Below are 144179 nucleotides of genomic sequence, written 5' to 3'. Positions count from 1 at the left end.
TGTGGTGTGGTGTGGTGTGGTGGTGTGTGTGTGTGTGTGTGTGTGTGTGTGTGTGTGTGTGTGTGTGTGTAATATTCCTCATTTCAGAGCTGTGGGCTGCGATGGCAGGAGGCCCCAAAGCAGGGCTCAGAGCTCTGAGCTGCAGGCATGGGGGGGACTGCAGCCCCGGCTGGCCCTGTTTCTCTCTCCCCTCCAAAGAAGGGAACTTAGCCCAGAGCCTCCTGGGGAATGTGGCCCAAGACCTCACTCGCTGGCAGCTCCTCACTTGCATTTTTTCATGTTGAAAATGGGGGGGTGACGTCCAGTTTAAGGAAAATTCCAAGAGATTTGTCTTCATTAATCATCTGAAAAATGAGTAGGGCAGCCAGCTTGTTTTTCCAAAGCTTCTTATCAGCTGGCTGGGTAATGAGGCCCTTACAGGGCCTTCCTGGTTTCCTTGGGGCGTTCACGGCCGTGTCATTTCCAGGATAGGAGGCCCAGCATGGCCCCTGAGCTGGACTCAGGGAATGGCTGTTGCTTCCAGGGCGTTTGAAGAAATGTAATGTCAGAAGAGGGTTCACTGACCTCTAAGCAAAAACAGATTTCAGGAAAGGCTCCCTTCCCTCCGAGAAAATTAAATAACAGTAAGAACTACCATTGATCGGTCATTTCGTGCCAGACCCTGTGAGATGGTTTTTATTTTTATTACTTTTAGCGATCAAGACACACATTCTATTTCAAGACAGACAAGAAACTGGAGGAAGTGATCAAAGGCTAAGTAAGCATGAGGTTATGCAAATTGATCTTATGTAGAAAACTGAGATATCTGGAGACTATGGCATTAAAATCTGCTTTTAAAATCTCTGTTTAAAGATCTGTTTTTAGTATTGTAATTGAAAAATGATGTTACCTAGAGCACTTCAGAGTTCCCAAACTGAAATATATATTTATGCATATATATATATATTAAAAGTAACACATACTTATTGCTAAACCCTTAAAAACTCAGAAGTGTACACAGGTAGAAAGAAAAGCTTCCTGTTCCTCTATGATTCTAATTTCTATCTCTATCTAGAGCTCAATTTACTTTTTTCACTGAACGGTTGATACCGCGTATATGAGTCCCCGCCATTTTCCTGATTAATAATACCTGATGGAGATCTGTGCCTGACAGTGCGTATGCAGCAACTTTGACTTTGTATCACGTGCACAGTATTTTACTGTATGGCTGTGTCATAATTTATTGAACCAGTTCTCTACTGATGGCTATATCAGGAGACATTTGGCTGCAAGTATCCGAAAGTGACTCAGTTGGGCTTCGTAAAGAAAAGTATTGGCCTTTGTGGGACTTCCCTGGTGGTCCAGTGGTGAAGACTCTGTGCTTCCAATGCAGGGGGCATGGGTTTGATCCCTGGTCTGGGAAATTGGATCCCACATGCTGCGTGGTGCAGACAAAAACTTAAAAAGAAAAGAAAAGAAAAGAAAGAGTAAAAAATAAAGTGTTGGCCTTTGTAACTGAAGTCATAGAAATGGCGGCTTCAGGGTGAGCTTAATCCAGTGGTTCTAGCTCCATTGGTTGCTATTTTATCATTGGCTTTTCCCTCTGATGTGCCCTCCTCTGCATGTCGGCTTTTTTTGTAGAAGGTTCTTCCCTTGTTGGTGGCAAAATAGTTATTACAGCAACACCAGGCTTTACAGTTTCATATCAGGATTACAGAGGAGGAGAGGAAAACGCTGCCCCTCACGTGGTGAGCAAGAATTGTGCAGTTCACCCTGGTCGGACCCCTTGGTGCACGTGTCCTTTTTTTTTTTTAGTTTTTATTTTTTTAAATATTTATTTATTTATTTGGTTGCACCGGGTCTTAGTTGTGGCAGGCAGGCGCTCCTTAGTTGCAGCTTGTGGGCTCCTTAGTTGCGGCAGGCAGGCTCCTTAGTTGCGGCTCGCCAGCTCCTTTGTTGTGGCATGTGGGCAAGTTGTGGCATGCGATATCTTAGTTGCAGCATGCATGTGGGATCTAGTTCCCTGACCAGGGATCACACCCGGGCCTCCTGCATTGGGAGCGTGGAGTCTTATCCACTGCACAACCAGAGAAGTCTCCCATGTCCCCTTCTTTTTTTTTTTTTTTTTTTTTTTGCGGTACGCGGGCCTCTCACTGTTGTGGCCTCTCCCGTTGCGGAGCAGAGGCTCCGGACGCACAGGCTCAGCGGCCATGGCTCACGGCCCCGGCCGCTCCGTGGCATGTGGGATCCTCCCGGCCCGGGGCACGAACCCGTGTCCCATGCATCGGCAGGCGGTCTCTCAACCACTGAGCCACCAGGGAAGCCCTCCCATGTCCCCTTCTTGACCAATGACTAGTCAAGTGTCATCTTCCATGGAAGAGTCTGGGCCATACATCCTCCACAATGGACCCCTAGACTCAGTCCAAATCCTTCAAAATTGCAGATGCTGTTTAAAAAACCAGCCTTGTACTGTACACACAGAGCTGTTTATTTGTGCAATGACCAGTTTAGGATAAACTCCGAGCTATAAAATTGCTGGGCAAATGGAGGGCAAGGTTTAAATTTTGCTTGCTGCTGACACTTTGTCCTCTAAAAAAGATGTCAGCAATTTACTCTTATAAGAGCTATGCCTGATTCCTTCTACCTCACTTACTTGGATATTAGGAATCTTTTAGTCTCTGCCAAAACACATTCTTTTTGTATTATGCTGAGTTATATTTCTTTGGTTATTAGTAATCTTGAACATATTTTTCATGTTCATTGGCCGTCTTTCTTCTTCTTCTGTGAACTGTTTATTCATATCCTTTGCCCAGTTTGGGCTTGGACTTGTGGATACTTGTTAATTTAGTATGAGCATTAACCCTCTGTTGGTAGTATATGTTGCAAACCTTTTCCCTAAGTTTTCATCTGTTTGTTAAACTTTATTTTTTTCCCTGCGTCCCCAGGTTTTCACTTTCATGTAGCTGACGTTTTAAGTTGTTTTCCTTTACAGCCTCTGAGTTTTATATCACGCCGAGAAGTTCTTCCGTTGAGGGTTATGAAAATGTCCTTCTAGATCTTCTCTCTTTTTTTTTTTTTTTTCATTTCAATCTCTGATTTATCTAAAATGCATTTGTTGGTAAGGGTGAGCTTAGAAGTTGGGTTTGCATCCTGGCCTGCATGACTCTCCAGCCACACTGTCCTCCCTGTCCTGGCTCCTCAGACATACGGTTCCCCTGTTTCCCGCCTTTGCAGACCTGGCCTTCACACAGGAGTATAACGCCAGGGACACGGACACACACACACACTCTCCCTCTCCCTCTCCCTCTCCCTCTCCCTCTCCCTCTCCCTCTCCCCCTCTCACCCCAGGGCTTCACATGTCAGGACAAGACCAGGGCTTGTGTCAAAGAGCTGCTGGGAGGCTGTTTTCCCAGCCCAGGGACTGGGCAGCTCCCTTCCTGGCCAGACCTCAGCTTGAGCCAAAGGGGCTGATTGGTCTGTTTGGAAACAGCTCCTGGGACGGTGGGTCTAACACTCCCTTTCTCCTTGGGTCTGGAATGTCATGATACCTTTTCCCTCTTGTTGTTTTTTCTAAATGTTCGTGTTTGATCCAGGCAAGCTCTGATGGGTCTCAATCTTAAGAGTGCATGAAAATCAAGCACTTGGAAAACTTAGTAAGACGCAGATTCCCAAGGCCCCATTCCTGGTGCAGTGGGTCTGCGGCCAAAGTGTAGAGACTCTGCATTTATTCAGTGCTGTGGTTCCCTGCACCCACCCGCCACCCCGTCCCACCAATTCACATGCTGAAATCCTAACTCCCAGAGATGCTGGTACTAGTAGGTGGGGACGTAGGGAAACAATTAGGTCATGAGGTGCAGACTTCATGAATAGGATTAGTGCTCATATGAAAGAGGCCTCACAGAGCCCCCTATCCTCTTCCACAGAACCTTGGGGAAATGGCTTAAAATACTGTGCACATGAGAACAACCTTTGGGGCCCTTTCTTGGATGTCAGATGGATAAAATATTACCTCTTCAATAACCAAGGTCTGGCATCCTCTTGTCTTTCCAAGATAGGAGACAACAGTGTTCTCTTTTAAAAGCCGCTGTTTGTGATCAGCAAATCTCTAAGCTCAAAGAAAAGAGGCAAAAAGCAACCCTACTTACCAGTAAAAAGCATCTTCCCGTACAGGGTTTCATCTACCCTTTCTCAGAAGCCCCGGAAATTGACATCAGCGATGCCCCTATTTTACAATGAGAGGATGGAGGAACAAATAGGTTGAGTGACTTATTCTTGAGGTTAAACAGCTCCTAAGTAGCTCAGTCAGTTCTTGTACCTGGTTGTACCACTTCAAACCCACATTCTTTTCGCTTCATCAGTGATGACCAGCATGTGGTCTGCAGCTTTGCGACTTAACTTCAGATTTCATTCTTGGATTTAGTTTTGACGCTTTGCAAAGAAGTTCACATCTGAAGATTTTTGCTAGCTGTCTTAGTTATCTACTGCTTTGTCATCACACCTACCCACTCGCCCCTTGCCCTGAAATCCATAAAACAACAACCGTGTTCTCTTCTGTCGTGATTTTGTGGGTTGGCTGGGATCAGGTGGGCATTCCTTTTGCTCCACGTGACATCAGCTGGGGCCGTGGTCACGTGAGGGCTTCACTGGGCCGGCTGGGTTCAATACGGTCCCCTCCCATGGCTGGCATCTCGGCGAGGGAGGGCTCACGTGGCACGCTGTGATGACAGAGTCTCCCTCTGTCACCGTCATCTCAGAGTCTCTCCATGGGGTCGTTCTCGCACATTCTCTCCAGCAGGGTGGCCTGTTTCTTACACGGTAACGTAGAACTCTCCAAAGTACAGGCGTGGAAGCTGCTAGGTGTTTGTGAGGCACCGGCCCAGAGCTGGCACGGCATCACTTCCTGCCTCCTAGGAGTAAAGCACTCATCCAGATGCAAGGGGAAGGAAAACAGACCACCCTTCTCGAAGGGGACAGTGACAGAGAATTTGCAGCCTTGTTTAATCCATGGCAATATCTAACAAGGAGGGACCATTTTTTCCTAGCCATTCTGCCAAGTGAAAAGGTGGGACTGGTTTTCACCATGGCTCTCGATCAAGTAAAGCCACAAAGGAAGGGATTTATCATGGAAGACATGGCCTGCTCCAGATGGTGGAAGTTTTGATGTTTTTTATTTTCTTCTTTCTAAACATTTCTACATCTCATGAAGTATTTCAATGCATCATTTTTATAATCAGAAAAAAATGCCATTTGCCACTGTATGTATGTATCTATGAATATATGTCACGATGTGCGTATCCTTCATACATTTCTTTTACTCCTTTTCTGATTTGGACCTTGGCAAAGTCGGTAGTCAACGTGGATTACCTTGCACTGTCCTTAACCATGTCACGTGACCTTGCCCAAGCCCCCAGCCTCCCCAGGACTTGCAAATAAAACATGGCGGTGATAGTGGGAGTTGGACTAGATGACCTCTAACGACCCTTCCAGCTGACATAGCTTCAACTCTTTGACCTCATCCAATCCAGGCAAAAACTTCTTTACTAAATCTTCTCTGTTAATCAGTTACACAAGTAAATATGTGTTCATTCAAGAAAGAGGTATGATGAGCATGTCATGACACTGGCTTTGTCCTAGACATGGTTGGCGCTGAGAGGGTCTTGGTACAGGGATCCTACACTTAGGAGCCTGTGAGTTGGTAAGGGAGATGCAGTGACGAACAAAATTGTAACAGATTTTGAAAAGCACACCAATAAAGGGAGATGCAGATTCAAATGCTGCAGAAAAACCAGAGGTGAGCACCGTCTGCTTGAAGAGAAAAGACACATTTTACCTCATTCCAAGGAGACTAGATTTCTTTGTTTTTGAATTTATTTTATTGAAACACAACATTGTAAATCAACTCTACTTGAATAAAATTTAGAAATTGTGTTTTATTGAGGTAGAGTTGATTTACAATGTGTTAATTTCTGCTGCACAGCAAAGTGATTCATTTATACGTATATATACATTCTTGTTCATATTCTTTTCCATGATGGTTTATCACAGGATATTGAATATTGTTCCCTGTGCTCTACAGTAGGACCTTGTTGTTTATCCATTCTATATATAATAGTTTGCATCTGCTAGTCCCAAATTCCCACTCCCTCCCTCTCCCACCTCCCCTCCCCCTTGACAACCACAAGTCTGTCAAGGGGACTAGATTTCTACCTGTAGGGAGCTTGTCATCTAATATATTTATGTGTGTGTATGTGTGTGTGTGTATTATATACGTATGATTTCCGAGTCCTTGATTTCAGGACACCACTAAAGCACGAGTAGAAACACACAAATATTACATGCAACTGGTTTGCGGAAATCACAGAACTCTAGGGTCAGAGCTGTCTGTAAAAAGAAAGATTTAATACGTACATTAGCAGAGGACTACTCAGTGTTGAACAGTTTAACTTGGATCCCTTTCCTTCTTAGCAACGTTCTCAGGGAACGCACTGACAGCGTATTCCCTGAAGAGGTCGCTAGGAAGGAGAAGGAAGTTTGTTGTCATTGTTTTTAAACTTGCTTCTGTCACCTCTCCCACTTTCATATCTCCTGTGTTTTTCCCCTTGCCTTGAGGCTGTGACGCCACTCGCTCTGTGAGGTCGGTAGCTCCGCGTGAGTCGAGCACCTGCTGCCCCACTGTGCCTCCGGACCCACAGGCACCCCGAACCTTGCAGTCCCCCGGCGCCTGCCTGGACGCTGCTGACGGCCAGTGTGACGGGAGGCTCTGGCGGTGCTTTGGGCCGGTCACTGTCACCAACCTTGTACCCTCAGTGTGTTCCTTCCAGGCATTCGATTCCAGTCTCATCCTCAGCTTCCCTTTTTTGGCTGGACTTCTGTTCAGGTTGTGGGGAGCCTTAGGTCTTTCTTCTGCTTTGGCTACAGCCTGTAGGAACAGCCAGGGAACTGTCATTTCGCTATTTGGGTTTGTAGCTTCTTTTCCAAGCAGTGTGCCCAACTGCATTCTCTAGTGAAGCAATTCTTTCCCTGTTACAAACCTTTGTGTTTCTATACCAAGGCGGGCTCAGCTGTCATCCAGACATTTGGGCATAAACCCCCTTTACCTGCAGTTTTCCTCTGCCTTTCCCAAATGAACGTAGCCAGTAGGGCCCGGGGCTTTTGACTGAATCCCTCTTAGGACTCAGTACGTGTGGTTGTCATAACTATAGAAAAGATGCCAACAGACTCCGAGACCGTAACGTTCCTTTAATAGAAAAGGATACGCAAGTTAAAGGAGAAAATTCTATAAAGCAGGAACTAACACAGATGACTCCAAATACAGTTCCCAAGTCCTCAGCTAACCTGAGGAGATGTTCAACTGTACGTATTAGTTCCAGGGTAATGTGAGGATTCTGCCAGACATGAGGAGCTCTTTGCCATTCACAAAAAGGTTTACGCCCTCCTGGATCTCCTCTCACATGATGGTTGGAGACTCACTACATGCCTACCCACTCACCAGCTGCACATTTCTGGTGCAAAACCACCCTGAACATCCCTGATTGTTTACTGCAGTCCCCAGAAGTGTCTTAAAGAGGTCCAGATGCCAGAGGTTCATGTTTTCACAAGGTATGTAGAGGGTATCTTGACAGATAAGAATGGAAAGGCAGGTTAAAGACTTCAGATTTTATTGGGGAAGGCTACAGGAGCCATCTACCTTTCAAGCAGCAAAGGGTGGTACCACTGGCTTTCAGAAGACCAATCTACGGGCACTGTGGACAGTGTATGACAGAGGTTCCCAACCATGTCAGCCACGATCTGCGCCATGAAGGGATTTATCAAGCACGTCTGAAATTTAGTGTAATCTGCAGTCGTCTCTCATATCCATGGGGGATTGGTTCCAGGACCCGCCGTGGATACCAAAATTCGAGGACGCCCAGGTCCATTGGTTGGCCCTGCAGTTGCTCACCTGTGGATCCAGCCAGGCGCAGATTGTGTAGTACTGTATGTACAGTCGGCCCTCGAACAACATGAGTTTGCACTGCGCCAGTCCACTTAACACATGGATTTTTTCCAATAAATACAACACTACATGGTCTGCAGTTGGTTGAATCCATTCATGCTGAGCCCTGGATATGGAGGGCCGACTATGGGACTTGAGTATCTGTGGTCCATGTCTGGGTCCTGGAACCAATCCCCCACATATACTGAGGGACAACTATGCTTATTAAAAAAAAATCCATGTGTATGTGGACCCGACCAGTTCAAACCCATGCTATTCAAGGGCCAAATGTAATTTCAAGTGATGTTATACTACTTTATGTATAGTATAGGAACCTTATACCACTTTCATTTCTACCATTCTGACCTTTATACTATTAGCATCACACTTTTTTTTTTCTACATGTTATAGGCCTCACAATACATTGCTATTATTTTGGCTTCAAACAATTATCTTTTAAAGAGATTTAAATAATAAAAATATTTATGTACATGGAGTAGCCATTTCTGCTGCTTTTCATTCCTTTGAGTAGTTTCAAGATTTTATTTGGTATCATTTTCCTTTTGCCTGGAGCACTTCCTTGAACACTTCATGTTCTGTAGGTCAGCTGGTGATGAATTCTTTTAGCTTCCATGTGTCTGAAAACTTCATTTCCATTTCCTTTTGGAAAGATATTTTTGCTGAATAAAGAATTTTAGGTTGACAGTTATTTCTTTTAGTGCTTAAAACATACTGATCCAAGGTCTTCTACCCTGCATCATTTCTAATAAGAAATCTGCTGACATGCTTATCTTTGTTCCTCTGTTCTCTGAATAGCTTTTAAAGTTTCCTCTTTATCATGGATTTTAAATAATTTTATTATCATGTGCGTTGGTGTGGTCTTCTTCATGTTTCTTGTGCTAGGGGTTTGTTGCATTTCTTGGATCTGTGGGTCTACAGTTTCCATTATATTTGGGAAATTTGGGGCCATTATTTCTTCAAATATTTTTTCTATTACCCACACTTCCACCCCTGCCCTCCCGCTTCGGGGACTACAACTACATGTGTATCTGGATGCTTTAGGTTGTTCCACAATTCATCAATGCTCTGTTCATTTTAATCCATCTTTTTCTCCCTGTTTCATTTTGGATAGTTTCTATTGTTATGTCTTAAAGTTTACCAATCTTTTTTTTTTTTTTTTTTTTTTTTTGCTGTGTTGAATCTGCCATTAATGCCATCCATTAAAAAAAAATAAATCTCAGATATAGTAGTTTTTAATCTCATTAAATGTGATTTGGATCTTTAAAAAGATCTTTTTTTATGTCTCAAGATGTTTGATATTTATGCAATGTAGTCATAATAATTTTTAATGTCCTGTTTATTAATTCTATAATCTGTGTTATTTCTAGGTCAGTTTTGATTGATTGGGTTTTTTCTTATTATGGGTTATATTCTCCTGCTTCTTTACATGCTTGGTAGTTTTTGATTGGATGATAGATATTGTGAATTTTACATTGGTGGTTAGACCTAATAGACATATATGGAATACTCAACCAAACTACAGCAAAATATACATTCTTCTCAACAGCACATGGAACATTCTCCAGGATAGACCATATGTTAGGTCAATATATTTAAAAGGATTGAATACATACAAAGCATGTTAAAATTAAAAATCAATAAGAGAAAGAAATTTAGGAAATTCACAAATGTGTAGAATTAAACAACACACTCCTAAATAACAAATGGATCAAAGAAGAAATTAAAAGATAAATTAGAAAATACTTTAAGATAAAATGAAGACACAATATATCAAACTTAAGGGATGCAATGAAAGCAGTACATGGAAGGAAATTTAGGGATGTAAATGACTATATTTTAAAATATCCCAAATGAATAAGAGACTAGCAAAGAAGAGAAAACTAGACCTATGGCAAGCAGAAGGAAGTACATAATAAAGATTAGCATGGAAATAGATGAAATAGAAAATAGGAAAAAATCAACAAAACCAAAAGTTAGTTTCCTGAAAAGATAAACAAAATAGGTAAAACTTTAGTTAGGTTGACCAAGAAAGAGAGAAGACTTACTTTGTTAAAATCAGGAATGAAAAAGGGAACTTTACTAGTGACCCCATAGACGTAAAAAGTATTACAATATAATATTATGAACAATTCTATGCCAACAATGGTATACAATTGCCATTTGATGAAATGGGCAAATTCCTAGACAGACATTACCAAAACTGACTCAAAAAGAAATAGACAATGAATAGGCCTATAACAAATATAGAAATTGAATTAGTAATAAAAGAACCTTCCTATGAAGCAAAGCCCAGGCCCAGATGGCATTCCACTTCCAGCAAATATTCACTTCTAGCAAACAGTTAAAAAGTAGTTAATATCAATATTTAAAAAAACTTTCCCAGAAAATAGAAAAGGAAGGAACACTTGACAATTCATTCTATGAAGCCACTATTACCCTGATACTAAAACTAGACAAAGGCATGATAAGAAAAGTAAAATAAAAATCAATATCCCTTATATGTATAGTTACAAAAATCCTCAGCAAAATACCAGAAAACCAATAGAGCACCATATAAAAGGATTATATACCATGACCAAATGGGATTTATCCTAAGAACGCAAGGTTGTGTCAACATCCAAAAATCAGTCAATATAACATAACATATTAATGGAATAAAGGACAAAACCACATGGTCATCTCTATAGATGCAGACAAAGCATTTGACAAAATCCAACACCCTTTCGTGATAAAATGAAAATCAACAGACTAGGAATAGAAGGGAATATCTTTAACATGAACATGTGCATCCATGAAAAGAATCACAGCTAATGTTATACTTGATGGTAAACAATGAATAGTTTTCCCCTAAGATAAGGAACAAGAGAAGGATATCTGTTATTACCACTTCTGTTCAACATTGTATTGGAGGTGCTAGCCAGAGCAATAAGATCAGACAAAGAAATAAAAGCCATTCGTATTGGAAAGGAAAAGTAAAACTATCTATTAACAGATAACATGTTTTTGTATATAAAAATTTTTAGAGAATCCACAACAATATTAAAACTAATAAGCAAGTTCATCAAGGTTGTAAGAAACAGGATCATTATACACAATTAATTGTATTTTTATACATTAGCCATGAAAAATCTGAAGATGAAATTAAGAAACAATTCCATTTACAATAGTATCAAAAAAGAATACAATACTTAGTAACATTTAAAAGAAGTGCAAGATTGTACACTAAAATATAAAACATGACTAAAAGAAATGTATGAAAACCTCAATAAATTGAAAGACATTTCATATTCATGGATCAGAAGAGTTAATATTTTTAAGAAGGCAATACTTACCAAAGCGATCTACAGATTTATCACAGTCCCTATGAAAATCCGAGTTGCCTTTGGTGCAGAAATTGAGAAGTTGATCATAAAATCCATATGGAAATGCAAGGTATCCAGAGTATCCGAAACAATCTTGGAACAAAAATACAAAGTTTAATGACTTACACTTCCCAATTTCAAAAGCTAGTACAAAGCTACAGTATTTGAGACAGTGTGGTGGTATCATAAGTCTAAACATAAAAATCAATGAAATAGAATTGAGTCCAGAAATAAGCACTTAAATTCATGGTCAATCAATTTCTACAAGAGTGCCGAGACAATCCAACAGGAAAAGGATAGTCTTCTCAACAAATGGTGCTGGGACATATGGATATCCACAAGCAAAGAAAAAATGTGCACATCTACCTCACACCGTATCCAAAAATCAACTCAAAAGGGATCGTAGACCTAAATGTATGGGCTAGAACTATCAAACTCCTGGAGCAAAGCATAGGTGTAAATATTTGTGGTCTTGGATTGGGCAATAGTTTCTTAGATATGACACCTAAAGCACAAGCAAAAAGAGGAAAATTGCACTTCATCAGTTGTTCTGAGGCACACTCTTTTTTTTTTTTTCCAGTGCCTGTGGACTTCTAAAAAAATTTTAATTTATTTTTTATATAGTAGGTTCTTATTAGTTATCTATTTTGTACATATTAGTGTATCTATGTCAATCCCAATCTCCCAATTCATCCCACCACCACCACACCACTCCCCGACGCGCACTCTTAATAAAGTGAAAATAGAACGCATGGAATGGGATAAAATATTTGCAAATTATATGTCTGATAAGAAACTTGTAGCATAATATATTTTTAACTTCTTATAAGTTAGCATTATAACCCAGTTAAACAATGGGCACAGGATTTGAACCGCCATTTCTCCAAAGAAAGATATACGAATGGCCAATAAGCACAGGAAAAGGTGCTCAACATTATTAGTCATTAGGGAATGTAAACCAAAATATAATAAGATACCACCTCACATCCTCTGGGATAAATAAAATAAAAAAGACAGGTAATAACAAATGTTAATGAGGAGATGGAGAAATTGGAACACGCGTTCATTGTTGGCAGAAATATAAAACGGTGCGGCCACTTTGCAAAATAGTTTGGCAGCTCTCCAAAATGTTCCACATACGGTTACCATATGACTCAGCAGCTCTACTCCCAGGTACATACTGAACAAAATTAACAACACAAAAGCCTGTACACCAGTATTCATAGCAATGTCATTCATGGTAGCTAAGAAGTGGAAACAACCCAAATGTCCGTGAACTGATGAATGGACAAACAAAATATGGTATATCCACACAGTGGAATACTACTGGGCCACTAAAAGAAATGAAGTACTATCAACACATATTACAGCATGGATGACCTTTGAAATCATTATGCTAAGTAAAAGAAGTTGGCCACAAAAGGCTGTGTATTGCATGGAATTTATATGGAATGTCTACAAAAAAAAATCCACAGAAACAAAGTAGTTTAGTGGTTACCAAGGGCTGGGGAAAAGGGGGATGGAGCGTGACGGTTAATGCACATGAGGTTTCTTTTTGGGGTGATGAAAATGATCTGAAACTGGACAGCAGTGATGGACGCCCACCTCTATGCATATACTAAAACTCACTGAATTGTACACTTTTAAAAGGAAGAATTTCATGGTGCATGAATTATCTCTCACTAAAGTTTTCTTAAAAATAGGACTGTATGAGAGTACCTGTTTCTAAATGCAGAGGCTTAAAAAACTCCTATAGAAATATGCTGAATTAGCTGAAACTCGTTGAGGTTGGGGGAGTTGGAACCACACCCAGTGGCCTACCTGGCAATCTCCCAAGAACCAAAGATGAAGTCTTCAACCCTGCAACACACCAGAGCATCTATCCATCTGGCTCCACAATGGTTTCAGCCATTTCCCTAGAGATGATCAAGTGTTCATAATAGAATAAGGATGAGGATTGAGTTAGACTAATTGTACCCAAGGACAGGAAATAACAACTCCTGCCCATTCTCGGGTCAGGGGTTTGGGAAGCACCTCAGCTCCCAGTGTGTAACCCAGCTTCCTGCCAAGGAAGAAGCCAGAGATCCTGCCACCCCTGATTAGAAGCTCAGGGCTAATTAGACATGGGTGGCAACTTGGTGCTTGTGGGAAAATCACGGTGAACATGCAGGGGACTGCTACCCCGATGTTGCAATGGCCTCAGGTGGTCGTGGAATTGGGCTCACTGGCCGGGTGGCCCAGGGGTTCCTCTCTTGGTTATCTCAGTGGCTGTAACACAACTTCCCTGCCAGTCACTCATCATTATTAACGGCCCATTTGCCTGCGACATTGGGAGTCTTCAATACAGAGAAAGTGTAGTACCGTCTTTTTTCTTTCTTTCTTTTCTTTTTTTTTTTGGCCATGCTTTGCAGCATGCGGGATCTTATTTCCCTGACCAGGGATGGAACCTAAGCCCCCTGTATGGAGCGCACAGAGTCTTAACCACTGGATCACCATCTTTAAAGAAGCTGAGATGTGGGTCACAGATTGCTCCAATCAGTGATTCTCACACTCGAGCCTGCCTCAGAGTCTCTGGCAGGCACAGAATGCTAGGGCCCACCTCCGGGGTTTCTGAATTAGTAGATGTGGGACAGACACCTTACCACTTTGCCAGCCATGCACACACCTTTTTCTTTCCCTTCCTCCTTTTTCTTCTTTAAATTTCCTTCCATTTCTTTTTGGCTTTATAACTGATCTTTGTCTCCGTTTCCCCATCATGCACGTTGCCTTCGCGACCTTTTATATTTAATCCTTTCATTTAAATGTTACTTCTGGAAAATGTCTTTTTATGTGGCCCATTTTGCGCACAAGAGAGGAAAATATTAATCGTATCTTCTCAAAAATGATCGTCTTTTTTGTCCTGAAGCCAAGGACACATAGTGCATCTCGGGGTGCTCGGGACCAAAGGATGTTCTTTTCCCAGACATCGTTTATTTACCTGATATAAAAACTTTGGAATCAGAGTAAAGTAAAAGCAGTTTCTTGGAAATGATGCCACGATTATTCCGCACACTCAGCTAAAGTTAAGTGATAACAAGGGTGTTGGTTTTCCTGCTTTTTCCTGTTCAGACTGCTAGGACAAAAAGAACCTCTGGGAGTTTGGGGGAGAATGGATACACGCGTATACACAGCTGAGTCGCTTTGCTGTGCACCTGAAACTATCACAACATTGTTAGTCGGCTATACTCCAGTATAAAATAAAAAGTTTTTTTTTTAAAAAGATGTATATTACGATAGGAAACATGAGGGCTAAGGGCCCTATTGCAGTAACCCTTTGGCCTGAATGAAATAGAGCTTGCTAATAATACCTGTACTATGCGAATCCTGAGAAAAATCTTTTGATAAATTCAATCATCACCCCCGATATATCTTTTTTTAAACAAACTTTTCATACACTAAATTAGTAAACGTACATATATGTTAAGATCCACTTAAAAAACATTCAAAAGTAATTTGGCTTTTCCCACCCAACTTAGAAATTTTTATCTCAAGAACTTTTAAAACTTCAGCTTTTTACGAAATCAACACTTTAGATTCTACATGTGTATCTCTAGTACACTATAGAGATGTTTAGGAGAAAAATAATTATCTGACAATATTAATTGTTGAAATCTATAAACACTTGTGCTTTGTTATAATACAGATAATGGAGTCAAGTAGCATCTAAAGAGATTAAATATTGCTGTTTCTCTAAAAAAAAAAAAAAATAGAGCCTCTGGGGACAGAGTCCTAGACTTCCTTGTAAAGTTGTGGCATGGTTTTTCTCTTTCTTTCTCTTTAAGTGCTTCAAGTGAGCATGCCATCAATGGGGCCTACTTCAGAGAAAGATTTAGTGCTGGGAGATGTTGCGTATAGCTGCCTGGTCAGTGCAAGTGAGAGCTAAGAGTCCGGGCTGTACGATCGACTGGGTACCTTCAGAGATGGTTAGAGTTTGTCAGTGTTTTCTAACAACTCACCACGTGTTGAAAGTGGGGCTCTGCTCGTGAAGAGCCACTTCCTCCCAGGAACTGCAGTTGAGGTTGGGGTTTGGACCTGTGCCAGTTTTGTGAGAGCACAGGAATGATGTCAGGGTGCAGGAGCCCTGGGGGGCTCCTCCCCTGGGACCATGAGCTTCTGCAAGGGCCAGCACATGTCGGCTCAGGGTAGCAATTGCTGACTGTGTCTGAGGACATCTCGTCCTGCTCTGGACTCCACGATTTCTGGCTACTGCATCAGGAGAGTAAGCTTCATACACTGACTCATTTCCACACTTTTGAGAACACTTTCTTTGAGTGGGTGTTTGGAAAGAAAATGCAAATAGATGTAAGTTTCCTAGCCGTCAGCTGCTGACTTGGACTGACAGTACCTAGAATAGAATCTGTTCTTTTCTTTTGGGGAGTCACCTTCTCCTCAAATGGATGCTTTGTTCCCCAAAGTGCTGGGTGTATGCATACCTGGATGGAGTGACATCACCTTGTGTATAATCCTACTAGTTCCTTTTTTATAAAACAGCTAGAAGGTCTGAGTGGTCAAGGGTAACCCCTGAGTGAATCTTGACACCAGTAGGTATGGACTCTTCCATCCCAGGCTGCTCTGGTTCAGTGTCTGATGCAAGTATCAGAACAGTTCAAAAGATCTGAGCACGGTTGATGATTCATTTAAGGCCTTTCCTCAAGCACCTAAAACTATAGTTACCAGTTATCTAAAAAATCTGCAATATAGGCTAGTGCTTTGTAGAAATGGAAATATGAATATGTACTTTAGCCAAATATGAATATATTAAATTAATATAATGTTAATTACATATAATTATATATATAATGTTATATATAATTGTATAAATTATATATATATATGTATATATATATGAATATTTTGTTTTGACCTTACTACTTAGCTCTGTGGCCTTGGCCCAGGTCTCCTTGAGACCCTAAATCCCAGTTTCCTTGTTGGCAAAACTAAGATTTAGTAGCTGTAACGTGAGGCTCAAATGAGAAACCTGAGCTGAAAAGCCCATTTAAATGAAGCCCAATTAAATTAAACACAGTCTATTGATGTTACAGAAAAGGGACAGTTACAGAAAAGTGAACTTATTGCAGACAACTCAATGAGTTTTCACAAAATCAGGTTTGGGGAGTATGCTGAGATTTATTCGTCCAGCGTACTGCTGATGGGCACAGGTAATTTCTGGTTTGGGGCTACTATGTGTAGAGCTGCTATGCATGTCTTGTCTTGTAGTGAACATTACTACACTCTTCCATCGGTCATAAGCCCAGGAGTGAAATTCCTGGGTCGGAGGATGTGCATATGTTTCTGGGTGGTAGCTAGTAGTAGATACTGCCTCACTGTTTCTCAAAGTGGTTTTACTCCTCTGTACTCCCAGCAGGAATGTTGGAGAGCTCCATTTGCTCGAGATCTTTATAATATTCGGTATTTTCTCTCTTTTCCACTATTCTGGTATTTTCTCTCTTTTTCACTCTTCCGGTAGGTGTGTCCTTGTATCTCATTCTGGCTTAAACTGCATTTCCCTGATGGCTAATGAAGTCGAACATTTAAAAAACATATTTATTGCCATTTAAATATTCTCTTTTGTGGAGTACCTGTTCAATCGTTTGTTTGTATTTCTATTGTCATTTGTATTTTTCTTATTGACTTGCAGAGGTTTTTGATACGTTCCAGATAAGAATGCTTTGTCAGATATGTCGATTGCAAATCCGTTCTCCAGCTCTGTGGACTGGCTTTTCACTCTCCTAATGGAATGGATGAACTGATCTTGACTTATGAATATCATTTATCAATATTGTTTCTTTTTTGGTTCAAGTATTTTCTGTCTTGTTTAATGAATCTTTGTCTACTCCCAAGTCATGAAGATTTTCTTCTATGTTTTCCTTAAAAGGCTTTCTTGTTTTACCTTTCACATTTAGATCAGCAGTCTGTCTATAAACGATCTTTGCTACGGTGTTAGGTGGTGGTTTGAGGTCTGATTTTAATTTTTCCATTTGATTTGTTGAAACGATTCATTTGTAGAAAAGAACGCCTTTTTCCCACTTGACTTCAGTGTCCTGTTTGGCATAATCTAGTAACTGTGTGTGAAGGAGTCTCTTTCTGGACTGCTCGTTCTGTTGCATTGGTCAGCTTATCTACCCTTGCACTGATACAATACCGTCCTAATTGCTCTAGCGTTAAAATAAGATGATACCTGGTAGGGTAAATCCTCCAGATTTATTCTTCTTTAAGATTGTCATGGCTACCCTTTGTACTTTATATTTTCATATGAATTTTAGAATAACCTGTCAATTCTTACAAAAACCCTACAGACAGTTTGACTAGGATTGCATTGACTTTATAAATACATTTGGGAAGAACTGACATATTTTACATTACTGGCATATCTCATTTTATTGTACTTTGCTTTATCATGCTTCACAGATTCTGTGGGGTTTTTTTGTTTGTTTGTTTGTTTTTTACAAATTGATGGTTTGTGGCAATTTTGCAATGAGCTAGTCTATTGGCACCATTTTTCTAACAGCGTTTGCTCACTTTGCGTCTCTGGGTCACATTTTGGTAATTATCACATTTCCAAATTTTTCCTTATTATTATATTTGTCCTGCTGACTTGTGATCAGCGATCTTTGATGTTACTATTGTAATTGTTTTCGGGTGCCAGTAACCGTGACCAGTTAAGCCAGTGAGCTTAATTGATAAATGTGTGTGTTCTGATTGCTTCACCGATTGGTTATTCCCCCATCTCTCTCCCTCTACTCAGGCCTCCCTGTTCCCTGAGACACAGCAGTATTGAAATTAGACCAATTAATAACCCTGTACTGGCCTCTAAGTGTTCAAATGAAAGGAAGACTCGCACATTTCTCACTTTAAACCATAAGCTAAAAATGATTAAGCTTAACAAGGAAGGCATGTCTGAAATCTCGGCTTCTTGCGCCAGACAGCCAAGCTGTGAACGCAAAGGAAAAGTTCTTGAAGGAAAATAAAAGTGCTACTTCAGTGAACACACAAATGATAAGAAAGTGACACAGCCTTATTGTTGATATGGAGAAAGTTTTAGTGGTCCGGATAGAAGCCAGCCACAACGTTGCCTTTTGCCAAAGCCTAATCCAGAGCAAAGTCTTACCTCTCTTTGATTCTGTGAAGGCTGAGAGAGACGAGAAAGCTGCAGAAGAAAAGTCTGAAGCTAGCAGGTATGAATTTGTGAGATTTAAGGAAAGAAGCTGTAGTCACAACATCAAAGTGCGAAGTGAAACAGCAAGTTATCGAGAAGATCCAGTAAGATAATTAGTGAAGGCGGCTGCATTAAACAGCAGATTTTCAGTGTAGATACAACAGCTCTATTTTGGAAGAAGATGCCATCTAGAACTTTCTTAGCTAGAGAGAAAGCTGACTTCAAAGCTTCAGAGGACAGGCTGTCTCTCTTGTTAGGGGCTAATAGAGCTGGTAAATGTAAATTGAGGCCAGTGGTCATTTGCCATTCTGAAAATCCTAGGACCCTTAAGAATTATGTTAAATTTATTCTGCCTGTGCTCTATATATGAAACGACTAAACCTGGATGACAGCGCATCTGTTTACAACAAGGCTTACTGAATATTTTAAGCCCACTGTTGAAGCCTACGGCTCAGGAGAAAAGATTTCTTTCAAAATATTACTGCTCGTTGATAATGTACCTGGTCCCCTAAGAGCTCTGATGGAGATGTACAAAGAGATGAATGTTATTTTCATGCCTGTTAATGCAAAATCCATTCTCTAGCCCATGGATCAAGAAGTAATTTTGACTTTAAATCTTACTATTGAAGAAATACATTTCATAAGGCTATAGCTGCCACAGATAGCGATTTCCCTGATGGATGTGGGCAAAGTCAAATGAAAACTTTCTGGAAAGGATTCACCATTCTAGATGCCACTCAAAACATTCCTGATTCATGGGAAGAGGTCAAAATATCAACATTCACAGGAGTTTGTAAGAAGTTGATTCCAACCCTCATGGATGACTTTGAGGGGTTCAAGACTTCCTGTCTGAAGTAACTGCAGATGTGGTGGGAATAGCAAGAGAGCTAGAATTAGTAGTTGAGCCTGAAGATGGGACTGAATTGCTGCCATCTCAGGATAAAACTTGAATTGGATGAAGAGTTGCTTTTTACGGATGAGCAAAGGAGGTGGCTTCTTGAGATGGAATTTACTCCTGGTGAAGATGTGGTGAAGATTGTTGGCATGACAAAAAAGGATGAGAATAAACTTAGTTAATAAGTAGGCAGGGTTTGAGAGGATTAACTTTAATTTTAAAAGAAGTTCTACAGTGGGTAAAATGCTATCACACAGCACTGTAGGCTACGGAGAAATCATTTGTGAAAGGAAGTCAAGCTTCAGTGTCGTCTTATTTTGAGAGATTGCCGTGGCCACCTCAACCTTCAGCAACAACCCCCCTGAGCAGTCAGCAGCCACCGACATCCAGGCCGGACCCTCCACCAGCAAAAAGATTACCGCTCGTTGAAGGCTCAGATGGCGGTTAGCATTTTTTAGCAATAAAGTTAAGGTATGTGTATTGATTTTTAGACGTAATGCTATTGCATAATCACACTTAATAGACTAAAGTATAGTGTAAACATAACTTTAATACACACTGGGAAACAAAAAAATTCGTGTGACTTGCTTTATTGTAATATTTGTTTTACTGCAATGGTCTGGAACCAAACCAGCGATATCTCTGAGGTATGCCTATCCTGAGTCTATCAAGTTTTGAAGATGAAGTATATATTCTTTAATTTCCCTTGGCAAGTTTTGTGATATTTTTCACTGTGGAGAACTTACATATTTATTAGATTTGCTTTTAGGTGATTCCTATTTTTAATGAGATTATCCATGATGTCATTAAAAAATTTCATTTACTACTTATCTGTTGATCGATTATGTGTAGATTTATTTATTTATTTTTGCGGTACACGGGCCTCTCACTGCTGTGGCCTCTCCCGTTGCGGAGCACAGGCTCCGGACGCGCAGGCTCAGCGGCCATGGCTCATGGGCCCAGCCGCTCCGCGGCATGTGGGATCTTCCCGGACCGGGGCACGAACCTGTGTCCCCTGCATCGGCAGGCGGGCTCCCAACCACTGCGCCACCAGGGAAGCCCTCGTGTACATTTTTGAGTATGTCTCACAGGTTTCATATGCTCTTTTTTTTAATTTATGCATTAGTTTAGATATTTCCTGTTAAAATTGTCTGCCATTTCACTAACCCTCTGCTCCGCTGTGTTTAATCAGTTGTTAACTCATCAATTAAATTTTTTATTTCAACTATTATAGTTTTTCGTTTTAGACTGTCTTTTGGATTGCCTTTTATAGATTCCCATTCTTTGTTGCTATACTTTATCCTTTTACCTACTTAGCCCATATTTTTCTCCATCTTTTGATATTAATCATAGTTGTTTTATAGTCCTCATCTGCTAACCATAATTTCTTGACCATCCGTGAGTTGATTCTACTGTCTGGTTTTTTTCTTGACTCTTGGTCCTCTTGCCTCTTCAGTAAGTTTTTATTTTTGCCAGACAGTTGTGCATAAGAGGCTCAGATAATGTTATTATTTATCAAGAGTGTTCCCTCTTTTTTTCTGTTAGGCAGATGAAATGTGTAAGCTCAATCCAGTCAGATTCGCAGCTTCAGAGACAGGTTGGACCCTGGTCTAACCCTGTGTCATGGTTGAGGCTTTTCTGGGCTTTTTGTAGAGAGCCTGAGGAGTCTCTGTTTCCCTAGTCCTGAAAAATTGTGAGACATCCACATATGTTCCCCAGAGACTCACAGCCCTACTTGCCAGTGTTCAGTCCTCAGAGATGAAAAATCTGACAGATGTCTTGAGGGGAAAATGGGTTATGAGCATGAGACAGGCCTTGTCTGTCTGGGAGGTTTTGCCTTGTAATTACTTCAAGACTTCAGGGGATTTCTCTCTGCATTTGAGAAGTTTTCAGCCTTCTTTCCCAGCTACCTACCCTACCCAGGCCTCAGGAGATGTTTTATTTGGCAAACTGTCATGTGTGTGAGAGTCCTCAAATTTCTAATCTGGACGAGTTGTCATATGTAACGATGAAAAACTTTGCTGGTTTCTCTTTCCCCAGCAGCATCCTCTGTCTGAGCCCAGCTCAGTTCTCAGCTTGCATTCAGAATTGGTAGATGTCAGAGAAAAAATGGCTGGCAATTATGAGTTTATATTGTAATTGTTCTCTGTTCTCCGAAAGTCTTTTTCCTACTCCTTATTGCTTTCACAGCTCTCTGATCCTTTTAAAAATACAGCTTCTTAAATTTATTCATATTTATCCAGTGATTACAGCAAGATCTAGTGTACCTTTTATCTAGTATATCTTCCCCAGAAGTAGAAGTTCTTGACAATCTAATCTTGATATTCATTTCCCAACTGGTTATATAAACCCATGTTTCTCAGGGTTCCTTAAACCAAGTTTTTTTTTTTTTTTTTGGTCTTCCTTATTCATTTCTTCATTAATGAGATAAATAACAATCTGGCCTGTGCTAAAAATAACACTGAAAATTCTACTTTGCACACCACATACGAAGTCAGATAACAGAGCATGAGGAAGCATGTTTGCAATACTAGTTCCTCTAGAAGTGGAGCTCTTGTTCATTAGATGTGGAGCTTAACTGCACATCGGGGTGGTTGAGAGGGAAGAATGGGAGGCTAAAGTCCAAGTGAAGGCCTGCGAGAGTATAGGGTGGAGAGAGTTGGGGTCCAAGGCAAGATGGTTTTCCACTCAATCATCCCCAGTTCCAGGACTATGATTTTTTTTGCCGGCAAAGAGTATCTTGTCAATAGGCTCATATTTATTCACGATCAAGTGAAATTTTGCTAAGATGCACTTAGAAAAGGAAACTGAGCCCAGAAAGGGAGATAACTTTATACTTAAAGCAAAGCTCCATAGAGGTGTTGCCTAGAATGAGCGCATTTTGGAATGAGAGCAGTTTTGAAACGAGAGACTGAGTATTAATTGGTTTCCACCTTTTGTTTACTAAGAGATTGATGAGAAAATGATATTTGGTGTGATGGACTTATTTGTGATTCAAGTAACTTGAGGTAGAAACTTTGTCTGGATGTAGGGTCCTGTGGTTCAAACTGCCCAGCGTGGGTGGTGGTTAAAGGTGGTGGTGGCGGGCAGTGAGCGGAAGGTCAAGTGAAAAAGAAAAAAGAGCCATCATTTTACAAGACAGAAAAGAAAACAGCACCAGTCTAACTTATCTTATTGATGAAGTGAGCACACCCTGTAAAACCCTCGTGCAACACAACAAGATGAACAAACAACACACATAAAGCCTCGCGCAAGGTAATGCACGCTCTACGTAGGGCAGTTGATCAACTCCAGTTTTGCCACCCGGTTACCTAGAAAAAGGTATTAAGTGATCACTACCAAAATTTTAGAAAGTTCTGATGACCAACAAGGATCTACCGTATGGCACAGAAAACTGTTCTCAATATTTTGTAATAACCTATAATAGAAAAGAATCTGAAAAAAAAATATATTATATATATATAAGTGAGTAACTTTGCTGTACACTTGAAAGCAACACAACATTGTGAATCAACTATCCTTTAGTTGATTTCAAAAAGACGTTTTTCAATATTTCAAAAAAATAACTTTTGTAAAAGTAAAAGAAAGAAAGTTCTGTGTTGCTGGATATTGAATTTAGGAAATGACAGTATGCATAACTACATCAGAGATAAGAATATATGAGTTGGCCCCATAAATGTGGATCACTGTGTCTGTGTGTGAGGAGACGCTACATTTATACTAAAATGATTAAGGTGACACAATTTTTACACTTGATTGATTTCCAAAGAAATCAATCTACAAGCCCAGCAGTGGAGCTATATAGAAGCATATTTCCTAGGATAAATACTTTATTTCGCGAAGTGATAGCAGACAGTTCTCTGATACGCACACACTAACACAGAGATACAAATAGATCAATGGAATAGAATAGAGAGTCAAAAACAGAGGTACACACATATGGAAAACTGATATCTGACAAAGTTTTAAAAGGCAATGGAGACAGGATAGTTTTTTCAACAAATCATGCTGAAACAATTCCACATCCATATGCAAAATAAAAGCACACCCCCCAAAAATCTTTTGATCCATATTTCACTCCATCCACAAAAAATGTCTCAAAATGGATAATAGAACTAAATGTAAAACCTAAAATGATAAAACTGTTAGAAGAAAATGTAAGAGAAAACGTTGATGATCTTGAGTTAGGCAAAGATATATGTGCAAAAACTTTGGAGTTTCACTGGGCCCCATTTGTTTATTTTTGTTTTTATTTCCATTTCTCTAGGAGGTGGGTCAAAAAGGACCTTGCTGTGATTTATGTCATAGAGCGTTCTGCCTATGTTTTCCTCTAAGAGTTTGATAATGTCTGGCCTTACATTTAGGTCTTTAATCCATTTTGAGTTTATTTTGTGTATGGTGTTAGGGAGTGTTCTAATTTCATACTTTTACATGTACCTGTCCAGTTTTCCCAGCACCACTTACTGAAGAGGCTGTCTTTTCTCCACTGTATATTTTTGCCTCCTTTATCAAAGATAAGGTGACCATATGTGTGTGGGTTTATCTCTGGACTTTGTATCCTGTTCCATTGATCTATATTTCTGTTTTTGTGCCAGTACCATACTGTCTTGATTACTGTAGCTTTGTAGCATAGTCTGAGGTCAGGGAGCCTGATTCCTCCAGCTCCATTTTTCGTTCTCAAGATTGATTTGGCTATTTGGGGTCTTTTGTGTTTCCATACAAATTGTGAAAGTTTTTGTTCTAGTTCTGTGAAAAATGCCATTGGTAGTTTGATAGGGATTGCATTGAATCTGTAGATTACTTTGGGTAGTAGAGTCATTTTGACAATGTTGATTCTTCCAATCCAAGAACATGTTATATCTCTCCATCTGTTTGTATCATCTTTAATTTCTTTCATCAGTGTCTTATAGTTTTCTGCATACAGGTCCTTTGTCTCCTTAGGTAGGTTTATTCCTAGATATTTTATTCTTTTTGTTGCAATGGTAAATGGGAGTGTTTTCTTGATTTCACTTTCAGATTTTTCATCATTAGTGTATAAGAATGCCAGAGATTTCTGTGCATTGATTTTGTATCCTGCTACTTTACCAAATTCATTGATTAGCTCTAGTAGTTTTCTGGTAGCAACTTAAAAGCTTTTGCACAGCAAAGGAAACCGTAAACAAGACCAAAAGACAACCCTCAGAATGGGAGAAAATATTTGCAAATGAAGCAACCGACAAAGGATTAATCTCCAAAATTTACAAGCAGCTCATGCAGCTCAATAACAAAAAAACAAACAACCCAATCCAAAAATGGGCAGAAGACCTAAAAAGACATTTCTCCAAAGAAGATATACAGATTGCCAACAAACACATGAAAGAATGCTCAACATCATTAATTATTAGAGAAATGCAAATCAAAAATACAATGAGATATCAGCTAACACTGGTCAGAATGGCCATCATCAAAAAATCTAGAAACAATAAATGCTGGAGAGGGTGTGGAGAAAAGGGAACACTCTTGAACTATTGGTGGGAATGTAAATTGAGACAGCCACTATGGAGAACAGTATGGAGGTTCCTTAAAAAACCACAAATAGAACTGCCATACGACCCAGCAATCCCACTACTGGGCATATACCCTGAGAAAACCATAATTCAAAAAGAGTCATGTACCACAATGTTCACTGCAGCTCTATTTACAATAGCCAGGACATGGAAGCAACCTAAGTGCCCATCAACAGATGAATGGATAAAGAAGATGTGGCACATATATACAATGGAATATTACTCAGCCATAAAAAGAAAGGAAATTGAGTTATTTGTAGTGAGGTGGATGGACCTAGAGTCTGTCATACAGAGTGAAGTAAGTCAGAAAGAGAAAAACAAATACCGTATGCTAACACATATATATGGAATCTAAGAAAAAAAAAGGTCATGAAGTACCTAGGGGTAAGACGGGAATAAAGACACAGACCTACTAGAGCATGGACTTGAGGATATGGGGAGGGGGAAGGGTAAGCTGTGACAAAGTGAGAGAGTGGCATGGACATATATACACTACCAAACGTAAAATAGATAGCTAGTGGGAAGCAGCTGCATAGCACAGGGAGATCAGCTCGGTGCTTTGTGACCACCTAGAGGGGTGAGATAGGGCAGATGGGAGGAAGGGAGATGCAAGAGGGAAGACTTCTGGGGATATATGTATATGTATAGCTGATTCACTTTGTTATAAAGCAGAAACTAACACACCATTGTAAAGCAATTATACTCCAATAAAGATGTTAAAAGAAAAGATATATGTGACTAAAGCACAATCCATAAAAAAAACGTTGATAAAAAATTAAATTAAAAAAAATCTCCTGCTCTTCTGAAGACACTCAAGAGAATGAAAAGACAAGCCACAGGAAACATTTACCAATCTTATACCTGGTAAAGGACTGGAATATACAAAGAACCCTCAGGATATACAGTAAGAAAACAAACTATCCAATTTAAAAATGGGCCAATGATTTAAACAGATGCTTCATCCAGGAAGATGTATGAACGGAAAATAAGCACATGACAAGATGCTTAACATCATTAGTGCTCAGGGAAAAATCTGTTATAATGGCCAAAATGAAAAAGACTAACCATACCAAGTGTTGGTGAGAATGTGGCGGACAAGGAACTCTCAAATAGTGCTGGTGGGCATGTGAAATGGTACAAACACTTCGGGAAACAATTTGGTAGTTTCCCCCAAAGTTCAAAATATACCTACTATCTGATACAGACATTTTACTCCAAAGTGTTTACCCAAGAGAAATGGAAGCCCACAAAGATTGTATACAAATGTCCAGAACAGTTTTACTTGTAATAGACCTAAAATGGAAACTCTCCAAATGTCCAGCAACAAGTGAATGCGTGAACAGTGAGTGGTACATCCGTACAATGAAATACCACTCAGCACTAAAAAGGAACCAAGTATCCATACATACTACAGTATAGATGAATCTTAAAATAATTATGCAGAGTGAAAAAAGACAGACAAAATGAGCATACATTGTATGAGTCCATTCATATACAATTCTAGAAAATGCAGACTAATCAATGCTAACAGAAAGGCAGATCAGTGGTGGTCCGGGAGGGGCAGAAGGGATGAGTTGCAAAATGGTGTGAGAAAATTTTAGTGGTGATGGGTATATTCATTCTTTTGATTGTGGTGATGATCTCACACGCTTACACATATGTCAAAACTTATCGAGTTTTCCACTTCACAGCTGTTTCCCAAGAGTTTAACCTCTGAACTTTATCCTCTCCCTCCACCACAGCGTCCTTTCTTATTGCTACCTCATGAACCAGGTATTTCCTCTGAAAGTCACATATGTACAGTTCTTGCACAGTAGTAGTGATGATGCCATTTTTTATAGTAATAATGGGGGAAAAACGCCCAACCCGACTTCTGTTGCAGTAGAAGGAGTTTGCAGTGATGACAAAGAATGCAGGAAAGGAAGCTGACTTCTCCACTAGGGAGAAAAATTCCACTTGTTTGTATTGCTAACCCTAACCCAATAAATTCTGTTTTATCTGATGACATTTCACTACAACAGAGTTTTCTTTTTTCTTTAAAATCAAGAAGACAAGAGAGAAGCAATGATTATGTTTTCATTTTTAAATTAGGAAATATTTGAAATTTTTAATGGAATAGAAGTAACATATAAAGGAGTTAAGCTAAAAAATCTGCACCCTTAACAGGTCAATTCTGCTCACAGCCACTTGTCCAGAACTAGTTGGCCCCAAGCATACCACAAGGGAAGTGGTGAAATTTGGGGGGCACGTACACATTTAATAAGCGTGCATTGCCTCTGCCTTGTCCTCTCAGTGTGGGCCTCTTTCTGGGCCCTTTATTCTGTTCTTGGTCTGCTTGTATATCCTCACACCAATTATTTAATTGCTATAGCTTTATAATAAGTTTTGATAGTTGCTTTATGCAAGTGCCCTGATCTGATTTCCTTTCCCAGTATTTAAGAAAAGCTAGTTTTGGTCCTATCTCTTCAATTTATTTAAAATAAGCCTATAAATTTCCATTAAAACTCCTGTAGGATTAAATCATTAATTCTATTAATCAGTTTGGAGAAGATTGAAATCTTTGCGATTACTGTTTCTCTATCAATTTACTTCAGTTTTCTTTAAGGTTTTCCATTAAAGTTATATGATATTTTTCTACAAAGGTATTGCTTGTATTTTTGCCAGATTTATTCCTAGGTCCTTATAATTTTTGTTGCTAATAAAGATTTTACATGTACAGAAATACAACTCATTTTTGGATAGTAGTCTTATAACCAAGAGAGTAATCTTATTTATTGCTTGAAAAATTGGAGAAGTCACCCAGAATATCATTTAGGCAAAGTGTTTTCTTTGTAGAAACAGTTTATTACGTGGATTAATATTGCATGGAACTATTCAGATTTTCTATTTTTTTCTCTAGTCGGTTTTGATAAATCATATTTTTCTTGGAATTTATTCCTTTCATCTAAATTTTCAGGTTTATTGGCTTGAAGTGGTTCTTGGTATTCTCTTATTTTTAGTTCTTGCCACATATATGTATCCCTGTTCATTCCTTCATTCCTAATAGATTATGAAGTTTCTTTTCTTTCATCAGGATTGCTACAGGCCTGTCAATTTTATTAGTCTTTTTTTTTTTTTGGCCTGTGTGAGAGCCTTGCTGATCTGCTGTACTTTATTCTGCTTTCCATGTCATTAATGTCTGTTCTCATATTTAATATTTTCTTCTTTTCCTTTCTTTAAATTTTTCTGTGTTCTTTTCCTAATTTCTTAAGTAGGGTGCTGAGCTCATTAATTTTAACCCTTTTTCTAATATATGATCTTAAAGCTAAAAGTGCTCCCTTATATACTGTTAGTTTTTTTGTATACTGTTAGTTTTGATATGTAGTTTTTAAAAAGTATAATTTAATTTTAAAGTATAATATAATTTAATTATATAAATATAATTTAATTTAGAAGTGTATGTTTACCTTTCCGAATATGTGAGTGTCTTTGTTATTCTCTCTAATTTAATTGCACTGTAGTAAGAGAATAGGGTCTGTGTCTGATACCAATAATTTGAAATTTGTTCTAAACTTGTGGTCTAATTTCAGAGTCAATTTTAATAAATAGTGCATGTGTCTTTCTTTTAGTCAGCCTGAATATTTTTAACATTCTTTTACCCCTTACTATGTTTTGATTTCCTTTCAATTGTTTAAAACATGTATATATTTGCTTTATAGTCTATATTTGATCATTCAGTATTTGAAGGTTTTCTTTTGTCAGCCTGGTTCTCTTGTTTTTTTGGGTTTTTTTTCTGTGAATGCTTAATAGCTTATATACTTGTATGTTTTAAAATTTTTGATTGTGAAATCATGTTTGTTTGACATCAATCAGTGGAAATTTTTTGAGGTCCATTTCTAGTGTCTTCCTCCAGGGAGTATTTACATTTCCCTCAGCCAGGAGACTTAGGACTACTTTAAATTGCCTTATGGCTTTTCAGAACATATAAAAGTGTGTACAATCAGGCTCTAACCCCTCACAAAGGTGTGGCAGGAGGCATGTATTTTCATGGGAGATGATAATTCTTTGTCAACCTTCACTTAGAGACAAGACTGAGACAACCAGTTTTCTCTGCTCTTTGTCTCTGGGGTTGTCTTTTATGAGTTCATACTTCTAGAAAGTTTTTATCCTTTCTGTGTTCTGTCTTTAAGTGTGAGATGCTTTTAATCTTACTCTTCATTCCATGTGGTTTAAATTTTTTTCCTCAGTCTATTAGCAGAGAGGTTCCTGAGTCCATTTGGTGGAAATCCCTGGTCACTAGCTTTTGATATAAGCCACTAAATACATCAATATTTGCATATAGGCATATAATTTATATTATATATGATTATATATATAATTTCAACCTTCTAGCATATAAAATGTTAATGATGACTGAACAAATAGTTTCTTTTCTTTCCACCTCTTTAGAAGAAAGATTTTTAAGGCAAAATCAAGCCAATATTCATTGGCTATTTAAAGAACCAAATGTGAAGAAACAATGAAAGTAAAAGAGTTATGATGCCTGTATGGACAGGGTGAGGGGAAGTTAATAATTGTGCCGGGTGATGAGACTTAGGGGGACATGTGAGTGTGGAGTGAGTCTGTGGGGGGAGCTGGAAGGGGTGCTCAGGTAGCCGAGTTGATTTTGTGCTGGTCCCCCGTACCCTGCTAACATTGGACATACATCGCCCACGTCCTCAGGACAGGATTCTGGCCCACATCCTGCTGTCTTTGACTGCAGGGTTCCAGAAAGCAGGGTTTTCAGAGCTGTATCCTCAGGCCAGTGCAGTACTTGACACCAGTTTGCAATAGAGGAATGTTGAACAACCAGAGGGTGGAGTGCCCAGGGGACAGGTAAACTTGTCCTGAGCTGGGACAGGAGCCCGGGCTGGAGATGCAATAGCACCCATCTTCCCGGAGGGGGAGGGTTGAGGCAAAGAGGTGGGAGAAGAGCCTCAGTTGACTTGGCAGGTGTGATTCCTGAGGAGTCGTGGTAGCTAGAAGTTAGGAGGAAGATGAGGATTCAGAACACGGAAGAAATGTTCAGAGAGGGAGACATAAAACCAGCGTAGAAGGAGATTGTTCACTGAGTCAAATGTTCCCAAAAGCAAATTTTGTTTTAGTTGTATTTATGCAGCACATTGGTTTTTTTTGTTTTTTTGTTTTATAAATTTATTTATTTATTTATTTATTTATTTATTTATTTATTTATTTAGGGCGGTGTTGGGTCTTCGTTTCTGTGCAAGGGCTTTCTCCAGTTGCGGCGAGCGGGGGTCCCTCTTCATCGCGGTGCACGAACCTCTCACTGCCATGGCCTCTCCCATTGCGGAGCACAGGCTCCAGACGCGCAGGCTCAGTAGTTGTGGCGCACGGGCTTAGCCGCTCCGCGGCATGTGGGATCTTCCCTTTGTTAACCCATAACTATGTTTAGAGCTTTTTATTTTTATGATTTCTAGAATTGAAACAATATTTGCAGTAAGCTGGAAAGTTAATGTTTTTTGCTCATGAAATCTTCATCTAGGAGGATATAGGTCTAATAAACGTGGGAAATGATGCTTTCTGGCTACACACACACACACACACACGCACACCTCCCAACGCATTTGATGATAAAGGCTGTTAAATTTAAGTGAATCAGCATGCTCTGTTGATTTCCTTGCACTGGATGCAGCGGTGTTTGTGGGCCATTTGAGCGTCAGCTACAGAAGGGGCAAGCGCATCTGCGTGTTCCATTAGTAGTTACTGAGTCTGTAATGTATCCTATAGATTTTTAGAGTTTCTATTAGAAAGAATGCATACCTTTGGTAAAATATCTATAGCATGCAGAAAAATATAACAAAGAAATCAACCCTGTATTATCAACAGTTCCTTCCTTTCCAAACAACCACTGTGGGTGCCATGGATGTGTTGTCCATCCAGACTTTTATTTTTAAATTTTTTCTTTATTTTTTCTTTAAGTATAGTTAATTTACAATGTGTTAGTTTCAAATGTACAGCCAAGTGATTCAGTTATACATGTGTGTGTGTATATATATGTGTGTGTATATATATATATATATATATATATATATACACACACGCATATATATTATTTTTCAGATTCTTTTCCATTATAGTTTATTATAAAACATTGAGTAGAGTTCCCTTTGCTATACAGTAGGTCCTTTTTGGTTATCTATTTTATATATAGTAGTGTGTATATGTTAATCCCAAACTCATAATTTATCCCTCCCCCCATTTCCTCTCATCCAGACTTTTCAAATGTAGTGTGTGGATACAGTCTTTTTTCTTTTTAAATGTAAAATGAAAGCAATAGAGTCAAGACTGTGAAAAAGGGGTAATGTGTCAGAATAGGAGGTGATATGCAGTACCTGGCTCTAAAAACGATAGTGATAAAAGCCATGTAATAGCATAAAAAACCACTTGTGATGTAATGTTAAATCAGAAGAGATTACAAAGACATACGTGCCAAAAAAGAAGAGAGGAGATGGAAATATTCCAAAATGCCAACAGTGATGGGAATTTGGCTGCAAGATCATGAAGAATGTTTGTCTTTTCTTTTTTCCTTCTTATCTTCTGTATCATGGTTATATTTTTCATGACAAAATATTTTAAAAATCTGTACTAATTGGAATGTTTCGAACCTTCCTACAAACTTAGTGACACTAGTTAACTTGTGTCAAAGAACAACCAAAGACAGTGTTTTCATGTAAAATTTAATGGCACAGTAAGTTGGGCACATTTATTGGACTGTTATTCATATTTAGAACTTGACACATAGTAAATATATCATCTTACCTTATTAAAAAACAATGACTTCCTCATTCACTGAAAGAGCTGAAAACCTCACCCAAAGTTCACAGATATATACAGTGAGGCACTGTGAACAGAGTAACCAAGAAAGATGTTGAAGTTTGCAGACCTGAATTCTAGTTTTGGATTTGTCCCTACTGGCCCTGGTTTCCTGTTTCAACATCTCTGCGGTAGGGTCTATGGTAGGGTCCCTTGGCCTGATGGCTTCCAGGTGTACAGATATCAATCCCCTCGACCTATGGGCAGGGTGGAGGGCTTGGTTGGTCTTCTCTGGCCAAGAGCAGCCCTTGTTCTCATTTTCTCTGAGTGCCATGGTGAGAGAACATTTGGAAAACATTTCTCTGGAGGACAATCTCGAGAGTGACCGCCCTCCTTGTATGAGAAGTTATGCTTCTACCAGGGCAGCTGAATTCGCAGTCTCCCATCACACTTAGGGTTCACAGAGGACATCTTAGTCAATTGAGACCCTAACATTTGTTTGGTTGTGTCCTCCACCCATGCTTTTGCTTTTTGTGTGCCTTGTCCTGTACTTACAAAATGAGGTTTGGGAAGTAAGAACAGGACTTTAGATTTGCCTCTGTTACATTTCCTATTGTTAGATTTGGCCATGGCTCCATCCTCATGGAATCTTTTGGGATCCTGATTTGCTCACTCCGTGAATTCAAAGTCCATTTTAAGTGCTGGTCCCCCATCATGTGGTGAGCTGTGCCCACATGTTGTAGAACTCACTCCGCAGCTCCCAATTCCCTTCCCAATCTCTGGCTTGGGTTTGTGGCCCTCTGTTGTCCTGCACTCATGACCCCTGGAAATATTACCACTTCCACACTCTCTGGGGACTTTTTGCCCATGCTCACTTGGTAATTTTTTTTGGCTTCAGATTTCTGTTTTGCTTTTTAATCCTGAATTTGCTTTTTTTGGCGGGGGGTGAATATATCCCTTCCAACCACCCTTACCTCCTCTACTCTTGACTTGCTGTAGCTGGAGGGTGACCGTGAACTTGTCCACATCCATCCTAGCTGCCACTTTCCTGGGAGGGAACAAGTATGGCGCCCGAGGTTGTCCACTGGTGACCACTCTTCACATTAACCCATTTGTCATGGAGTATGGGCGTTTAGGAAGGTGCCCAACTCTACTAAGTGTATTCGTCATCTTGCTCACAAGAAAGAGGTTTGAAATGCTTTCGTGAAATCCTGATTCATTAAATTCGCAGTATTCTGCCTAATCTCCACCTCTCTAACCCCATCAAATACAAGATGAAATGAGCTTCACCAGACTTGGTTCATTCTTAGTCACTTCACGCTTTCTCTTAGTGATCATGGCTTCATTAAGTGCTAAAGACAATCACTGTAATAATTCATCTAGAATCTTTCCTGTTCACTAATCTGTGCTTGCACAACCCCTCAGACCCAGTGATGGATGTGGGAGCTGTCTGGAGGTAGGCAGTATTAAGGGTTAAGTATTAAGTATTCTCCTAAGAGGCTTGGAAGGAAGCTGGAAGACAGAGTGTGACTTAGTGGTCTGGGAGAGTCATGGAGATGATCTGGTCTGTTTATGTGTCATTGCCTGGAACAGGGGTGGAATCAGCCAGATCCCCCCGGGGCATAACCACAAAGGTCACAGGCAGCCATTGTGTATAGCATGTTAACTCTTCAGCTGAAAGGGATAAGGGTTAAACTAACAAAATGTGCCCCTGCAAGGCACTTCAGAGAACATTTAGATCAGTGCTCCTCAAGCTTTACCGCTCACACGGGTCACGTGGGGAATCTTATTAAAATGCTGATTCTGGGGCTTCCCTGCTGGCGCAGTGGTTGAGAGTCCGCCTGCCGGTGCAGGGGACACGGGTTCGTGCCCCGGTCCGGGAGGATCCCACATGCCGTGGAGCGGCTGGGCCCGTGAGCCATGGCCGCTGAGCCTGCGCGTCCGGAGCCTGTGCTCCGCGGCGGGGGAGGCCACAGCAGTGAGAGGCCCGCGTACCGCAAAAAAAAAAAAAAATGCTGATTCTGATTCAGTCGTTCTGGGGTGGGGCCTGAGAGTCTGCATTTCTAGTGCATTCCTTGATGATGTCTCTGGACTGTGGCCACACTTTGTGTAGCAAGGATTTAGATTATACTGTATGTTTTTCCAGATGTAGAAACTGAAGTGCAGAGAGGCGAAGTGGTTTCCCCAAAGCCACATCCATGAAGTTAGAGCAGCCTCTTTCATCCAGGTCTCCTGGGGCCCAGGTCAGTGTCTAATTACAAAATTAATTACCAAATTGCTGGACCTAGTAAAGCAGGGTTTACCAGCCTTTCTTAAGGACCCGTAGTATGTGACAGAACAGGCAAGGTCAGATTCCAGGCATGGACATGCTTGCCTGAAGGCACACACGCACGCACACATATGCACATGCATGCACACACACACACACACATTGTATGTGCTTTGCATTCTCCTTTCTCGTTGATTATGATGTGTAGGAAACACATGGATTAAGGAAACACATGGAGAAATGGGTTACAGTCACATTAAAGATATTCTTAAATGCAGATCCATTCTGAATGTGTAAACTTTTCCATAAAAATCTTACGGGAAAATATGTGAGCTATTTCTGACCTATTAAATATAAATACAGATGTTTCGGAGTTCTGCAAAGACCATGTCGCTGATAAAATCGCGTCATAATGACGTCTTCTGAGAGTTTCCATGGTAGAAGCTGTGGGCTTGGCTCAGTGAGTGCTGTGCTCCAGACTTTGTAAAGGACCTTGGAGTTTGGAGATTTTCCATGAACTTCTGGTACTGAATTTTTATTGCCAACTCTGACAATTTGTTTTCCCTGAACTCTGTCGGGGGGGGGACTAAGCAACTGACAAAACCCAGGCAGGAGTGTGTGTGTGCATGTGTGTGCATGTGTGTCTCCTTGTTGAGAAGTGGGAAAGAGGAAGGGAGACATCTGGAGTGGAAAAGAGGGTCAGAAAAATCCTGGAAACAAAATCTTTCCTCTCCACTAAATGTTCAGTAAGGATAAACTGATTAGGGAAAACTTGGGAAAACAAACTCCTGTTTTGGGGCAAATACCTAGGGTGGGTTAAGCCTGCTGGTGTCTTGTCCATGGCCTCCCTATCAAGTGGGTAGGAAGTTTCTTGGGGACAAAAGCTGGGTCTTCCTGATCTTTTGTTGTTGTTCTTCCAAAGAGCATTGAGAGGGTCTTGCCTTCAGTGGAAGCCAGAAACATCTCTTCAGTGAAATATCATTCACCTTCCAGCATGAGTAGCACCTGGCCAGCAACGTGGGCGGTGCTAGTGTGTTTCTAAGGATCGAACAGCTCAGATCAGCAAGGCTGCCCCTGGAGCTGGGTGTGGGTTAGGCTCCAGCGGCCTCTGCTACTCCACGTTGGAGGAAGGGTGGAAAGTTCCCCCGGCCCCCCGACCTTTGAGGGTATCTCAGCTTTTTCAGTGAGGTTATTTCTGTAGCAGTCTGTTGACACACCAGATGGCCTAGGCCTGAATAGTCACATGTAGGTAGGTTAAAAATGTCAGCAAAACCTCTACAGGAATGTTGCCTTAACCTCAAGACCATTCTGCTCATTCTTAATGTTGAAAGTCCTGTCTACCACTCAGGTGGAAACATTTGATCTCTCAATTAAAGCCCATTAGTGTCCCAATTAGTCACAGCTACTTATAATCATTTAGCATTGGAAACCATTCCGGAGGCCCTCTGGAAAGGATACCGGGAAGGGTGAGGAAATTGCACTCCCCCTGAGGACATACTCCCTGTTCACAAATATTGATAAATAGCACAGGTCCCTGGAAAGACTCAAAGAGCAAGGCCAGGTTGGGTTCCACCCGGGCTCCACCCTGCCTGGCTGAGGGAATCTTGGGGAAAGTACTTACCTTTTCCATGCCTCCATTGCCTTATCTGTAAAATGGGCTTAAAGAATTTAAAGTTCCTGGAAAAACGCCTGATACATAATAAGTGCCCGCCCTTGCTGTCTGTGTTGTTATCATGGAGAGAAGACTTGGATTCAGAGCACGGAGCATCACGCCAGGATGCAGTAGGGGGTGTGCATGAGTGAACGGTGGTGAAGGCCGGAAGTGCGGGGAGGGGGACGAAGAGGAGGGGGACGGAGTGTTGTGCGTGTTGTGACATCACGTTCAAGAGGAGAAGGGGAGACGGGGCAGGGTGGTGGCTGCAGAGCACGTGCAAACACAGATTTGAACGTTGTCTTCTGGAGAGAGTGGTGGCCCATCCAGGTTGGCGCGGGGGGTTCTTTTAAAGGGCAGTGGGACAAGGTGGAAAGGCATGCGGAGGTAGCTGCAGGAGGGCCTTGGGTGCCAGGAGAGGAGCTTTGGCCATTTTGGTCCTTGCGCTGCAGACTTTGAGTACAGCTCTGATAGGCGGTGCCCGTGCTCTGTTGAGAACATGAATCTGGATGCCGGGCGCGGGAGGGGCCATGAGAGAGAAACAGAAGAGGGATGCGGCAGCACAGTCCCTCGGGGATGGATCAGGCCGCCGCGAGTGGCAGCCAGAAGCTCTGGCTACATTTCCCCGAATCCTCCCTGCCCGGATGGATTTTGAGCCCAGGGGTGACTCTTGGGTCTCCTCGCCTCCAGGATGCTGAGAAGAGATCCCTGCAGTGTCCCCAGGGCACATGGCAGGGGCGGTGGGCACAGTAGGAAGAGGCCCTGCGTCTGAAACATGCAAAGACCTGAATGAAAGGTCCTGCAGCATCGCCGGGAGCTCCCATCCGTGGGTGTCATTACAAGAGGCTTGGGAGGTTGGCAGAAGAGCGAGGGCATAGGAGACCCCAGGCCTGGCCTGGACTGGTCCACATTCTGATAACAGGAACTGTGACAGACGAGCTGTCTGTGGGCCAGCCTTGCCCAGGTTTATGGCTCAGTCATTTGAGAAGAGAGACACAGCCTGTGAACTGTTAGGAGTGAGTGCTCAGTGGAGAGCGTGGTATTTCGAAAGGGCTTGGCACGTTTTCTGAATGTTTCTGGCTGCCTGCCGGGCTCAGAGTTTCCTGTTTCTAGTTCCCCACATGTGTCACAGCTGAGGATTAAAGCCCTAAGAGGCATCACCGGAGCCCACTTTCTCCTTTCTCTCAGCCTCTGCACAGCTGGGTCTCCTGACAAGCTGTGAGGCGTCCCTCTCCTACGTACAGACCAGACCCAAAGCTCTTTGGGAAAGAAAAGTGCAATTAGCAACTTCATCCAGGACTGACTTCTAAATGCACTTTTGTTTTTAATAACCACCGTCAACTCAGCGGGCTCCAACCAGGGACAGAAACCCTGCGGGCTGACCCTGACTTACCACCTCCCTTGGGGCCAGCCGTTCCCAAAGCCTCCAACCATAAGGAAAGGGGACGGTAAGATGATTGATTTGCACTTTGGTTTTTGTTTCTGTATTTTTTTCCCCTCCTTTTCCCTTTGTTTACTTATACACTGATGAATTATTTAAGAGGGGCCAATGGAATCTGATAAAACTGACAATGTCATGCTGTTTGTTTAGACAAGATGTGAAGGATTTCTTGGAGTTATGTGGCCCTGTGGCCATATTTAACCCTAAGTGTGTCTGTTAGCCCTATTAAAAGATCACCTATGATTACATATGTTTTATTCCATGGAAGATTAACTATGAAATATGTGGGAGATATATTTTATGACTATATACTACCTATAAGGCATCAATAGTTATGTGTCTTTTGGTAAATCACGAGGTTTAACCAAAGGATGTTGTAAAGTTCTTTTAAAATGCTGTAGTAGATGTTAGAATTAAGACATTTTATGACTTTCCTTCATGCTTCTACAGTTATAGAGGGACATAACCTGGGCCTGTGTTTGGCTGAAGGCATTGCATTGCTATAAACAGATATCACCGATTGCATTTAAAATTATAATATATTGTTTTAGCAAGATTTGTGCATGCTTCCTCCCATAAGAGCTTACAATGGAATCTTTTTTTTTAACGTCTTTATTGGAGTATAATTGCTTTACAGTGATGTGTTAGTTTCTGCTTTATAACAAAGTAAATTAGCTATACATATAACATATACCCCCATATCCCCTCCCTCCCTCCCTCCTAATCCCACCCCTCTAGTTGGTCACAAAGCACCGAGCTGATCTCCCTGTGCTATGAGGCTGCTTCCCACTAGCTATCTGTTTTACATTTGGTAGTGTATATATGTCCATGCCACTCTCACTTCATCCCAGCTTACCCTTCCCTCTCCCCGTGTCCTCAAGTCCGTTCCCTATGTCTGTATCTTTATTCCTGTCTTGGCCCTAGGTTCTTCAGAACATTTTTTTTTTTTTAGATTCCATATATATGTGTTAGCATACGGTATTTGTTTTTCTCTTTCTGACTTACTTCACTCTGTATGACAGACTCTAGGTCCATCCACCTCACTACAAATAACTCAATTTCCTTTCTTTTTATGGCTGAGTAATATTCCATTGTATATATGTGCCACATCTTCTTTATCCATTCATCTGTTGATGGGCACTTAGGTTGCTTCCATGTCCTGGCTATTGTAAATAGAGCTGCAGTGAACATTGTGGTACATGACTCTTTCTGAATTATGGTTTTCTCAGGGTATATGTCCAGTAGTGGGATTGCTAGGTCATATGGTAGTTCTATTTGTAGTTTTCTAAGGAACCTCCATACTGTTCTCCATTGTGGCTGTATCAATTTACATTCCCACCAACAGTGCAAGAGGGTTCCCTTTTCTCCACACCCTCTCCAGCATTTATTGTTTCTAGATTTTTTGATGATGGCCATTCTTACTGGTGTGAGGTGTTACCTCATTGTATTTTTGATTTGCATTTCTCTAATGATTAATGATGTTGAGCATTCTTTCATGTGTTTGTTGGCAATCTGTATATCTTCTTCGGAGAAATGTCTATTTAGGTCTTCTGCCCATTTTTGGATTGGGTTGTTTGTTTTTTTGATATTGAAGCTGCATTAGCTGCTTGTATATTTTGGAGATTAATCCTTTGTCAATTGCTTCATTTGCAAATATTTTCTCCCATTCTGAGGGTTGTCTTTTTGTCTTGCTTGTGTTTTCCTTTGCTGTGCAAAAGCTTTTAAGTTTCTTTAGGTCCCATTTATTTTTGTTTTTATTTCCATTTCTCTAGGAGGTGGGTCAAAAAGGATCTTGCTGTGATTTATGTCATAGAGTGTTCTGCCTATGTTTTCCTCTAAGAGTTTTATAGTACCTGGCCTTACATTTAGGTCTTTAATCCATTTTGAGTTTATTTTTGTGTATGGTGTTAGGGAGTGTTCTAATTTCATTCTTTTACATGTAGCTGTCCAGTTTTCCCAGCACCACTTACTGAAGAGGCTGTCTTTTCTCCATTGTATATTCTTGCCTTCTTTATAGAAAATAAGGTGACTATATGTACATGAGTTTATCTCTGGGTTTTGTATCCTGTTCCATTGATCTATATTTCTGTTTTTGTGCCAGTACCATACTGTCTTGATTACTGTAGCTTTGTAGTATAGTCTGAAGTCAGGGAGCCTGATTCTTCCAGCTCCATTTTTCTTCCTCAAGATTGCTTTGGCTATTCGGGGTCTTTTGTATTTCCATACAAATTGTAAATTTTTTGTTCCAGCTCTGTGAAAAATGCCATTGGTAGTTTGATGGGGATTGCATTGAATCTGTAGATTGCTTTGGGTAGTATATTCATTTTGACAATGTTGATTTTTCCAATCCAAGAACATGTTATATCTCTCCATCTGTTTGTATCATCTTTAATTTCTTTCATCAGTGTCTTATAGTTTTCTGCATACAGGTCTTTTGTCTCTTTGGGTAGGTTTATTCCCAGGTATTTTATTCTTTTTGTTGCAATGATAAATGGGAGTGTTTCTTAATTTCTCTTTCAGATTTTTCATCATTAGTGCATAGGAATGCCAGAGATTTCTGTGCATTAATTTTGTATCCTGCTACTTTGCCAAGTTTATTGATTAGCTCTAGTAGTTTTCTGGTAGCATCTTTAGGATTCTCTATGTATAGTACCATGTCATCTGCAAACAGTGACAGCTTTAATTCTTCTTTTCCGATTTGGATTCCTTTTATTTCTTTTTCCTCTCTGATTGCTGTGGCTAAAACTTCCAAAATTATGTTGAATAATTGTGGTGAGAGTGGACAACCTTGTCTTGTTCCTGATCTTAGAGGGAATGGTTTCAGTTTTTCACCACTGAGAACGATGTTGGCTGTGGGTTTGTCATATATGGCCTTTATTATGTTGAGGTAAGTTCCCTGTACACTTACTTTCTGGAGGGTTTTTATCATAAATGGGTGTTGAATTTTTTCGAAAGCTTAAACCATTAGCCAGACTCATCAAGAAAAAAAGGGAGAAGACTCAAATCAATAGAATTAGAAATGAAAAAGGGGAAGTAACAACTGACACTGCAGAAATACAAAGGATCATGAGAGATTACTACAAGCAACTCTATGCCAGTAAAATGGACAACCTGGAAGAAATGAACAAATTCTTAGAAAAGCACAACCTTTTGAGACTGAACCAGGAAGAAATAGAAAATATAAACAGACCAATCACAAGCACTGAAATTGAGACTGTGATTAAAAATCTTCCAACAAACAAAAGCCCACGACCAGATAGCTTCAGAGGTGAATTCTATCAAACATTTGGAGAAGAGCTAACACCTATCCTTCTCAAACTCTTCCAAAATATAGCAGAGGGAGGAACACTCCCAAACTCATTCTACGAGGCCACCATCACCCTGATACCAAAACCAGGCAAAGATGTCACAAAGAAAGAAAACTACAGGCCAATATCACTGATGAACATAGATGTAAAAATCCTCAACAGAATACTAGCAAACAGAATCCAACAGCACAATAAAAGGATCATACACCATGATCAAGTGGGGTTTATCCCAGGAATACAAGGATTCTTCAATATAAGCAAATCAGTCAATGTCATACACCATATTAACAAACTGAAGGAGAAAAACCATATGATCATCTCAGTAGATGCAATGGACTCTTAAATGCTTGAGCATGGTTGCTGTTGTTGCTGTTTGTTTTTATTTTTATTGGGCTCTGGAAACTTATTCCCTTTGCTGGGCCTAGGGAATCACTCAGACATTGGGACTGTCCATCACCCCCAGAGCAGAGGCCTGTATAGCTCAGGGAGCCCTGGTCAGCCTTCACTGTTTTGAGCATGCTTCCTCAGAGGCTTTGAAAATGTTACATCTGGAATTGCAAGGAAGACTCTAGGCTCTCAGGGTTTGGTCAACATTGCCTTGTATTTCTTATTGGACACCCTTGACCTCTCTGTGTCCTATAATAATGTTGTTGTGTGAAAGAATAAGAAAATGGGACAGAATCTGAGATATTAAAGAAAGGAAGGAAGAGAACAAAAATGAGGTTAAGCATTCAATTCAATTCAACTTAAAACTTCCTCTTCTTCTTATGCCAAATGTGACTTTGCACTGTGCGTGTGAGGGTGTGAAGGGCTGGATGGTGGGAAGGACATTTCAAAAGGTGCAGTGAGTGACTAGCTGGTTTGGTGAATCACCATGTCCACCCACAGGCAACTGGAGGCCACCATGTGTGTGCTGGGGGCCGGGGGGAACTCTGTGCTCACTGAAAACGTGTGGATAGTTGGGGAAAGGGAGGAGACATACCATCTGGAAGGAGTAGGGACACTTCTCAAGATGAATTTGATCTTCTTAATAGTGATGATGAATTTTATTTTATTTTTATTTAAAAATGTATTTTTTAGAGTTTCTTCAACATTTATTCCAATTTGCTTTATATTATTATACTTCTAATAGTTTTTCACAGTTATTTAAATTTAAAAGTTAACTTATAAATTAGTGCATTTTATTTTTTAAAAAATTTTTATTGGAGTATAGTTGATTTCATGTTGTGTTAGTTTCAGGTGTACAGCAGAGTGAATCAGTTATACATATATCCACTCTTTTTTAGATTCTTTTCCTATAGAGGTCATTACAGAGTGTTGAGTAGAGTTCCCTGTGCTATACAGTAGGTTCTTATTATCTATTTTATATATAGTAGTGTGTATATGTCAGTCCCAATCTCCCAGCTTATCCCTCACCCCTCCTTCCCCCCAGTAACCATAAGTTTGTTTTCTACATCTGTGGCTCTATTTCTGCTTTGTAAATAAGTTCATTTGTTACCTTTTTTTAGATTACACATATAAGTGATATCATATGATAAAAATGTATTTTTTATTGAAGTGTTGATTTAGAATGTTTCAGGTGTACAGCAGAGTGGTTCAGTTATACACATATATCTATTCTTTTTAAGTTTCTTTTCCATTATTGGTTATTATAAGATATCCAGTATAGTTCTCTGTGCTGGAGAACTATACAGTAGGGCCTTGTTGATTATCTATTTTATATATAGTAGTGTGTATCTGTTAATCCCAAATTCCCAGTTTAATCTCTCCTCCCCCACCACCTTTCCCCTTTGGTAACCATAAGGTTTTTTTTCTATGTAAGTCTGTTTCTGTTTTGTAAATAAGTTCATTTGTATCATTTTTTTTAAGATTCCACATATAAGTGATACCATATAATATTTGTCTTTCTCTGTCTGACTTTACACAGTATGATAATCTCTAGGTCCATCCATGTTGCTGCAAATGGCATTATTTCATTCTTTTCTTATGGCTACATAATGTTCCATTGTATAAATATACCACATCTTCTTTATCCTTTCATCTGTCGATGAGTAGTGATGAATTCTGAAAGATGCTTACGGCCTGTCTCTACTCAACATTCAGTTGTGTTTTTTTTAATTTATTTAATTTATTTATTATTTTTGGCTGCATTGGGTCTTCGTTGCTGTGCACGGGCTTTCTCTAGTTGCAGCGAGTGGGGGCTACTCCTTGGTGTGCTGAGCGGGTTTCTCATTGCGGTGGCTTCTCTTGTTGTGGAGCATGGGCTCTAGGCATGTGGACTTCAGTAGTTGTGGCGCGTGGGCTTCAGTAGTTGTGGTTCAAGGGCTCTAGAGAGCAGGCGCAGTAGTTGTGGCACGTGGGCTTAGTTGCTCCGCGGCCTGTGGGATCCTCCCGGACCAGGGCTCGAACCCGTGTCCCCTGCATTGTCAGGCAGACTCCCAACCACTGCACCACGAGGGAAGTCCCCACATTCAGTTTTTAATCTTTAACCTACAAACCCTTTGGGGCTCTGTTAACTTGCTGAGGAGAGAAACTCCGCAGGCGAGGTCACGGAGTGGCTAGGATCCACTTCTGAAATATAGCCTTTAAAAACATACACAGACAGAACATGCTCATGGTCAAAAATAAAATTAAAAAAGAATACATAGAGGGCCTCCCTGGTGGCGCAGTGGTTGAGAGTCCGCCTGCCGATGCAGGGGACACGGGTTCGTGCCCCGGTCCGGGAAGATCCCACATGCCGCGGAGTGGCTGGGGCCGTGAGCCATGGCCGCTGAGCCTGCGCGTCCGGAGCCTGTGCTCCGCAACGGGGGAGGCCACAACAGTGAGAGGCCCGCGTACCGCAAAAAAAAAAAGAATACATAGAGATAAATGAAAAAGGTGAAACATAAAAACCTAACATTGTGAGATAAATACTGTTAGTGTTTTGGTGGGTATGGTTTTCTCTGAACACGTTTACATTTTTGACAAAACATGCTTGCACTGTACATGATGTTTTATCACCTGCTTTTCCCTTTCAGCAATATGCTGTGAGCGTTTTACCATGCTAATGTATTTCTTCCTACAAAAGCTTTTTAATTACATTACACAGATGATGTGTTAAATCATGTTGGTATATTTGATGTTTTTCTTTTCTATTTTTAACATTCCCCAAACTAACATTCCTATAGGGAAACCTATGCCTCTCTTCCTGATTATTTCCTTGGAATAAATTCCCAGAGGTCAAAGGGCACGAGCATATTTGAAGGTCTTGCTTCTCTTACTAAATTTTTCTAGGAAAGCACTAGTCGTGTATACTCCCTCCAGCACTGTATGGACACCCTTTTCTCACACTTTCACCAGCATTGGGTTTTTCACCTTTTTTTTTTCTAAAGTGTACTAATCTGGTAACTGGCCAAGAGTATTTTGTTGTCTTAATTTGCTTCAAGACCACTTTTTGTGAAACCTTCTGGCTTCCCGTTCTGCCCCTTTAGGTTCAGCTTCTTGTCTTTTTTTGGTTACATTATCAAACCAATCCTCTCTCACAGTAACTTTTGCCAACCTAATTTCTGAGGCCTTTGACCTCATTTGATGTCTCTCAGCAAGTCCGCCCAGAGTGTGTGGGAGTCAAATGCTTTTGCTCTGACTTTTTATTTACCGTTTGAACAACTGAGCGCAAACCTCGGTCTTTATGATTTGATCTCCTTTTATCTCTACAATTTAGAGGTAAAAGGACTGACTTTCCACTCCACCACATGATCCTACTGGGAAGATAAAGAGAAAAGCTAGAGGAATGTTCTTTAAATAGAAACAAAGTAAAAATACCAAATGGTACTATTACTAGTGTTAATATGAAGTTTGCTTATATTATCGCCTTACCTTATAGAGCATCTAGTTTTGGGAGAGCTGCGTGCTGACATTTTGACAATGTCTTCTAATTCTAAACTTGGAAGGTTGTGCGTGTTACAACATGTTTCTTGGTTCCTAGATTCAGTAGCACGTGGACATACTTTAGATTAAAAGCAGGTTTTATTTTGTTGCTTCTTTATCTCACCTGCACATGGGATAATATGCCATTCTTCTCATATTGCATTTTCACCATCCACTTGCTTCACTCTGATCCCCAGTGAGAGCCTCTGAAAGGTAGGGGCTGGTTTTATGTGTTTTTCTCTCTCCTGGGCCTGGTTTGGGGTCTGACACCCTGTGAGGGCTTGACGAACGTTTCTCGCATGAGTCAGTGGAAGGGAGCTAGGAACGTTTTTACCCAACTCTGCAGGGAAATGAACATCCCCAAAAGGAATTACAGAGGATTTAAAAATGGAGCTTTATCTGGGACATATTGATTGTTTTCTTGGTTTAGTTTAGTGTGGGTTGGTTTCTCTTTCTACTGAGTAAGACTTTAAAGCTCTTAATGGATGTTAAGCAAATGAATACAAACCCAGGGTAGACTCAGGAAAACGGAGATCGCAGCTTTTGTTAGTGCGAGTCCCATGGACTTGGCATGTATGGGAAGCTTTGCAGGAGGTACAGAGTTTCACTCTGACCCTCAGCTCAGTGGTCGGTTGTTAATATTGGGATCAAATGAACATTTCGCAATCGTTTGAACCTGGTATTGAATAAGTAATGATGATGGCAAATAACCAACAGAGCACTTTCTACATGTGAGACCTGGTTCTAAGTGCCCTGTGTACGAGGTAGTCTTTATTATTATCTTACTTTGCGACTAAGAAATGTAAGTGCAGGGACATGATTTGCCTAAAGTCACATCAGTACTTAGTGCACGACTGGGCTTCATGACACGGTCTCTAGCGAGAATAAAAACACATAGCTTGCGTGCTTTTGAATAGATGACACACAGTTTAAAAGGCTTTAAAAAGGTTATTCAGCGAAGTCTTTCCCTCTTTCTCACCAATAGGTTGATAGTTAATAGTTTCTTCCACCTCTTCGACACTGTGTTAGTCAGGGTTCTCTCTCTGGAGAACCAATAGGAGATTGATATATATATAGATATGTAGGTATCGATATAGCTATATCAATCTCCTCTTGGTTATATGTGTGTCTATCTGTCTATATGTATCTGTCTAGGAACAGACTTATTATAAGGTGTGGATTGGCTTATGCCATCATGGAGGCTTGAGAAGTCCCAGGATCTGCCATCTACAAGCTGTAGACCAAGGAAAGCAGATGGTGTAGTTAGAAGGTTGAGAGTTAGAGAGCAGTGGTGTAGACACCTGTCTCGTCTGAAGGCCTAAGAACCAGGAGTGCCAAGGGCAGGAGAAGACCGACATCCTCACTCAAGTTGTCAGGCAGAGTTCATTCAACCTTCCTCTGCCTTTTTGCTCTATTTAGGCCCCCAAAGGATTGGATGAGCCCATCCACACTGGGGAGGGCCATTTGCTTTACTCAGTTCACCAATTCACGTGCTAATCTCTTCCAGACACACCCTCACAGACACACCAGCTATCTGGGCATCCCATGGTCCAGTTCGGTTGACACATAAAATTAATCATCACACATGCCAGTGATGTACACTCATCTGTACCTGGTTCCAAATCTGCGTCTAACGAGCTGCTTTTTAACCTTTTGCTGACTAATAAGTTGTTTGCAGACTTCTGCCATTACAACCAATGTTGCAATGAATAACAAACAGCCATGCCTGTGTCGTTTTGCAGAAGTGCTAGCAAGCGTATTTGTTGGCTAAATTCCTAGAAGTGGCACTGCTGGCTCAGAGGCTTGTGTGCGTTTGTGATTTGCCCACCCACCTCCCATCAGGTTATAACAGTTAACAACTCTGCCAGGAATGTTTGAGAAAATGTTTCTCTACACGTATGTCGACGCAGTGTGCTACCAAACTGTGTTTTGTTTTTTGTTGTTGTTGTTTTTTGTTTTTATTTTTTAGCTTTGGTGATCTTATAGGGGGAAGAGGTTAACTCTGTGTGTTTTCGAATTTTTCATATCTCATATCATTGCTGAGGGGTTTTTTTAGACTATTTTTTTATTTTTTTAAATTTTTATTGGAATGTAGTTGATTTACAATGTTGTATTAGTTTCAGGCATACAGCAAAGTGAATCAGTTATACACATACATGTATCCACTCTTTTTTAGATTCTTTGCCCATATAGGTCATTGCAGAGTATTGAGAAGAGTTCCCTGTGCTATAGAGTAGGTCCTTATTAGTTATCTATTTTATGTATAGTAATATGTATATGTCAAGCCCAATCTCCTAATTTATCCACTCCCCCTTATCTCCTGGTAACCATAAGTTTGTTTTCTACATCCATGACACTACTTCTGTCCTGTAAATAAGTTCATTTTTACCCTTTCTTTAAGATTCCACATATAAACGATATCATATGTTTGTCTTTCTGTGTCTGACTTACTTCACTCAGTATGACAATCTCTAGGTCCATCCATGTTGCTGCAAATGGCAATATTCCATTCTTTTTTATGGCTGAGTAATATTCCATTGTATACATGTACCACATCTTCTTTATCCATTCCTCTGTTGATGGACATTTAGGTTGCTTCCATGTCCTGGCTATTGTAAATAGAGTTGCAATGAACACTGACGTGTGTGTATCTTTTTGAATTATGATTTTCTCCTGGTATATGCCCAGGAGTGGAATTGCTGGGTCATATGGTAGTTCTATTTAGACTTTATCTTTTAAGAGCAGTTTTAAGTTTACAGAAAAATTGAGAGGAAGGTACGGATATTTCCCATATACCCCCTGCTCCACACGTGTATAACCTGCTCCATTAGCAGTATGCCCCACTCCCCAGAGGGATACATTCGGTACAACTGATGAACCTACACGGACACGTCATTATCACCCAAAGTCCGTAGCTTACCTTAGGGTTCACTCTTGGTGTGGTACATTCTATGTGTTTAGACAAATATAGAATGACGTGTATGCATCATTATGGTATCATACAGAGTATTTTCACTGCCCTAAAGGTCCTCTGTGCTCTGCCTGTTCATCCCTTCTCCCCCCCGCCCCCTGGCAACTGCCGATCTTTTTATTGTCTCTATAATTTCACCTGTTCAGAATGTCATATAATTGGAATCATACATTATGCAGCCTTTTCAGATTGGCTTCTTTCCCTTAGTATTATTCATTGAAGGTTTCATCATGTCTCGTCATGGCTTTGATAGCTCATTTCTCTTTAGCACTGAATAATATTCCATTGTCTGGATGGACCACTGGTGATTCATCCATTCCCCTGCTGAATGGTATCTCGGTTGCTTCCAAGTTTGGACAGTTATTAATAAAGCTTCTATAAACATCCATGTGCAGGTTTTTGTGTGGATATAAGTTTTCGACTCCTTTGGGTAAATACCAAGGAGAGTGATTGCAGGATCGTACTGCAAGAGTATGTTTAGTTTGGTGAGAAACTGTCAGACTGTCTTCCAAAGTGGCTGCACTGTTTTGCAGCCCCTCCAGCAGTGAATGAGGGTCCCTGGTGCTACACATCTTTGACAGCATCTGCCGTCAGTGTTGTGGGTTTTGGCCATTCTAATAGGTGTGTAGTGGCATGCAGATTGTTTTAAAACCGGCTGTGATCATGACGATTGTTTTCTGAGTCTCGTGGGTGTCCAGCCATGGGATGCTGCAGTAGGGCAGGGCACACAGAGGGGCCGGGCAGTAGCCCAAGTCGAGTGTGTGATGAGCGTCGTGAAAGACACAGATGGCTGCTGAAACAGTGGCTAAGGGGCTGGGTCTACGTTACCTGGTGATGGGGGGTCCTTGTGAGGAGGCGTGAGGTCTGAGGCAGAGGGAACAGCGGCACTTGAGCCCGGGGTGGGGGGGCAGGAGAATGGGGCCAGATCACGGTGGCGTAGACAGAGATGGGGCCAGATCACAGTGGCGTAGACAGAGATGGGGCCAGATCACGGTGGTGTAGACAGAGATGGGGCCATGGTAAGGAGCTTGGGTTTCATTCTGAACTTCCCAGTCACAGGCTGGGGAGATGGTGCCAGAGTGTGTACAGTCTTACCTCCCAGACCACAAGTGCTCACCTGTGTGATATTAGGGAAGCCCAATCCCTGTGCCCGAGCACTGGGGGCCGTCGTTGTATTTACCATGAGAGATGGTGGCAGGGCGGACATGTCCTGGCACGCAGGACACTGTGCTGTCTCGCCCAGCCCTGGATTCCTGGGTGTGTGACAAGCGACAGGTGCTTTGCCTGAACGTGGCCGTGGAGACATTCCACAGGCACGCACTCTGCCTCTCCCAGGAATGAAACGAGGTGTACAAAGGGCATTCTTGCTCATCCCCTCACGCTTTGCTAAATTAACTGAGGGTTCTGAGAAATGATTCATGAGCGTCCAGTCCGGACTGAGCCCTGTGCTCGGTGCTTCCGGTGCCGAGAGGAGTCGGAGGATGGGAAAACACAGAGGAAGAAAGTGAGCAGCGGCTTCTTACTTTCTTACTTACAGTTTCGAGACAGAATTAACATCAATGATCAAAAGGCAGGCGGAGGGGGCAGCAGAGAGGCCCAGGCGCCTCTGGTTCCAGATGAGAACCCCGGTCTTGCAGACCACTGCGGGGGCCTGTTTGGTGCTGGGGAGTCCATGGGGCTGGAGCTTCTCATGTCCTTCTCTGTAGGTGCAGGTAGGGTGTTCCTTCTATGTTTAGAGGTGAAGAATCAAGAGCTTTCCTCAAGGCCACGGGGTGGGCCAAGGGTGGAGCTGGGACTAGCCCCTGATTCTGAGCTCCCTGAGGATGCTCTCCAGGCATCCCCAAATGGAGCAAAATTCCTCAGCCTCATCGCTGGGGAACGCCTGGAGGAGAGGCGCTCTCTCTGCCCCGCATCCTCTTTCACTTTGGCCCCTCTGGTTCCAGTATCATGGGGCAGCTTGGCTTCCGAGCCTGTAGCACTGGCAGAGCCCTGCAGAAGGGCTGGGCCACACCCTCACGTGCCTGATGGTTCAGGCTGTAAGCCCAGAGTTGCTTCTATCTTGGGAAGGAACATAGGGGACCGAGGTCAAGTACTGTTGGTCGGGCTCTCAGGCCCCTATCTAGGGCACAACTGGTGATTAGAGTGGGGATTAGCGCGTGTGCGTGCGTGTGTGTGCGTAGGTGGTGTGTCTGAATGAAGGCTTCAGGACCTGCTGGCCCAGAAGATGTGTTCAGGGTTGTAGGTTTCCATGGAGATAGGACCACCTGGGCAGGAAGTGGGACAGCTGTGAGATCAGTTAACACCTCAGCTAGCTTTGCTTCCTGGTCCAGGGAGAAGAGGGCAGGCAGGGTTTGCTCTGGAGGAGGAGGGATTCCACAGATGAGTTCCAGATGCTCAACTCAGACAGAGTGGCCCAATCCAACACAACATGGGGTGGGGTTGGGACTTGTCTAGTGGTAATGATAAGGAGGTAAAAGAGGCACAGCCAAAGGGATACTTATAAAGGAAAAGCCCAGAAAACATATTTAGAAAACTTGAACGGGGCTTCCCTGGTGGCGCAGTGGTTGAGAGTCCGCCTGCCGATGCGGGGGACACGGGTTCGTGCCCCGGTCCGGGAAGTTCCCACATGCCACGGAGCGGCTGGGCCCGTGAGCCATGGCCACTGAGCCTGCATGTCCTGAGCCCGTGCTCCGCAGCGGGAGAGGCCACAGCAGTGAGAGGCCCGCGTACCGCAAAACAAAACAAAGACAAAACTTGAACGGCATCTGTGCTAATTGTAATTAAAATAAACATTTCAGGATTCATAGATTTTTAGGCTCTTGGTTTTCCGATATCTGTGTTCAATCTGTTCATGACAATGACTAAAATTTCAGTGAGAATATTAGCAAGTTTGACGTCTGAAGGCTTCAGACATTCTCCGAATCAATGAACAAATGAATGATGATGTTGCTATAGAACTAGGCGATGGCGTGATTGTGTCTTTTGTGGAGGTTTGCCTTTTTTGTCACTTGAGGGGAAATTATTGGAAGTGGACACACTTATACATTATCCTCTTTTTTCTGAAGATGCTGAACTTCCTGGCTGAGGTAAGCAGTGTTGGTTTGTTTGACTGTATCCACTCAGCCACTTACGCCAACGATATATTCCAACATGGCTGCAAACCCAACACATTCCACAGCCATGAGTATGACCCCAGAGGTTGATGTGGTTTCCCTCATTCAATTCCTGGACTCAGTGAGAGGGCAGAACTTGACTGGAAATCATGGGACAACTTTTCTCAGATCATTTATTACCTGGATTTCAATTGCTGGTTCTTTGACCACATCGCTCTGGGCAGATCTGCCGCTGTCCTGAATGAACCAGGGTCAGCTGTCATCTGGCTCCTCCTGGCGGCGTCTAGGTGCTTTACAGACATTACCTGTGCTCTGTACAGAGGTTTTGCTGTTTTCAATTTGTCCCAAAGGAAGATGGGGGGCAGAGCTAGCAGATTTAGGCAGGTACCATCTCCAGATGGTGGCAGATGAATGACAGAGTCAGGATTTGAACCTGGGTCAGTTGGGCTCCCAAACCTCTTCGCGTTTCACCGTGCTGATATGATAACGGGACCCAAAGAAGGGAAGTGCTAGTCGATGAATAATTCTTTTTGAGATGTATTTGAACTCATATTTCTATGAGTGTCGAAGCTTTCAGAGTTCGTTCACGGGAGGAACATGATTAAGGCTCCCTTCTACCATTTCTTATGGGAATTTATCATCCAAGCTGGCACCTGGTACCTGTAAGCTAGTTTTTAAAGAAGGCGTTCTGTACAAGTGTTATTTTCCAGCCTCTGAAATGGTCTGTAGATAATATTTAAGCTACAACCAATACAATACGTATTATAAAGTAAAAATTCAACTATAATAGGAACTCAACAGATATTTCTCTGGAAGGATTAAACATACCCTGCCTGAAATAGGTGGGAGAAACCTGGTTTCACAGATTGTATCATCTATCTGTTAATGAATGATCTGTACATCAATAAAAGAACAGATAACACATGTTAATGAGTATGTGGAGAAAAGGGAACCTTTGTGCACTGTTGGTGGGAAAGTAAATTGGTGTAGCCACTTTGGAAAACAGTGTGGAGGTTCCTCAAAAAATTAAAAAATAGAGCTACCATATGATCCAGCAATGCCACTTCTGGGTATATATCCGAAGGAAATGAAATCAGTATCTTAAAGAGATACCTACACTTCCATGTTCATTGCAGCATTATTCATAATAGCCAAGATATGGAAATAATCTAAGTGTTTGTCAACAGATGAATGGATAAAGATGTGGTACATACTGGACATACAATAGAATACTATTCAGCCATGAGAAAGGAAACCCTGCCTTTTACAAGAACATGGAAGAAACTTCAGGGTATTAAGCTAAGGGAGATAAGCCAGACAGAGGAAGACAAATACTGTACGATATCACTTATATGTGGAATCAAAAAAAGCTGAACTCAGAGAAACAGAGAGTAGAGTGGCGTTTGCAGGGGCTGGGGAGTGAGGGAAATGGGGAGATGTTGGTCAAGGTACAAACTTCCGGTTATAAGAATAACAAGTTTGGGGATCTAATGTTCCGAATGGTGACTGTAGCTAATATATTGTATTACATACTTGAAAGTCACTAAGAGAGTAGATGTTAAATGTTCTCACCACAAAAAAAAGAAGTGGTAATTATGTGATGGGATGGAGGTGTTAGCTAACACTATGGTGGCCATATCTGACAGTATAAAAATATATCAAATCAACACGTTGTACACCTTAAACTTACACAATGTTATATGTCAATTATATTTCAATTAGGCTGGGAAACAAACAAACAAAATAATAACCTGTTAAACAATATGCAAAAAGTCACAGCATTTCTTTCCTGGGGAGAAAATATATGATTCTAGCCAGGGGTGATAGAATGGGTTCTTTGACTTGTTGATTTAAAAAATCTCATGTGATACTTGCCATGACAACCTCTTTTGAACAAATTTCCCTCAAGGTTTAAGCACTTCTCTAGAATATCGCAGTGGTTTGCTGAGCTGACTCATAGGGAGAAGGAGAGGTTACATTTTTGCAATTGTAATCATGTGGGAAATTACACCCCACATCACTCAGCACACTTGAATATTTCTCATCAACCTCGAATTCTGAGATTTATTTAACTGCAAGATCAGAGTTCTAGATTTTCTTTCCCAGTTGAAATGTTTAAGAAATTTAGGTAACGTGACATAATATATAAAAACTAGGTTCATAGGAAAGTGAAAAATGCTGGGAGGGTGGCGGAGGAGGGGTGGTGGAGACAGACACTTCCTTTAGTCTGGAACTGATGTCCGGATCATGAATTATTGTTCCAGGGAAACCTGCTGTGTGTGAGTAAACCCCTGAAGTTGGACTCTCTTCCTCTGCCTGGCCCCTGTCGGCCCAGTCGGTGTAGAAAATGGTGTTGCTGTGTTAGGGGGCCCACTCAGCTACGTACAGGTACCTACTATGGTCAGCCTCTGTGATCTAGGCCAGCCTTTGTCGATCTTGACCGCACGTTGGAATCACCTGGGGAGCCTTAAGAACTACCAGGTACCCGGGCCCCACCCCCCAGACGTTCTGATGGCATAGGTCTGAGTTGCAGCAGACCTGGGCAGAGGGATTTTTTAAAAGCTCTCCGGGGGCAGGTGTTATAATGTGGCCTGAGAATCACTGACCCGGGAAATAGACAGCCGTAATTTCCATAATTTACCCAAGTCAACGAGAAGCTGGCTAGAACAAGGCTGTCCTGAGTGATTGCCACATCCCTCTGCTGGGGGAATTTAGGTCCATTTCCCAGAATACTTTGTTCCTGAACATGGTCACAGGTTCTCTGTCCCGTCCGTGTGGTTTGAATTTTCTAAGGGACAGTGGGTGTGAGTAGTGTAAACGGAGCCGCTGTCATTTATTCGGCTAAGATTTAAACATCTGCTCTGCTCAAGCTACGGTCAGTAAGGGAAAGAGCTTACCTTTCAGCATGTGACGAGTATCAGGGAGAGAAGGACTCAGCCCTACGGAGTCCGGGATGCTGGTGCCACCAGGGACGGGGAGGTGAAGCCAAGGGCTCAGAGGAGGTGGAGATAGTCACCCGTTTCCCCTGGTTGGAGGGGTGGGAAAACCCTAGGACGCCCTCTGAAAGGAGCATACAGTATTGAGGCTGGGCCTGGAGGACGAAGGAGGAAGAAGGATAACAGTCTGGGCAGAGGGAATGAGGGAACAATGGAGAAACTGGCAAGGAGGCTGCTTTGCGATTTGACCTCGGCCAAGAAGCATCGAGGCAAGGAGGGGAACTTGTCAGAAAGATGGAGTCAGGGAGGCCAGGAGGGTCTGGAATGAGAGCCAGTGGTCTGGGCTTCATCCAGGGGAGTGGGAGCCCTGCGGGGCTGGGTTCTGACTGCCAGAGCCCAAGCAAAGGGCAAGTAGGGGCTGGCCTAGCACTATTTATCCAGCTAATGTGGGTGCTTTGGAAGAAAAGTCTGTGTTGGTCTAACCATCTCATTTGACAAAGTGGGAAAAACACCCACGTAGGCTCCACACGTCAGTTTTGTGTCCACAGGGTGGTGGGTTATTGCATTAGGGTAGTTCAGACTTTTCCTGATTGCTGCCTTATTCATCTCTCCTTTTCTCTAGCTTTGAGCACTACTTCCTTTCTTCTTCCCCAGTCCTCCTTCTGAGGGGGAAATTGAAGAGCCTCCCACACATATAATCTTGTTGCCTCCAGTAGTGACAGTGAAACTCTGAGTATAAAAAGATTCTCTGGTCATTAAGAGGCCTGATGGTTCGCACGGTATTTACTTCATTCTTGGCCACGTTGACTCTTAAGTAAATATGGTAACTGCTTGTTTAAAAATTCTTTTCACAATACAATAATAACATTGAAAGGTCAGCCAGGTTTTGGCTCAGATGGCCAACATACTTCTGCCAGAGATGTTTCTGGATTAATTTTATTGCTTCTAAATGTTCTTCAATGCATTTTGAGAATTTTATTTATGAGAAAGTGCTGTTAGTGGTTCTGTCTAAAAGGGGAGAGGAGGGAGAGCGATTTCCCTATAATTGAGATCACTTTGTCTAAGTCTGATTTTGAATTATCTCAGAGGTAGAACAGATTGGTGGTTACCAGAGGCAGGGGGCGGGGAGGGGTGAAATGGGTGAAGGGGTCAAAATGTGCAAAGTTCCAGTTATAAAATAAATAAGTCCTAGGATGTAATATACAGCACGATAACCATAGTAACTGTGGGTGCTGATGGTGGTTCACTAAACTTATTGTGATCATTTCAAAGTATATACAAATATCCAATCATTATGTTGTACACCCGAAACTAACACGTCAATCATATTTCAGTTTAAGAAGCATTTATTTGCATTGTGTTGGACACATTAGAGGATTCCTCCCCTCCCCTCCAGCACACACACACACACAGAAGGAGGATGTTTATGGTCCTGAAAACTCTCGGGTTCACTTTTTCTCCCATTGGCAGAAAAGGGTGAAATCACGTTAGCAGACTTTCTGTGCTGGGTCCTAGTGTTTTCTGTATGACAGGGCTAACATTTTTCTAGATAAACTTTGCATGTCTGTAGTTTCTCGGTTCTACTTCTTACTGTTCTCACATTAATTCATAACCCCATTGCAATAAGTGTTTGACCTAGTTTGAAAGAATCTGGTCATAAAGGAGGAAGGAAAAAGTCACTTCTTAAAGGTAAGGCTTGTTTATGTGCGAATCTTAGATGTGTGACACAGTCGGGAGGTAAAATACTGAAAGGTCTTAGTTTTCAACGTTGGGCAGTGTTGTCTCATAGCTGCACCTTTTCTCATCAAACCGCAGGTCCAGTTTTGGACTGGGAAGGCATCCTTACTCCAGGCTTGAAACTGTAACATGTCCCCTACCTATCTTGGGGGACCAAAATTAGCAGCAGAAAGCACCTACTATGTGCCAGCTACAGCAATAAGCACTTTACCTGTATGTTCACCGTCCTGGTCGGGCGGGCTCTGGTTTCCCCATGTGACGGATGGGGAACTGAGGCTGACGAAGCACCATTGGGATGGGTAGAGCTGGAGGCACCCTGAGCCTCTCCTGTCTATGGGTTACTGTTGCTCGCGGCATCCCCGGCACACACATTTGTGGCTTAGCTCTCCTGTTGACATAGCAAAGTAAAGTACCTGCATATGTTACTGTTAGTTACCTCCGACTCTCAGATCTCTGAACAGCTGTCAACGTTTCACTTGTCACTTCTGCACTCACAGAGCCACCTTTGATTCTCCATCCTAACTTTCACCTGGCATGTTCCCTGCTTCTTTCTTTGTTTAGGTGAATCTCACCTTGCTCCAAAAAGGACTTGAGGCAGCTTGTTTAAATGTTTGTCCAAGTCTGTATGGCCCCTTGGGGATGTGTGAAATAACGCTTGTGTGCGGGGGACACTGCTGGGCAGAAAACATTTACTCTGAGCACTTGAGCTTCAAGAGTTAATCTCATTTATTCGACCTTGAGAAAGTGCTAACACTGCTACCTCCTGGGAGTTTTTCCTTACAATCGTGGTAAAGAATATGTTTGGAAAGTATCAAGAAAAGGAACGTATATATATATATATATTCCTTTAAAGCTATACAATATATACTGTATATATGTGTATACACACACACACACACACACACACACACATTCTTTTAAAATTGCTCAGAATAAGTATACAGCTCAGCTGCGACCAAAGAAACGTTTATCACAGGGTAATGGTAAAAGCTGTAACTTCGTGCCACAGTGAGATTGGAACTTTCTTTCAATCATTCAAGAATATCTAGTTAAAACATAAGCTCCTTACTGCACTTCAAAGATACGCCTTTGACCACAGAGGGTTTTTCCTCTCAAAACACTTTGTGCTGTCACGCAAAACGGGGATATTCACTATGGAAGCCAAATTGCACTTCCTTTGGTCCGCTGAAAGTTAGAAAATAAATTTCATGCTGTCGGCAGGTTATTGTTTTAAACTTCACTGCATCAGACTAACTTCTGGACAGAAACCCCGATGACACAGTTGCACAATGTGACTGTAACCTTTACTGAAGCACCAGGTGTTGAGAGACACGCAGGTACACCTGGTGCCAGGTGGTCCTCTCGGCCCTGCAGGAACAGAGTCTAGAGCATCTTAAAGAAATTACATCATGAGAGCAGACCCCGAGCTCTTGATTGTAAACAGCTCTCATGGTCATAAATCCCTCCTCAGAGCCTGCGGGGGGCGCCTGCGGGAACTTGGGACCCCCAAGTGTTGTCCTGAAGTGTCTTACCCGGGACCCCCCACCCCCACCCCACCCAGGTCTTGAGGCTTTCGTTCCGTTCACCACCTCCATGTGGGCGTATTTTGCCTGGTTGCTTGGCCCCATCAGCCTGCATCTCTGTCCTGGGGGCTTTAATGTGAAACGTGAAAACATTTCAGCACGGAGACTTGGATGCGTGTGTTGGGTCAGCACGTGTGTTGTGCGTGGCAGGTACTGTGTTTGCCGTGTGTATGTTGTGTGAGTGCGTGGTTTTGCGTATGTGGTATGTTGTGTGACTTTTCTGTGTGTGTTGTGTGAGGGTGTATTGTCTGCTGTATGTGTGTATTTTCTGTGTGTGCTGTGTAGGCCGTGTGTGCTTTGTGAATGTCTTGTGTGTTGTGTGAGTGCCCAGCGCCAGGCATGCATTTCACTGGGTGCTCGGTAAACATTTATTAAATGAAGGAAAGGACACAGTTCCTGCCCCGCGAAGCCCATGGTGCAAACTCACAGGCTGGGCTGTCAGGTCCTCGAGGACACGGCCTACCTCGTGTTCCTCCTTCTGTCCTCAGGGTCCTTCAGAGGGAGGCGACGCTGGCATACACAAGTGTAGGGGCGCCGGTGGGGATGGATATTGTGTAACTGGACATGGTTTTGCTCGCAGGCCCAGACTCCTTGAGGCAGACACTTATTTTCCAGGTTCGCGTCTCACATCCCGTGGAAGTCCCTTCTTTATTACGGTCACAGTGTACTATCGGTTCACCCCCTGCGGAATGTAGGCTCGACGGTAGGGCTTCTGTGTGATTCGTTCTCGTATCTGTCCCAAGTAGCTGGAACATTGCCCGGCAGGTAGTGTGTGCTCCGTAAATATTTACTGAATGAATACATGCCAGGATTAATGAGTTCCAACATACTCGGTCCAGGTCAAGGTTTTTAGCCCAGGGCAGGCATGACTATGTCCGTCACTGAGTTTATTTTAAATCTCAGTAACTCTTAGGACCTGGCCTTTCAGGGCAACCCCTCCGGCTGCCACTGGCCCTCTCCCTTATGTTGGTGTGGCATCTGCAGGGGTTGTGGAGAGGTCCCAGCCTGCCCCCCTCAAGGGGAGTTGCCTCATCCTGCCGGGTCAGGTGGTAGCCCCCGTCCTTGGGTCCCTGTGGCCTCCTGTGTCAGCTGTGGTGTGACAGGTCTCACTGGGTGTGGGCCATGAAGCTGCTCGGTGCCAACAGCCGTGGGCCTTGCCATTGCGCCAGATGTGAGGCTCCTGGACTCCAGCTTCCTGGTCCCAGGAGCTCTTGGTCGCTTCTCCCACTCTGCTGGTGCCCCCGGGCTCTGGGATCCTTCTGTGCCTGGCTGGAAGCCGGGTCTCACTCTGCGCCCACCTTTCTGGGGCAGTTGCCACCTCCCAGGCTCCCCCGGGGGAGGAAGCCACGAGCCCAGTGACCGTAGGTTTCTACCCCCGCTTCCAGACTTGACCGTCAGAGCCCAGCTCTTGCTTCGTCCGTTTTCTCTTTCTGCGGCTCTTCCCATCGGCCACAGGCCGTGCCCTCCTGGGCTGGGTGGAAGCCCTCCCTGTTCTAGTCCAGCCCAGCTCACTCTCTGGTGTGTGGGTCCACTCTTCCCCTCTGACTCTTGAGAAGTAAAGCCCAGTTTGAGGAGCTCCAATTAAATCCCTCTTGTCTCTCGGCAAAGCCTGGCACATTTTCCACCACATTTTAAGATACATCTTGCAATAGATGATAGGTCATAGTTACTTGTCAGCATTTTCTTTCTTCCTTTCCTACTGCACCTATGACAATTAAGGACACTTGGCATAGGCAATTGTCTGGCCATGGCCTTAAACTCTACTCTGGAGTTTTAAGACAAGCAGTACCTTCTTCGTTCTAGCCTCCGTCTTCTTCTCCCCAAGGTAATGGATGCCTCTCCTGCAAAGGTAGGAAGCTATCAGGCAACCAGAAACAATTAAAGGGTGACCCAGAAGAATATACATTGTTTAATACTTTCAAGAAATATAATTCCCAGTACGAAAGATTACCCTTTTAATCGGTATAAATGGCATTAGACCACCTTCATGCGATAGGCTGGCTTCCATGCTGTATCCTGGAATACAGCTAAAGAGAAAAAAGAGCCTGGGGCTGCCGTGGAGTAAGACGCACGGACCCCTGGATAAATGCGACAGTGCTGTGCACCAGTCACAGCCGCTGAGAAGTGCTGATGCAGAGTGGGGATGAAGGTCCCCAAGACGGACGCCATTAAACACTGGACCCAGCCTACTGTCTGATTCCTTGGTCATTAAGAACACTTCTGATGCGATTGTGGTTTCCCAGTGTGTCCTTCCTGGAAGAAGAAAACGTGCTGTCAGTAAATAATAATAGCTTGTCCCTTTGGAAGTTATAGGTTTTATTTTAAGCTAAATAGTCAGAGTTCCTTTCTGGACTGACACATCTGCCTCACAAGAACAGTATGCGTGTGAAACACCACAAAACCTGAATTCCTGAGTCTGTACAATGAGAGCCAGGCCCGAGGGCCCAGTGGATCCAGAGGTGAAGGCCGTCTTTCAGGACACTTTGGGGTTAGCTGGACGTCCTCTTTAGGAACAGGTTAACCTCAAACAGTGCCTTTCTTGGCAAACTTCTATACTTAGGTCAGAGCTTTCTATGTCAGTTCTCTCTCTGTCTCTGTCTCACACACGCAGACACACACATACACACAATAATGAACGAGTGGACATGAAGTAGAGAGGGACCAAACTGTGTAATAACAACCAAATCTGAGAAAAAATTCACTGTGAAGAGTGAGATGCACTCAGGTAGATGTTGGTGATAACAAGCGATAGGACTTGGCAATGGCAAGAACCATGAGCTTGTTGAAATGAGCTGCCTTTGCTCAAGCAAAAAAAAAAGAGAAATTGTAGCCAACCTTCAGGGGTGCCACCTAGCTTCCGCAACAGCCTGGGAGGTTGCCCGGCAGAGCCTGAGGGGTCTTTCTCTCTTCTTATCTCCACTTCTTGCTTCTCTCTTTCTATGAAAACTGCCTTTCTTTGCATCTCTGGTTCATATAGAGGAAAACATAGCTGCCCCGCGTGTCCCAGATGAATTTCTAAGCAGAATAGCACCTTCTTTGTGTTGACTCCAACCGAGACTCATAGGATGTGTGTTTCAGGTTGGATGCAAAGTTCTGGGGAGAGAGAAAGTGAATGCTCTAGCTTTGGGCCTAGCAAACGCTCTTGGCCCAGCCAGCCATGGCCCAGGGTATCATCCCTTCATCCCTAGGGCCACATCTATAGACGGGAAGTGGCGGAACAGGGAAGTTGGTTCCCTTTCCTGAGAAATAGGTGTACACTGACTAGACACCAACCCAAAGACATTATATAAATGGAGCAAGGCTGAATGCGGCCTTGAGTTAAGTATTCGAGTACATTCAGTCTGTTTCCTTAAGGTGACACTGCATTCCAATCCAAGGTGTGTTGATTCAGAAGATAACCTAGTAAAACGCCAAATTTCATCAGTCAAAGATATTTAACCTCAGACATTCCAATGCCGTGCTATTCTTATTATATGTAAAATTGTATTTATATCTTATTGGGAAAAGCATCATCAGCCCCACTTTGAGAAGCAAGCTGAGTTTTCTCATAAATGCATTTAGCTTTTTCATAATGACGTATTCCCAGAATGCTAGGCTTAAAACAAATTTGAGTAAATCAGAGCAGGAGATACCATAAATGTTAATGGCAAATGAAAAGGCTGGGGGGAATCCTTATGAAGTATATCAATACTTTACGTATACACAATGATAAAACGTTACCGTTTAAAATAAGGTACGTTGATACAATTCCAAGAAAATATAAAAATACAGGTAGTATCTCATATGGGTCTTTCTTGGTGCATGGAGAGCAAGGAATGAGACTTGGAAGAGATTGTAGAGGGAGATGAAGAATAAGAAGGAGAGGAAGAGGGGGCAAAGGATGGAAAGAGGAAGGGGGAGAGGAAAGTCCATCTAAGTAAAGCACTCAGATGGCAACGCCCACGGCTGAGGCAGGAGAAGTTTAGCTGAGGATGGAGAGGAGGATGGCGGAATGGCCACCCTTATAGCTTTGGAGGATGATGACTGGGAGGGTATCCTGGAGGCTCCTCCTCGGCTACTCCCCAGCCATCTAGAACCCACCGATCATTTAGCAAGTGCCATCTTTCCTCTGCAGAACAACTTGGTAGGAAAACCACACTAGAGGATTTTCTCTTGCAACTTCCCTCATTACCTCTGCATGAAGAATAATTCTCAGCTGGGATCTAGTCTGGTACAAACAATATCTCCTTTCCCCCTTGGTCACAGGTCCTGGTAACCTTCTTATTGTTTCTTGGACCGAGGGCTTCCCCAGGCATTGAAGGGAAGAGTTTCTGGGGTGCATGGACAGCGGTCACATTTAGCAGCCAGAGTGTACACTGTGGCACACAGGTGAGGGGTAGGAGGAAGGGAGATGCTTAGAAAGGAGACGCGCTAAACGCTAAGAGCTTCTAGCCCCACTGTGGCACTTATTGCCCAGCAGGGTCAGCCGGTGTGGTTATGTCAAGCCCTCCTTGTGGTCTTGACTGTAAACTGTCAAAGCAGAGTTGCCATGAATAAAACCAAGTTCTAAAAAGAAAGCTCGCACTATCTGTGCTTCAAAAGGAAAGCTGAGCGAAGCTGAGAGGGTCTCCTTGGGGACCCGTCCATGAAAATAGACCTCTTTTGTGATGCTTGAGACACTACAAGCACCTGGTTTGTACTGGAAGACTGGTTGGAATTTGAACTGGTTCTACTGGGAGACATTACTGGATAGGTCACACACCTGGATGACGAAGGGGATCAAGTCAATGGTAAAGAGGCCAACAACAAGGACGAGCCAAAGAAAATAGTGTTTCTCCTCCAACTAGTAGCTTTGTTCCGAGGGATGAGTTAAGAGGTTTATAACCATTTTTTAAAATTGAAGTATCATTAATTTACAGTGTTGTGTTAGTTTCAGGTATACAGCAAAGTGATTCATTTATACATATATTATCTCTTCTTTGCCAGATTATTTTCCATTATGTGTTATTAGAAGGTACTGAATATAGTTCCCTGGACTTTACAGTAGGACCTTGTTGTTTATTTATTTTGTATATAGAAGTGTGTATGTGTGAATCCCAACCTCCTAATTTATCCCCCCACCCCTTCCCACTATCCCCTTTGGAAACCATGAGTTTGTTTTCTATGTCTGAGTCTATTTCTGTTTGGTAAATAAGTTTATTTGTATCAAGTTTTTTAGATTCCACATATAAATGATATCACGTGATTTTTGTCTTTGGCCTACTTAGTACGGTAATCTCTAGGTCCGTCCGTATTGCTGAACATGGCATTATTTCATTCGTTTTTTATGGCTGACTGGTGGTTTGTTTTGAGGGATGAGTTAAGAGGTTTGGATCAGTGGTTCTTGGCTTCAACAGACTTAATGCTCCTTTCCTTAATGCGTATTTTATAACATTCTCTTTACAAACTTATAATGAAATTCACTGATAACGTATTCTATCTATACATGACATTAAACACGTAACTATATTACACTAAGCATAATGTGAAGGAGAAATGAAAGCTATTCCATGTTCAGTTCAACATGGACATTTGTGGGCACCACTGAACAGGGAGACAGAAGCCGTCAGGTGTGCAGATACGCACAGACAAGTCTGTAAGGTGGTAGCCGCAAAGCCAGATGGAGATAGTCTGTCCCTCTCTGGAGCTTCAGATCTCATGCGTGGCGGGGCCATCAGTGACTTTTCCCATGATGAAAAATATTTTTTTTAATTTCAGGAAGAAAAGTTCTACTTCCCCTCAATTTTCATGGCAACTGCATTTCTGCAAAATTCAATAGGTAGTAAAACTGCACAAAAATACTTCCTGTTTCTATGAAAAACAGAGTTAGGTTCCAGGCTCGGATTCTACCTACATTCAGGTTGTGTGGGATGTTTGAAAAGTTGGTAGGATGGGGGGCAGTTTGTTGTGCAGTGATGTCCTGGGTGTTGCAGAACCTCTAGAAGCCCCAGCTTCTGTCCACTAAACAAGGCACCCTCCCCAGCACAGGCCAACCGAAGTACCTCCACCTCCACTTAAAACTCCCCTGGGCCATGTCCTACCTCTCTGGAGGTCTCAGAGTCTCGTAGTCATGGCTTGGAAGGGTCCTTAGTGGTCTTCTCGGCTTGCTGGTTACCAAGGGTTGGTCTGGGGAGCAGTTGGTAGCTCTTAAGACATACAGATAACCAGGCACCACCTGTAGAGATTCCACTCAGGAGGCAGGACTCTAGAATGTCCAGGAGACTCTGGTGCACAGCCAGGTTTGGCACCTCCTGACCCAGGTATCCCTCGCTCTTATTCATGGGGTCCCCTTCCCATATCTGGGGTCAGTGGCTGCCCAGCCTGGGCTTGAAGGTGCCATGCTTCAGTAAATAGCATCAAGAGAGCCACTTCTCTTCCCAGCCCACTTGTCAGCCCAGGAGGCAAGCCAGGATTGGAGCAGCTGGTCTGATGCACACATTCCTCCTCTGGGCCTTTGCCTGCAGCAGCCCTGGAGATGGTGATTCAGACTTCAGCTTTCTCTGCTCTGCTCATTCCCCCACTGAATCAAGGGTGAGAAACACTTTGCTCCAGGTCTCCATCCTTTGAAGTCCCATTGGCTGAGTCAGCTCCCCGGCTACCTTTAGAAGGATCCAATACAGAAAAGTTGTCCTAAAACTCAAGACCTGTACATTCATGGACAGTGCCCGGTGAGACAAAACAAAGAGAGCTGAAGAGTCCTATCAGGGCTGTGAAAAAGAGCTGGACAAGCAAGACAAAGTGTTGTTAAGTGGAAGGGATGAAAAATACTGAAATCAAGCACAAGAGTTTTCAAAGTGCAGAGTTAAATGATTGGTTCATTTATTCATCTTACATAATGCAAAATGCATCTACTACATATCAGGCTTTCTTCTAGATAATGATAGTACGACAGTGAATAAAACAGACCACATACTAGTAGAAGTAGAAGTACAAGTAGATGGTTAATAAACAAGATCATGACGAATATGTACAGTAAGTTAGATGGTGACATGCTGTGGAGCACCAGTAGGGACTTCAGTAGGGTAGGAACGTGCGTGCATGCGTGTGCCTGTGTGTGTGTGTGTGCACACGTGTGCACGTGACATCTTATGGCTTGGGATATCTATTTGGCAATGAGGAGGGGAATTTCTTTGACAGTGGTGATTGGGAGTTTAGTTGTGTAGGAAGAACGGGAAAGAGAGATTGCAGTTGTTAAGACAGGAAATGATTCAAGTTTGGGTAAAGTTTTTTAACAATGAGAAATGAAGAGAAACAGAACCACTTTAGCATGGCAATAATTACATTTCTGGGTTTGCGTAAGGGATGTTGAGAAACTTCTGGTTGCAAACCAACGTTTTGTTTCCCTGAAGCCCTTCGCAGTCTTGGAGTACTGTTTAGATTTCGGTTCCTTAGAGTTCTTCGTGATATGGACTAAATTCACCGTCCTATCCCATGGAGACCAAGCTGTTTGTACATCTCACACCTGATTACTTTAGACTGGAGTATTTGTGCAGAAAAACCCTGCTTCTTAGATGTGGTTTTGATTGGTGTCTTTGGAATGAGGGCCTTATCAGCTGTGGTGTATATACTAGTGTATATAGTCTTTTTGCCAGAAATATTGACCCACCCTTTACCAGAAATATCCCTATCCCAAAATATCACATTAGGAGTTTATGGATAATAATGCTTCAGTAATATTTGCTTATTTGTATAATATTCGGTTAAAAACACTCTCAGGCATATTCATTACCTGTAAGTCTCTCAGTAACTCTGTGGTTATCAGGGCAGGAATGTTATACCCTTTCCACAGATTCAAGGAGGCTGAGCGAGTTACCCAAGTGTGAATGACAAATAATGATCCTCTGTACTGTTGACTATGTATGTGTCAGACAGTGTTTAAATGCTTTTTACATATTAACTCATTCAGTCCTCACACACAGCTCAGTAAAGTGGAGACTGTTTATAACATCATTTTACCATCAAGGAAACAGACACAGAGAAGCTATGACTGGCTCAGCCACACACAGCTTGGATATGGTGGAGCTCAGAACCACCAATGTCTACACTCCGAACCACCAGGCTATACTCCTTTTGTTCTGGAAAGCAGATCTCCCAGCTGCTACCTATTTTAGGGAGTTTTTAACTTCACACACAACATCACCACAACGGTGACAAATGTTGGAGCAGTAAAGGGCAGCAGTGTGGATGGGAAAGACCAACAGTTTTGGAGAGTGACCTGAGCTCCAGTTCATTTGGTTATTTTGCAGTTGGGTGAGTTCCTTAAGCTCCCTAGAATGTCTGATTCTGTCTATGAAATAAGGGGATAGTGATGCCGCTCACAGCATGGTGAGCATTCGATGGGTGTCCTATTAAAGCATCTAACTTACTGTCGGACGTGTAATAGGTGCTTACTGCTTGTACATTTCCTTCCTACATGAAGGATCGTCACTAGGCTTGGGTCAGAGGAACAGTTAGGGACACGGTAGTGAAGTAAACTGTAAATGGCGCTGGCTGTTTTGCATAGCCTTTGAGAAACTCAGGGTGGGACTTGTGTAACCTAAGAGAGCAGCTCAGGTCGCGGTGGTGAGCGAGGGCACGGTTCCTCATGGGTGAGGCTTAGAGGGGCTGCTCTTCAGTGAAATATCATTTCAAAGTCTGGGTAACAGGTGAAGCAGCTGGTGCGGGGGTGATTCTCCCTTCTGACCTCTTGATCTGCCCTTGGTCCTTGCTCCTGGGAAGATGCTTCCCTGAACTACATGGTGGTCTCCATAGGGCTGCCCAAGCTTTAGGTAGAACAGAAGTTCTCAACTTTTGATTTAAGGACCCCTTTCACTCTTCAAAATTATTGAGAACTCTAAAGAGATTTATTTACGTGGGTTAACTATTGATATTGACAGTGTTAGAAGTGAACACAAATTTTAAAATGAATTTTTATTGATCATTCAAAAATAATAACTTATTACCTGTTAACATAAGTAACATCTCTTTTATAAAATAATTAGATTTTTGGGCTTCCCTGGTGACGCAGTGGTTGGGAGTCCGCCTGCCGACGCGGGGGACATGGGTTCGTGCCCTGGTCCGGGAAGATCCCACATGCCGCGGAGCGGCTGGGCCCGTGAGCCATGGCCACTGAGCCTGCGCGTCTGGAGCCTGTGCTCCGCAACGGGAGAGGCCACAGCAGTGAGAGGCCCGCGTACCGCAAAAAAAAAAAAAAAAAAAAGATTAGATTTTTAAAACAAATAGAAAAAATAGACTTTTTTCTGGTATTATTTTACATTGTTTACATTGTTCTGGAAATCTCTTTATATCTGGCTCAACAGGAGACAGATGAATTCTCATGTCTGCATCTGCATTCAGTCTTTGAGGTATTATACATCATGTAGCTTTTTGCGAGAGAATTTGTGTGGAAAAGGCACAGATCATCTTTGAATTAGTATCAAAGTAGTTTTGACCTTATGGACCCCTTGGAAGGGTCTCAGGGACCTTTGAGGACCACTAATGTAGAATATCTTTTTCTCTTTAAACATCTTTTTTCAACATTCTTACAATTTCTTCTCAACGCCTCCCTCCTGATGCCTGTATTCAAGTGATCATGATGGATAATAATTCTTCCTTCAGCATTCTTGGCTTTGGCAAGACTGGAGATAGTGGATTCAGAGGTCTCCCTCCTTCTCTCCCTCCTTCCCTCTCTCCTTTCCTCTTCTCTTCCCTTCCTATCCTCCTTCCTTGCTTCACAACCTGGGGAGTTTTTCTGGTGCCTCCCGACTGGTCTCTGTGCGTCTAGAACCTGGCAGTTGCCAGGTTGTGTTTTGCTTGACATCATTCACAGTCTACTTCCTTCCTCAAAATTCTTGGTCTTGTCTGACATTTATTAATTCTGGCTTTTGTTTTATAAATATTTCAAAAATGTTTCCAACCCCAAATTTTTTTGAGATGTGTAAAGAATTTGTGGCATGTTCATGGCAGAGGGTAATATCTGCGAACTTCAGAAACTATGCGGCAGAATTCTGCTGCCAGCCAAGACTGAGTCACTGGGCCTGGATTTTCTTTCTCACCAGAGACAACAAGGAAAAGCACTCCATAAAATACATGAAACCAGAGGTTTTAAAATACTGGACATCAGCCAGTGAAGGACAGTGGTCCCTGAGAGGAAAACAAATGAGGTGGACCTTATGAATGCTCTTGGTCACCAACTGAGAGAATTTTCAGGCCATGGGAGGGTGTCCAGCCAGTTCCCTGGGGAAGGGGGATCCAGGGAGAGTTCGCCAACTTCCTGAATGGGTGTGATGGAGCTGAGAGCCAAGGGAGACCAAGGTGGCTACAGTTCACAGAAAGGATGCCAGAGGAGAGGGAGCTGGAGCAAGAGAGAACGTCAGATCTGCGGAAGGCCCCCTTTAAGAATCAGCAGAGGGCTGCGTGCCGTCGCCCAAGTGAGGTCCTTTGGTACTGAAGACCGTCCCACAGATAGGCCTGCACCCCCCTAGAGAGGAAGTTTATGAGTACATCATCTTCTGGGGAAGTGACATCAAAGACATTACTGTGGGGCTTCCCTGGTGGCGCAGTGGTTGAGAGTCCGCCTGCCGATGCAGGGGACGTGGGTTCGTGCCCCGGTCCGGGAAGATCCCACATGCTGCGGAGCGGCTGGGCCCGTGAGCCATGGCCGCTGAGCCTGTGCTCCTCAACGGGAGAGGCCACAACAGTGAGAGGCCCGCGTACCAAAAAAAAAAAGACATTACTGTGTGCGAACCTCCGAAAGCTCAGCACGCGCTCCCTGCTATTGTTCAGTCTTCCCTGGGCCCGGCCTCCTCCTTCCAGCCACATGTGCCTTCCAGCCCCTTCCGAGGGATGCCGCCCTACAGCCAGCTGGCCGCCAGCTCCCTGCTCAGCCAGCAGCCTACCGCTTCCTTGGGTTTAGGAGCTGGCTTTCCGGCTGTCTCAGTCAGCAAGAGCCCCATGGTGGAGCAGAGGCTGTCCAGACTGGTTCTCTTGATAACCTGAACACCGAAAAGCTGTTACCTGGCAAGGGCACCGCGGGGATGCAGCTCAACGGGTGCCCAGCCCCCCCAAGCAGCAAGGCTGCCAGCGATGTAGCTCAGCCGGCAGCTGGGCAGACTCAAGGGCAGGTGAATGATGAGAACAGAAGACCTCAGAGGAGGCGGTCGGGGGACAGACGAACAAGGAATGGGTCCAGAGAGCAAAGCCGTCCAACTACCGTCAAGGAAAACACAATCAAGTTTGAAGGCGACTTTGACTTTGAGAGTGCAAATGCCCAGTTCAACCGAGAGGAGCTGGACAAAGAATTTAAGAAGAAACTGAATTTTAAAGACGACAAAGCTGAGAAAGGGGAGGAGAAGGACCTGGCGGTGGTGACCCAGAGTGACGAGGCGCCTGCCTGAGGAGGACCACCTGGGGCCCAACTGCTACGATGACAAATCCAAGTCCTTCTTTGACAACATTTCCTCCGAGTTCAAGACCAGTTCCAGGCGGACGACGTGGGCTGAAGAGAGGAGGCTCAACAATGAGACCTTCAGGGTGTCGGGAAGGTTTCTTTGTGGCCGTAGTTTCCGGGGTGAATTTCGAGGGGGCAGGGGCAACGGTGCAACCCGTCGTAACCCGACTTCCAAAGAGCTGGGACTGGCCGGGTGTAAGGAGGCAGCTGAAGGCTCTTGCTGAAGCGGCACAGACGCCAGACTGTGTCTACGAGGATGCTGGAAAACGCTGCACTTACTGCGGGAGTCGTGGGTCACTTTGTTTACTGAGTTTGGAAAATTCCCATGCTACTGCTTATGTTTTGGACTGAACTGAACTTGGACGTGGTCTGAGTTACAACCACTTTTTTGGGGGGACGCGTATATGGGAAACCTCTTTGAGGTGTCTTGGCCTATTTTTCCTTTTTATTTGTGCACAGCCCGACTCTAAGGTTTTGGTACTTTGCAGAAAGGTTTCTAGAGCGAAAGCGTGATCCTCACTTTGTGACCTTTTTTGGACAGCTTTGGTTTTTTAACGTGGAACCAAGTCCCATTTGGCAAATGTGGCAGCCAATCGCATCTCTGTAATCCAAGCGGCCTCTGGTGCTGCTGGCCTGGTACCCACTGCCACAGGCGGGGCCTAGGAGCCAGGCATGGCCGGCATGGGGGCATGGAAAGTGGGGTGTCCCACGATCATGTTGTAGAAGCAAACCAGACGACCCTGACCTCAAGGTAGAGGGCGGGGTCGGGGGTGCTGGAGGCGTAGGATGGGGCCCTGAACGGGAGGGAGCTGGGAGCTGTCACTTGGAGTGTGGCTTCCGTAGGAATCCAGGCTGGGGGTGAGCGCCCAGGACGAGCTCCTCTGCGGCGTCCCTCTCCCTCCTGCCCTCTCCCTGCCAGTCCCTGACCCAGGCCAGTCAGCGTTGGACTCTGGCCGAACACTGTTCGGTGTCTCATCCACTTGGAAATGAGCCAGTCGTTTTTGTTTTTTTTTGCAAGGTCGGTTGACCGAGAACATATTTCCTCTCCATTGTAAATAGTTCTGTGTTTTTGTTTTACTGGTGGGTGGGGAATATAAATTTGTGGCATGAGCAAAGGGATCAGACCTTCAGTAGAAGCGTGCGTCCCTCTGACAGGGCATTGTGGTGAGCATAAGTGCCTTGGTAACTAAATCCCTTTAAGTAGGTGGAACGGTTTTAGTTCTGTGTCGATTAAGTTACTGTAAAAGCTTAGGTTTATTTTTGTAGGAATTAATGGCTAAGAATTAGAACATAGCAACGCGGCTGCTCTGTTGGAGCAATGTAAACTTGTAATTATAAACAAACATGCAAACCTTTAAAACTCTCTTCTTCTCTGCTCTGAAAATAAATAATCTTGTTGACTCTGTTAAAAAAAAAAAAAAGAATCAGCAGAGTACCAATCTGCACATGTATGCGAGGAAATTACCTGAGGCCAGAAAAAGTACCGCTCTGAAAGGATTAGATGGTGCAGAAGGCCAGGAATAATTTCTATTCCTACCACCCAGGCTGGAAAACCTAATTTGCAGGCATTTGGTAGAGGACTAAGAAGGATCATGCTTCAGCAGTGGGGCAAAATGAACCCTAGACCCAATGCTGCTGTGCCCCTGCCTAACAAGGCACAAAGCAGCACCCCAAAATCATCAAACATTTCCAAGAACTCAAATGCATCCCAGAACACAAAAATACCCAGCGTCCAGCAAGTCAAAATCCAGAATGTTTGGCATCCAATAAAAAAAATTCACCAGGTATACAAAGAAGTAGGAAAATAATGAGAGAGATCAGTCAATCAAAACCAGCTAAGAACTAACACAGGTGTTAGAATTAGCAGACGAGGACCTTAAAGCCGCTTTTTATAACTGTATTCCATATGTTCGAAGAAGTAAGTAGTGGATTGGAAGATATGAGAAAGAAAGACCCACCTCTAACTTCTAGAGATGAAAGCTACCATGTCTGAGACGAAAATATACTGGATGAGATTAACTGCAGGTTAGACACTGAAGAGAATAGATGAATACATTTAAAGACACAGCAATAGAAACTATCAAAGTGAAACAGAGGGGAAACAAACAAACAAAAGAACAGAGCATCAGTGAACTTGGAACAGTTTCAAGGAGCCAAATACACATGTAACTGAAGTCCCCCAAAGGAAGGGAGTAACAGACGAAATATTTGAAATTAGTGACCAGAATGTTTCCAAATTAGATGAAAATGATAAACCCATAGATCCAAGAACCCCAACAAACACAAAGAAAAATAGCGTTTCATGGTAACCAAATTGCTTAAAGCCAGTGATAAAGAATAAAATCTTAATAAAAGATTAAAGATTAAATTAAAATTAATTAAATTTTATTAAAATCTTAATAAAAGCCAGAGAATAAACACACTTGCAGAGGAATGAGGACGACAAAATGGCAGATTTCTTACAGAAACCATGCAGACTAGCAGACTTTGGAGCCTTATTTATAAAGTACTGAAAGGAAAAAAAAAAACAAAAACCCTGTCAACGTAGAATTCTATACACACTGAAACTATCTTTCAAAAACAAAGTTAAACTGTTTCGAACATAAAAGGCTGAATTCATCACCAGAAGATCTGAACTACAGAAACATTAAAGGAAATCCTTTAGGCAGAAAGAAAATGATGATAGATAGAGATATGGATCTATTCAGAGGAATAAAGACCATGGGAAATGGCAATGGAATTATTACTTAAACTTCTTTAGAAGAAAATGGACTGTTTAAACAAAATAATAATAGTACAGTGCAAGGTTTATAACATATGTAAAAGCAAAATGAGTGACAAAAATAGCACAAAGGCCAGGCAGGGAGAAATGGAAATGTAGTATCGTAAAGAGAAATTTTCATCACAAAATGTCTATTTAAAAAAGAAGAGGGGGCTTCCCTGGTGGCGCAGTGGTTGGGAGTCCGCCTGCCGACGCAGGGGACGCGGGTTTGTGCCCCGGTCCGGGAAGATCCCACATGCCGCGGAGTGGCTGGGCCCATGAGCCGTGGCCGCTCAGCCTGCATGTCCGGAGCCTGTGCTCCATAACGGGAGAGGCCACAGCAGTGAGGCCGTGTACAGCAAAAAAAAAAAAAAAAAAAAAAAAAAAAAAACAGAGAAGTGTCAAATCATAACTTCAGCTTCCACTTTCAGGAACTAGAAGAAGAAACATTACACCCAAAGCGAGCAGAAGATAAGAAATAATAAAGAACAAAGCAGAAAGCAATTAAGTAGAAAACAGAAATACAGTAGAGAAAATCAATGATACTAAAGCTAATACTTTGAGATCAGTAAAACTGATAAAGCTCTAGCCAGAATGATTAAGAATAAAAGATAGAAGACAGAAATATCAATAGCAGAAATTAGGTGATATCACTGCACTACAGTAAAAATATTAAAATGATAATAAAATATTAGGAACAAAATTATGCAAAAAATATTGACACTTAGATGAAATGGACAAATTCTTTGAATGACACAAACTACCAACCTCACTCAAGAAGCAGGAGATAACTTGAATAGCCCTCTATCTATTAAAGAAATTGAATTTGCAGTTAGAAATCTTTCCACGTAGAAAACTTGAGGTTTAAATAATTTCCCTGGTAAATTCTACCAAACACGTTAGGAAGAAATAATATCAGTTCTGCATAAACTCTTCCAAAAAATTGAAGGGGAGTAAATATTTCCCAACTCACAAGTTCGTCCCAACTCTAAGAAGCTAGTATTACTTTGGAATCAAAACCGAAGTGAGAGAGTGACTTGGACATATATACACTACCAAATGTAAAATAGATAGCTAGTGGGAAGCAGCCGCATCGCACAGGGAGATCAGCTCGGTGCTTTGTGACCATCTAGAGGGGTGGGAGGGAGACGCAAGAGGGAGGGGATATGCGGATATATGTATATATATATCTGATTCACTTTGTTATACAGCAGAAACTAACACAACATTGTAAAGCAATTATACTCCAATAAAGATGTTAAAAAATAAAAACACCTTAAAAAATATACCAGCACAAGAAAAGAGAGCTATAGATCAATATTCCTCATGAACACAGATATAAAAGTTTTAAACAAAATAAAATCTAATCCAACAATGTATAAAAAGGCTAATACACCATGGCCAAGCAGGCTTTATCCCAGGAATGCAAGGTTGGCTTAGTATTGGAAGATCAAGAAATGTAATTCACCATATTAATAAAACTAAAATAGAAAAACCATATATCATCTCAACAGATGCATAGAAATCATTTAACAAAACTCAATGTCTATTCCTGATAAAAATTATCCAAAAATGAGGAATACAAGTATACTTCCTCAGCCTGATGAAGGGCATCTATGGAAGATCTGTAGTTAACATCATACCTGATGGTAGAATACTGAAAGCTTTCCCCTAAGATCAGGAACAAAGCAAGAATATCCACTTTCCTCATTTCTATTCAGCATTGTACTAAAGGATCTAAAAGGTCAAGTAAAAGAAACAAAAGGCATCCAGACTGGAAAAGAAGAAGCAAAACTATATTTGCAGATACCATGGTGGTCTATATAGAAAAGCCTATGGAATCTATTTTAAAAAGCTACTAGAACTAATAAGCGAGTTCTGTGGGCCACAAGATCAATGTACAAATATCAGTTGTATTTCCATACACTAGCGTTGAAGATCCAGGATTGGCATTTAAAAGCAATACCCTCTACAGTAGGATCAACAGTATGAAAACTCTGAGATAAAATAGAAGACTTACAAGACCAGCATGTGAGGTGGTAGCCGTGGGAGGCTGTCCTTCCCTTGAGCCCATGGTGGGCGAGGCACTGCTCTTGTCTTCTGTCCCTGCTCCCTGCCCTCCCTGGCTTATGCCGCTCTCTCTGCAGAGACTTTTTCAAGATCTTTCCCAAATCACTGGCTTTTCCCGGGTCTTTCAGGTACGTAGCTCACTTCTTCTATACATGGAGCAGGGAAAGCAGAAAAAGCACTTGATCCTTTTCCAGCCATCACCAGTTCATTCCCGAGATGCTTTCCTTTTCATGAAACAGCATGGGGAAAGAAAACTCTCATCCCAGGAAACTTAGGGCTTTCCTCTGCATTCAAAACAGGATGCCCTGGGACCCCTTCTTCCTGCTCTTAGGAAAGCCTGGGTTCTAGGTGGGCACCTTCTCTCAGACTGTTTCTCTGTGTCATTATTCCCATGGCCAGGTTGAGTTGGGCAACACCAAGTTACTTGATAAACACATGGTTAATATGTCAAAGCAACAGGAAAGCACTGTAAGTGATTATTATTTCTTAGAGAATAACAGAAAGGAATGACAAAAATATAGAGTGTGGTAAGACTTTTCAATTTCGTTTACTAGCATACTTGCATTTAAAATCTTTGGCCTTTTTATTTTAAATTGAAAGGTAATAAATGTTCTGCTGCTGATTTTATGATCCTGTGACTAGGGACTACAGTGTTGCCTCTGCTAGAATTCATTGCGGCGCAGTAGAAGTATGGAGTGATACTTGCTGTAAAAACTCTCCACCCTCCTCCTTAGCTGGTCTGTTGACTACTTCTGACATTCAGGGTATTGCTATGGTTGATGTGAGTGTTTTGGGACAGGGGGTGGAGGGATTCCCTTCCTCCCCCACAAAATACATGGTTTTGTATTTTTTATTTCTCTAGTAAATATAAAATCTTATATTTACTATAAATACTTATATTTACTAGAGAAATAAAAAAATATAGATTGGAAATGATTATGGGCAAAGCATTATAATGATGAATGTCAAGTAGTTATAACAGTATACAAACTGAGAACATGAAATATAGAGGGAAGGTGTGAAGAGGTAGGCTTGAGCTGAGCCATGAAAGGCAGTCTAAATGATGACCTGGCTGATTGAGAGGAAAGACGGACGTATGAAGAGGTTTCTTGCTCAGGTATAGATTTAAAATGAGCAGATTGTCTATTTTGGATGAAAACCAGCTGGCCAGAGAAGGAGCCCCTATTCCAGAGGCCTTGAATTGTCTAGCCTTAGAGCAGCAATGTCCAATGGAACAGTTTGCAGAGATGGGAACGTTCTATGACTGTGCTGTTCAATATGGCAGCCACTAATGATGTGTGGCTACTGAGCTCCTGAAATGTGGCTAGTACATCTGGGCAACTGGATTTTTGATGTTATTCAATTTTTAACTATTAAAACAGCTTCATGTTTCTAGAGGCTACACGTATTGGATAGCACAGATCTAGAGGAATACGAGAGGGAATCTTTAGTCCTGAGAGCCCACGCAGAAGTCACACTCAAGGGATCTTCTGTGTCTCCTGCCCAGAAGTGGTACCAAGTCTGGATCCTGCATCTTTTATGCCGTGATTGGGAGATTGGGATCGTAGGCTTCTACTACTGTCACTCTCAGAAAGACTCAAGGCTCAGTGACATTGGCCTCCTCCGAGGACAGTACCAGCTATGTTCTTGACCATAGGCTGAGCTCATCAGCGGGTCTAACCATCCCAGAGTTGGGATAGCTCAGCATCCACCATCAAGGCTCTCAATTCAGTGACTTACTAGTAAGGACGCAAGAGGCAAAGAAGGAATCAGTGGTACCAGGGCCTCTTCTCCCACCCCTTGGACACAGCTCTCCTCCTGCCTCAGGGGAACAGTGATTATTATTGGAGTAGCCCACCAGCTGCCGGGTTATTGCCAAATTGTTTGTTCTGAGGAAAGACAAGAGCAATGAATAGGTGAGTGTTAATACAATCTTTGGATATTAGAGAAATGGTTCAACAGCTCTGGCGCTCCTGAGTCTGCCCAGATTTTCTTTCTGCTTCTACCGTCAGAAGTCGTGGCCTGCTCTCACTCTTGCAAGTACCTTTGCTGGCAGAGGCTTACTTCCCACGGGTCACACTATTTCTCGGAAAACCATTAAAGGCCAACGCTAGAAACTAAATCATTCTTGCAGTTAGCATTTGCAAAGTACATGGTTACCTCTTTTACCCAAGATGGTGTATATAAAGCTAAACCTATTTGACTATCTCGTAACTCTCATTTTTCCTTTATTTGCTGGTGAGACAGTCATCATCTTAAGGAACCCTGTAACTGGGTAGTGTTCAGAGGTGAGGCTGGAGAAGGGAGATAGGCATCATTTTAATTCATAGAGACTTTGCATGCTGGGCTGACTCTACATGGTGCAGGATGGGCCATGGAGAATCATAACACATTCCTGAGTGTGGTCATTGCTTTGCCTGTCTGTTATTGTGCTACAAACTCAGTGACTTAAACTACAGCGTGTTATTATCTCTCACGGTTCTGTGGGTTGATGGGACTCAGCTGGGTGGTTCTCCTTTGGGGCCTTTCCTATGGATGCAGTCAGAGAGCAGCTGACTAGGGTTACTGGCTTAACATCCAAGATGGCGCTCCCATGGCTGGGGTGGGTTCTGGCTGTCAGCCGGAGCTGTGGACTGGGGTGCGTCCATGTGGCCTTTATGAAGCTTAGTGTTTCTAATAGTGTGGCAGTCTCAGGAGAGTCATACTTCTTACCAGGTAGCTTTGGGCGCCAGGAGTGAGTGCTCCAAGAGTCCCAGAGAGAAGCTGAAAGGTGTTTGATGCTCTTGCCTCAGAAATTTCAATTCCACCTTATCCTATTGGTTGGCATTGGTTAAGTCACTGGTTCGGGGGGGCCAGAGTCAAGGGGAGGGACTCTGACTTCGCCCCTTAATTAGAGGAGTGAAGAATTTGCAGCCATCTTTAATGTACGATAGTGATCCTACTAAAAGGAAACCACTTAGAGAAATGAAATTGGCAGTTATATTCAGGAAGTATCAAAGAGTTGAGAGGCTGCAACATGAAAATCTGGATTTTGGAAGGTGCTTGGGGAAGAGGGAAAGTGACAAAATTTAAGGATGAATTATAGAAATTTGCAGAGCACCAATGGTGGTGGGACCACGTAGAATTACCAGGAAAGACTGTTAGATTTAAAACTGTGTTTAAGGAAAGCAGTACTTTTGTTACATAGCTTGCACCTGACTAAGCACAAAGGTTTCAATTGGCCCTGCTTGGATGACGTGGGAAGCTGGTAATGGCTGCCTTTTGGATGGGGATGGATGATTTGGTCATTGGTGCCTTCAGTGTTCTGTTTTGAAGCAATCATCAAATCAAAGACAGCTGGTAGAAAAGAAAAGGCCGGCCAGTCTGGTTCTGTTAGGTTACTAACAGTTCTTGGAAGTTACTAAGTCTACGGGCCTCTGGAACTTGCTGTGCACTTTCTGTGTTAACATGGGAAAAACCGGGTACAAGGAGCCTCTGTGGTCATTTGCCTTCATTGAACAAGATGAAAGCTGTAGTTGGAACTAAGGCTTGGCAGGGCAATGTCTATCTTTTCTTCTTCATAAAAGAGGTTAAGAAATAGTTTATTGTCCGTGGAAGTCTTATGATAGTTTATACTTTCTCCCCAGCTCTCCTCTCTAGTTCACACGTGGCTGTCTGATTGGTAGAGGTCTTACAAAATCAGAGGAACTTGGGCAGAAAGATGATCACAGAAGCCCACACAAGACTGCATAGAGAACGATTAAAACTGCGAAGTATTACATGGAAAGAGACATAGGTTTAAAAAGTGATTATTTGGAGCTCAGTGGATGGAAAATGTGTGAAAGGAGCAAAAAACTAGGCCATAGAAGGAAGTCCATCTAGGACAGTGGTTTTTAAATCTATCTCAGGGAACGCTGTGGTTCTGTGAGCAGTTACTGGCAGTTCCATAAATAACAAAAAGATAGGCGTAGCCAGAGTCACAGAGGCGCAAATGTAATTGAAAAAAAAATTTCCCACAACTGAAGTCAACTTAGCTCATGAATCCTCATTTGCATCTGAGGCCAGAAGAAAATCTTGCCAATGCAGAGTTGTTTAGTCTCTGCTGGGTCAAGGCTCCGTCTCTTTGGGGAAACAGCACAATCTATTCAGAATTTTCCCTCTTCAAGTGGCTTTTTTTTCTCTGGACAGTAACTGGGGCTCTTCAGGGGTGGTGGAGATGGAGGTATGGACTGCTTGAGGCTTGTCCTGGCATCTGGATACGGCTTCTGCCTGCTGGCCAGTCCTCTGGACTTACAGCCCTCAGCTGAGATCCTGCTTGCCCTACTGGTCCCCAACTGCAACGGCTCATCTCAGTCCGTCTGAAGCCCCCTTGGAGGGTCTGGGACTCTGAACATTCGAGGATACACTGGACTTAGTGAGGCAGCCTGGCCCCAGGTTCGGGCAGTTCCGCTGTCGGGCTGCCCCTCGGAACAGGCCATGCTGGACCCCGGACTTTGCCATGACATGGGCGGTGTCCAGGGCTACGCCAAGGGGAGCCCAGGGATGCCTCTCTCTTCCAGGGTCCCCTCAGTCTCTTCTCTTGGGAGGAGGCTAGGGTGTCTCTTGTTTGGCGGTGGTGGAGAATGGGGGTGCTGGACCCCCTCTCAGCGACCTTCCAGGGTCAGTAAACACCAGGGGTCTCCCCTCTGCTTTCCTTCTCACCTGCTGGTTAACTCTGCTTCTTTGGGTGGGAAAAATACCTTTCATTCTTGACATGACCGTACATCCTTCTGAACTCGATGGTTTATGATATAAACTCAAGGCTCAGAGTTCTCCAGCACTTTGGCTTTGGGGATTCAAGGAAACAATCACACAAATGCTCCCTCTTTAAAGCTGCCAAAGCTAGTGGGAATGTTTATAATGGACAGTCCTTCAAAGCGTCATGCCTCATAGGCCGTGGGGAATGCCTTGTGTTTCAGATCACCAGAGCATGCTGTACTGGTCAGTGGGGTGCTATTTCGTGTGCATATTAGCTATTCCTCCAAGGAGGGTCATGTGATCTGAGCAGCTTGACAGGTCGGGGAGAGGCTGAAAATCCTCAGGGATATGGTCTCTCTTAAGGAAGGGGGCCCGGGGTGGCAGACGGTCAGGTCTCCCAAAAGATAAGTTTCAGAGGTGGGAGGGTAGTGAGGGACACACACTCCAGGAGGGGTCCCGAGGCTCTGGGTGTTATTTCTGTTCCTCGTACGGTTTTGTCGAACACACCTGTCCTCATGTTCATGAAGTGGTCTCTGAACTGAAGCACACGCCCGCACCCAGAGCACTTGTGCGGTGCTGAGACCAGAGCAGAGAGTGATGTAGGGTGACAGTCTCCACCCCGTGAAGACCCTCCAACCCAGGGTGGAGTGAGGCAGGTGGACACACCTGTTACCTAGGAGAGGAAACAGGCGGAGGAGAATCCAGGGAAGGTGGTCAGCATCGCTTTGTGAGGGAGGAGATGAATTCATGGTCCCAGTAGAGCAGTGGCTGTAGGTGGGACGGTCAGGTCTTCAGATCCCATCCCTATAACGGGGGGGGGGGGGGTGTTTGAGGGTCCCACCTGGGTTTAGGGGCCCCGGTGTCTAGTGGAACAGCTGGGGTAGGGGTAGGTGGGAAGCATCGAGAACATAAAAAAAAAATAAAAGGAAAGTATAATTTTTTACTTCTACATTATTGCACAAATCAATTTTTCTTTCTACTTGTGAACTATTCAGAAATCTTCATTGTATAAATAGTAAGACAGTTTATCGCTTGTGAGATAGTTCTGTGGTGTCGAACTGTGTTAGTTTCATTCATTGCCACTCGGACACACTCACTGAAGTATTTTCAGGTGGAGGATACAGAGGGCGGGCATCACTGTAGGAGCTTGGACGCACACTTGTTCACAATCCTGCGTGCGCGTTGGAATCATCTGGGAGGTTTAAAAACCCTGAGGTTTGGGCCTCAGCTGCAGAGTTTCTGAAGGGACTGATCTGAGCGTTGGGAGGTCCAGATGCCCTCGGTGATTCTAACATGTGGGCCAGGTTTAGAGAACGGCCACCTAAACAGGAATAAACTAAGAGATGGGACATGTGATGAGTTCTCATAATACTATGTCACCAGCCCCAGATGTGAACCAGTTCCTCTGAGAAAAAGGAACCATACATGTTCTAGAACCAGCTAAAATAAAAAGTGAGAAAATGTCATTCGAGGTCGCAAGGCAGCATTAGGGCAGAGGCGCTGTTGCTGCTGTATCGTTTATGCTTTTTTCCATCGCAGAATTATCTGGGGCAGCTGAGGCCCAGGTTATCTCAATTCTTGAGTTTCTTGGATATCAAGGGATGGGTTAGGGAAAGGAGTGCCTGCCCAGCCTGGAAGGGATACAGGAAGGGGTGGTGTGTTCTATTAGAAAGGAAACAATCATCATTTACTCAGTGTCTCCTGGAAGGATGGCCTAGGTGGTTCTCAAAACAAGCTGGGGTCCAGTCACTTGCTGGAGGTACGGACTGGAAGGGGAAGGGCCGCTTGGAGCCAAGCGCGCGCTGCCAGGACCCTAGCATCCTCCCCTCCCCGCCCCCCCCCCCCCCCCCCCCGAGGTCTAGGTGTGACCCATTCACTGCATTCCTCTGAGTTCAAAACGAACCGGTGGGGTAAGTAGGTTTTAAGCTTAAAAGCACACGAGGTCTGGCCAATAAGTCTGGTATCAAGACTGTACCACTTGCACTGCTGCTTGCCCATTCAGGCGCTTAACTGTAACAATAAAAGTAGCAGGTGATTCGTGTAGTATCAACTCCGCGCCTGGCCCAGGTTTACAGCATTAAATCCTTTAATAGCCCCAACCGCTGCACGAGGTGCGTGCTGTTAAAATCCCTTTCGCAGAAGAGGAAACGGAGGTTCGCAGAAGTTCCGACTCGACCAAGTTCACAAAGCTCCGGAGGCTGGCCGCCGGTCAGGCTCGGGGACAGAAGTGTGAGTGTCGCTGGAGCCTGGGAGCCCGGCGGGTCGGCAGCTCCGTTAGAAGTCGTGCCCAGGGACCCCGCCGTGGAGGGGGGCAACCGACTGGCGAGGTCTCGGTGAGTCGCTCCATCTCAGTCCGGGGGGAGCGCGCAACAGCCGTCCGGGGCCCCTCGCGGGGACGCCAGGGGCACCGGAAGGGGCTGGCGGTCTTCCCGTCTCCCGAGTGGGGCGGGGTGGGAGCCGTCCGCCCCCGCGGAGCCCGAGCCGGAGCCAGAGCCGCGCCCGCGCTTCCCGGGCGCGAGGGCGGAGCCGGTTGGGGCGCACAGCCCGGCCCGGAGCGCGGGGATGTGATTCTCGCCCGGCTCCCAGGGTGCCCCCGCCCGGCCGGCCTCCCCGCTCGCCGCCCGCGGGGCGCCCAGGTAGGAGGACGCTGGGGCGCGGGGCCGGAATTCAGGCGGGTAGGGTTTGCGGGGGGGCGGGGGGAGCGACTGTGGCCTTGGCACCTTCGCGGAGTCCCCTTTCCCTGTGCAGCGCGCAGAAAGCGTCCTTTCTGTTACTCTTGGTTGTCAGTTTGTTGTGTAAGAAGGTGATGGTAGTTTGATTTGTGGGTTTATTTTTATTTTTTGGGGGGGGTTTGTTTTTATTCCTGTGTGAAGCGGGAGTAAAAGTTGTTCAAATCTGTCTTTGGGGAACTTGGCAATCTTTCTGGAGGGTTGTTCTAGGGTGTGTCTGTAAATTGCATCCAGGCGTTTTAATCCGGCCAAATTCAACTGATTTGGGAGTGGCCCTCTTTGGGGTTTAGGGTCAAAAGTGTTGTCTTCTCGAGAAGATAAGGTATGAATTCCCTAAACACAGTGGGGAAGGGTACCTTGTGGCCCCTTCAGATGAAGGATGATGCTGGGTGGTGTAGCTACGGACACCAGGAAGACACTCCTTCACAACAGGCACGTCCGGCCCTTTACAGTTTATAAGGCCCTTTACACTTTTTTTTGACTTCAGATCTTTTTATTTGAAAGTATTTTGTATTTGATTTGTGTTACCAACACCCTAAGTAAGTTTCTAATGTAAAGACAAGTTTGAAAAGGTACATTATTACATAGGAAGGGAGCTTTAAAAAGATATGGACCAATCCTGAAAGTAGCATGGCATGGAGTAGTTATTTGACACTTCCTAGTTTAGCACGTTGTCCATTTTATCCATATATATTATTTATAAGGTGCCCCAAATAGAAGGTTTAAAATTAGGTTAGTAATTATTTGTTTTAATAGTTCACATTTATTTAATGAAAAAGTAGTTACACTAGATGTCTTTGTATGTGTTTAGGTACATTTGCACATCTGCATGTGTCTGGAACTATTATATGTATATACACGTGTATAAAGTTCCTGACACAAACCTGAATTCTAGGTGTCAACGCTCCACTTTTTAAATAGGAAGAACCCGGGGCTTGGAGCGAATATAGCGCCACAGAATGACGATTCCAGTCGAGACCTGCGGGACTCCAGAAGCTTCTAAACCGCACCACTTTCTTCTTGCACGCCTGGGGGGTCACATCCGCTCAGTGTGGTCACACACTGTATGGTTCTTTTAGATTTACTTAAAAGACAGATGTGGAAATAGATAGAACTGGGGTCTAACTGGTGAATAGGGAGATCCCATTTCTGAGCTCACATCTAGCCAGTGGGTGGGAATCCAGTGTGGCCTCGCCTGACCCGGAGGATAGAACTGGGGGGACGCCCGGCTGCAGCCCCCAGGGGGCTTGGCTGCTCTGCCTGAAGCAGAAACCAGCACATCTGGGGCCTGCAGGTCCGCTCTCTGCTAGGAGCCTCCGGGTTTGGGAGCCTCCTCGAAGCCCCTTTACACTTTCTGCTCTTCTGTCCTCCCAGCAGTCTTGTGAGAGACATGCAGTTATCACCCTCATGCTCCGGCGGAGGAAGCAGAAGCTTAAACAGGGTGGTAAACTTGTTGGAGGGCTGGCATCCAGAAGGAGACAGAGGCCTCTGGACTTCACACCCTATGGCTTCTACTTTATGGCGTGATCGTTCCCAGTGGTCCTACCTTCCAGGGCGTCTGGAAGGTGGATGTGCAAAATGGGACTCTGGGACCGTTAAGAAAATGAGGAGAACTACGGGTGGTGCTGGGGAAGGCGGCTACCATTTCCCCACCCAGTCTGCTATGCAGCTACAGGCATCTTTTTCTCTCTGGACTCCTTTCAGTTTCTTATCTAGTATATCCTAGTTAGTATTTCATTTAATGTTCTGTATTCGTATCCTACCTTAAGTTTTGTGCTAGACAGAAACGTGGAGCCTTTGGGATGGGATTTGATGGAGAAGGGGTGTGGCCGTTGTGTGGGAGCCCTGATTTATTGTGTCTTGTTTGGCTGGGTGCCATTCTGCTGTGTGTGGAGCATCTCGCGCACCTGAATGTCCTCAGGGGGCCTCCCTGAGGTTCCAGAAAGGATTGACCTGAATTCTCACGTGAACTTGGCAGAGGCCGGAAAAACCCTCCCTAATAGGCTCTGAGGGGCCCTTTGTGGGCTTTCTTTTATGGCTCTGAAACACGCAGCATCTTGAGTAATTCCTTCACTGTTGGTGAAACACTATTCAATTTTAGATTCACTTAACAAATGTTTATCGGAGGTCTACTGTGTGCCGGGGACCGTTCCATGTACTGAGGATAGAGCAGTGAACAAGATAGATGCAAATTCCTGTCCTCTAATGGATGGGAGTCCTCTGGGTGAAGTCACAGGACCTTGGAGGTCTCTCTGCATAATGAGGTTCTTGGAACTTTGCCCCCTTGGACAAAGTGTGGGGAAACGGACTGCCCTCAGGCAGGACGTCGGTTGATATACTCTGGCTCAGCCATGGCCTTGGACCAGGACAGATGGAGAGCCTGTGACTGGGATGCATCGGTGGGAGGTGTGTCCACCTGGACGTAGGTAGAGAGGTTGTGGAGAGAACATGTCATTGATCCAAGTGGCGAAGCTGGACAATTGCAGTGAAGCTACCACGGCATAGCGGGTAGGGGAGCGCAGAGGTTATTATTATTGTGGTACATGATGGACTCAGTGTGAACTTGCCGCATTGAAGGACAGAAGTCATCAGGGGCTCTGCCCCGTGATGCTCCCCATTTGCTGCTGTCAAACTTGCTTGCGTCTTCCTCCCTTGGAGGTTGTCAGGTGGGCCGACAGGATCTGCACTGTCAGCAGCTTTGCTCCCTCTCTGCACCCACCCGCCCCATTGCCTGCCGGGGCCCCAGGCAGCGCTGCTGCAGCCTCCTGGCCGTGGCGCGCGGGAGCTTGCAGAGTGATCTCCCTAAGTGTGGGAAGGGGCTGGGTTCCTCGAGGCCGCGGGTCGCCGGCGTACCTTTGTATTCGGCGCTGGCCCCTCTTTTATGCGTGCGGCAGAGTAACAGAGACAAGTTTTTCATTCCTACCTGTTCTGGAAAGGATTTGTAAGGTGCTATGAGTTAACAGTGGGAAGAAAGTAAAACAAGAATGGAGACAAAGAGGAGTCTAGAAATGTATAAAAGGTAAAGCTGGATGACCTATGTGCTTGTTTTTATTGGAGTTGACTTACAATAATTCAGGTGTATAGCAAAGTGATTCCGTTATTCATATATATAGATATTCTTTTTCATATTATTTCCCATTATGGGTTATTACAAGATATTGAATATTGTTCCCTCTCCTTGTTGTTTAACTGTTTTATACGTAGTAGTTGTGTATCTTGTAAGGTGACCCAAGTGGGGCTGCAGGGGCAGAGGAAAGCACAGTGCCCGTCCCTGCTGGCTCCTCTGCACCCCCCAGGGCCCTCCCACTGCTGCCGGACCGACGGCAGAGCAAACTAACGAGCATCTCGGGGTGCGCCCGGGCCCTGGTGTTTCTAAAGCCCTCAGGGTGGTTCTAGCGAGTAGCCAAGGCCGACAGCAACAACACACTTTCCTGCAGGCAGTGGGAGTGGGGACACCTGGCAGAGAACAGCTGCACGTGTCTTCGAGATGAAAAGGAAGTCCTCAGGGGATGCAAAAGCATTCCTGGTAGAGAGAAGAGGGAACTCTCTCCTGAAGGTCCCCATTTAAGAGGTACAAAGAGCGAGTTTCAGGGCCTCTCTTGAGCGACCCCCGCTAAAAGTGCAGTTTGGTGCATTTCAGCGGGACTCAGGGTGCCGTCGATGGGGGTGGAGGAGCATCTTGGCACGCCGGGCTCTGCGCCTCTGGCTTCCCGAACCAGAGAACGCATGGATCCCTGAAAATACAGCTGATGGCTCCTGACCAAGAGTCAAATTCAGAGTTAGCTGCTGTCGCTTTATTTTTATATATATATATTTTTAACATCGTTATTGGAGTAAGTTGCTTTACGATGGTGTGTTAGTTTCTGCTTTATAACAAAGTGAATCAGTTATACATATGTCCCCATACCTCTTCCCTCTTGCATCTCCCTCCCTCCCACCCCTCCAGGTGGTCACAAACCACCAAGCTGATCTCCCTGTGCTATGCGGCTGCTTCCCACTAGCTAGCTGTTTTATGTTTGGTAGTGTATATATGTCCATGCCACTCTCTCACTTCATCTCAGCTTCCCCTTCTCCCTCCCCATATCTTCAAGTCCATTCCCTATGTCTGCGTCTTTATTCCCGTCTTACCCCTAGGTTCTTCATGACCTTTTTTTCCCTTAGATTCCATATATATGTGCTAGCATACCTAAGTGTCCATCGACAGACGAATGGATAAAGGAGATGTGGCACATATATACGATGGAATATTACTCAGCCATAAAAAGGAACGAAACTGAGTTATTTGTAGGGGATGGACCTAGAGTCTGTTGTACAGAGTGAAGTAAGTCAGAAAGAGAAACAAATACCGGATGCTGTCACTTTAGACCAGTGCTTGTCACCTCATTCGAAACCCAGCACCCCCTCTGAATGCGAACACGGTAAACACCCTTTTTACAATTCCAAAATGATACAGTCAAACTTACCTACAACATAATTTCCAAATAATCAATATAACAGTAGATGTAAAGAGTAAGTAAAGTAATTTGGGTTAAAATGGTGTGTTCTGGTGTGCGAATGCTTGGGCAGAGCCCCACCAGGACTTGTGGGGTCAGTGGTGCTTTATGCAGACCGAGCGTGAGGACATGGGGCGCTGCCCATGATGAGGTCTGACTCCTGATCAAGGTCTAAGTGGAGGTCAAAGGCCAGTCCTCCCTCTGTTATCACAGTGGTTGCATCCCCCGGAAAATTCAGGGGGATGCAACTGTGCCAACAAAATATATATTATCTAAGTGGAGCGTGGAGTGGGGTGCTAGGCCCCCAAAGCGGTAAACGATGCTGCTGTCGCCATGAATGTCTGCAGGACCCTGGAAGCCAAGGAGGATGAGGGACAGGTCTTCGCTGGGTAGGGCCGTTCCCGATGTGTAGCGTCCATTGTCTCCGCCACTAAATGGCTACCCAAAGGGTCCCCTTCCCCACATTTGCAAAATGTGCTCCCTCAGGGGAAATGCTGGCCCCATGGAGAACCACTGCTTTCACTGCATCACTAGGTGGTAAGCGATGAAAACGCCAATGCAGGTGTGCACCCTGAAATAGCAGGGCACTCACAGTAGCAGGTGTGAGCTGGCCAGTGGGGGCATGCGCGTGAACCGTCAGAGGGTCGCGGAGGAGGTGATAGAAATCAGACCGGTGAGGGCCGCATGCAGCAGGGTGGGGGGGTGGGGTGAGTGCTTAGAGGTACCCGGGAACTTTAGGAGGGATGGAAACGGTCTATATCCCAGTGGAGGTGCTCCTGGTATATACAGTTGGCACAGTTTCTGGAATTGTACACTTAAGATTTGTGTTTCATCATATGCGTGCTTTACTTCAATTAAGAAAACCCCAAAAGAGTGAAAACACTGGAAGATTCTTGTAGAGACTGTCTGGTCCTCTGAGACTCACCTGTAGTCACCACTCTGAGAAGTGGGACTTCTCAGCCGACGAGAAGGCAGTGCTCGGGGCATTCTGTCTCTCACAGTTGACTTTTTGCAAGTCCTGTGTGGCCGGACTCAGTTCAGAGCCTTTGGCAAGTGTCTGCGCTGGGGCTGTGCTTCAGGGTGAGATTCTGGAAGGGGCAAGGCAGTGCGCTTAAAAGGTCACCAGGGGTGGAGACCAGAGTCACTCCCATCACCGGGTCTGGTTTCTCTTGTCCAGGAGCCCAAGGAAGGCAAAGTGGAGACCTTGTCAAACTCCAGCCTAGCGGTCAAGCCCACTCCTGTCTGTAGCCCTCTTGTGATGGTGATCACTCCCTCTCTGCCTCATTTTCCCCTTTGCCCTTAAAACCCACGTGACACCACCAATCTGGTGGCTTTGAGCCGTGTAAGAGCTGAATAACTTAGATTTCCTAGCAACACCAGAAACCTCTGTGGCTATTTTTACTTTATCTTCATGTCCTGTATGTGATACCCTTATGATGAAAAAAAAAAAAAAAGCAACTTTCCTTGCCCCGTTTGGGTAAATAAGTCAAATAGTTCTGTGAGCTAGGCTTTTGGATCTGTCCCCCGAGAGGAAAATCACCAACATTTCAGGGTTTTTTGGATTTTTTGAGAGGATAAGTGTTCCTTTTCCCTCTGTGGTGGGAGTGGTTTTGTATGCTCAGAGTCGTGGAAAGCTTTTTCTCGGGGGAAGATCCGTGACAGCCATGCCGACCACATAGTCAGGGTTTAGGATGTCTGTGTGTTTATCATCTCTGCAGAATGGGAACAGTCATCATGTCATGTCAGGGGGCACACCGTGGCGACCACCAGGTGGTCACGTTCACGTTCTCCTTCCCCGTATGGAGCCGTCCTGGGGCCCCGTCCATCCTCGGGGCTGGGCTGCTCTGTGTGTCTGGGCTGGTGGGTGTGAGTCTGTGGGACCCCAGTGCTTCTGTTTCTCGTGGTTGGGACGGAATGGAGATGACCGTGGTGCTTCCGTAAGATAGTGCCTCGCCGAGTTTACCTCCAAAATGCTCCTCTTGGGAAGCGAAGAGTAGACGCTCAACCCAGCACTCCACAGTATCACCTTAAGAGAGAGTTCTTTACCTCATGTTTTATCTCTTGGAGACCTTTCTTTCCTCTTCATGACATAGCCCTGCATCCTCTAATATAAAAATGATAGCTCCCCCTAGAAAAGCTTCAGGGAGAATCCTTACCCCTGGAAGACGGGCTCTGAGATCCCTGGCCGTCTGCAGCTTCTCTGGGCAGGTATTCATGGCTCTAGTTTAAAAACACAAGGACTTGTGTAAGCACAGAATTCTCAAGTATTTCCCACCATCGTGTAGTTCCCTGGCTTTATGAGTTCCGAAAGCTGACATTTTTGGTCTGAATAATATCGACTGTTTTATAGCTGGTTGAATGCTGTAACAGGTGAACATCATAATCATGAACTTCATTTTAATACCGTCATCCATTCCCTGTGCACGTCTCCACTGATTTTCAATAGAACACGTGGGTGGTGCCATTTCACGAGCTGAAGAACCTGCCTTACAGCCCTTGCTTTCCCCATGGGCTCATCCACTGTGACTTCTTAGTTATAGGTGAATCAGTTGGAACGTCATTCTCTGAATATTTTCCCATGATGTCCGATATACATGGAGGCCACGTTGATTAATGTTTGGGATGAGAAGTTGTAGGAAATAATGCTGTCCGTGTCTTTACGCGGCGCTCAGTGTGGAGAGTGAGTAGGCGTGAGGTGGAAACGTGGAAAGTACCGTTAGGATTTCTTTTTGTATTTAGGAGGCGGGGCTCTGCTACTTAAGGTCCCTGGAAGAGGATGGGGCCCCTAGTGTTGTCATGTCTCTCCTTGGGTTTCTCCAGAAACTTCCCTTAGACCTGGCAGGAGAGGTCCCACCCAGGCCCTGTACTTTGGAGGGTTCTGTTCTGTTTCTCAGAGCCGGCTGCTGGCCTCGGCATGGCTAGGAGTCTGTAGGGCCAAGAGGATGGTCCAGGGGCCCAAGAGCCCTGGAATTCCCTGCCCAGATAACCTGGACTTGGATTCCAGGGCGTGTGCAACCCTCTTTCCTGGGTTGTCCACTGGGGACTCCACTGCCTGAGGGCCTGCCTGGTCTGCAGAGTGGCCAGGGCCAGACGGGAGGATGTCTGCCTGTATGCACACTCAGGGCCCTCACAGTATGGGATGGAGCTGGGGGCAGGCCGGGGAGTCAGGCTTGGAGGTTACTGTAGATAGAACTGCTCAAGCCCCACTGGGCACTGCCCCCTGTAGACCCTGTGTGGGACGGTGCAGCCCGGACCCTGGGCCCACGCAGCAGTGTGTCTTCATGCATGTGGGGTGCATCTGCTGTGCGCCACCTCAGTCCTCTGCGTGGCTTCTGTCCTGGAAGGCAAGAGTCACAGAGAGGGGGAATTCCTCAGAAACACGAAGGAAATTCCTTAGAAACAAGAAGGAAATTCCTCAAGAATAGGAAGGCCTTACTAGATGCTCTGTGGCCACGAACTAGGAGCACATGCCCTGCCCCGCCCTTCACGGGGGCTCTGGGACTTGTGGAAATCCCTTGGGTTCTTAGGACAGCACCCCACCCCCATGTCTCTTTTCCTTTGTCTGCACTGGGTGTGGAACTTCTTGCAGTGACAGGAAGGCGCTATGGATAAAGTCAGTCCTTCCCGGAAGGGGGGCTTTGGTTGGGGCCAATACACTCACTGTAAATTCTGATGCTTAATCTCTGTTCTTATAAATGAGCTCACGTTGAAGTTTCTCATTCTGGGTCTAGGAGGAAATTGCTCTGTGCCTCACATTTGTACTTTCGCTTTGTCTTTAATAAGCCACTAGCTTTCTATGTATGTTCCATGTACCACATAGGCATGCTGTGATGTACTAGTTTCCAAACGGCATCACCAAAAGGCAATGGGAGCTGGGCTTGGGGCGCTCACAAGGGCTCACTTTTGCAGCGAGCGTCGTAGAAAGTCGCGCCTCGTGTTTCCACTCCACGGTGCACTGTCGTGAGCGGGCCAGGCTGCTGGAGGTGGGGTGAGTAGCCGAGGCCTGTTGACCTAGGCCCCCCACGACGGCCCTGGGTCGGGCAGCGGGGTACCTCAGTGCACTGCTGCACCCCTGCGCATCAGCTGGAAGCTGCTGTGGAGAGGATGTTGGCAAGTCTGGGAAACTTCATACGTGGCATAGGCATCGCTGCATCGAGGCAGGAAAGGGGTTAGAGGGCTGTGGGGTGTCCTTCCCTGCAGAAGGTTTCCTGGACCTTCCAAACAAATCTGGTCCGCTTGCCCATCCACCCCTCCCCCAGTCTGTTAATTTCTCCCAGACGTCGTCCACGGGACTGCCATCAGCTGCGGTCATTCTGGGCCACACGGCTGGAGGTGGGGAGGGCCCTTTGCTGGGCCTGCAGACGGGAATATCTGGGAGGCTGGTCTTTGATCTTGTGTCCTGTTATGATTCATGATGGCGAGCTCTGACACCCTGATGGGACGCCCTGTACTTTCTCTTAAGTCCAAAGTGAATAACAAGGGTGGCAATTAGCACATTTAGTCTAAGAAGAATGTTTGGCGTTGAATTAGGCTGTTTTATCCACTGGGCATTAAAAGGCCTTATAAGCTTCTCAGAGGCCTAAGGAAATGATTCAGACCTGAGAAAAAAATATGACACTCCAAAACACTAAAAGGAAGCTGCAAAACCAGGGAATGAATGGTGAAACTTCTAGAGGATGTCACAGTAGGGCATTCCCAGCTCAGCTTTTTAGAAGTTATCTTAAGTTATGTAATTTGGAATGCCAGTGTGTTAATATGCTTGGTGCAAAGGAAGAGTGAAGATTCTGAGGGGATGACTGTTACTAAACAGGGCCTGGAAGGTTTTCCTGGCATCTGGTGTGTTTCCCTGAGCATTATTCTCCAGGTGCGTTAAGTGGCCAGGTGCGTTAAGAGGTGGTTTGACTCATCCCTGTGTGCAGCAAAGTGCCAGGTGTGTGCGTTTAATCAAAACGAACTAGAGGTTGTCATATAGATGCTATAGATACTACGTATAAAATAGATAACTAATGAGAGCCTACTGGATAGCACAGGGAGCTCTACTCAGTGCTCTATGCTGACCTACATGGAAAGGAAATGCAAAAGAGGCGATATATGTTTACGTAGAGCTGATGTACTTTGCTGTACAGCAGAAACTAACACAACATTGTAAAGCAACTTTACGCCAATAAAAATTTAAAACAAAACTAGGGGTTGTCAGCCTCCGTATTCTTCACCCCTGACTTGATTTTCTCAAAGGACTGTGGAACACGTGCTCTTTAAACAGGTGACTCATCTTTGTAAGCCTGTTTTGTTTCGTTGGACCCCGTGAGATCCGTGTGGTGGTCGGGGACTTGACGTTCCTTGTTCCAGCTCATGCCTGTGTGTGCATTTCCTTCCCCAGGTAGATGCGCCCCCTGAAGATGGTGACTCCTTCCTAGGGAGCAGGTCACTTCCTACGAGACAAGGCCTCCTCCACAGTTACTGGGCTGATTCACCCCAGGGGCCCGCCGGCCTTTTCTCGTCAACAGCTGAAGTCCTCCACCCTGTTTCAGGTAGTTCTGGACTATTTCCCATTGTATACAAAATATTTTGGTTTTGGCGGTACATTTTTCTTTGGGACATCTCTGACTTCTGAAGGGGTCTGTGAAGCCATTAAGAAGCACTGCTGGGCTTCTCTGGTGGTGCAGTGGTTGAGAGTCCGCCTGCCGATGCAGGGGACGCGGGTTCGTGCCCTAGTCCGGGAAGATCCCACATGCCGCGGAGCGGCTGGGCCCGTGAGCCAGGGCCGCTGCGCCTGCGCGTCCGGAGCCTGTGCTTCGCAATGGGAGAGGCCGTAACAGTGAGAGGCCCGCGTACCGCAAAAAAAAAAAAGCACTGCTCACCCAGTTTCTCAGGGTTGCCTCCCCCTCAGCTTCAGCTGTGACCATGTGACGGTGGCTCCCAGTGCAGGTCTGAGCTGCCTCAATTCCAGATCGTCCCGGGTTCCATGCCCACGTCACTGAATTTCCACCTCACAATCGAATTCTTGATTTCTGTTACATGGTCTCAGGAGACCCAGGCCGGTGGTGCCGTGAGCGACACCCCCAGGCATCTCCTCGGCTGTGTGGGTGCCGGAACCTTCCCTCCTCACCTGCCCTGCCCTTGCTGGTCCCACCTGAGGGAATCAGGGCCGGTGGGTCCCAGACCCCTTCTCTGGCTTGCCTCTGAGTGGGACTCAGATATGCCCCCTTTCGTCTGTCTGTCACTGCTGGCCACTCATGCCTGCATCCCTGCTCGTCTACAGCCCTTCCCCAGACACCTCTCCCGTTTATATTCCACATGAGTGCCAACATTTCCTTAAAAGATGAAAATCTGATCGCGTACCACTCTGTGGCTTAAAACCATTACGCGATTGTCTTGCCACCTACAAACGGCAGTCCCAGCTGCTCAGCAAGGCTCTTCGTGTCCTGGGCACTTTCCATCTCTCCAGCTTTGCCTCTTGGCACCTCACTTTTTTTTTTTGGCCGCACCCAGCACGTGAGATCTTGGTTCCCCGACCAGGGATCGAACCTGCGCTCCCTGCAGTGGAAGCGCAGAGTCTCAACCACTGGACCGCCAGGGAATTCCCGGCGCCTCACCTTTGACTTATGCTCCGGAACATGATGAATCTCCCCCATGCTCTCCCCACCGTGAGGCTCACCCGGTCCAGAAGCCCTCCTGCAGGGCGCATTAGGCCCTGTCTTCCCTCCTACCCGGGGCGTCTCTCTCCCCATGGACAGTCAGTCCCGCATTGTGGTGTAACTCTGCAGACATGTCCACTCTCCCTGCTGGCTGGGGAGCTCCTCGAGCCCCTGGGTCATTATTCCTAGTTTTGTTCCCAGGACCGAGTGTACACACAGGCATGTAGTAGATCTTCAACATACAGTTGTGGTTTGGCAGCAAATGAATAAAGAAATGAATGGATACCTGAGAACATTTTACCAAAACTTACATCTCTCATCAGAGCACAGGGTGACTTAACGATAACTAATTCAGAGTGTGACCATTTGCCAATGTTCTAAACCCTTCACGTGTGACAACTCACTTAATCACAGCCTTCAAGGACAAATACTGTTATCATCATCCCCATTTTGTCCAAAGGGGGAACTGCGACACAGAGGCTGAACTTTTATCCAGTGTGCCACTGATGGCTATGTGGGATGTATTGCGTGATCACATGTGGCTGACGGCTGAATTGTGACCATCTTGAAGAGCGGGCTCTTGTTTTATATTTCACTTTATTTATTTTGAATTTTAAAAATTATTTTTGTCCCTGGTATACAGGCTGTATAGGTTGGTATACAGCAGAACACAAATGTCGCTGAGGGATTTTCTGATTTGCCCAGCCTTTCAAGGACTAGCAGGGTGAAGGCTAGTCAGGTTTGGCTTCACCCTTGGAATTTTGTATCATTTTGGGACCTACAGGGGGTTTTGTTCATTTTTTTGTTTAGTTTGGCCTTGGATGGTACGTCTTTACCTGCTTCCTCTACACTGTCCGCACTCATGGGACTCTTAACCCCCATCCCATGGCCTGGAGCCAAACCCCTTGCCCTAGGATCCTGGAGACTGACAGGGATTCAGAAGGTCCCCTGCTGAGGGGAAGGGGCTTCTCTCACCCCCCTGCTTTTTCCCCAGAGCAGTTCCAGGGCAGGCGAAGTAAAACCTGGACCCCTGGGGCCGGGCTCCTGCATTCTATGGACTATTAGATAGGAAGGGGTCTATAGTCACCCAGCTCATTGCCAACTGTGCAGACGAGGAAACCGAAGCTCAGGAGGAATTGTGTCCAAGGTCGCACCGTCCTTGGACTTGCAATTCTTAAACGTTGTTTGCCCACAATTAATTTGGAATTACATCTCCAGACACACTCTGTATGAATTCAGCCTGGCACCTTCCTTGTCTTCTCCCCCGCCCACTCATCGAACAAGCCAGAGCTTGTGACTAAATGAACAAACACCTGGCAGAGTTCAGTTGATTTTGTGGTGTCTTTAATAAACTAATGTGAGTAATGGATTGGCCTGGAACAGGTAATCGGGAAATGTTTTAACCCTTTATTTACTTCCTTCTATCATAGAAATTTAAAATACACCTCCTCAGGGTTACAGAAATAGTTAATAAGCCAGACTGCAAGACGTCAAAGCCTCCCATCTTATTTAATAATCTGAATACAGGTTCAAGGTAAATATGATAATAATACTCTTAATCTAGACTAATTTGGGAGAAGGCTAATTTATGTGAGTAAAACGTCAGAATTACAGGATACTTAAGGAATGTGGTCTCATGGCTCTGAGGTAGGTTTCAAGGCTTGAATCAGGTATAGGGATCACTGCACTCATGCTGGGGGTAAACTGAGGAGAATGCGGATGGGGGTGTCTCTCACGCTTAGATTGTCTTCTTTTTCCCTGCATTTGCAGGCAGACCTCAGAGATACTGTGGGTTTGGTTCTAGACCACCACAGTAAAGCTTATATTGCAATAAAGTGAGTCACACGTAATTTTTGTTTCCCAGTGCATATAAAAGTTATGTTTACACTATACTGCGGTGTGTTAAATGAGCAATAACATTATGTCCAAGAAAGCAATGTACATACCTTCACTAAAAAATACTTCATTGCTAAAAAATGCTCACGGTCACCTGAGCCTTCAGCGGGTCATCATCTTTGTGCTGGTGGAGGGTCTGGCCTGGATGTCGGTGGCTGCTGACTGCTCAGGGTGGTGGTTGTTGAAGGTTGAGGTGGCCACGGCAATCTCAAAGTAAGACGACACTGAAATTTGCCACACTGATTGACTCTTCCTTTTGCCTGGACACTTAGAGGCCATTGTAGGGTTGTTAGTTGGCCTGATTTCAATAGTGTTGTGTCTCAGGGACTAGGGAGGCCCAAGGAGAGAGCTGGGGGTACAGCCAGATGGTGGAGCAGTCAGAACACACACACTATTTATCAGTTAAGTTTGCTGTCTCATATGGGTGTGGTTCGTGGTGCCCCCAAAACACATTACAGCCGTAACATCAAAGATCCCTCATCACAGAATAACGTAAACATGAGAGTAACGAAAAAGTTTGAAATATTTTGAGAATTACCAAAATGTGACACAGAGACATGAAGCGAGTGGGCGCTGTTGGAAAAATGGTGCCGATGGACCTGCTCAATGCAGGGGTGCCACAAGTCTTCCATTTGTTAAAAAACACAGTATTTGCAAAGTGCAGTGAAGCGAAGCGCAATAAAACGAGGTATGCCTGTATTTAAAAAACACACTGTCCCTTTTTTTTATACCTTTTAATACCACTTCTTAAGTAGAACATTTTCCAGCTAATATTCAAATGATTGCATGTTACTAATATCTGGGTTTGTGATGTCTTAGTTAAAATATTTTGTTTGCAATTAACTTACGGCTACAGAAAAGAATATAGGCAAATTTCATCTTCTGTAAAATGAAAAGGACAGCGTTTTTTTGAAGCATGAAATTATGCGGTCTGCCCTGGACATTGCCCCTGAGGTCGGGTCGAGGGGATAGCTGTTTCTTTAGTTCATTTTTTCACTCATTCTGTGAGCACTTATCAAGGGCTTCTGAGTTCCCAGCACAGTTCTGGAAGCTGTGAGTGCAGTGATAGGCGGGTCATGGTTCCTGCCCACATGAGGCTCCCTGTCCTAGGGTAACTGCAGTGAAAAGTGCGAAGGCATTAACACAGGTTGCTGCAGGGGCCCAGAGAGAGACGGTCTGGCCAGGCAAGGGTTCTGGGGGCTCCCTGGAGCTGGTGGGAGGAGGGTGACCCCGGCTGAGACCTGCTGGGTGGGGAGGTACCTTCACCACCAGGTGAAGGGTGGAGGGAATAGCAAAGGCAAGGGCTCTGAGGTTGGAGAACTGGGCAAGGTGAAGGCTGACGTATGAACTGGGCATGGGGAGAGGAAGGTGGAGGGTTGAGCAGTCAGAGCCTCAGCACAGAGGACCCGTGTGCTTTGCTGAGGGGTGCGGACTGTTTGGGGTGCACTGGGGAGCCGGTGAAGGCGCTTTGAACCGATCACTTGGTAACTATGAGTTTGTAAGATCCCTGGATTGAATAGAAGCAGTAAGTCCATAGGCAGAGAGACTGATAAGGAGCTAGTTGGCATAATTAATCCAGGAAGGAGCCGGTGATTGTTGAGCTAAAGAGGCATCAGCAGTGGGTATGAGTGAACCGGGCTGGTCTGGTGATCTCCGGAGCCGGACTGTTCAGGGCTGGTGAGAACAGCTCTGGGGATGGCGGGTGTCAGGGTCACTGAGCCTGGGTCGCTCGTTGGGTGGGTGGGAGTGTGGCAGTGCTGTCCCCGTCACTAAGGTGGGGAGCATGGCTGGTGCAGAGAATGAGTTTGGTTTGAGGCCTGTGGAATACTAGGAATTCATAGGTTGTTGAATAGACTTGTGCATAAGTTCACTGGAAGCACGAGATTGGAATTTATTGCATGTAGTTGTAAGGTCCCCCTTCAGGAGCACTGAACAGGAACGTTCAAAAAAGGTAAAGGGGGCCGTACTGAACATTAACTTAATTTGGGCCTGAGAAGTTTAGAAAGGTAGGCAAAATGGAGTGCTTTTTTCCTTTTTCAATTGATATGATTTTAGGGATATTTTATGGATAAAGCCACAGGCGTGCTTTCCTTCCAGCACCAGCCAAATGCCTCATCTGATTACGCCCCCTGCCAAGTACATGGACAGAGTGTTAGGGAATTGAAATGCTAGGTTACCAGGACCTCAGTTTACTATGTAGCCCTATGGCTGATCAATACCTGTTGTAGCTGCTCCTATGTTAGTGTGGCTTCTAAACCACTCGGAGGAGCTGTGGAGGTTTTGTTTATATTTTTGGTTTTCTTTGTGATAAGATGAATACATGCTTATTATAGAAATTTTAGATAAAAAGCCCCAGAGAAGGGGCAAACCAACCAACCACAAGAAGCAACCCAATTTTGATATACTGTTATTATTTCTTTTAGTCTTTCTGGTGCATTTCCATGCAGCTCTACCATTTCGTACAGACGGTTTAGTGTCTTACCTTATAAAGCGAAGGTGTGAGCTTTCGCAGGATCTAGAAGTATGGGGAGACTTTGCAAGTGGGTCCTGGCAGTGGGTACATTCCAGGTGGGGAACACATCCATGTAAGTAGAGGCAAGATGGTTTAGGGTCTAGTGGGTAGTCTATTTTGGGTGTAGCATAGATTAGATTTGGGGGAAATTTAAATGGAAATGAACGTTGGGACAGTTGATGGAAGTTTTGTTAATCTTAAGTTGTGTGAGTTCGTCCCCAGTTCTGTTAAAAATCTTCATTCCCCTTTTCCCCAGTTTGCGTCCAGAAGCATGATCACATTAAGTGATGTAGGGAGACTAACCCATCAGTGTGACTTGCGGGTAAGGGTGGGACCGGGGGGGAGTCCGTGTGTGTAGTTTTAGAGATGTTTGGGGGAATAGTAACATTTAAAATTTTTCTTTCATTCCTCTGTTTCTCCAGGAGAATATGAAAGTATTATTCAGGCTTGTTTGTTTCATAGCTCTACTGACTTCTTCTCTGGAGGCTGGTGAGTTAAGCATTTCCTTGTGTTCCTGTCTGCTAAGAAAATCTGTTATTTAGAATACATGAAGTACCTTGCTGAACAGAGTCATTTTTCTTACGTGTGTCTGTGGATGCCCAAGTCACAGAACTGTATTGCTGGATGTCCTTTCAAGATCTTTACTTTTCATTCTCTCATTTATACATCGGGAAACTGAAGCCCAGTGAGGTTAAGAGCCCAAGGTCATGCAGCTAGTTTCAGAGCAAAAGCTATAGTCCACGTCACCAGTGTCTAGTCCAGGCCTCTTCCCACTTGGTTGCTGCTTGAAGAGTGTAATATGGGAGATCCTGGCTTTCATTCAGAAGAGGTGTTAAAAGCAGTCTTTATGAACCACAGCTGGCAGTTCTGTGTTTTCTCCATTCATTCATTCTTTCTCTTCCCCTCTCCCTCTCCCGCTGCGAACGTATTTAGCTCCTGCCGTGCGCCAGGCACTAGCTGCTGGGGCTACAGTGGTGAATAATCCAGACAGAAATATCTGCCTGGGGTTTACATTCCAGTGGGGGAGAGAGACAGTACATTACATAAGTAAAGATATATTGTGTCATATGGCGATAAGTGTGGAGAGGAAAAGAAGCAGAAAAGTAAAGTATTCACTTTGGGGATTTTTTGATAGTGTGGCCAGAAAAGGCCTCACTGAGAAGTTGACTTTTGAGTTGAACCTGATGGAGCGGGAGGAGGGAGCTATATAGAGATCAGGTTGGGGGTGGGGAAACATTCTAGGCAGCACGTGCCAAGGCCCTGAGGCCGGGAGTACTGGCATGTTCCAGGGGCTGAAATCTGCTGTGGCTGGAGCAGAGGGAGTGGTGAAGGATGTGATACAGGGTGAGGTCATTCAGGTAATGGGGGGCGGTGGAGGTTTGACTGTGTAGAGAGAACCTTGTAGACCTCTCTAAGGATCTTGGCTTGTACTCTGAGGTGGGAAGACTGTGTAGGTTCCCTGTTTAAAACCAGAGAGGTGATCTAACTTTCCTTTCTGTTTTTTTTGGCCATGCCGTGCGGCTTGTGGGATCTTAGTTCCCCGACCAAGGATTGAACCCGGGCCCTCGGCAGTGAAAGTGTGCAGTCCTAACCACTGGACCGCCAGGGAGTTTCCATATTTTAAAGGCTCATTCTGGTTCTTATTACTGTGAACAGATCCTAGGGAGGCAAAGGGAGAAACAGAGAGGCCAGTTAGGAGGCCATTACGGTGATCCAGGCAAGCTATGATGGTAACTTATTCAAGGGTGACAAGGAGAAGTGAGTCGTCAGAGTCTGGATATACTTTGAGGACAGAGCCAGCAGGATTTGCAGAGATTGGATGTGGGTGTGAGAAACAGAGAAGAATCAAGGATGACTAAGGGTTTCAGCCCAAGCGCATGTAAAGTGGAGTTGCCGTTGATGGGAGGGGGGAAGGTCACGTGTTCAGACTGAACATGTTAAAGTTAGCTGTCCATTAGATGTCTAAGTAGAGATGTTGACTAAGCAGTCTGGAGCCAGGGGTTGGAAGTATAAAATTGGAGACCTTGGCAAGCAGCTGCTATTAGAACCCTGAGACTAGATGGGTCTACCTGGGGAGTGAGTGTGGTTAGAAAAGAACTTCAAGGAGTGAACCCTGCAGCCCTCCAGGGATGGGCGGTCAGGCTTCCATTCATCCAAGAACCAGTGAAAGACTGGCCTGAAAGGTAGGAGGAGAACCAGACAAATGTCCTGAAAGCCAAGTGAAGAACGTGTTTCAGGGATGAGAATAACACGTGTCCAGTGCAGATGTGCTAAGTAAGCTGACGTCCGAGAGTTGTCGATTTGATTTAGCAACTTAAAAGTCATAGGTGACTTTGATCAGAGCAGTTTTGATGGAGTGGTGGAGCAAACCCCAGATAAATAGGAGAGTGTGTTGAGCTGAGACCTTAAGGTTTACTCTTTTATCACTGTTATTATTGCTACTGTTACTCCTCGGAGCTAAATACTTACCAGTCCTCCATCAGTGCAGGTACCTTGCTGAGTGCCTAGCCACTTTTATTTCCATTTCTGTTTTTAAATAGCTTTATTGAGGTTATAATAGACATACAATAAACCACACGTTTAAGGTATACAATTTGATGTGTTGACATACATATCCATCCCTGAAACCATCATCACAAGATAATATTGAATTGAGTATTAATTGGTTTGGAGAGAACGGGGCAGCTCAACAATATCAAGTCTTCTGATCCATGAACAAAGTATAGACGTCTTCATTTTTTTAGATCTCTTAAAATTTATTTAAATTTATTTTGTAATTTTCATTGGATCAGTCTGATGCATCCTTTGTCACATTTATCCTAAATTATTCATATCTTGATGCTATTGTAAAAGGCATTTAAAAAAATCCAGTTTCTAATTGTTCTTAGGTAATATAGACACACACATTCAAATTTGCATATTCATATTGTATCCTACAACTTACAAACCCTGTAGGTCTTCGGTAGATTTCCTAGCATATTCTGTATAGAGAATCATGTTGTCTGCAAATAGAGACATTTTACTTTTCTCTTCAATCCGTATGCCATTTCTTTTTCTTGCCTAATGCACTAATTAGATCTGCCAATACAATGTTGAATAGAAGTGGTTAGAGTGGACATTCTTACCTTGTTTCTAATCTTGTATATGATAGCTGTAAGGTTTTTATAGCTGTCCTTTATTAGCTTTAGGAAGTTCCCTTCTATTCCTAGTTTTGTTTTATTGTGGTTTTTTGGGGGGGGATGTTGTGTACATCAATGCACTGTCCTTTTTTGATATATTGTAGCATTCAATTTGCTAAGATATTTTAAAGAAATTTTGCATCTATGTTCACAATGAAGACTGTTTTGTGGTTTTCTTTTCTTGGAATGTCTTTGTTTGGTTTTGGAATTAGAATAATACTGACCTCTAGAGTGATCTGGGAAGTGTTACTGACTCTTCAGTTTTCTAGAAGAGTGTGTGTAAAACTGGTGTTGGTCCTTCTATGAATATGCCAGTGAAGCCATCTAGGCCTGAAATTTTTTTTGTTGTTGGGAGGTTTTTAACTACACTTTCCGTTTCTTTAATACCTGTAGGGCTATTCAGGTTATCTGTTTCTTCTTCAGGCAGATTTTATAGTCTGTACTTTCAAGGAATTTGCCCATTTCATTTAAGTTGTTGAATTTATTGGCATTAGGCTGTTCATAATATTTCCTCATTACTCTTTTAAAATCATTTGAATGAGAGATGTCACCTCTCTTTTTTTCCTGATCAGTATGGCAGGAGATTTATCCATTTTATTGATTTTTCTCAAAGAACTAGCTTTTGGTATCTTTGATTTTTTTCTCTATTGTTTTTGTTTTCCATTTCATTGGTTTTTCTCCTGGATCTATTACTATCCTCTGCTTACTTAGGGTGTAATTTTTTAAAAAATTTCTTAAATGGAATCCGAAGTCATAATTTGAGATCTTTTTTTTTCTTATACATTTAGTGCTATCAATTTTCCTCTAAGTATTGTTTCCTTTTCATGCCGTATGTTTTGATATGCTGTGTTTTCTTTATCATTCAGGTCAAAAGACTCATCTCCTAATCTCCTCCTTTATTTCTTCTTTTTTTTAAAGTTGATTTATTTATTTTTGGCTGCGTTGGGTCTTTGTTGCTGTGCTTGGGCTTTCTCTAGTTGTGGCGAGCAGGGACTACTCTTCACTGTGGTGCACGGGCTTCTCATTGCGGCGGCTTCTCTTGTTGCGGAGCACAGGATTTAGGCATGCGGGCTTCAGTAGTTGTGGCACGTGGGCTCCATAGTTGTGGCTCACAGGCTCTAGAGCACAGGTTCAGTAGTTGTGGTGCATGGGCTTAGCTGTCTCGAGGCATGTGGTATCTTCCCGGACCAGGGCTCGAACCCGTGTCCCCTGCATTGGCAGGTGGATTCTTAACCACTGTGCCACCAGGGAAGTCCCCTTTATTTCTTCTTTGATGCATGGGTGATTTTTTTGTTTGTTGGTTGGGTTTTTTTCAGCTTTTAAATACATGGGTGAATTACTAGATATTTTTCTGTTACTGATTTCTAATTTAATTTCATTGTCAAGAGAGAACATACTTTGAATTCTTTTAAATTTGTTGACTGTTGGGTTATAAGCAGGAATATAGTACATCTTGGTAAGTTCTTTTGTGTGCAGTTAAAAAGAATGTGTATTCTGCTGTTGTTGGGTAGGAGTTTTTGTAAATATTGATTATGCCAAATTGGTTGATAGTGTTGTTCAAATCTTCTATATCATTACTGATTTTCTGTCTAATTGTTGTACTTGTTCTACCAATTATTACGAGGAGACTGTTGAAATCTCAGACTATAATTGTGGGTTTCTCTATTTCTTTTTGCAATTCTATCAGTTTTTGCTTCATGTATTTTGAAGCACTGTCAGTAGGTGAGTAAATGTCTAGGATTACTGTGTACCTCCTGACAAATTACTCCTTTATCATAATTTCATGACTCTTTTTAATCCCTGTTAATATTTTTCACTGTAAAATCTACTTTGACTGATAATAATAAACATTCAAACTTTCTTTTGATTAGCGTTAACATGATATTTCTCTCCCCTCCCCGTTTTTACTTTTAACATATTTGTGTCTTTACACTTAAAGTGTGTTTATGAGTGAGTTCGTGTGTATGTTAGCATATAGTTGGATCCTTCTTTCTTTATCCGGTCTGACTATCTCTGCCTTTCAACTGGGTTGTTTAGACCATGAAAAAAATATGATAATATGTTCGGGTTTTATTTTAGGATCTTGTTTTATTTTCACCTTGTACCATTAATTCTTTGTTATGTGTTTTCTCTTTTCTGCTGCCTTTTGGATTGAGGATTTTCATGATTTATTTTGTCTTCTGGGTTGGCTTATATTAATAACTTAAAAAATAACTACTCTAGTGCCTATGGTATCCATCTATGACTTATCACTGTTTACCTTCAGGTGATACTACACCAATTCACAAATAGTATAAAAAACTTAAAACAGTATATACCTGCTTCTCCCTTCCTGAACTTTGCCTTATTGTTTCCATACATTTTACTTCTTTATATGTTATAAATCTCAAAAGACATTATGTTTGCTTTAAATATTCCGTTGTTTTTAAAGAGACTTAAATAATAAGAAAATTATTTTATGATCACCCAGGTAGTAAACACTTCTGGTGCTATTTATTCGTTTATAGAGATTCATTTTTCATCCGATGCTATTTTCTTTCTTTCTATAGGACTTCCTTACATGTTTTGGCAGTACAGGTGTATGGGTGATAATTTTTGTAGCTTTTATAAATATGAAAAAGTCTTTATTTTGCCTCCTTCTGAAAAATTCTAGGTAGATGATGTTTTTCCTTTTAGTACTTATCTTTATTCTGCCCTCTTCTGGCTTGTATTGTTTCTGGCAAGAAGACCGCGTCATTTTTGTCTTTGTTTGGTGTGCTTTTCTTCATGCTTCTTATGCTTGGGTTTTATTGTGATTTTGGGGTCTGTGGCTACATCATTTTCATAAAATCGTGAAAAATTTCAACTTGTATTTCTTCAACTATTTTTCCTGTTCAACCCACCTCTCCTATTCTTCAGGGATTCTCATTACATGTATTGAAGTTGTGCTGCAGCTAACTAGAATCCTGTTTATTTCATTGTTATTTTTCTCTCTGTTTAGTTTTGAAGAGTTTCTAATGCTATATCTTGTAATTCACTAAGCTTTTCTTCCTGCAGTGTCAAACCTGCCATTAATCACATCCTTTTTTTTTTTTAAAGCCAGCATTGTAGTTTTCATCTCTAGGGGTTTGATTTAGGATTTTTAAAATAATCTCTTTCATTTCTCTACTCAACATGCTTGATCTGGCCCCTTGAACAAGGGGAAAACAGTGATAATAACTATTTTAATTTTTTCCATCTATTCTCTGTGTCATTTATGGGTCAGTTTTGATATGACTGATTTTTTTTCTCTTTATTATGCTGCCTCTTTGCATGCCTAGTAATCTTTGATTGGATGCTAGATATTGTAGATTTTACCATGCTGGGCATTGGATATTTTTTTTATTACTAAAAACGTTCTTGAGCTATGTTCTTTTACAGGGTTGTTACTTGGAAATAGTTGATCCTTTTAGGCCTTGCTTTTAAGCTTTGTAAGTCAGGAGCAGAACAAGGTTTATTCTAGGCCTAACTTGCTCCATCTACTGAGACAAAACCCTTCTGGGTTCTCTACCTGGTGCCCCATGACTGATAAGATTGTCCATTCTGGCTGTTGAGAACAGCCACCATTCCCGGCACGTGTGCGCTCCGGGTATCATCCACTCTAATTCTTGTGGCAATTTTCACTCTGGCCTTGGGGAGCTTTCTTTCATGCTTCTGCTAATTGATACTCAGCTGAAAACTTGAGGGAGATCCTGTAGATCTCCAAAGCTTGCTTACTCTCTGTGTGCAGCTGTAATCTCGCTGGTACTCTGCCCTCCACTCTCTTGGTTGACCTGGATTCCCTGCTCCATCTCCTCAACTCAAGAGAGAACACTGGGTTTTGCCTGCATTTCCTCCCAGCAATGTCAGGGCCTAGAATTGCTCTCTACACAGTAATTTGGGAAAACCCTAGGGCTCGCCTCCTTTGTGTCCTTCATTCCCTGACGTTCGATGTCTTGAACATTGTTATTTCATACACTTTGTGCATTTTTTAGTTGTTCAGGTGGGAGGGTAAATAACGGTTATTCCATCTTTTTACTGAAGCAGCCAGCAGCCAGTGTCCTGCTACCTTATCCCCAAGTTTTAGCTGAGTAAAGAGGGGAGGAGAGAGGTTAAATAACTTGCTCAAGGACACAAGTAGTAAGTGACATCCTGGATTTGACTAGAAATCTTTTAGACTTCCAAGATGATTCTCTCAATCATAAGGCTACTGACACTCTCACGTATAACACAAATTAATGTATTTAATAGTTGGTGTGTTTATATTTAGATATTACATTAAGAAACTAATTTCTTATAGAAATGACTTTCCCTTTCTCCCTTTTAAAGATAAATGTGTGGAACGTGAAGAGGAAGTTATTTTAGTTTCGTCTGCACATGAAATTGATGCTCGTTCATGTCCTCTTATCCTAAGTGAACACAAAGGCCCTATAATTTGGTATAAAAATGACAGCAAGACACCTGTATCTACCGAAAGAGACTCCAGGATTCATCAGCACAAAGATAAACTTTGGTTTGTTCCTGCGGAAGTAGAGGATTCAGGATATTACTACTGTGCAGTGAGGTAAGAAAGGAATTAATATGTTACAAACGTGCGTTGTATGTACCTGCAATAGTTAAGGACAAAAATCTTCTAATAAACCTATTTTGATTTATTTTAGCAATTCAACTTACTGCCTCAAAACTAAAATAGCTGCAGAGTTTGTACAGCATGAGCCTAACTTGTGTTACAATTCACAAGCCGTCTTTACACAGAGACTACTGATTCCAGGAGATGGACAACTTGTATGTCCTTATTTGGATTTTTTCAGAGATGAAAACAATGAGTTACCCCAAATACAGTGGTATAAGGTAATTTTATATTACATATGGCATTCTACTCATCTAGCAAATAAAATAGTTTTCTATCACAGACAATAGGATGAATCTGCAAAGCGCTTTTTCCTTTGGCATGTTATTTTGCCTGAGTGGTGAAATTTAATAGGATGTTTTTAAAAGGTTTTAAGACTGTACACATTTAATTTGCAGCTTAACTAAAAAGACGTCATTTTTGTTTAATAAGGTAGAGCTGAGAAAAGTATAGTAAAAGATGTTTAAAGATAAGGATGATTATAAATTTAGGGTTTTTAAGAAATAACTATTTGTTACAAAGATACTATTTTGTGTTTTATTACAAACATTAAGTGGTCCTTGGATAACCTAGTGGTTCCTCTAACTGTCTGAAAGGCGACTGGCCAGCACTCCATGGAATACATCATATTCTGGTATCTTTGATCTACCTGGCTTGTTGGAGCTTACATGGAGAGTCATCTTGTAGAGGTTAAAAAATACAAAATAATATCAGTGAAGAATGGAAGTATAGCATTACTAAGCAGCTATGGTGTTAGCATTCTTTCCTCAAATGTGTTTCTCTTGCAGAGTAAGTTTGTCTTCACTTGTCTTCAAAGTGCAAGCCTCATAGGCATAAAAATGTAAATCCTGGGAATGTAATTATGACTTTGCAAAAAAATGCAGTATTAAAACTTGTATGCAAGGAACCTTTCTATTCGTATACGTACGAATATAAATATGAATTAGTGGTTTTCAATACTTCCTTCCTCTCCCTCTGTTTAGGACTGCAAACCTCTACTTCTTGACAACATAAACTTTGTTGGAATAACAAATAAACTCATCATCACGAACGTGACTACGGCGCATAATGGGCACTATACGTGTCATGCATCCTACGCACACTTGGGAAAGCAGTATCATGTCACCCGGGCGATAAAACTCATTACTCTAGGTGGGTCAGAGCTCCAATCCTAGGATTTTAAATCCAGGAAGGCCCAGAGACCATAACTCTAATATCACCTTCACTGTCTATGGAGGGACTAAATCCAAGAGAAGCTTGATGACTTGCCAGAGGTCACCTGGCTTTAGTTTAGTTTTTGTTGTTACGTGCTATGTATGTGTTTCTCATTCCTACTTCAGAGGCAGTGCTGATCAAACAGACAAGGATGAGCTATGTGTTCCAGCTGAACTCGGAGGCACGTTCTTTGGCCTGGCTAGAGCTGCTTCTCCAGAGGGTTCTCTGGAGAGGCACTGGAGGAACGACAGTTCTGAGATCCCTCACTTGGGCAGTCTGAGTGTCTAGCCATCACTGGCGTGATGGATGGATGCTAATGAACTTTGGCACAAGTTACACTCTTGTTAGATCTCTGTTAGTCCAGTCGCTTAACTTCTCTGAGGCTGTTTGCTCCTCTGTAAGAAAATTCAAGCTTCCAAGCTTGCTGCAAAAGCGAGAGATCAAGTGTGCTCAGCTTGCGGTCCTGTGCCTGGGGCCAAACAGATGAGAAATGAGTAGGTACATGATTATTCTTGTTAGTCTTCCTGAGTCTTCTATTAACCATATTCCATATTAAAAACTACAACAAAATAAAACCAAGGCACTCCTACAAGTTACCCGGGGATGGGCAGAATGCTCAACCTTTCTGTAAATACCAGGGTTTTCTAAGCTTCCAGTAAGATAAGAACAGAGTTCGTTTAACCAGGACTTTGAAAGTCAAAGCAGTCTCTATCAGTAATTACTCTGGGGCAACAGGGATAAACAGGGCCTATCCCAGGTAAACCCAGATTATGATCACTTTTCAGAGAGCTATGTTTTCTCAATTCTACAATAATTCATTTTTTCTTCAAAGGTTAATTTTATTGTCTCAGAATCAATTCCTTCCTTACATCCTACAAGCATCAATGACTCGTAAATTTCAGGAGTCCTTGAATCACAACCATCCTGAGTTCCTGAGCAGCCCCTCTCTGGTCATTGTGGAGCTCTGATTTGTTTTCCTTGGGGTACTGCAACCAGACCAGCAGACCAAATTTTGGGGAAAACAGGCACTACAGAGTTTTAAAAATAGGCCAAATGGGTTTTAAATACTTTCTGCCAACCTTTCTGATCCCTTAGAATCCCATAGAAATAATATACTTAATCAGATGTGAGGCTGTATTTTGTTTTCTTCTAAAGGTGGATTTAGAAATATTTATTGGGCATCTACTATGTTTTAGGCACTGTTCTAGGTATACATTAGGGAACAAAGGAGACAGTATCCTGCCCTGATGGAGCTAACATTTTTTTTTTTTTTTGACTGTGGCGGAATAAATACTGGGCATTCAAATTCATAGTTTCTCAGGCTTGGCCCCAGATAGGTCAGATTAATTTCTGGAGCTCCTTAGTATTTTTATGCTTATTTTAATAAATTATGCCAAAATGTTTGGCATTCTTCAATAATGGTGGCTTTCACTCTTGGGTCATTGTGAAAATTACTAAGTACAAGCACGTCTACCAATAGATGGCCTTCTGGTTAATAAGTCCCTTTCCACAACGACTCGTTTTTCCTGATTTGCATGAAGAGGGGCACTTGTCTGGAGCCCCAGGGCCTGGTGACGTGCGGGGTGTTTTTTGCAGCACCAAACTCTGGGTTCAGAAGGGCCAACTCTGTGGGTTCTGCTGTGGTCTCTGTGTCAGCCTCCTACCTTCACCTCTGGCCTTCTGTTTCCTGCTATATATGCTTTGGCCAGTAGAGGGAATATCGGGCAGATGCCTTGTAGTATATTTTTGGTAGATTTTGCCAAGTGTGGTCATCACTTGAGATTCTGGTCTATGAGAGACCTTATGGATGTTTTTCTTTCAGTGAAATCCAGGAACAAGAGACCTGAGATTGTGAGTCCAGCTAATGAGACGATAGAAGTGGTCTTGGGTAAGTGGGCTACAATCAGGATATGCTGAAATCAGTAGTTGTTGCACTCGAGATTAAGATAAACTACCTTTACTGCACACAACCTAAGCACACAACCTAAGCTGTTTAGTGGATATATATCTAAAGTTAGAGGGAAAGTGGCACAGATTATGTCTTAAATGTTTCTTTGGATTTCTTGCCTCTTACGGCAAACATCTAGCCATGTCTGATTGGCCCACCCTTACTTTCCTATGGACGCTTATTACTGGTGAAGCCATCAGCCAAAGACCAAGTTCAGGGACTTCCCTGGCCGTCCAGTGGTTAAGACTTCGCCTTCTAATGTAGGGGGTGCGGGTTCGATCCCGGGTTGGGGAACTAAGATCCTACATGCCTCGCGGCCAGGAGACCAAAACATAAAACAGAAGCAACTTCAATAAAGACTTTAAAAGCAGTCCACATCAAAAAAATCTTAAAAGAAAAAAAAAGACCAAGTTCAGTAGGCCTAGGAATAGGAAATGTAACTTACTTGGCGCAGGATGGAGTTCTTATGATCAGAGTTAAGCTTTTAGGTAGAAGAATAGGACTACAGGCCAAAAAGACAGTTATTCTAGAAAATTATTTTTCCAAGTTAGTGATAATGTTCATTTTAAGAATGAAGATGTAACACGATAAGCATTCAGATCTAAGCTATGCAATATGATCGCCACTAGGCATGTGTGGCTACATACGTGTAAATTTAAGGAAATTTATTTAGTTTAATTAAAAATTAGTCCCTCAGTCAAGGGCTGAAGAGTGACATGTGATTAGTGACTACGTATGAGACAGCACAACTACAGAACATTTTTGCCAACGCTGAAAGTTCTGTTGGAAACCACCGGTCCAAACATAAAAACAGATTTTTGTATCAGAGGATCCAAAATGAGGCTGGCATATAGAAGTCTGTAATAGTAACTGCATGAAGACAAAGAGCAATTGTACAGAGATTAGAAGGTAAAATGTGTGACCTCTGAATTCTGTACTTGGCCAAGTTGTTCTTCGTGGTGGAAAGTAATATAAAGACATTCGTAGATGTAAACAAAGATGTGAAAATTTTAAATATTGTCCCGTAGAATCCAGAGCAGTGTTTCAACCCTTTTTTCCCCATCATTGCTCCCCTGTAGCGCCTAACAAGCCATTTTTTCCCTCATACTCGTTAGTTGCTCAGGTATTTAATACCCAGATGTGCACTGTGGCACTTTGAAAGGCCACACACCACTGCAATAGCTAAGCTTCTCTTGCTCTCCTCGCCGCCAAGACACACATTTCGCCCTGTTGAGAAAGCATGCTCGAGGAATGTACACGTAGAGCTCTAAAGCCTAGATTGGATCTACAAGTCTAAGAAGTTCACATTAGGAAATAATAATTTTCATATATCACATTGATCAGAGGCCTGATCACCGTGGCATATGAGTATCCTATAATCAGACATTTATTTGATAAGATTTCATATTAATTACCAATAAAATGACTTAGAAAAATAGGAATTGAGGGATACTTTCTGCACTTAATAACATCAATTCAAACCAATCGTCACCAACATTTTTAATGGTGAAACACTATATAGTGTTAAACCTTCTACAGGTCTAGGCCTTGACGTGTTCCAGAAGTGCCCACTAATGCAAAGATAAAAGAACCAAGGCATGCTGACTGTAGGGGAGAAAAGAACTGTATTATTTTCAGATCATATAATGATGTACCTACAAATATTATTGTATTGACCAGGTATAAAATTAATATTCTAAAATATTAGACTTATTTAGCAAAAACCAAGAAAATGGGAAAAGAGATCCTATTTGCAACAGTAAATGCCATAGACATGTCTATAAGATAGCTTAGCAAAACCTTTAAAAATTATATTGGATTTATAAGGAAGAAAAAACCAACCAAACAAAACCCCCACAAATTCTGACCTATAAATCTCAAAAAACTGGGAGATTTAAAGCATACATTCTTAAAGGGATGGGGAGATGTTGTCGGCAATGGGGAGAAAATTGGTTCTTAGGAGGTGAAAAAAATCTAAATCAATAGATATAGTGTATATCTGTGGTATTAAAAATTCACGGAGAGTTAGGCAACTGGGATAAAAAAATCCAAAAAAGCTCCAAAGGGAGCAATAAAAACAATCTCTCAAGAAACACAAATTTAAGAAAAACTGTAATAAGGACGTGTGTTTTTCCTCTATGAAAAACTGGAAATTGTAAAGATATGGACTCTCAACAGTAAGTTACAGTTTTAATGGAATTCCAATAAAAATATGAATGGGCTTAAAAATTGTCAAGTGATACTGAAATTCACCTGGGAGAATAAAATGCTGAGATTACTAAGATAATACTGGGAAGAAAAGCTAAATGATATGAATATTTACCCTAAAACTGCAATAATTAAGAGTGTGGCACCCCTGGCGCCAGTATACACATTCAGATCAACCTAGAAAGTCCCAAATAATTATTTTATAATTCTTACGTAACTGAGGAAGAGATTTATTATTCAGTAAGAGATTCTGGAATTATCAGTCAACTATTTGGATAAAAACATTAAGTTAAAGCTTTCTCTCATACCATACCCAAGTTATATTCTAGACAGATTGAAGAACTAAAACAATCAAAATACGACAATGCAAACATCATATATACCTGAAAGAAAAAAGTACATGGAATGTTTTCCTGATTTGATGGTAGAGAGAGCTTTTCAACAACAAAAAAATAGTGAAGACGTAGAATAAAACAATTGTAAATTTGGCCAAATAATAAAAATATATACACTAAAGAATTTCCATAAACAGTAACAAAATGAAAACAAGCTCTGAAAGATATTTGTGGTAGTTTTCATGTATGATAAAGAGTTACTATCCTTGATAATTAAAGAGCTTCCATGCATCATAAGGTTAATAATATGAGAATGCAGCTTAGTAATGGCCATTAGGAATAACAAGCAATTCTTTTCTTAAAAATTAATTTGTTCTATTTATTTATTTTTGGCTGCATTTATTTATTTTTGGCTGCGTTGGGTCTTCGTTGCTTTGCGTGGGCTTTTCTCTAGTTGCAGAGAGCAGGGGCTACTCTTCCTTGCGGTGCACAGGCTTCTCACTGCGGTGGCTTCTCTTGTTGTGCAGCACCGGCTCTAGGCACACGGGCTTCAATGGTTGTGGCACATGGGCTCTAGAGCACAGGCTCAGTAGTTGTGGCGCACAGGCTTAGTTACTCCGTGGCATGTGGGATCTTCCTGGATCCTGTATTGGCAGGTGGATTCTTAACTACTGTGCCACCAGGGAAGCCCATAACAAGCAATTCTTAAAAGAAGGGCAAATGAATACTAATTCACCATGAGCTCAAGAAATGCAGATGAAAATTTAAATGGAATTTTTTTCTTCTCTCAATTGGCAATGACTAACCAAAAACACTTGGTATCTGGGGCTTTTGGGGATAAATGACTCTTGCATACACTGCTGGACAGAGTGCAGACTGGTGTAGTCTCCCTTGGGACAGGGCGTTTGGCTTTTAAAAGTATGTCTCTCTTTTAACTCAATTCTTCCAGATTTTTATTCAGAGTAATACTTCAGGATATGTACAATGTTGACGTACAGGAACATTCATTGGAATGTTAATCATAATAATGGAAAATAAGAAACATTATGTTTAGCAATAGGAAAGGAATTCATCATAGTATGTCTGTATGATGGAATAGTAAACTGTCATGAATTAGCCTATTTTGGAAGGCTAATCACGTGAGCCGAAATTCTCAATGTACAATAATTACAAATAGTAGACAACGACACCCCATTTTAAAAACTGCATACGTACACAGAAAGGTAAGGAATGAGCTACATAAAGTTACTAATAGTGCTTATCTCTCGGTGGTGGATATAAGGGCAATTTCTTCTTTTTGCTTTCCTGTAATTTAAAATTTTTGTTCAACAGTCATTTATTAATCTAGATAGATCAGGTGAAAGTCCATTAATGTTATGATTCAAAATCCATTCCTTTGCAGGATCCTGGCTCCAACTCATCTGCAATGTTACCGGCCAGTTAAGTAACTTTGTCTACTGGAGGTGGAATGGGTCAGGAATTAAGGAATATGAGCCTATGATGATGGAAGAGTTTACATAGTAAGTATGCCAAGAGCCAGACATTTTGGTATTAAATTCCATGTCATACGTTATATAACCGTTATGATTGAATCTAGTGGCCGTGATCGAGTTGGTCATTGATTGGTCCTTAACCCTTTGCTGCCCATATTGAGTTTTGCTAAGCTCAGCAGGATTCCTAAGATCTTGTCCAATGAAGGTGACGATACCTGTCATTATGGTACAAATTCCAGACCCCTTGGAAGGCTTTCTCTTAAATTCAGTTAAAAATGTTGCAGCATTCCCATGAAGCAATTGTCCTGAATTATCCTTCATGTCATTCCATTTTTAAAGTAGTTTAGAAAAGACCCATTAATTGTGGCCAAGAATCAGGCACTCCCCTGCTCAGGTCTCTGATGGCGTCCTATTACTTCTTAGCATCACCTGCAAACCCTTTCCCATCTGTCCCAATCTACCCTTGTTTCATATATTCTTCGTGCCCCATGGAGACCAGAATGCCTAGGTCCCCATTTTCCTTCTTGGAAGCTGGTAATTTTAATTTTATTTCTCTGTGCTACTGAGTCTTTTACTAACAGTGGTCTTAGGGCTATGAAACATCAGATCAGTCTTGCTAAAAGCCTGATTCTTATACCTGTGCTTAGGGCTGGTGATTATTTCTGCTGTAATGATAAACCAGGGATGCTTATCGTATCTATAATTGATGCCATTTATACAATTTTGTTACTCTTTTGAACAGCGTGCAGAATCCTTTAAACAAAAGAAAGAGTGCGGTCATCGCACGGCTTAATATTACAGCAGTGGAAAGTAAATTTTTTCTACATCCATTTATCTGTTTAGCCAAGAATACAGAAGGAAGGAGTACAGCATATATCCAATTAATACATCCAGGTAAACAACACAGCTGTTTATTTGAAATGCAATTTTGTTTTCCTGTAGTAAGATTTCATGACCTTGAGGTTTACAATGCTATTTCCTCTGCCCAGAATGCTCTTAGATTCCTCTTAAGCTGGGGACTGCCGTTCCTTTTTCACTTCCCAGCTGAACTATATCTTCTTCTAGGAGGTTGTGCTGTCCTGCTGCCTACTCTTAACCCCTCTCTCTGCCCCGTAGAGCCTCTGCTATGCATGTCCATATCTATCTTAGTTTTCTTCACTTGAATATAAATTCTGTGATGTTGCAGATAATTACTAATCGTTCTATTTCCAGAGCTAAGTTCTTGGATCATCTTTACGATCATTATATTGAACTCTTTCTTGGGTAGATTGCCTGTCTCCACTTCATTTAGTTGTTTTGCTGGGGTTTTATCTTGTTCCTTCGTCTGGAATGTATTCCTTTGCTGTCTCATTTTGTTAACTTTCTATTTGTATTTTTATGTATATGGAAGATTAGTTATGTTTCTTGGTCTTGGAGAAGTGGCCCTCTGTAGGGGATGTCCTGTGTGTCAGTACACTCCCCTCTTGCTACCCAGTGGCCTGGGACCAGCTGGTCCCAGGGTAGCTTCTGACCTGTTTGTGTACTCAGTTCCACAGGCTGTGGGATGATAGTTTTCTTGCTTCTGGGGGGTGAGGCTGGTTTAGGGGCTTATGCAGGCTTCCTGGTAGGAGGGGCCAGTGCCTGACCACTGGTGGGTGCCGCTGGGGCTTGGCCCTCTGGGGGGCAGGGCCGTGTCAAGGGGAACATCTAGAGCTGGCTGTGGGCTCAGGAAGTCTTTAGGCAGCCTGTCTGCTGATGGGTGGGGCTGTGCTCCTGCCCTGGGTGGTCGTTTGGCCCAGCACTGGAGCCTACAGGCTGTTGCAGGAGGCCAGGTCTCGGTGCCAAAGACCCAAGCAAGATATCTGCCTCTATCAAGAGTTCACGCAGATGAACACTCCCAGATATGTCTGCCACCAGCTTTTATGATCCCAGAGAGAGCCACAGCTGCCGCCTGCCCAGCAGACCCTCCAAACCAGCAGGTAATGACTCCTATGGAGTCACTGCTTTTGCCCTGGGTTTTGGTGTGCACAAGACCTTGTGTGCCCTCCAAGAGTGGAATCTCTTTCCCCCAGTCCTGCGGAGCTCCTGCAGTGAAGCCCCATGGGCCTTCAAAGCCAAATGCTCTGGGGGCTCTTCCTCCTGATGCCAGACTCCTAGGTCAGGGAGCCTGATGTGGGGCTCAGAGTTCTCATGCCTGTGGGAGAACTTCTGCAATATAATTATTCTCCAGTTTGTGGGTTGCCCACCCGGGTGGTATGGGATTTGATTATATTGCGAGTGTGCCCCTCATACCATCTCATCATGATTTCTTCTTTAATTCCTTGGATGTAGAATGTCATTTTTGGTAGGTTCCACTCTTTTATAGATGGTGGTTCAGCAGTTAGTTGTGATTTTGGTGTGCTCGTGAGAGGAGGGGAACTCAAGGTCCTTCTACTCTGCCATCAAAGGCTTCAGTGATTCTTCATGGCCTACTGGATATTTCAAGCCTCTTTCAGACTCCTTCAAGTGTTATTCAGCTTTCTCCCCCTCCTCATTTCACTGATACTCTGCAGCATTTGCCAACTCTCCTTAAAATTCTGCTCTTTGCTTCTTGTACTTTCTCTTACTTCATTGTACCCTTATTTCCTTTGCTGTCTCCTTTTCTTTTTCATTGCACTAAAATTATTTTCCTCACAATTTCACCATTAGAGTTCCTTGTTTGCCCCATTAATAGTCTGTAAAATTGGTCTTGAGACCACTTATTTTCAGAATCATATAGGTTGCTTTTAAAAGTTCAGACTTATCAACCTACATGGGGCTGCAAAGTTAGATTAGGAAGACCCAGTGGTGGAAGCCACTGCTAAAGAACAGAAAAAAGAATGAGAAATATGAGGACAGTTTACAAGACCTTGGGGACAATGTCAAATGCACCAATTATAGGGGTCCCAGAAGGAGAAGAGAGAGAGAAAGGACCTGAGAAAATAATTGAAGAGATAATAGCTGAAATTTTCCCTAACATGGGAAAGTAAACAGTCACCCAATTTCAGGAAGCACAGAGAGTCCCATACAGGATTAAAATCAAGGAGGAACATGCTGAGACACATAGTAATCAAACTGACAAAAATTAATGATAAAATATTAAAAGCAACAAGGGAAAAGCAGAAAATAACAACATACAAGGGAAACCACATAAGCTTATCAGTTGGTTTTTCATCAGAAACTCTGTAGGCCAGAAGGGAGTGGCACTGTATTTTTACAATGATGTAATGGAAAAACCTACCACCAAGAATAATCTACACAGCAAGTTTATTCTTCAGATTTGATGGAGAAATCAAAAGCTTTACAGATAAGTAAAAGCTAAAAGAATTCAGTACCACCAAGCCAGCTTTACAAAACATGCTAAAGGAACTTCTATAAGCAGAAAAGGAAAGGCCACAACTAGAAACAAGAAAATTATGTAACGGGAAAGCTTACCAGTAAAGGAAAACATACAGTAAAGGCAGGAAATCATAGACACACAAAGATATGAAAACCAGTAATCATGAGGAGAGTACAAATGCAGGATATTTAAAATGCATTTGAAATTAAGAGATCAGCAACTTAATACAACAATGTATATATATAGCCTGCTATACCAAGACCTCATGTTAACCACAAACCAAAAATCTACAATAGATACACACATAAAAAAGGAAACTAACACTAGAGGTAGTCATCAAATCACAAGAGAACAAAAGAGGAAAAGAAAAAAAAAGTCCTACCAAAACAAATCCAGAACAATTAACAAAATGGCAATAAGAACATACAGACTGGCTGAATGGATACAAAAACAAGACCCATATATACATATATCATCTACCAGAGACCCACTTCAGATCTAGAGATATATACAGACTGAAACTGAGGGGATGGAAAAAGATATACCATGCAAGTGGAAATCAAAAGAAAGCTGGTGTAGCAATTCTCATATCAGACAAAATAGACTTTAAATTAAAGACTGTTACAAGAGACAAAGAAGGACACTACATAATGATCAAGGGATCAATCCAAGAAGAAGATTTAACAATTGTAACTATATATGCACCTAGCATAGAAGGAGCACCTCAATATCTAAGGAGAATGTTATCAGCTATAAAAGGAGAAATTGACAGTAAGGCAATAATAGTGGGGGACTTTAACACCCTACTTACATCAATGGACAGATCATCCAGACTGAGCATCAATCAGGAAACTCAGGCCTTACATGGCACAGTAGACCAGATGGACTTAATTATAAGAGCATTCCGTCTGAAAGCAGGGAATACACATTCTTTTCAAGTGCATATGGAACATTCTCCAGGATAGATCACATGTTGGGCCACAAAGCAAGCCTTGGTAAATTTAAGAAAATGGAAATCATATCAAGCATCGTTTCCAACCACAACACTGAGATTAGAAATCAACTACAAGAAAAAAACTGCAAAAACCACAAATATGTGGAGGCTATGTAATATGCTACTAAAGAACCAATGGATCACCTGAAGAAATCAAAGAGGAAATAAGAAAAAAAAACCCTAGAGACAAATGAAAAAAACATGTCCATCCAAAACCTCTGGGATGCAGCAAAGGCAGTTCTAAAAGGGGAGTTTATAGTGATACAATCTTAGGAAACAAGAAAAATCTCAAATAACCTAATCTAATACCTAAAGTAACTACAGGAAGAAGAACAAACAAAACCCAAAGTTAGTAGAAGGAAAGAAATCATAAAGATCAGAACAGAAGTAAAGAAAATTGATAAACCTTTAGCCAGACTCATCAAGAAAAAAGGGAGATGGCCCAAAGTAATAAAATTAGAAACAAAAAAGAAGTTACAACTGACACTGCAGAAATACAGTGTCATAAGAGGATCATAAGAGACTACAACAACTAGCTATATGCCAATAAGATGGACAACCTAGAGGAAGGAACACTTCCAAATGCATTCTATGAGGCCCCCATCACACTGATACCAAAACCAGACAAAGATGCCACAAAAAAAGAACACTACAGGCCAATATCAGTGATGAATATAAATGCAAACATCCTCAAAAAATACTAGCAAACCAAATCCAACAATACATTAAAAGGATCATACACCATGATCAAATGGGATTTATCCCAGGGATGCAAGGGTTTTTCAGTATCCACAAATCAATCAGTGTGATACACCACATTAACAAATTGAAGAATAAAAACCATATGATCATCTCAATAGATGCAGAAGAAGCTTTTGACAAAATTCAACACCCATTTATGATAAAAACTCTCCAGAAAGTGGGCATAGAGGGAACATAATAAAAGTCATATATGACAAACCCACAGCTAACATTATAATCAACACTGAAAAGCTGAAAGCATTTCCTCTAAGATTTCCTCAGAAACAGTACAAGGATGCCCGCTCTTGCCACTTCTATTCAACTTAATTTTAGGATTCCTAGCCAGAGCAATCAGAGAAGGAAAAGAAATAAAAGGAAACCAAATTGGAAAAGAGGTAAAACTGTCACTGTTTGCAGATGACATGATACTGTACATAGAAAATGCTAAAGATGCTACCAGAAAACTACTAGAGCTCATCAGTGAATTTGGTAAAGTTGCAGGATAGAAAATACACAGAAATCTCTTGCATTTCTATACACTAACAATAGATCAGAAACAAATTAAGGAAACAATGCCATTTATCATCACATCAAAAAGAATAAAACACCTAGGAATAAACGTACCTAAGGAGGCAAAAGAACTGTACCCCGAAAACTATCAGACACTGATGAAAGAATTTGAAAATGACACAGATGGAAAGATATACCATGTTCTTAGATTGGAAGAATCAATATTTTCAAACTGACTGTACTACTCCAGGTAATTTACAGATTCAATGAAATCCCTATCAAACTACCAATGGCATTTTTCACAGAACTAGAACAAAAAATTTTTAAATCTCTATGGAAACAGAAAAGACCCTGAATAGCCAGAGCAATCTTGAGAAAGAAAAACAGCTGGAGGAATCAGGCTCTCTGGCTTCAGACTATACTGAAAAGCTACAATCATCAAAACCGTATGGTACTGTCACAAAAACAGAAATATAGATCAATGGAACAGGATAGAAAGCCCAGAAATAAACCCACACACCTGTGGTCAATTAAACAAAGGAAGCAATAATATACAGTGGAGAAAAGACAATCTCATCAATAAGTGGTGCTGGGAAAACTGGACAGCTACATGTAAAAGAACATTCTTTAACACCCTATACAAAAATAAACTCAAAATGGATTAAAAACCTAAATGTAAGGCCAGATACTATAAAACTCCTAGAGGAAAATATAGGCAGAACATTCTTTGACATAAATCACAGCAATATTTTTCCCGATCCATCTTCTAGATGCCAATAAAAGCAAAACCAAATGAGACCTAAGTAAACTTTAAAAGCTTTTGCACAGCAAATGAAACCATAAACAAAGTGAGAAGATGACCTATAGAACTGGAGAAGTTATTTGCAAATGATGCCTCTGACAAGGGATTAATCTCCAAAATACACAAATAGTCATACAACTCAATAATAACAAAAAAACCCAATCAAAAAATGTGCAGAAGACCTAAATAGACATTTTCCCAAAGAAGACGTACAGATAGCCAACAGGCACATGAAAAAATGCTCAACATCACTAATTATTAGAGAAATCAAAACTACAATGAGGTGTCACCTCATTCTTGTCAAAATGGCCATCATCAAAACATCTACAAATAATAAATGCTGGAGAGGGAATGGAGAAAAGGGAACCCTCATATGCTGTTGGTAAGATTGAAAATTGGTACAGCCACTATAGAGAACAGTATGGTGGTTCCTTAGAAAACTAAAAATAGAGTTACCATATGATCCTGCAATCCCACTTCTGGGCATATATCCGGAGAAAACTATGATTCAAAAAGATACATGCACCCCAATGTTCCTAACAGCACTATTTAACAATGGAAGCAACCTAAATGTCTATCAACAGATGAATGGATAAAGAAGATGTGGTATATATTTGCGATAAAATGTTACTCTGCCATAAATAGAATAATTCCATTTGTATCAACATGGATAGACCTAGAGATTATCATACTAAGTGAAGTAGACCAAACAGAGAAAGACAAATATATGTTATCGCTTATATGTGGAATCTAAAAAAAAAAAGAAGATACAAATGAACTTGTTTACAAAACAGAAATAGACACACAGACATAGCAAACAAACTTATGGTTCCCAAAGTTGGAAGGGGAGGGGGGGATAAATTAGGAGTTGGGGATTAACATATATATACTAATATATATAAAATAGATAACCAACAAGAACATACTGTATAGCACAGGGAACTATATTCAATATTTTGTAATAACCTATAAGGGGAAAAAATCTGAAAAAGAACATATATATATATATATATACACATCTAACTGAATTATATATTTTATTTGTATATATAACTGAATCACTTTGCTGTACACCTGAAACTAACATGACATTATAAGTCAGCTATACTCCAATAAAAAAATCTTAAAGTGTTTGTGAAATATTTTAAGGTAATTTGTAGTTGAATTAAAATACAGTATTTATGAACGTGTACATGGAAGAAAATCTAAAAGAACCTATGGACAAACTATTAGAATTAATAGCTAAATGAATTTAGCACGATCACTAGTGTATATGTTTATATATAGTATTTCTATGTATTTCTGCAAATACCAACAACAAATAGAAATTAAGTTTAAAAAATAACATTTACAGTAGCATCTAAAACTATCAAATATTCAGTATATAGGAATAAATCCAGCAACAGCTGTTCAAAATCTGTGATACAAACTAAAAATACATTATCGAGATAAATTAAAGACCTAATAGATGGAGGGATATACAATATCCATGGATTGAAAGACTGAAATACTCAGTATTATAAATATGTTAGTTCCCTTCAAATTAATCTACAGATTCAAAACAGTTCCAATCAAAATCTCAGCAATATTTGTACAGGTGTGGGTGGGCATTTGTGTGGGCATGTTGTTGTGGGCACGTTTATCCTAAAGGTCATATTGGAAATGTAAAGGGCCAAGACTAGTCAAGGTAGTCTTGAATAAAAACAACAAATCGCAAAGATTTACACTTCAGATATCATGATCTTGTACAAAGCTACAGTAATTAAGACTGTAAATGTGAACTATCAGTTGGGCCAATCGGATATTGATCTATCTTGAGTTCCACTTCATAGCCAGTTCAACTGCAGAAGGATCAATGACTGAAATTGGAAAAGCAAAATAACAGAGCTTTCTGGATGCCTCCTTGGCCCTTGACATTTTGAAGGCTCCTTCCTTCTCTCCTCTCCTCCCCCTTACCTCTCCGCATGAACTCCTCTGCAGTCATCAGATGAATAACTAGCCTGTGAAGCTGGGAGGATGTGGAAGTGTGAAACACTGTCTGGCATCCCTAAACCCTTTTCTCCTTTCCTCCTGTCTTCAGCTTGCTCCACCTGACTCTCCTACTTTTGTAGAACTTTTGTAGGTTCTTGAGTGACTCTGACTTTACTCATAGTCCTATGGAGTGCTCTATCCTATGGTCTTTGGTATTTTTTCTATGTTATTACATACGACTTATGTGAAGATTTAATACAACGCACCTTAGTTTTATACAGTATCCATTCTCAATGCCTTTGTACATTAGTATTCATTAATAAAAGATGATAATGAATGGGTTAATACTGTCTGGGATTTGGGATTACAGGCCAATCCCAAATATGGTTTCTCTGGGATGATAATATTTAATTTGCTATGCTCAATTTTTAAATTCTTTGGGTTCTAATATTTTTTCCCCTCTTTTCTGCTGTAGTCCCTGACTTCCAGACGCCCACAATTGGTATATTTGTCATGTTAACATTGGTAATTACATGCTCTGTTTTCATCTATAAAGTCTTCAAGGTTGACATTGTGCTTTGGTACAGAGATTCTTTCTATGATTTTCTCCCCAAAAAAGGTACAATTTTGTATTCTATGCAGTATTTTCTTGTTGGGATAGTTAAGAGATGTAAAAGCTAACTAAGAGGGGTTTTATTTAAATTTTAAAATGAAATGTGGCATATACAAAATAACATAATTATACATAAATATAGTTTCTTAACCAAATAGACTGAATAGTATTATTTTCTAAGTTACTGCTCTGGTGTTCATCATGGTGGGATAAACAGGCATTTAGAGCATCTGCTGATAAATCCAGTTATTCAGAAGCTGTGGTTGAGGACTTGCTCTGTGCTGGGTAGAACACAGATCACCCCATGATTTGCCATCAAATGGAAGAAATGATGTAATTTTCAGGCATCAGGGAAGCACTCTCTCTTTTGTTTAAACCTCACAGAAAACTAATACTACACTAATATATAAAAGGAAGAATGGATAGCATTCAGGGCTTAGACGTTTGGGGAAGATGAGAACAGTGAGATAAGGGTAGAGGGTAGTTCCATACTGAGGGGTAAAGAATGTTTGCATATGAGGGGACCATCGAATAATATAAGAAGAACTTTGTAGTAAAGCAGAATAAATGTAAACTTGTAAGAAGATGAACACTTTAAAAAGGCATTATACTTTTGGTGGTGTTGCTTCATACCATTGCACACAAAATTAATAATTCACTATGAAATGCATGTTTGCGATACTGACTTTACCAAATCTCATTTTTTTTTCTTTTGGTTCTAAATATATTGCATTTTCTCTTTAGCTTCAGATGGAAAGACGTATGATGCGTACATACTATGTCCAAAGACCCCTGGGGAAGGGTCCACCTCTAACTCAGATATTTTTGTGTTTAAAGTCTTACCTGAGGTCTTGGAAAAACAGTGTGGATATAAGCTCTTCATCAGTGGCCGAGATGACTATGTTGGGGAAAGTATGTATGCAGTGGAAAAAGTAATAGTCTTGTAAAACTAATTTAATTACTAAACTTGGGTTCCCTCTTTCTGGGTGTACATATCTGACAATTTTAAGAGCCTCTTAAGTGGTGCATGATGACGACTTTCATATTAAATGCAAAGTGTTTACTTTTCTCATATTCTTTTGGGGCAACAATTAACTAAGTTTTATTTCATTTTGGAAAACGTAACTAGTTAGATCCAGTAGTTACTTTACAGCTGATGGTAAAATAGGAGTGATATAGATCCAGTGGTTTAACAAGAAAGTTTATAAATTTCTACTTAAAGTACTCTGACCCCTGCTCACCTTTTGTGGGTCAGTTTTTGATCTATTCTATAAAATGAGAAACTCCTTCAATCTTAGGTAAGGCAAGAAAAAAAGAGCATTAGGAGACATAGGCCATGGGGTGGGAAGAACCTTGAGGGGTTTTGGTTCTGGAGGGAATGATTGTAAGTTGAAAGTTTACTTGCTGTGCTCCGTGTTTTTCAGGCATTGTGGAGGTTGCTAATGAAACCATAAAGAAAAGCAGAAGACTGATTATCATTTTGGCCCGAGAAATATCAGGATTCTGCTGGCTGGGGAATTCATCTGAAGAGCAGATAGCCATGTACAACGCTCTCATTCAGGAAGGAATTAAAGTTGTCCTGCTGGAGCTAGAGAAAATCCCAGACTATGAGAAAATGCCAGAATCCATTAAATTCATTAAGCAGAAACAGGGGGCCATACGCTGGTCAGGGGACATTAGAGAAGGGTCGCAGACTACGAACTCGAGGTTCTGGAAGAAGGTCAGGTACCACATGCCGGTCCAGCGGCAGCCGCCTTCAGCCAAGCACAAGCTGCTGTCCCCGGCCACTCAGCGGGACTCTAAGGAGAAACGGCCACTGGAGGTCCACGTGCCCCTCGGGTAGCAGAGAAGCTTGGTCAAGAGTTCCTTGGTGATTCCTGTCTTCAGGCATTGCAGGCGGGGCTGGGCCTCACTGACTTGTACAGTCATACCACACACCTGTGTAGTCCCTTATCCCTGAGGTCACCTAGAATTGGATTGTTAAGGGAGCAGTAAGTGGTGACAGTTGCCCTGTGGCCAGGGCAACTCAGAGCAGAGGGCTTGGGAAGTCCTTTAACAAGGCAGCAGATGCCCTGTCTGAATGTTTGAACTGCTGAGAAAAGGCACTGAGGCGGCAAACAAGAGGAATGAACGTGCAGGAAATCCCTTCTATAGACAGCTTTAGGAAGTCACCCACAGTCTGAGGGCAGGGCTGTGGCCCAGTCTGGGGACAGCAGGGTCACTGGTCCTCGAGCGGTTCTCTTGGACATTGCTGCAGGCACAGTGAGACCCGTACTTCCCAGGGAAATTAGACGCATTCTTGGAGAAATTTCCATTTGCCTTGCACTTCCCATACCCCTTGACGGCTGGCAGTCACTTTCCAAAGATGGAATTTTACTTCACAGACCTTTAAAACTGTCATTTCAATGAACAAAGGAATTCTCCAGTATTAGAAGGGTTTGCAATAACCTTAGCTTTCTGCAGGAGAGAGAGAATTTCAAGAGCAAGAGTTGCAAAGAACTGATCCACCTCTTAATGCCTTCCCCCTGGAATGACCATTCGGTTCCACCTTATTCTTCTGCATTTTACTTGACTCGTACCTTCTTTGGAAGGACAACTTCCAAGTCACCTCCTCCTTATACTCTGTCATACACACACGGCCCCAGATGAACCATCTTTCCCACAATGCTGCTGTGATCTCATCCTGTCCTTACTAGAATACTTCCACCGGCTCCTCCTGGTTCAGGAGCTAAAGCCCATGTTCTCCCACTTAGCATCTCACCACCCCAACACAGCTGGACCCCTCTTGGTCCTGCTCTGCGAATCCAAGTTGTACACCTTCATACCTGCCCCCAGTGCCCCTCCATCTCTGCCTCTCCTTCCTGTCTCCTCACATTTTCTCCAGCTGACCAGAATTTTACTGAAACTCAAAATTTACTCCAAGTCACTTCCTCCAAGAGATTTCCCCAAGAAACTGCCCTAAGGCACTTGCTCTCTTTTTCTCAGTCTGATTGTACTTATTGTTGGCTGTCACTTTATGGGAAGTTTGTTCTGTCTCCAGCTAAGGAGCCCTGCTCTCTGCAGGAGAGGTGTGGGTGTGTCTCTTTGTCAGAGGTGCCTTCAGAAGTAATTTGCACATATAACAGATTTGTGTAGTGCTTTATTGTTTAAAAATGTCCGCAGATTATCTTATTTAATTTTTGAAAATCTCTTTTAAGGTTTCCTCTAACCTCTTTCCTTTCAGGCCTTCCCCATTAATTAGATTTTACTGCACTATCTGATGGTAAATTTTTTGTTTGTTCTGGTCAGCCTAACTGTTTAAGTTTGCAAATGCAATGAAGTGTTTCATTTCCAGTTGTTAAAACTGGCTTAGCAGAATTTTTATTTTCCCCCTTCTGCCTCTATTTTATTTGCAATGAAAGAAAGGGTATTGAGCCATTTTTTCAATGATATTTTTTGTAAATTATATTTGTACTGGTTAATGATGAAGGGTTTTTAAAAAACTTGTTTGTATAATTCTGTAGCAGATACCAAATATTTTTATATAGTAAGATGCCAGATTCATGGACAGCACGTATCATTGATCAATGGACTGTATTTATTTTCCAATAAAATTGTCAAAACCTGGTATTTCTCCTTCAAATCTGTTCCTTTGCCGGCCCTCTCCTGAGTTTACCTGCACACTCCCAGGTCCCATAGAGGGTGAGGACACTCTGCCTGGGGAGGTCAGAGACCATTAGCTAACCAATGAGGGCTGATTCCCCTTTGTAGCCCCAGCTGTACTCCATCTGTTTGCTTGCTCCTAAAATGGATTAAAATGTGAGTCTTATTAACCCTTTACCAGTCCAAAAACTGGTAAGGGCAACCATTGTATAGACTTTTACATTTTCACCAGAAGGCCAAGACCCAGCTCTGCCCACCAGTGGGCAGACACTGGCCCCTCCCACCCAGAAGCATGAACAAGCCTCTAGACGAGCCTCACCCACCAGGGGGCAGACACCAGATGCAAGAAAACTACAGTCCTGCAGCCTGTGGATATGAGTTCCCCAAGCACAGGTCAGAACCTACCCTGGGACCAGCTGATCCCTGGCCGTTGGGTGAAGAAAGGGAGTGCACTGATGGGACACATAGGACATTCCCTACAGAGGTCCACTTCTCCAAGTTTGAGAAACATAACTAACCTTCCACATATATAAAAATGCAAACAAATTTAGATGAAATGAGAAGGCAGAGAAATATATTCCAGATGAAGGAACAAGATAAAACCCCAGAAGAACAACTAAGTGAAGTGGAGATATGAGAAGTAGTTCAGAGTACTGATCATAAAGATGATCCAAGAACACGGGAGAAGAACAGATGCACAGAGTGAGAAGCTACATGAAGTTTTTAACAAAGAGTTAGAATGTATAGAGACAACCAGAGCTGAAGAATACAAAAACTGAAATGAAAAATGCAGTAGAAGAAATCTATAGCAGAATAAATGAGGCAGAAAAACAGTAAGTGAGCTGGAAGACAGAGGGGTGGAAATCACTGCCACAGAACAGAAAAATGAAAAGAAATGAGGACAGTCTAAGAGACTTCTGGAACAAGGTCAAATGCACCAACATTTGCATTATAGAGGTCCCAGAAGAGGAGAGAGAGAAAGGGCCTGAGAAAATATTTGAAGAGATAATAGCTAAAAACCTTCCGAACCTGGGAAAGGAAACAGTCACCCAAGTCCAGGAAGCACAGAGAGTCCCATACAGGTTTAACCAAAGGAGGAACATTCCAAGACACACAGTAATCAATTGAACAAAAATTGATAAAGGAAAAATATTAACAGCAACAAAGTAAGATATAAAGGAATCCCCATAGGGCTTCAGCTAATTTTTCAGCAGAAATTCTATGCCAGAAAGGAACAGCATGATACACTGAAAGTGATGGAAGGGAAAAACCTACAACAAAAATACTCTACCCAGCAAGGTTCTCATTCAGATTTGACAGAGAAATCAAAAGATTTACAAACAAGCAAAAGCTAAAAGAGTTTAGCATCACCAAAGCAGCTTTACAACAAAATGCTAAAGGAACTTTTGTAAGCAGAAAAGGCCACAACTAGAAATGAGACAATTAATGAAATGGGAAAGTTGCCTGGTAAAGGCAAACAAACAGTAAAGGTAGGGAGTCATCCACACACAAATATGATATGAAAAACAGTAATTGTGAGAGGAGAGTACAAATGCTGGATAGTTAAAATACATTTGATACACACTACTATGTATAAAATAGATAACAATTGAGGACCTACTGTATAGCACAGGGAATTCTACTCAGTACTCTGTAATGACCTATATGGGAAAAGAATCTAAAAGAGTGGATATATGTATATGTATAACTGATTCACTTTGCTGTATAGCAGAAACTAACACAACATTGTAAATCAACTATACTCCAATAAAAATTAAAGAAAATAAAATGCATTTAAAATTAAGAAGTAACTTAAAACAATCATGTATATACAGAGATTGCTATACCAAAATCTCATGGTAACCACAAACCCAAAATCTATAATAGATATACACACAAAAAAAGAAAAAGGAATCCAAACACAACACTAAAGATTATCAACAAATCACAAGAGAGCAAAAGAGGAAAGGAAAAATAAGACTTACAAAAACAAATCCAAAACAGTTAAAAAAAATGGCAATAAAAAATACATATTGATAATGACCTTAAATGTAAACAGATTAAATGCTCCAACCAAAAGACAGACTGGCTGACTGGATACAAAAACAAGACCTGTATTTATACTGCCTACAAGAGACCCACTTAAGATCTAGAGATGTATACAGACTGAAGGTGAGGGGATAGAAAAAGATATTCCAAGCAAATGGGAATCAAAAGAAAGCTGGAGTAGCAATACTTATATCAGACAAAATAGACTTTAAAATAAAGACTGTTCCAAGAGACAAAGAAGGACACTACATAATGATCAAGGGATCAATCCAAGAAAAGGATTTAACAATTGTAAATATATATGCACCCAACATAGGAGCACCTTAATATATAAGGGAAATGTTACCAGACATAAAAGGAGAAATTGACCGTAGGGCACTAATAGTGGGGGACTTTAACATCCCACTTACATCAATGGATGGAACATCCAGACTCAATATCAATAAGGAAACTCAGGCCTTAAATGACACAGTAGACCAGATGGACTAAACTGATAATTATTGAGCATTCCATCTGAAAGCAGCAGAATAAACATTCTTTTCAAGTGCACATGGAACTTGTCCAGGATAGATCACACGTTGGGCCACAAAGCAAGCCTTGGTAAATTTAAGAAAACTGAAATCATATCAAGCATCATTTCTGACCACAACACTATGAGGTTAGAAATCAACTACAAGAAAACAAAACTGCAAAAATCACAAACATGTGGAGGCTAAATAATATTCTACTGAAGAACCAGTGGACCACTGAAGAAATCAAAGAGAAAACTCAGAAAAAGCTAGAAACAAATAAAAACAAAAACGTGTTGATCCAAAATCTTTGGGAGGCAGCAAAAGCGGTTCTAAGAGGGAAGTTTATAGCAATACAATCTTACCTCAGGAAACAAGAAAAGTCTCCAACAACCTAACCTTACACATAAAGTGACTATACAAAGAGGAACAGGCGGAGATCACCTTCCTCCCCACAGATACACCAGAAATACATCTACACGTGGAACAACTCCTACAGAACACCTACTGAATGCTGGCAGAAGACCTCAGACCTCCCAAAAGGCAAGAAAGCCCAGACGTACCAGGGTAGGGCAAAAGAAAAAAGAATAAACAGAGACAAAAGGATAGGGACGGGACCTGCACCAGTGGCAGGGAGCTGTGAATGAGGAAAGGTTTCCACACACTAGGAAGCCCCTTCGTGGGCGGAGACTGCGGGTGGCGGAGGGGGAAGCTTTGGAGCCACAGAGGAGAGCGCAGCCACAGGGGTGAGGAGGGCAAAGTGGAGAGATTCCCGCACAGAGGATCAGGGCCGACCAGCACTCACCAGCCGGAGAGGCTTGTCTGCTCACCCACCGGGGCGGGCACAGCTGGGAGTTGAGGGTTGGGCTTCGGTCGGAGCGCCGGGAGAGGACTGGGGTTGGCAGGATGAACAGAGCCTACAGGGGGTTAGTGCGCCACAGCTAGCCGGGAGGGAGTCCAAGGAAAAGTCTGGACCTACCGAAGAGGCAAGAGACTTTCTCTTCCCTCTTTGTTTCCTGGTGCGCGAGGAGAGGGTATTAAGAGCGCTGCTTAAAGGAGCTCCAGAGACGGGCGCGAGCCGCGGCTAAGAGCACGGACCCCAGAGACGGGCATGAGACGCTAAGGCTGCTGCTGCTGCCACCAAGAAGCCTGTGTGCGAGCACAGGTCACTATCCACACCCCACTTCCGGGGAGCCTGTGCAGCCCACCACTGCCAGGGTCCTGGGATCCAGGGACAACTACCCCAGGAGAACGCACGTCATGCCTCAGGCTGGTGCAATGTCACGCCAGCCTCTGCCACAGCAGGCTCGCCCCGCACTCCGTGCCCCTCCCTCCCCCCGGCCTGAGTGAGCCAGAGCCCCCGAATCAGCGGCTCTTTTAACCCCATCCTGTCTGAACGAAGAATAGATGCCCTCTGGCAACCTACATGCACAGGCGGGGCCAAATCAAAAGCTGAGCCCCTGGGAGCTTTGAGAACAAAGAAGAGAAAGGGAAATAACTCCCAGCAGCCTCAAAAGCAGCAGATTAAAGCTCCACAATCAACTTGATGTACCCTGCATCTGTGGAATACATGAACAGACAACGAATCATCCCAAATTAAGGAGGTGGACTTTGAGAGCAAGATTTATGATTTTTTTCCCCTTTTCCTCTTTTTGTGAGTGCATATGTGTATGCTTCTGTGTGAGATTTTGTCTGTATAGCTTTGCTTCCACCATTTGTCCTAGGGTTCTACCCGTCCATATTTTTGTTTTGTTTTGCTTTGGTTGTTAATTATTTTTTCTTAATTGTTTTTTATTTTAATAACTTTCTTATATTTTATCTTACTTTATTTTATTTTACTTTATCTTTTTTCTTTCTTTTTTCCTTCCCTCCCTCCCCCTCCCTCTCTCCCTTCTTTCTTTCTTTCTTCTAATTCTTTCTTTCTACTTTTTCTCCCTTGTATTCTGAGCCGTGTGGATGAAAGGCTCTTGGTGCTGCAGCCAGGAGTCAGTGCTGTGCCTCTGAAGTGGGAGAGCCAACTTCAAGACACTGGTCCACAAGAGACCTCCCAGCTCCACATATCAAATGGCAAAAATCTCCCAGAGATCTCCATCTCAACACCAGCACCCAGCTTCACTCAACAACCAGCAAGCTACAGTGCTGGACATCCTATGCCAAACAACTAGCAAGACAGGAACACAAACCCACCCATTAGCAGAGAGGCTGCCTGAAATCATAATAAGTCCCCAGACACCCCAAAACACACCACCAGACATGGACCTGCCCACTAGAAAGAGAAGATCCAGCCTCATCCACCAGAACACAGGCACTAGCCGCCTCCACCAGGAAGCCTACACAACTCACTGAACCAACCTTAGCCACTGGGGACAGACATCAAAAACAATGGGAACTACAAACCTGCAGCCTGCAAAAAGGAGACCCCAAACACAGTAAGATAAGCAAAATGAAAAGACAGAAAAACACACAGCAGATGAAGGAGCAAGATAAAAACCCACCAGACCTAACAAATGAAGAGGAAATAGGCAGTCTACCTGAAAAAAATTCAGAATAATGATAGTAAAGATGATCCAAAATCTTGGAAATAGAATAGACAAAATGCAAGAAACATTTAACAAGGACCTACAAGAACTAAAGATGAAACAAACAATGATGAACAGCACAGTAAATGAAATTAAAAATACTCTAGATGGGATCAATAGCAAATAACTGAGGCAGAAGAACAGATAAGTGACCTGGAAGATAAAATAGTGGAAATAACTACTGCAGAGCAAACTAAAGAAAAAAGAATGTAAAGAACTGAGGACAGTCTCAGAGACCTCTGGGACAACATTAAATGCACTAACATTCAAATTATAGGGGTTACAGAAGAAGAAGAGAAAAAGAAAGGGAATGAGAAAATATTTGGAGAGATTATAGTGGAAGACTTCACTAATACGGGAAAGGAAATAGTTAATCAAATCCAGGAAGCACAGAGAGTCCCATACAGGATAAATCCAAGGAGAAATACACCAAGACACACATTAATCAAACTGGCAAAAATTAAATACAAAGAAAACATATTAAAAGCAGCAAGGGAAAAACAACAAATAACACACAAGGGAATCCCCATAAGGTTAACAGCTGATCTTTCAGCAGAAACTCTGCAAGCCAGAAGGGACTGGCAGGACATATTTAAAGTGATGAAGGAGAAACACCTGCAACCAAGATTACTCTACCCAGCAAGGATCTCATTTAGATTTGACGGAGAAATTAAATCCTTTAAGACAAGCAAAAGCTGAGAGAGTTCAGCACCACCAAACCAGCTTTACAACAAATGCTAAAGGAACTTCTTTAGACAAGAAACACAAGAGAAGGAAAAGACCTACAATAACGAACCCAAAACAATTAAGAAAATGGGAACAGGAACATACATATCGATAATTACCTTAAATGTAAATGGACTAAATGCTCCCACCAAAAGACACAGATTGGCTGAATGGATACAAAAACACGACCCATATATATGCTGTCTAAAAGAGACCCACTTCAGACCTAGAGACACATACAGACTGAAAGTGAGGGGATGGAAAAAGATATTTCATGCAAATGGAAACCAAAAGAAACCTGGAGTAGCAATTCTCATATCAGACAGAAGAGACAAAGAAGGACACTACATAATGATGAAGGGATCAATCCAAGAAGAAGATATAAGAACTGTAAATATTTATGCACCCAACATAGGAGCACCTCAATACATAAGGCAAGTGCTAACAGCCATAAAAGGGGAAATCGACAGTAACATATTCATAGTAGGGGACTTTAACACCCCACTTTCACCAATGGACAGATCACCCAAAATGAAAATAAGGAAACACAAGCTTTTAATGAAACATTAAACAAGACAGACTTAATTGATATTTATAGGACCTTCCATCCAAAAACAACAGAATACACATTTTTCTCAAGTGCTCATGGAACATTCTCCAGGATAGATCATATCTTGGGTCAGAAATCAAGCCTTGGTAAATTTAAGAAAATTGAAATTGTATCAAGTATCTTTTCCGACAACAACACTGTGAGACTAGATATCAATTACAGGAAAAGATCCATAAAAAATACAAACACATGGAGGCTAAACAATACACTACTTAATAACGAAGTGATCACTGAAGAAATCAAAGACAAAATTAAAAACTGTCTAGAAACAAATGACAATGGAGACACGACGACCCAAAATCTATGGGATGCAGCAAAAGCAGTTCTAAGAGGGAAGTTTATAGCAATACAATCCTATCTTAAGAAACAGGAAACATCTCGAATAAACAACCTAACCTTGCACCTGGAGCAATTAGAGAAAGAACAAAAAAACGCCAAAGTTAGCAGAAGGAAAGAAATCATAAAAACCAAATCAGAAATAAATGAAAAAGAAATGAAATAATGATAGCAAAGATCAATAAAACTAAAAGCTGGTTCTTTGAGAAAATAAACAAAATTGATAAACCATTAGCCAGACTCATCAAGAAAAAAAGGGAGAAGACTCAAATCAATAGAATTAGAAATGAAAAAGGAGAAGTAACAACTGACAATGCAGAAATACAAAAGATCATGACAGATTACTACAAGCAACTCTATGCCAATAAAATGGACAACCTGGAAGAAATGGACAAATTCTTAGAAAGGCACAACCTGCCAAGACTGAATCAGGAAGAAATAGAATATATGAACAGACCAATCACAAGCACTGAAATTGAAACTGTGATTAAAAATCTTCCAACAAACAAAAGCCCAGGGCCAGACGGCTTCACAGGTGGATTCTATCAAACATTTAGAGAAGAGCTAACACCTATCCTTCACAAACTCTTCCAAAATATAGCAGATGGAGGAACACTCCCAAGTTCATTCTATGAGGCCACCATCACCCTGATACCAAAACCAGACAAGGATGTCACAAAGAAAGAAAACTACAGGTCAATATCACTGATGAACATAGATGCAAAAATCCTCAACAAAATACTAGCAAACAGAATCCAACAGCACATTAAAAGGATCATACACCATGATCAAGTAGGGTTTATTCCAGGAATGCAAGGATTCTTCAATATACACAAATCAATCAACGTGATACACATTAACAAAGTGAAGGAGAAAAACCGTATGATCGTCTCAATAGATGCAGAGAAAGCTTTTCACAAAATTCAATGCCCACTTATGATTAAAAACCCTGCAGAAAGTAGGCATAGAGGGAACTTTCCTTAACATAATAAAGGCCATATATGACAAACCCACAGCCAACATCGTCCTCAATGGTGAAAAACTGAAAGCATTTCCACTAAGATCAGGAACAAGACAAGGTTGCCCACTCTCACCACTCTTATTCAACATAGTTTTGGAAGTTTTAGCCACAGCAATCAGAGAAGAAAAGGAAATAAAAGGAATCCAAATCAGAAAAGAAGAAGTAAAGCTGTCACTGTTTGCAGATGACATGATACTATACATAGAGAATCCTAAAGATGCTACCAGAAAACTACTAGAGCTAATCAACGAATTTGGTAAAGTAGCAGGATACAAAATTAATGCACAGAAATCTCTGGCATTCCTATGCACTAATGATGAAGAATCTGAAAGTGAAATCAAGAAAACACTCCTATTTACCATTGAAACAAAAAGAATAAAACACCTAGGAATAAACCTACCTGAGAAGATAAAAGACCTGTATGCAGAAAATTATAAGACACTGATGAAAGAAATTAAAGATGATACAACTAGATGGAGAGATATACCATGTTCTTGGATTGGAAGCATCAACACTGTGAAAACGACTCTACTACCCAAAGCAATCTACAGATTCAATGCAATCCCTATCAAACTACCACTGGCATTTTTCACAGAACTAGAACAAAAATTTTCACAATTTGTATGGAAACACAAAAGACCCAGAATAGCCAAAGCAATCTTGAGAAAGAAAAACGGAGCTGGAGGAATCAGGCTCACTGACTTCAGACTATACTACAAAACTACAGTAATCAAGACAGTATGGTACTGGCACAAAAACAGAAATATAGATCAATGGAACAGGACAGAAAGCCCAGAGATAAACCCACACACATATGGTCACCTTATCTTTGATAAAGGAGGCAGGAATGTACAGGGGAGAAAGGACAGCCTCTTCAATAAGTGGTGCTGGGAAAACTGGACAGGTACATGTAAAAGTATGAGATTAGATCACTCCTTAACACCATACACAAAAATAAGCTCAAAATGGATTAAAGACCTAAACGTAAGGCCAGAAACTATCAAACTCTTAGAGGAAAACATAGGCAGAACACTCTATGACATAAATCACAGCAAGATCCTTTTTGACCCACCTCCTAGAGAAATGGAAATAAAACCAAAAATAAACAAATGGGACCTAATGAAATTTCAAAGCTTTTGCACAGCAAAGGAAACCATAAACAAGACCAAAAGACAACCCTCAGAATGGGAGAAAATATTTGCAAATGAAGCAACTGACAAAGGATTAATCTCCAAAATTTATAAGCAGCACATGCAGTTCAATAACAAAAAAACAAACAACCCAATCCAAAAATGGGCAGAAGACCTAAACAGACATTTCTCCAAAGAAGATATACAGACTGCCAACAAATACATGAAAGGATGCTCAACATCATTAATCATTAGAGAAATCCATATAAAAACTACGATGAGATATCATCTCTCACTAGTCAGAATGGCCATCATCAAAAAATCTAGAAACAATAAATGCTAGAGAGGGTGTGGAGAAAAGGGAACCCTCTTGCACTGTAGGTGGGAATGTAAATTGATACAGCCACTGTGGAGAACAGTATGGAGGTTCCTTAAAAAACTATAAATAGAACTACCATATGACCCAGCAATCCCACTACTGGGCATATACCCTGAGAAAACCATAATTCAAAAATAGTCATGTACCACAATGTTCACTGCAGCTCTATTTACAATAGCCCAGAGATGGAAACAACCTAAGTGTCCATCATTGGATGAATGGATAAAGAAGATGTGGCACATATATACAATGGAATATTACTCAGCCATAAAAAGAAACGACATTGAGCTATTTGTAATGAGGTGGATAGACCTAGAGTCTGTCATACAGAGTGAAGTAGGTCAGAAAGAGAGAGACAAATACTGTATCCTAACACATATATATGGAATTTAAGGAAAAAAATGTCATGAAGCACCTAGGGGTAAGACAGGAATAAAGACACAGACCTACTAGAGAATGGACTTGAGGATATGGGGAGGGGGAAAGGTAAGCTGTGACAAAGTGAGAGAGAGTCATGGACATATATACACTACCAAACGTAAGGTAGATAGCTAGTGGGAAGCAGCCGCATAGCACAGGGAGATCAGCTTGGTGCTTTGTGACTGCCTGGAGGGTGGGATAGGGAGGGTGGGAGGGAGGGAGACACAAGAGGGAAGAGATATGGGAACATATGTATAACTGATTCACTTTGTTATAAAGCAGAAACTAACACACCATTGTAAAGCAATTATACTCCAATAAAGATGTAAATAAATAAATAAAACGAAGAGGAACAAACAAAACCCAAAGTTAGTAGGAGGAAATCATAAAGATCAAGCAGAAATAAATGAAATAGAAACAAAAAGAAAAGCAAAAATCAATGAAACGAAAAGCTGGTTCTTTGAAAAGAGAAACAAAATGGATTAATCTTTAGCCAGACTCATCAACAAGAAAAGGGAGAGGATTCAAATGAATAAAATTAGAAATGAAAAAGGAGAAATTACAACTGACAACACAGAAATACAAAGGATCATAAGAGACTACAACAACTAACTATATGCCAATAAAATGGACAACCTAGAAGAAATGGATACATTCTTAGAAAGGTACAGTCTCCCAAGACTGAAACAGGATGAAATAGATAATATGAACAGACCAATTACAAGTACTGAAATTGAATCTGTGGTTTTAAAAGTCCCAACAAACAAAAGTTCAGGACCAGATGGCTTCACAGGCAAATTCTACCAAATATTTAGAGAAAAGGTTATGCCTATCCTTCTGAAACTATTCCAAAGAATTGCAGAGGAAGGAACACTTCCAAACTCATTCTACGAGGCCACCATCACCCTGATACTAAAACTGGACAAAGATACTACAAAAAAAGAAAACTACAGGCCAATATCCCTGATGAATATAAATGCAAACATCCTCAAACAATACTAGCAAAACAAATCCAGCAATACATTAAAAGAATCATACACCATGATTGAGAGGGATTTATCCCAGTGATGCAAGGATTTTTCAGTATCTGCAAATCAATCAGTGTAATATACCACATTAACAAATTGAATAATAAAAACCATTTAATCATCTCAGTAGATGCAGAAAAAAGCTTTTGACAAAAGTTAACACATATTTATGATAAAAACTCTCCAGAAAGTGGGCATAGAGGGAAGCTTCCTTAACATAATAAAGGCCATATATGACAAACCCACAGTTAACATCATACTCAGTGGTGAAAAGCTGAAAGCATTTCGTCTAAGATCAGTAACAAGACAAGGATGCCAGCTGTTGCCACCTTTATTCAACAGTTTTGTAAGGTCTAGCCACAGCAATCAGAGAAGAAAAATAAAAGGAACCCAAATTGGAAAGGAAGAAGTAAAACTGTCACTGTTTGCAGATGACATGATACTATACATAGAAAATCCTAAAGATGCTACCAGAAAACTACCAAAGCTCATCAATGAATTTGGTAAAGTTTCAGGATAGAAAAATTAATACACAGAAATCTGTTGCATTTCTATACAGTAACAATGAAAGATCAGAAAGAGAAATTAAGGAAACGATCCCATTTACCGTCTCATCAAAACCAATAAAATACCTAGGAATAATCACACCTAAGGAGGCAAAAGACCTGTACTCCAAAAACTGTAAGATGCTGATAAAAAATTGAATACAACACAAACAGATGGAAATATAGCATGCTATTGAACTGGAGGAATCAATATTGTCAAAATGACTATACTACCCAAAGCAATCTACATATTCATTGCAATCCCTATCAAACTACCAATGGCATTTTACACAGAACTAGAAGAAAAAATTTGTATGGAGACACAAAAGACTCCAAATAGCCAAAGCAATCTTGAGAAAGAAAAACCGAGCTGGAGGAATCAGGTGCCCTGATTTCAGACTATACTACAAAGCTACAGTAATCAAAACAGTATGGTACTGGCACAAAAACAGACATATAGATCAATGGAAGAGGAAGGCCCAGAAATAAACCCATGCACCTATGGTCAATTAATATACAACAAAAAAGGGAAGCATATACAATGGAGAAAAGATATTCTCTTCAATAAGTGGTACTAGGAAAACAGAACTGCTAGATGTAAAAGAATGAAATTAGAACATCCTCTAACACCATATATAAAAATAGACTCAAAATGGATTAAAGACCTAAATATAAAACCAGTTAACCAGTTACTGTAAAACTCCTAGAGGAAAACAAAGGCAGAACACCCTTTGACAAAAATTGCTGGACTATCTTCTTGGATCTTTCTCCTAGAGTAATGAAAGAAAACAAAAATAAAGAAATGGGGACTAATTAAACTTAAAAGCTTTTACACAGCAACAGAAACTGTAAACAAATGAAAAGACAACATACAGAATGGCAGAAAATATTTACAGTTGATGTGACTGACAAGGGATTCATCTCCAAAATATACAAACAGCTCATACAACTCAGTATCAAAAGGCAAACAGCCTCATCAAAAATGGGCAAAAGATCTATGAAGGTATCTCTCCAAAGAAAACATACAGATTCCAAAAGGCACATGAAAAGATTCTTAGCATGGCTGATTATTAGAGAAATGCAAATCAAAACTACAATGAGGTATCACCTCACACCAGTCAGAATTTCCATTATTAAAATGTCTGCAAATAACAAATGCTAGAGAGGGGGTGGAGAGAAAGGAACCCTCCTACACTGTTGGTGGGTGTGTAAATTGGTGCAGCCACTATGGAGAACAATATGGAGATTCTTTAAAACTATAAATAGAACTACTACGTGATCCTGCAGTCCTGGTCATCTATTTGGAGAAAAACCATAATTGAAAAAGATACATGCACCCCAATGTTCATAGCAGCACTATTTACAATAGCCAAGACATGGAATCAACCTAAATGTCCATCAATAGATAAATGAACAAAGAAGATGTGGTGTATATACATACAATGAAATATTACTTGGTCAAAAAAAAAGAATGAAATAATGCCATTTTCAGCAACACGGATGGATCTAGTGCTTATCATACTAAGTGAAGTAAGCCAGACAGAGACAAATATCATATAATATCACTTATATTTTAAAAATCTTTAAAAAAAAGATACAAAACAAAAATAGACCCACAGACACAGAAAAATTTAGGGTTACTAAAGGGGATGTGGGGGGACAGGTATAAATTACGATTGGGGGATTAAGATATACACAGCACTATATATAAAGTAGATAACCAACAAGGACTACTGTATGGCGTATATATTTATCTGAATCAACTGACTGTATACCTGAAACTAATGCAAAGTTGTAGTTCAACTATATTTTAATTTAAAAGAAAGAGGGTATTGGGGATAATATTCATTTAGCTTTCTGAACCTTCTGGGCAGACCTGGTGCCTTGTCAACTCCAGCTGCCTTCTCGTCTGCTGCTTTGATGACATCCACAGTTACTGTTTATCTCATGTCATGAACAGCAAATGAACAAGAAGGATAGTCATAGAGGTTCACAACACACATGGGCTTGCCAAGAAGCATATCAACAATGGCAACATCACCAGATTTCAAGAATTTGGGGACATCTTCCAGCTTGTTTTTCCAGACTGATGATCAATCTTCTCTTTCAGCTCAGCAAACCTGTAAGCAATGTGAGCTGTGTGACAGTCCAGCACAGGTGAATATCCAATGCTGATTTGTCCTGGATGGTTCAAGATAATCGCTTGAGCTGTGAAGCCAGATGTTTCCACCGGTGGGTCATTTTTGCTGTCACAAGCCACATTGCCATGACAAACACAGTTGACAGACATGCTCTTGACATTGAAGCCCACATTGTCCCCCGGAAGGGCTTTACTCAAAACTTAATGGTGCATTTCAACAGACTTTACTTCAGTTCTAACAATGACTGGAGCAAAGGTGACCACCATGCCAGGTTTGAGAACGCAAGTCTCCACTCGACCCAAAGGGACAGTACCAGTAACACCAATTTTGTAGACATCCTGGAGGGGCAGATGCAAGGACTTGTCAGTTGGACAAGTTGGTGGCAAGATGCAATCCAGAGCTTCAAGCAGTGTGGTTCCACTGGTATTGACAACTTTACAGATGATTTTCCATCCCTTGAACCATGGGCACGCTAGCACTTGGCTCCAGCATGGTTCCACCATTCCAGCCAGAAATTGGCACAAATTCTACTGTGTCACAGTTGTAGCCAATTTTCTTAATGTAGGTGCTAAATTCCTTAATAATTTTCTTGTATCTCTTCTGGCTGTAAGGTGACCAGTGGAATCCATTTTGTTAACTCCGGCAATTAGTTCTTTCATGCCCAGAGTGTTAGCCAGAAGGGCATATTCTTGGAGATACCTGCTTCAGCAACAATCAGGACAGCGCAGTCGGCCTGGGATGTGCCTGGAATCATGTTTTTGACAAAGTCTCTGTGTCCTGGGGCATCAATGATGGTCACATAGTACTTGCTGTTCTCGAATTCCCACAGGGAGATGTCAATGGTGATAACATGCTCATGTTCAGCTTTCAGTCTGTCCAAGACCCAGGCATACCGTAAGCAGCTTTAGGCAGGAAAGAGCTCTCTGCAGGAGACACCTCTTGTCCTGTCCCTAACCTTAAACAAAGCACCTCCAGATTCTACGCATCTCCAGCCCTAGCACACCTTTCAAATCTTTGGATCACATAATACCTTCCTAATCTGTTAGCTCTTTCCATAGATCAAAGAAGTAGAAATGAAGAATAAGTAATTAACAGATGATGAAATCTCTTCCCTGGCTTTCCCTTCAGTAATCTTGTGAAAAAGCTGCATGAACAAGATAGCATCTAAAGAAAAATCACAAGAAGTCTATAAGCCTGCAGCAGAGCCTGCATACAGAGGGGCATGGTGACCATTCTGATCCCCTATCTCAGTGATTAACTGAGATTACACCCTTTTACCCTTTAAAAACTTTCATGGTCAAGCAGAATCTTTGGAGGTGGGTTTTGGGGGACACTGAGTCCACCATCTACCCAGATAGCTGGCATTCTGATGAAAAGCAGCTTTCCTTTCTACCAACATCTCTCTCTCATGTATTGATTTTTCGCAGTGGCGAGCAGCTGGATCTGATTCGGTAACAGATGTTTTGGCACCCAATGTGGAGCTGAACTCTCATGATATTTGGGTCCTCTGGGCTTCCTGGAGTAAGGCCACCAGCCACAGCCATGCACCAGGACAGTAGTGATGAGTCAGCTGCTTGTGGCTAGCTGGCCTTCGTGGGGAAATTTCTGGGGAGGTCTTCGGCCGCTGACTAAGCCAATTTTTTAGACTCTCCTGGTCTCTTTCCTGCCTGACACCAGCTGCCTTTTTTACTTCAGGTTGATAGAAATGAAACTTGCAACTTTAAGAGCTGATGGGCTCTAGATCTGGGTAAATCTGCTGGAGCTAGCACCAGCCAATCTCTCTTACCTGTTCTGTGGCAGCTCGCTGCCCTTTGACCTTGATGAGTGTCAGTCTTCCCTGCCATAGAGTGTCAATTCTTTAAGGGAGCAAAAAAGGTGAAATTCCAAATTGGTCCTCTCCACGGGCTTCAGGAGGATTTGGGTTTGTGACCAGTCTGGTTTGTGAATTTGTGTTTCGTGTCTATCTTTTGTCTTTTGAAATGGGAAAGATTTTTGTTATGAAACGATGACTAAGAGAAAGATGGTATTTTATTGTAACATTGTGTGGCCACAATACTCTTTAGACTCTAGAGAAAAACTGGTTAGATGAAACTCTTTTTTTTTTTTTTTTTTTTTTTTTGCGGTACGCGGCCTCTCACTGCTGTGGCCTCTCCCGTTGCAGAGCACAGGCTCCGGACACACAGGCTAAGCAGCCATGGCTCACGGGCCCAGCTGCTCCATGGCATGTGGGATCTTCCCGGACCAGGGCACGAACCCGTTGTCCCTGCATCAGCAGGCGGACTCTCAACCACTGCGTCACCAGGGAAACCCAAGATGAAACTCTTTTGAAACTCCAAAACAGATTCCTTCCTATATATGCAATTAGAAAAATCTAGCTTGGAAAAATATCTCTTTAAATTCTGATCCTTAGAGAAGGGCCTTTCTGGGAGAAGTTGTTTTTACCCTTCCTGTGCCTTTGAGATGTAGATGATCTACCTGGGCTCTTAGGAGCTTATATAATCAACGTGTGATCCTTGGACTGAAGGCTTCATCAGCCAAAGTTTAGTTCATAAGCCTTCTAAGGGTTTATCAAGAACAAATAGTAAAGCCTTTATCATCTGAGCAAGCAAACGTTTATTCCTTTGTAAACTAGTAAGTTTATATTGTAATACCTGATTCATAACTGAGTTTTTAAATTTATTTTTAAATTTTTATTTTTTAAATGTATTTATTTTTGCTGTGTTGGGTCTTCATTGCTGCACGCTGGCTTTCTCTAGTTGCAACAAGTGGGGACTACTCTTCATTGCGGTGCGCGGGCCTTCTCATTGTGGTGGCTTCTCTTGTTGCAGAGCACAGGTTCTAGGTGTGCGGGCTTCAGTAGTTGTGGCTCGTGGGCTCTAGAGCACAGGCTCAGTAGTTGTGGTGCATGGGCTTAGGTGCCCTGAAGCATGTGGGATCTTCCTGGACCAGGGCTCGAACCCATGTCCCCTGCATAGGCAGGTGGATTCTTAATCAGTGCACCACAAGGGAAGTCCCATAACTGAGTTTTTTCAAGTGAACCATGAGAGCTCTAGTGTTGTCTGTTTATATGTCTAAACACATTATACATATGAAATATATCTACCTCTGGAAAATATTATCAAAATTGAATCTATAAAGAGCTCTACTTAACTGACTTAAAAGTAAGCAAGCACTTACAAATTAAATATAAAAGTAGCTAGACAAAATGGCTTTCAGGTTCATGTGAACTGGGAATTATTCAATATTAAGTTGATATCTGGTATTAAGGTTAGTTTAGTTGCTGATCTAATGTAGAAATGTCTTTAGAGTCATGAACATTAAGTATAATACTTTTATTATACTTGGATTTAATAGAAATAACAAACAAGACCTTGTTATATCTGTTGCAAATTTGTCAGCAAGAAAATTAAATTATTGTGATAAAATTCTTATAAGTAAATTGAATGCAAATGAGGCAACAGTTTTTGGGTGAATTGTTTAGAAATGATGTTTTAGACATGTGTACTTAAACATAATAACTCCAGATATTTGGTAAATTGAAATCTTAGAGTTATGGCCAAATTGAGTTAAATGATGGAAGTTAATAACTAGGTCATTCCCTCCCAAAAAAGAAATATTGAAATATTACCTGACATTGGCTTCCCTTTTTGGAAAAACTAAAGTGTTCAGAACTATCGATGAATATGTTTGGTCCCACCTTTAGATATTCTCTATAAGAAAGCCACCTATATTTAGAAATTATTATTGGTATTTATGTTTGCCAATCTATTGAATGCTAATGTAGAACACAGTTCATAATTGCTTATTTCTTAGTTTTCACTGGAAACTAAGATTTTAAGAGTTTGAGGATTCTATCTTAATCATGTAGTTAAGGCTACTGGAAATAATAAAGAAATACATTTCAGTATACAGTAGGAAAGTAAGATGTGTGTTTTAAAAAAGGAGGTATAAAGGATGGAATTACATTTCATTAAGGGAAAAGTAATTTTGGTCTTAGAGCTGGTGGTCTCTAGATGGGAAAAATAAGGGACAAACTATTTGGATACAGAAAGTGATGGAAGTTTTGTGGAAAAGGAAATCCTAAGAAAAACGGTTTGTGCATGGATAGAATTGACCAAATTTAGATTTAATTCAATTTAGTAAGCAGATTTTGTTGTTAAAAGTAAGCTGGGGGCTTCCCTGGTGGCGCAGTGGTTGAGAGTCCACCTGCTAATGCAGGGGACACGGGTTCGTGCCCTGGTCTGGGAGGATCCCACATGCCGCGGAGTGGCTGGGCCTGTGAGCCATGGCCGCTGAGCCTGTGCGAACGGAGCATGTGCTCCGCAACGGGAGAGGCCACAACAGTGAGAGGGGCCTGCATACCGCAAAAAAAAAAAAAAAGTAAGCTGGTACAAGACTGGAGTTTAATTTTCTCTCTGTTAAGGGAAGAAGGTTTTCTTGGAGTGTTGCTCTTGATAACAGATTGTGTGAGTTTCTGTGCCTTTAAGTAATTTTTTTGAAAACTTTCTTAAAGCCTTAGTTAAGTGAATAAGTAATATTTCAGAGTGACCTCATGTGTTTTAAAACCTTTCTGATATATTTAACAAACTTCCCAAATATCAAATTCTAACTAAACTTCTTTTAACCTCCAGCTAACTCTGAGATGTGCTTGCTTCAAAGGAACCCTGAGACATATCAGAGAGGAATGTAAAACTAATTAGGCTTATTTGGTATGTTAAAATTACTTGAGAAACATTCTCAACTGATTGGAGATGAACTTTAGGTTATATAAGTAAATGTCATTAATATAGATATTCCAAAATTTATATGAAATTCCTAAAATCTGCTATGCCCTGATATGTTGTCATAATTCTAGGTGTTATCTTAAAATGTTGCATGTCCACACATCTTGGTTAAGCTCCTTTGTAAAAAACTTTGTAATTATATCTCTAACCTTGCGTTTTTAAGCCGGTTGCCATTCATAGACAGTTATGTTTTGCAAAGCATCAGCTTCTTCATCTTCAGGAAGATTCATGGAAAATGACTTTGACAAGTACAGGTAACTGAAAACTTTTAAAGCATACAGCTAAAATGGGTAAGAAATTTTAAAGAGTCTAAGGGAAACTGATTTCACAAAACTAAGCAAAAAAGATTACATAGAGAGGAACCATGATGGCGGAGTAGAAGGATGTGCTCTCATTTCCTCTTGCGAAAACACCAGAATCACAACTAGCTGCTGGACAATCATCGACAGGAAGACACTGGAACTCACCAAAAAAGATACCCCACATCCAAAGCAAAGGAGAAGCCACGATGAGATGGTAGGAGGGGCGCAATCACAGTAAGATAAAATCCCGTAACTGGTGGGTGGGTGACTCACATACTGGTGAACATGTATACCACAGAAGTCCACCCACTGGAGTGAAGGTTCTGAGCCCCATGTCAGGCATCCCAACCTGGGGGTCTGGCAACAGGAAGAGGAATTCCTAGAGAATCAGACTTTGAAGCCTAGTGGGAATTGACTGCAGGACTTTGACAAGACTGGGGGAGACTCCACTCTTGGAGGGCACACACAAAGTAATGTGCGCATCGGGACCCAGGGGAAGGAGCAGTAACCCCGGCGAAGACTGAACCAGACCTACCTGCTAGTGTTGGAGGGTCTCCTGCAGAGGCGGGGGGTGGCTCTGTTTCACCGTGGGGGACAAGGACACTGGCAGCAGAAGTTCTGGGAAGTACTGCTTGGCGTGAGCCCTCCCAGAGTCTGTCATTAGCCCCACCAAAGACCACCAGGTATGCTGCAGTGTTGGGTTGCCTCACACCAAACAACCAACAGGGAGGGAACCCAGCCCCATCCATCAACAGTCAAGTGGATTAAAGTTTACTGAGCTCTTCCCACAAGAGCAACAATCAGCTCTACCCACCACCAGTCCCTCCCATCAGCCTCTTAGATAGCCTCATCCACCAGAGGGTAGACAGCAGAAGCAAGAAGAACTACAATCCTGCAGCCTGTGGAACAAAAACCACATTCACAGAAAGATAGACAAGATGAAAAGGCACAGAGCTATGTCTCAGATGAAGGAACAAGATAAAACCCCAGAAAAACAACTAAATGAAGTGGAGATAGGCAAACTTCAAGAAAAGAATTCAGAATAATGATAGTGAAGATGATCCAGGACCTCGGAAAAAGAATAGAGGCAAAGATCGAGAAGATGCAAGATATGTTTAACAAAACGTAGAAGAACTAAAGAACAAACAGATGAACAATACAATAACTGAAATGAAGACTACACTAGAAGGAATCAATAGCAGAATAACTGAGGCAGAAGAATGGATAAGTGATCTGGGGACAGAATGGTGGAATTCACTGCTGCTGAACAGACTAACGAAAAAAAGAATGAAAAGAAATGAAGACAGCCTAAGAGACCTCTGGGACAACATTAAATGACACAACATTCGCATTATAGGGGTCCCAGAAGGAAAAGAGAGAGAGAAAGGATGAGAGAAAATATTTGAAGAGATTATAGTTGAAAACTTCCCTAACATGGGAAAGGAAATAGCCACCCAAGTCCAGAAGCACAGCAAGTCCCATATAGGATAAACTCAAGGAGAAACACACCAAGACACATAGTAATCAAACTGGCAAAAATTAAAGACAAAGAAAAATTATTGAAAGCAGCAAGGGAAAAATGACAAATAACATACAAGGGAATGCCCATAAGGTTAAACAGCTGATTTCTCAGCAGAAACTTCACAAGTCAGAAGGGAGTGGCATGATATATTTAAAGGTATGAAAGAGGAGAACCTACAACCAAGATTACTCTACCCGGCAAGGATCTCATTCAGATTCGATGGAGAAATCAAAAGCTTTACAGACAAGCAAAAGCTAAGAGAATTCAGCACCACCAAAACCAGCTCTACAACAAATGCTAAAGGAACTTCTCTAAGTGGGAAACACAAGAGAAAGAAAGGACCTACAAAAACAAACCCAAAACAATTAAGAAAATGGTCATTGGAACATACATATCGATAATTACCATAAACGTGAATGGATTAAATGCTCCAACCAAAAAAAATAGGCTTGCTGAATGGATACAAAAACAAGACCCAAAAACAAGACAAGTCTCTACAAGAGACTCACTTCAGACCTAGGGACACATACAGACTGAAAGTGAGG

The 144179-nt window shown here is 42.3% G+C and overlaps 2 protein-coding genes, 1 long non-coding RNA gene, 1 other non-coding gene and 1 pseudogene across 9 annotated transcripts; 2 read left to right on the top strand and 3 right to left on the bottom strand.

The window, feature by feature from the left end:
• Window positions 1-36819: 36819 nt before the first annotated feature.
• Window positions 36820-123518, top strand: IL1R1 (interleukin 1 receptor type 1). Of its 6 annotated transcripts, none has more exons than XM_033838103.2 (13): window positions 36832-37130; window positions 90273-90423; window positions 92961-93064; window positions 96361-96427; window positions 103444-103678; window positions 103776-103965; window positions 104728-104896; window positions 106782-106847; window positions 110853-110970; window positions 111686-111837; window positions 119774-119917; window positions 120656-120823; window positions 121336-123518. In XM_033838103.2, exons 4-13 carry the CDS (start codon window positions 96367-96369, stop codon window positions 121752-121754), a joined length of 1722 nt encoding a protein of 573 aa, XP_033693994.1. In that variant the 5' UTR covers window positions 36832-37130; window positions 90273-90423; window positions 92961-93064; window positions 96361-96366; the 3' UTR covers window positions 121755-123518. The 6 variants fall into 6 exon arrangements, with proteins under 6 accessions (XP_073647069.1, XP_073647068.1, XP_073647067.1 ...); XM_033838102.2 differs by lacking the exon at window positions 92961-93064 and adding an exon at window positions 52686-52809 and having other exon boundaries at window positions 36833-37130; XM_073790968.1 differs by lacking the exons at window positions 92961-93064; window positions 96361-96427 and adding an exon at window positions 52686-52902 and having other exon boundaries at window positions 36820-37130; window positions 120656-120843; window positions 121336-121505.
• Window positions 40859-40941, bottom strand: LOC117307962 (small nucleolar RNA SNORD86). The gene has a single exon (XR_004521903.1). It is a non-coding gene; the product is annotated as a small nucleolar RNA SNORD86 (small nucleolar RNA).
• LOC117307817 (uncharacterized) lies at window positions 56026-63041 on the bottom strand. Its single transcript, XR_004521703.2, has 3 exons — window positions 62737-63041; window positions 59513-59770; window positions 56026-58930 (listed from the first exon to the last, which is right to left on the bottom strand). It is a non-coding gene; the product is annotated as an uncharacterized lncRNA (long non-coding RNA).
• Window positions 67273-69483, top strand: LOC101329360 (protein LSM14 homolog B). The gene is given in 4 exon segments (XM_033838107.2): window positions 67273-67639; window positions 67642-68067; window positions 68069-68294; window positions 68297-69483. Coding segments are annotated over 4 exon segments (987 nt in total). The 5' UTR covers window positions 67273-67330; the 3' UTR covers window positions 68323-69483.
• A 13212-nt stretch (window positions 123519-136730) lies between the features above and the next one.
• LOC101336037 (elongation factor 1-alpha 1 pseudogene) lies at window positions 136731-138372 on the bottom strand (annotated as a pseudogene).
• Between the last annotated feature and the right edge of the window lie 5807 nt (window positions 138373-144179).

This window comes from Tursiops truncatus, chromosome 14, assembly GCF_011762595.2.
Source record: "Tursiops truncatus isolate mTurTru1 chromosome 14, mTurTru1.mat.Y, whole genome shotgun sequence".
Classification (NCBI taxonomy): domain Eukaryota; kingdom Metazoa; phylum Chordata; class Mammalia; order Artiodactyla; family Delphinidae; genus Tursiops; species Tursiops truncatus.
The sequence above is the reverse complement of the archived record's forward strand: the minus strand, read 5'-3'. Positions and strand labels throughout refer to the sequence as shown.

What these genes read in the sequence shown, in the direction of transcription:
- IL1R1 (XM_073790966.1), top strand. Translation starts at nt 52,819, where the DNA reads ATGGTCAGCCTCTGTGATCTAGGCCAGCCTTTGTCGATCTTGACCGCA. An exon ending in CCCAAATACAGTGGTATAAG is followed by an intron (nt 103,966 to 104,727) that starts GTAATTTTATAT and finishes CCCTCTGTTTAG; the next exon opens with GACTGCAAACCTCTACTTCT. An exon ending in ATGATGGAAGAGTTTACATA is followed by an intron (nt 110,971 to 111,685) that starts GTAAGTATGCCA and finishes TCTTTTGAACAG; the next exon opens with CGTGCAGAATCCTTTAAACA.